At 40.0% G+C, this 118,358-nt stretch overlaps 2 protein-coding genes and 1 non-coding gene across 9 annotated transcripts; 1 reads left to right on the top strand and 2 right to left on the bottom strand.

The window, feature by feature from the left end:
- Positions 1 to 22,000: 22,000 nt before the first annotated feature.
- On the bottom strand, positions 22,001 to 63,784 carry Tgs1 (trimethylguanosine synthase 1). Of its 2 annotated transcripts, XM_006537558.3 has the most exons (14): positions 63,496 to 63,784; positions 59,711 to 59,917; positions 55,136 to 55,200; positions 53,437 to 53,594; positions 52,360 to 53,173; positions 49,361 to 49,478; positions 47,311 to 47,397; positions 44,988 to 45,165; positions 42,968 to 43,268; positions 39,962 to 40,111; positions 36,335 to 36,478; positions 33,710 to 33,926; positions 32,724 to 32,802; positions 22,001 to 23,766 (listed from the first exon to the last, which is right to left on the bottom strand). In XM_006537558.3, the coding sequence occupies exons 4-14, from the start codon at positions 53,494 to 53,496 to the stop codon at positions 23,620 to 23,622; spliced, it is 2,295 nt and encodes a 764-aa protein (XP_006537621.1). In that variant the 5' UTR covers positions 53,497 to 53,594; positions 55,136 to 55,200; positions 59,711 to 59,917; positions 63,496 to 63,784; the 3' UTR covers positions 22,001 to 23,619. The 2 variants fall into 2 exon arrangements, with proteins under 2 accessions (XP_006537621.1, NP_473430.3); NM_054089.4 differs by lacking the exon at positions 59,711 to 59,917 and having other exon boundaries at positions 63,496 to 63,746.
- Positions 63,758 to 89,584, top strand: Tmem68 (transmembrane protein 68). Of its 6 annotated transcripts, XM_030253806.1 has the most exons (10): positions 63,766 to 63,921; positions 68,253 to 68,304; positions 68,873 to 68,994; positions 69,162 to 69,261; positions 71,151 to 71,344; positions 74,368 to 74,532; positions 77,933 to 78,126; positions 84,211 to 84,271; positions 86,734 to 86,873; positions 88,046 to 89,362. In XM_030253806.1, the coding sequence occupies exons 6-10, from the start codon at positions 74,385 to 74,387 to the stop codon at positions 88,148 to 88,150; spliced, it is 648 nt and encodes a 215-aa protein (XP_030109666.1). In that variant the 5' UTR covers positions 63,766 to 63,921; positions 68,253 to 68,304; positions 68,873 to 68,994; positions 69,162 to 69,261; positions 71,151 to 71,344; positions 74,368 to 74,384; the 3' UTR covers positions 88,151 to 89,362. The 6 variants fall into 6 exon arrangements, 4 of the variants coding, with proteins under 4 accessions (XP_030109666.1, XP_030109665.1, XP_006538332.1 ...); XM_030253805.1 differs by having other exon boundaries at positions 68,873 to 69,261; XM_006538269.4 differs by lacking the exon at positions 71,151 to 71,344 and having other exon boundaries at positions 63,768 to 63,921.
- Positions 89,585 to 101,433: 11,849 nt separating this feature from the next.
- Mir3471-2 (microRNA 3471-2) lies at positions 101,434 to 101,535 on the bottom strand. Its single transcript, NR_037306.1, has one exon. It is a non-coding gene; the product is annotated as a microRNA 3471-2 (primary transcript).
- Between the last annotated feature and the right edge of the window lie 16,823 nt (positions 101,536 to 118,358).

Genomic DNA, 118,358 nt, shown 5'->3' with positions numbered 1-118,358 from the left:
CTTCTAGCTAGTTGCATGCAATTAGGCCCCAATTGCATGAAGTCCCAAGGTTTTCTGGAGAAACTAGGCGAGACAGGTAAATAACTAAGACTAAGCATGGGGTCCACCTATGAAAAAATAGAAAAAACTGTTATGTATACTGGGTAAACACTCCAGATATTATCTAACACCTCCTTAGGAAAAAATTCTTACAATAAGTGGTAAAGGTATTTGTTATTATTATGTCTTCTTATTTCAATTTTTTAAAAAAGGATTTATATAAAAATTAGGATGTCTAAATGTAAATAAATAAATAAATAAATGTAATATAGTGTAAATTAAATCACTCATTGACTTCTGTGCCCCCTTTTATTCTTGTTTATAAAAATATTGTCCCCTCAATGGAGGTCATAGGTATTCAAAACTCTTGGTAAAATGTTAACTTTCATTTTCGCAATATCTATAATACCCCAGGGTGGGAGTTGTGGGATAGGAAACCCATAACCTATTTTAAACAAAATAAATGCTTAAAACTTGTAACAAAAGGTTAATAATTAAAAATCTATATATAAGTAGTCTTAATTTGTTATTGAATGCTTATATGTAACTGGAAATAAACGCCAATCTCCTTTTTTAGACTAAGGAAACAACAGGTCTCTAAGATAATTTGCCTTTTTTATGATGATTTTGTCCTAAATATTTAAAATAAAAATAACATATGTTTAATAAATAAAATACATTTAATAAATAATGTCTATAAACTCCTAAGATTTACTTGTATTAGTGATAATTGACTTAAAGATATTTGTATAGCCTCCTTGTCTTGCTAATTTTGTTAATCTTTAACAATATTTGGATGAACTGAGTCATACAAGAATCTATAACATTCTGAAATAGTATACTATAAAAGGATCAAAAATATGTATAGTTTCCAATCTCTCTGTCGACTATATTTATGGTTTTATATCATTCCCAGTCTCTGTATGGGATACATTAATGATTTAAAATTTTATTCTGATACTGGGAGCTTCAATTCACAAATTATAAATTTTAAGACTAAAACTTAACTTGGATAAAAGTATAAAATCCTAATCTTATTAAAGCTGCTAACTTCTTATGAACTACTAAGGATAATTAGGACAAGCAAGGTAACGTTCAGTCACCTTATAAATGGTCAATTTTTTTAATATGCTCAAAACTATTCTCGTTATGATGCTAAGTACAAATGTAATTCATCTTCAGGGACAAGCTTTATTCAGTCTTCCATGAATGTTTTCAAGGTTAAGCCTAAGGCAATTAACTGAAAACAAAGCTTATTTAAAACTAAGTGTATTTCATAAATCAAATGTTGGTCCTCAAACAGATGACATTTAAAGTGTGTGTATGTGTGGATAAGTGTGTGAGTGTATTTGTGTGAGTGGGTGTGTATGTGTGTGTGAGTATTGCCCATGCTTTTGTCCCCGCCGGCAAGAACACACTCAGAACAACCGGAATCTTCTGCGGCAAAGCTTTTATTGCTTACTTTTCAGGAGGAAAGACCCCAAACCGGGAAAATGGTGCTGCTTATATAGCCTGCAGCATGACGTTTCAGCACCTGATGTGGCATGACAGCTCCTGATTCATTGCTCGCCCATCACCCCATTACTACGCCGTGAGATGGGCAGTGACTGGGCGTGAACTCACTCTTGCACTTGCACATAGGCTTGTTTACTAGTTAGGCGCAGTGGAAGCCAGTGCCATCTTATAATGGCGATTGCTCATGGCACGGCTCTCCACATCTCCCCTTTTTTATTTTATTAAAATTTGAGGCTGGTCTAGGCCTCTGCAGTCATGTCCATCTGCTGTGGCTCCTGTCTTAGGTCATTCCTCCAATGTCACAGCCTTTCCTGTCATAGGGTAACCCTATCGCCACCAGGTCCCGTGTTTTAGGTTGGTCTGTGCATGAGGAAAGTTGCCCGTCTCTGGATACTGCAGTACTGTGTGACAGTAAGTGCTAAATGACCTAGGGCAAACTATATAAAAGAGGCCAGCCAAAAAACGAATTAGTAAACCTCAGTGAGGTGTAAGTGCTGATCAATGAGCGTTGAGTCTCTTACATCCCAGTGCAATGTATCCACAGATCCGTGGGACGCAATAGCAGAGAACTCAGACGCCATTTAGGTCTTAAGCATGGACAGCCAAATTTCAGGGGAGGCCCCTTGTTCAAGTGCTTGAGCAATCACAACCTTGTCATTTGTTTGTTGGGTTCTGAGCTTGCAAACTAACCAGAGCATAAACACAAGTCCACAGCAGGTGGCAACACCAAATAAACCTACCACCACCCATTCCTTAAAATAAGAAAAAGCAGATGAAATCCAGGAGGAGAGACCCTCTGTCAATGACAGGTCCACTCGTGTCGAGTTGATCCTGAGAACAGCCGCTCTCAGGGCCTCAAGGGTCTCATCGATTCCTTCAGACCAATTTCCTGCAAGATACAAAGAAATCTGCCTAGACAGATTAGCAAACATGTAAATATTGATTTTTCCCAAAGGAGGAAATATGCGTGACATCCATTTGCCAGCTCAAAGAACGGGAGCTAATAGTGGAGCAGGACTGATAGCCTAGCCCTTGTAAAGAGTGTGATGACTGAGTTACGGGCCAGGTTTTTGGCCACCAGTGAGAAGAAGTAATACTTTTGTCTGCTTTTGTATCTAAAATTCCCTTAAATTGTTTCCCTTCTATAACTAACTCCAAGGATGGCCTGGAATCTAAAGGCATTATTAAGTAAGCAGAATCATTTCCAGTAGAACCAATCCCTCTGGCAGCTTGAGGAATACCAGAGGAAGGAAAACAGCCATGTAGGCTTGGCAAAATTATTAGTTGAGCTATTCTGTCCCCTTGTGATATAGAAAAGACACCTTGAGGACAAGAACAGAGAACCTGAAGTTCCCCTTTATAATCCTGATCTACAACTCCAGGGTGGACAATAAGACCTTGTAAACTGCAAGAGCCTGCCTCATATATCTCTAATTGAACGACAGTCCTTAGCCCAATGATATCCTTTTCCACATTTAGTACACAATCCTGGTGCTGTCCTTTTTATAGGGGCTCTGCAGTCCTTTTTTAAATGTCCTGGTTTGCCACAATTAAAGCAAAGTTTGAGCTCAGTTGAATCCGAGTGCCTCCTCCCCTGCAGAATGGCTGCTGCCAATCCAGCATTAGTAAGCGGCCCTCCAAGCTCATGGCAAACCTTTAACCAGTCCTGTAACCCCTTACTCTTTCTAGGTGTAATTGCTGATCTGCATTCCTGCGTAGCTTGTTCATAAACCAGTTGTTCAATTAAAGGCATAGCTGCTTCTGGGTCTCCAAATATCCTCCCTGCTGCCTCCATCATTCTGGCCACAAAATCTGAGAAGGACTCCTGTGCACCTTGAGTAATCTTGGTCAAATGCCCACTTGCCTCTCCCTTCTTAGAGAGTGCCTTCCATGCCTTAACAGCAGCAGCTGAGATCTGAGTGTACGCTCCCCAATGATAATTTGTTTGGTTAGCTGCATGCTGTCCCTGACCTGTAAGTAATTCAAACGTCCATGTTCTTGGTCCCCTTCCATGATGGCATTGGCCCTTGCCTGCATCTGGCAGGAGTCCTGCCACAAGGCTTTCCACTCAAGATACATTCCCATACTGGGGGCTGCAGCTTTTACTACAGTCTGCCAATCACCAGGAGTCATAGCGTGATTCGCAAGGCTTTCGACTTGTGCTATAGTGAAATTAGCGCTGACTCAATAATTGTGGACTGCTTCTGCAAGCTCCTTAATCTGTATATACTCTACCAGAGCATGAACACGCCCTCCCTCAGCTCCTTCAAAAACTGGGAACGCTTGCTGCACTTTTCTCTGTTCCTCTTTTGGAATGAATGAATCTGAATGATACCTCTGCACATAAGGCTCTGAATGGTACCTCTGCACATAAGGCTCTGAATGATACCTCTGCACATAAGGCTCTGAATGGAACCTCTGCACATAGGGCGGAGGTGCACTAGGACCCTGAAGCTGACAGTCCAGAGGCCGAGCAGCAAGCTGGCTTTCGCCAACCGCTTTTTTGCCTTTTTCTGGACTGAGTAGCTCGCTTTTTATCTTGCTGGTACCTTTCTCCCTTATAACGAACTGCTTCCTCCTCCAAGTCCGTTTCTTCAGAGGAGCTAAGTCCTTCATCTGATTCTGAGCTACTAAGAGCTAGCCACTTAAACTCATCTAGTGGCGGGTATAAGTTCCTTCTCCTAGAAACCTCCGCTGATTGATCTTTTTTCTTTTCTTTTTCCTTCTCCTTCCTTCCAATCTCTCCCCAGGTATTCTTCCCTGACATTAACTTTTCCTCAGGTTCAAGACCAGTGGAAAGGCCTGTATGCTTAATTGGTGCACCATGTTTCCTCTTTGCTCCTACTCTCTCTCCCCGCTTTACCTCTGATAGACTGCCTTGAATTTCGTCCAGAATTCTCTGCCCTGCCTTAACCACTTGTTGACATGTGAAAAGGAACAAAAAGGCTTCTAACACTGGAGAAAGTTCAAGGCCAGACATACCTCGTAAAGCTGTAATGTGTCCCGCAGTTCTGGTTCCGCCTCGCGAATGAGGGATCTCCCTTGCGCTGGTGTGATGGTAGTTCCTGGGTTTCTCAGCGCCACTTATTGCCCGTGCTTTTGTCCCCGCCGGCAAGAACACACTCAGGACAACCAGAATCTTGTGCGGCAAAGCTTTTATTGCTTACTTTTCAGGAGGGAAGACCTTGAACCGGGAAAATGGCGCTGCTTATATAGCCCGCAGCGTGACGTTTCAGCACCTGATGTGGCGTGACAGCTCCTGATTCGTTGCTCGCCCATCACCCCATTACTACCTTGCACTTGCGCATAAGGCTTGTTTACTAGTTAGAAGCCAGCGTCATCTTATAATGGCGATTGCTAACGGCACGGCTCTCCACATGTGAGTGTGTTTTAAAGCTTCCCATGATATACAAAACTGCTAGCTCCTAGTGTCAGCCCTAAGGTATCCTCCACAGAAAATGATGGGGTCTGAATGCTGAATGATTCCATCTGGAGTATAGCAACTCTAACCAATGGGCAAAACAACAAAACAAAACAAAACAACTGCCTCGTATGGTAACAAAAGACTTAACTAATGCTGCCGCTGCGTTACTGCCTGTGGAAGACCTCTGCCCCCAAGAGCGTCATGGAGGAGCCTAGGGTACCTGTCTGAGTAAGACTGTTTAAGTATATATAAAACAATTAAAAATATTTCAAATTTCTTTCCCTCTGGCTAGGTCATTGTTACATTAAGACTTCAAAAGTTCAGAGTTTTGACATTAGTCAATGGAGTTAAGGTTTTCCCCTAAACTCCTTAGCTTTAACTTTCTGTTCCTAATCTGTATTTGTCCTAACAGATTTCCAGTCAACTAAAAATTGCTCCAAATACACAGGTAGTCTTTTGAAACTAGCACACTCTGCACTTGCTGAAGCCAGTGTAAACCAGATGCATCTGTCAAATTTTCCTATCAGCTTGAACCCCAGCTTTGGAGCAGCCTTCCAGATGACTCCAAAACTACCTGTACTTCCCTAGTCTCAGAGGGTCCTACAAAACCTGGGCAGCAAATCAGATAGGTGTGCCCTGCCCACTCCAGGCCTTTGACCATCATTTCAGCCTTTCAGGGCCTGACAATAACAGTAATATTCCACTTCAGAGGAGAAGCAGTTACAGAAGAGACTGCATTGCCCCTTATTATTAACAAAAGGCTGTAATGTTAGGCTCAAAGGAAACTAAGTCCCCTCTACCAAAGAAGCCATTTATCTATCACTGTCAAAACAAACAAATATCTTTTTGTGGTACTTATTACCATATGAAACCTTATGCTGGCCTCTAGGGTCCTTCAGTATTACAAATACCTTTTAAAATCAGAGAGTTACAAAATGAGTTACTCAAGATGGGGACTGTTATCTGATTGAATGGCTTAATTAAAATATCAACCTTTACGCTGACATAAATGTTAAACAATGGTTTGATCCATATAGTCTAGAGACAGTGAGGTAATGTTATGGCTAAATAAGCTCCATTTTATGCTGGGCATCTATCCTGGTACCCACTAGACCTTAGTCTATGACCTTAGTCCCTGAAAGATAACTCCCTAGTAACGTTGACTCTGTGACCTCAACCCCCAAATATACAGCTGTGAATATCACTTGTTATGATCTGAATAATTTTTTTTTGCTTCTGTAACTTGCTTACTCAGATACCCAAAGATGATTGTTTTGAATTGCTGTAACCACGTAACAGAACAGTACAGTTTTGCTTGCCTGCATAGATATTGAAAGTCTTTTATGTCGTGTTCCCCTTTGAACGTCCTTCTCCATACCCCTTCTACAAGGCAATATCAAATTTGGCTTAGAGTTTGTTTGCCCTGCTAGCAGCTAATCAATATGTCTTTTAATTATAATTGGACTGAGTCTATAGTCTTTTCCCAGAGGTCACAAACTCCATAGTAGAAACCTGTGTACTTAGCTAGGAGTGACCCACAAATATAGCACTTGCTTAGTATGCACAAACCCTTGGCCTTAAGCCATAAAAAATTAAAGCTGAAAGTTCAGGTTGTGGTTTCAGATGGATTTTTTTTTTCATAGTGTTCAGAATAGAAGTCATGGCACCTGCACATACTAAGCACATAAAAGCAACACTCCCCAGCCTATGCTTTTAGCTGTTATGAGAACTTGCTTTTAAAGCTGACCCTTGAGGCCCTTGCTCAAGAAAGTACCACATACCACCAACATAGAGCATCCAAAACACCCTGTATGTGGTTTCTATTTGTACTTTGTCAATGGTAGGAATGTCCTCATTCCACTGTGTGTCTTTGTAGAATATGGGTGATTGTCACTGTTTTGAATTTTTGTGAGACAGCTATGTGAAGAACCATGACAGCCCACACAGCTGTTAACTGAAATAACACATAGGCGTTGCTTTAAATACTCTCTGGGGAAGAACAGAGAAGAGGCAGAACTTCAGTTATCAGGCTCAGGGGTCCCAGGTAAAAACTATGAGGAGAAGACTTCATGGGTTTAATTTTTCCAAGAATCCAAATAGTTCATAAGCATGCTACACCTGAAACATAGACAAAACAAATCTGTGCCTTTCCACAATGTCAGAATTCACTGAATAATAATAAATTCATAAGATTTGGCCATTTCAAGGTAGCCTGGCTCAGGTGAATGCGGGTTCTTTCATTCCAGTCTTAATTATCAGTGTCACTCTTGTATCACATGTCACACAGCACACAGTTAACCTAGATATATGCTGTTAACACCACAGATTCAAGGAGAAAGACCATTGAACCAAACAGTGGCCAAATTAGTTGATGTAAGTAAGCTTTTAAAAATTCATGTATATGGGCCATCGCTCCAAAAAGTTGGGTTCAAGAGATCAGCATTGGCCATAGGCCAGATAAGGGTTCTTATAGCTTCAGAACAGGGGGTTTTCAAATTGGGGATTTGTCAGGCAAAAGGTTGGGGTTACAGAAGCCAAGCATAAGTATAACAAGTTAGTCATAACAACCTCCTGAAAAAAAAGGCATGGTAGTATTTCCTGGAACAGGCAGTACAGACCATTTGTAGTTAACGTTACAGGTGGGGCATAGCCCAATCCTTGAGGAACAGATTTAATCACAAATAAAACTTAATCTAGCTTGTTTTAATTATCAGGTGGTTTTCAAGCTTAAGATAGCAGCAGGCTTGTTCATGAATGCATACACACACACACACACACACACACACACACACACACACACACACACACGTAACAGAATGAATACAAGTATGAGAGAGGGCAGCAGAATTTAAGAGGCTTTAGAAGCGGGCTGAGAGAGAAAGAGTCTGTATTGATATGAAAATGAGCCAGACCAGTGTTGGCAGCAGGCTGTTTCTGGCTGGAGCTGCTGGAGTCAGGGTTTTAGAATGAAGCTGTTCCCAGTTGTGAGGTGGAAGGTTGAGAGCAGGAAATAGCTAGTAGGTTCAGGTCCAGGTGGGAGAACTTGTGGACAGGCAGGGGGTGGAATAGGGTTCATCAATAGCAGGGAAACAAGCTGAGCCAAAGCTCTAGAAACAATGGGTGAGTCCTGAATGCAAACTGCAGATGTCAGATGGTAGTTGTGGGGCTATGCCATAGCAATCAGGTGTCTATCACTTTATGGGTCCAGATGAGGGAGCTATGATGGAGCTACTCCTTTTCCTTCGTTTGTTCTGTCTGATAAGTACATTTTAATATACCCAAGTATCTCTACAGACGCAATTCACCTGATAAACATAGGCTGGCTCCCTTTCTATTTCCAGAGATAAGCTGTGCTGGATGAGTCGTACCTGAAGCTATGGTTTCTGTCTCCAGCTGTCTCCAGGTCTAGCTGTGGCTAGCCCTCTGCCCCAAATGGAATCAACATTTGCTTGTAAAATGGAGTACTTTTGGACAAGCCACAGCCTGAGCACAGTTTTATACAATAAGTTAGTGACTTGGAGTAGATCACAGCCTGAGCTTAACAGTGTCAATTTTGTGTCCCATGATATGAGTTCAGCTTGTCACCCAGAGCAGGTCTCTTTCTGCTAGAGAAAGCAAGGGACAAACAACTGTAAAACTTCCTTTATGGATTCTGTAAATCATCTCTAGCACAATTATTGGGTGATCGCCCCTAATCCATATTTGTATTTGCTAGACTGTGTACTTCCCAGCTGTGTTACCCACACTGCTGTGTGAAATCTTGCCCAGGCTACTTCTGCTCTGGCAGTGTGCCCTGGGGGAGCATTTCATTCCGGCATGTGCTCCTGGTCTATCATATCTAATAGAGACCTCCTGTTCTCTCCATCTTCCTCCCCCTTCAGTCCCCTTTCTTCTCCTCATAGTCCCTACCTGGGACCCCTGAGCCTGATAACTGAAATTCTGCCTCTTCTATTCTCCGCAGCAGTTGGCTATAGAGACCTTTATTTAACCAATAGTTTAAAATTGGAGAGCAAGGTTTAATAGAGATTCACTTGGTATACTTGACAATCTGCTCATTGTGGGCAACCAGATCTCAGGGACCAGTATTTAGCATTTGAATGCATAGCAGCACCAGACCAATCCTCAACAAAGAGTTCTTAAGGGTATGAATTGTGTAGCTCTTATTAAATGTTCATGTAAAGTCTTCCGGTCTAAGGTATCTAGAATGTACATGCAGGGTTTGGTGATGCTGGCTGGGTGTTGTCTCTTACACAGAAAGGAGAAATTAGTGGATGTGTGAACTTGTGAGAGGAAATGGTTCTAAGAGCTCTGGATAGAAGGCACATTCAAGATTATGTGTGCAAGCCAGAAGTAGTGGTGACACTTTTAATCCCAGCACTCTGGAGGCAGACACAGGCCGATTTCTGCATCTGAAGTCAGCCTAGTTTACAGAGCAAGTTCCAGGCCAGCCAAGAGAGATCTTATCTTCACCATTCACCCTCTCCCCTCCCCCCAAATTATGATATGTTCTGTTCTTGAATTTGAAATACACTGGTCACGTGATTGTTAAAAGCTGAGCTGAGTTTAGTGCAGTGGGGCACATAGACCCTTCCAGTCAAGAGAGAACTTTCACAAAGGCCAAGCAGAACTGAAAGCAGTAATCTTTGGGGCTAGAGGGCCAGACAGAGGTAGCCCAGAGAAGGCTTTTTGACGAACCAACAAGGCACTTTGAGAGAGGACTCAAGAGTGATGCTGTGGATTTTCTCAGTCAAAGATAGAGCAGCTATTATTTTTATTATTTTAATTATGTGTAAGTATGTGTGTGTGTGTCTGTGCTTGGGTATTTGTGTTGTGGTAAATATTATTTGGGAGTTTCTACCTCATTTAGGTCATATAGTTCCCAAATAAAAGACACAATAATAATAACGAGCCTTAAAAGTACTAGATCTGGGCAGATAGCAATCCCCTATATTATTTTGTCTACCTGTCAATAACCCTGAGATATGGCTTGCCACGTTCTCCAGGGGCCTCTCTGCTCCAGCTGCTGGCTGTGGTCACGGGCATGCACTCATGATCCACCTCCCCATGGTATCTTCTTCCTCCCCTCTTCTCCTTGTCCCTGGCCCAGCCCCAAGCCTGGGAACCTTTACTCCACCCCCTCTCTTCTAGCCAGCCCAAGCTGTATCTTTATTAACCAATCAGGGATGACTTAGAAGCAGGGTGAGAGGGGCAAAGTATATATAACAAAAGCTAGTATATATGCTCTACACTGGAGCAACCAGGTCTTGGGGTACTGAATTTATCATTTGAATATAAGCAGTATCAGATCAACCTCCCACATATTTGCAACTGAATACCTGTGGAGTCCAGAGGCACTGAATTCTCTGGAGCTGGAGTTAAGAGGTGTTTGTAAGCTACCTGACACAGGTGCTAGGAACCAAACTCAGGTCCTCTGGAAGAGAGAGGAGAACCTAGTCACTGAGCCATCTCTCTAGCCCTGAAAAGACTGTTCTTGTTTGTTTGTTTGTTTGTTTATGCTGGGGTTTGAAGGCAGGTCTCCCTCCTGCTGAGTCAATGTAGTACAAACCCATACAGCTGGAAAGTTTTAATGCAGTGGTGCTGCTAAGGAGCTGGAAGATGGGTAGGGAACAGCCCCCATAGTTAGGAGGCATGGTAGAAACAGATGGCAGAGTTGAGAGTGACCAAACGATCAGTGTGAACCCAGTGGAGAAAGATGGTTTGTCAGTTGTTTACCAATTAATTATACTGGTAAAATACCAGCAAAAGTGAAAAACCAAGAATTTGGGACTGACAGAGATGGTTCAATGGGTATAGTATTTGATGAGTAAGCATGAAGACCCAATTTGCTCCTTAGCACCCACGTAAAAGCCAGGCTATGACAGTGCTGGCAAGCAGGGAAAGGAGGTCCCAGGTACTCACTGGCTAGCAAGTCATCGTCAGCAAACTCCAGGCTTGCTAAGAGACCTGTGTCAAAAAACGAAGCTGGATGGAATGGGAGAAGATAGCTGTGGCTTGATGTCGGCCTGCACCTTTGCAAACAGGGGTGCACACTTATGCATACACATCCGTGTCCTCCGCCTCCTCGTTCGCACTCACTTACACTTACACATCCGTGCCCCCCACCTCCTCGTGCACACTTACTTACGCATACATATCTGTGTCCCCTACCTCCTCACCTAGAATTTGTTTTGGTCAATCAAGTTGTCTTAGTTACGGTTTCTATTCCTATGAAGAGACAGCATGGCTATGGAAACCCTATAAAGGAAAACATTTACTTGGGATTGGCTTACAGCTCAGAGGTTTTAGTCTATTATCAGGGAGAGAAGCATGGTGGCATGTAGGCAGACACAGTGCTGGAGAAGGAGCTGAGAGTTCTGTATCTTGATCTGTAGGCAACAGAAAGAGACTGTGACACACTGGCCAGACTTGAACTTCTGAGACCTCAAGGTCCACCCCTATAGTGACACACTTCCTCAAACAAGGCCACATCTCCTAATAGTGCCTCTCCTTATGAGGCTTTGGGGGCCTATTTTATTCAAGCCACGTAACTGGTATGGTATTGGTTTTCTGTTGCTGTGTAACGATGATTTCAAACTCCGCAGGTTAAATCATCTGTCTCCATTTAAGGACCAGGCCTGATTTCCTAAAAGGCCGTAAGGCACCAGCTTCAGGATCAGACCATAACACCCAGAACAAGATCATAAAATGCCTCCTCAAAGAACAGCCTGGGGATAACCACAAAAATGGGGAACTATCTCAGAATGCGCCATCTGTGCTGGGCAGCCCTATTTCATCACATGGTTGAACATTCATGACATAGGAATGCAGACTACCGATCACCCGTGACCTCCTAGCATCTACCAATGACATTTTCAATTACCTAATCCTTCTAGAGAGTCCTCCCCTGCCCCCATTCCCTATAAGAAGGCCTGTGTGCCTTTGTCTGGGGTCACCATTTCAGAGAATGGCTGACCCCCGCATGCTGGTTGTTTCTGCAGGATAAACACTATTTGTTTTTGCCTACTTGGTCTTCCTTCAGTGATAGGACCCTTACATAAGTTTGAGTCCAGTCCAGAACACCTACATAGTGAAATGTTGTCTCAAAATAACAACAAGGAGCCCTGAAGAAACCATAAGAGCAAAAGAACAACAAGAAATCTTGAAAGCTTTTTGAAAAAGTTCAGTTCTGGAGAGATGAACGACGACTGTGCCAAACTCGTTTACTTTTTCTCCAAGGTGAGAGCATGGGGCCACTCCAAGAAAGAACATATTTTCTAGTATTGGTATCCATGTTTGTGCAGTGAGGTACAGAGACCAACAGTCTGCCACAAGGGCTGCAGTACTGGACTAGAACTCGGAGGAACCTCTTCAACTCCTTTGGCTGTCTTAGGTAGGCGCTCAAGGTTGAACAAGATGTCCACAGGACAATTCAGATGTACTGGCTCTAGAGAGATGGGGCAGACATCAATCATACTCCATTTAACCATGAAGATGTATCCAGTCCCTTAAAAAGAGCTGATAGTGCCATATGTACCATAGTATAAGGCAGATTCTTAGGAGCTGTTCACATTGTAAACAGATGTGCTTCCATGGTCTCAATGGTCACAAAACAAAAACAAAATGTCCATACACTGATATACCGACTGGATATTATATGCTTGGCCAGTCTTCCTCAGAGAATCATTTGGCTTTCAAAATTGCCTTATATATGTTGAATATCTTCAGATATATGCATCCATTTCACTTTAAATATTTCTTTAGGGTAGACTTTCTGGAGTTAGACACAAGGTGAGTGATTCAGACAAGATCAAGGGCAAAGGCCAAGTAGACAGGATTATGTAGATCAAGTCAGTGACCAAAGGAGCAATAGAAATTGACGGGGGGGAACTCAACTCAAACCACGCACCAGAAGCGCAGGGTATTGCTCAGCTGCCTGGGCTTCAGGCCAGTGCTGGAGGCGAGCTGTCCACAGGTCTCCATTCTATTTGTTTACTGCTTTGCTTAACAAATGACACAGGATGAACTGATAACAGGATAGCCCATGACCAAAGAAAACTGTTTCTACTTCAACAGGCCAGTCCTGGAGGTGACAATTCTTACACTGTTCATCGTGAGTTACAAACTGACATTTGAAGGTTGTTTTCATTGGAATTGTGAACCATGAATGCTTGATAAGCCTATGCATTTAATATATATTAATTTTGGGAGAAGAAAAGATTTCTTTTTGCATACTAGCATTTCTTTGTAAAAGTGACTAAGTATTTCAGTGTATTTATTAGAAACACAATGTAAAGAAAATCACTGGAAAGAGATGCCCATTGGACAGGCAAACTTTATATGCCCCAGTACAGGGGAACGCCAGGGCCAAAAAATGGGAATGGGTGGGTAGGGGAGTGGGGGGGGGGAGGGTGTGGGGGACTTTTGGGATAGCATTGGAAATGTAATTGAGGAAAATACGTAATAAAAAAAAGAAAATCAATTTAAATGAAGAGAACAGAATAGAATTAATCAATTCTGTAGCCCTTGCTGTGAGGGCTAGGGAGAAGCAGGGCTGTCAGGGGCTGAGTATTCCACTAGTTCTGATGTATCAAGCTCCAAAGATGCCCGGAGAGACCTGAATGGATTAAGTAAATGCCAGCCCAAGCCCTAAAGGAGATAGTTTCAACAGTTTAACACAACCTTTAGCAACACACTTGCTATTTTACACATCAGGCATACTGTTCTTTGTCAGGGAAAGTGAAGAATCATGGGTTTACTCGATTGGGACAGGTAACGTGAAATAAATTGAGGGTGTCACAAACCTACTTTAGGATTTCTCAAACTCTTGACATACTATCAAGGACTGGCTTCCATGTTCTCATGTGGAAGGACAACTTAAATTTCCTTGTCTATGCTATAGAAGGTGAGCTTAATGTTTTACTTCTGATCTACAGCCCAGTGGCACTCTTACCTAAGAATGGAATTTCAATTCCCATCACTTTACACTCAGTGCAGTGGTTCTCAACAAGGGGTCCCATATCAAATATCCTGCATATAAGATATTTTACATTATGATTAATAACAGGAGCAAAATAGAGTTATGAAGTAGCAACAAAATACTTTATGGTTGGAGGTCGCCATAACATGAGGAAATCTATTAAAGGGTTACAGTATTAGGAAGGTTGAGAACCACTGCTGTAGTGTAATGTAGCAAAGGCTGTCCTGTGCCAAAAAGTGTTTTTGTTATTACATTATTATTACATTATTCATTTTGTTCTCCAGATGTCTGTATGGGAGCCATTAGCAAGGAGCACATGAGTAACTAAATGGCCGGTGATACAAATTAGATGTAGTGTCAGTTTCAGAGAACAGAATAAAATTAATCAATTCTGCAGCAGATACCCAAGAGAGTAGCCAGGGTGGGGTTGCATGCACTTGGGAATCCCAGAGAGGAACATCGTAAGTTCTAGTCGAGCCTGGAGTATAGAGTGAGACTGTTGAAAAGAGGAAAGTCACCCTGGGCTTCACCCTTTAACTCTGAGCTCAGCTCTATGGTTCAGAATGTGGTCTGTCCTGTAGAGTATGTCTTATGTTCCTTTATTTGTTTGTTTTGGTTTTGGTTGGTTAGTTAGTTTTTGCTTTTGTTTGTGTTTTGTTTTGTTTGTGTGTTTTTTGACACTGGGTCTCTTTGTAGCCCTGCTTGGCCTTGAACTTACTATATAGGGATTAAAGTCATGACTCTTCATTCCAGGTTTGGAGGCAGAAGCAAGTGGATCTCTTTGAGTTCAAGGTTAGTCTGGTTGACAAAGTATGTTCAAGGCCTATTAGTGCTATGTGCAGAGGTCCTGTTCCCCCCCCCCCAAAAAAAAAAAAACTGAAGAGAAAAAGCTATTTGTTTTGGATATATATTGAAATGATCTTTTTGGTAATGAAATATATTAATTTCTTTTAATAATGTTAATTTATTATTAGTGTGTGTGTGTGTGTGTGTGTGTGTGTGCATGCATGTAGACCAGAGGACAATTGGCAGTTTTATTCCTCAGGAAAGACGTTTACTTTATTTTGAGACAAAGTTTCCTATTGATTTGGATCTCTTCAGGTAGGCTAGGCCATCTGTCTGTCTCTGCGTCGCAGGGCTGAGGCTACAGACAGGGCTGTGCACTACCACATCTGGTTTTTTTTTTTTTTTAAACCCAAGTTCTGGGGGTCAAATTCAGTTCCTCCTGCATAGCAGACCATCTCCCCAGCCCTTGGTTTTACTTTTTAGGTTTTTATCAGGAAACCTATGGATTTCCTACTGGATAGCACAAACTGAGATGACCACTGTGCAGTCCAACATTATTCTTGAATGCTCTAATCAGGTACCTCAGTTACACAGTGTGGGACCGTGAAAGGCAACCTGTGTTCTGGTTGAGTGAAGCTTACTCCAGAGACCCAGCTCCATAATCCTGTGACTATCACATAGACAATGCCCCAAGCTCCTGGTATTCTGGCTAGACCCCACTCCCACAGTTAACCTGGTGTCTTAGTCAGGGTTTCTATTCCTGCACAAACATCATGACCAAGAAGCAAGTTGGGGAGGAAAGGGTTTATTCGGCTTACACTTCCATACTGTTGTTCATCACCAAGGAAGTCAGGACTGGAACTCAAGCAGGTCAGGAAGCAGGAGCTGATGCAGAGGCCATGGAGGGATGTTCTTTACTGGCTTGCTTCACTTGGCTTGCTCAGCCTGCTCTTTTATAGAACCCAAGACTACCAGCCCAGAGATGGTCCCACCCACAAGGGGCCTTTCCCCCTTGATCACTAATTGAGAAAATGCCTTACAGATGGATCTCATGGAGGCATTTCCTCAACTGAAGCATTCTCTGTGATAACTCCAGCTGTGTCAAGTTGACATAAAACTAGCCAGTACACCTGGCAATATCCAGGTAGCCCAAACCACTATAAAAGGGGCTGCTTGGTCCCTCCTCTCTGTTAAGCTCTTGCTCTCTTTCTTGTCTCTCACCTCTTGCCTCTTCTCTCCCTTCCCTTACCCCCCTCTCTCCATGTGGCTATGGCTTCTACTTCCTTATTCTTCTTGCTCTCTCTGTCTTTCTACAATAAACACCTTAGAACCATGACCGTCTCTGCTCATCAAGATCCGCCATGCTGGAGCAATGGAGTGGGCTTCCCTCTAATGAGCTACGGGTCTAACCTCCTGCCAGGAGGCACCCCCTGCTCTTCAGTCATGGACACCTCAGTAAACTGCCAGAGTTCTCCCCCTTTCCCCTTTGGCTCCCTGGGCCAGAATCCGTCCGAAGGCCCGTTATCAGCTCTTCTGAGACATACAGCGGTATGGGATATTCCGGAGCTAGAACCTGTTGTTCCTGGCCCTGTGCAGCCTAGGGACCCCCAAACTGGCTCTCCTGTGGTACCTAGCAGTTTGTGGTGCCCAAGAGTTGAAGCCAAGACTGCACTTCTCCACCCCCTGGAGAGGGGTCCTGTGGCCTGTGAGACATAATGCCCACCCCAGGCAGTTCTGTGAAGTCCCAAGGCAGTCTACCCAAGCTCTGGTGGGACTCAGGTCTCTCCCACCACAACACAGTACCCTACTCATTCAGAGCAGACCCTTGGTTGCTTTCATACTTAAACAGCTAACAAACGCATGCTTATGATGCCACAGATGACATGTTCTAGATATTACATAACTACACTGATACAGTGGGATTACTTTACACCCAGGCTTTATGCTATACATTTAGAGACTAAGTGAAGTGTCTGGGTGTATACAGTGAGACTGTTGGCCTAGAAGCCTGTTTAGGCACATGGTGGCTCCTTGCTGGAGAGGTCCGGATCCTGCCGGGGTCTCTCTGGGGCTGAGAGGGGCTGAGCGGGTTGGCCAGTAGTGTCGAAGGCCCGCCCAAAAGACTGAGCTAGGAGTCTTGTCAAAGCAGGAACTCAACTTTATGGCATCAGCCTCTCACTTATATAAGTTCAGAACATAGGGAGGTTTTTTTTTTTTTTTTTTGGGTGGGGTAAGATGACGTAGGAGGTTGGGGGGAAGGGTAATGGGGGGTGGGGCAGAGGCAGGGCCAAACAGGTCTTACTGAGTCAGCCAGATACAGAAGTGACTGAGACAGGTCTTGAAACTTGAGCCAGGCTCCGGTTTGTCCTCAAGGCCTAAAGTAGGGCCAAAATGGGGCCCAACATCCACACATGCAGAAGAGGGTGTGACAAAAAGCTAAAAATAACTGGAGATTTTTGCAACCTGCTTTTACCCTATGTCACCTTGTCTAGTGCTATGGTTCCTGTGCAGAATTATTGCTGAACATTAAAGGCATTATTCAAAAATGCTCTATAAGAAGTATGGAGAACATTGACAGATTTGATGTTTCAAATTAAATTAAAAAGACATTTGCTCTTTAGAGAGCAGTTTAACTGCTTGTGTGCCGAGGCAACCAAGCATAGTGGCGTCACTTGAAGAGTGCTGACATTCTCAACACTGTTGCTTTGTGATGCAAGAGCATCAGGGTTCTGTTGTTTTGTTCTGAGGTCACAGGCCAGGGCTGCAATGAATGTTAAGCACACTATGACCAAATGTGCATTGCTCCAATAGCCATGTTTGTGGCCTTCCAGAACCACTCAAAATCTCTCCACTTGTTTTATTTCCCTGGGTCAATCCCAGCCAGAAGAAAAACCTTACAGTGGCTACAGAGATCCATTGTCAATTGCCTACTTAATGAATGTGAACACATTTTTTTTGGTTCTTATTAACATACCATTTAAAGATGCTTTAAGTCATATTTTATTACGAGTGTTTTGCATGCATGTGCATATGTGCACCATGTGTGTGTGTGTGTACCCATGAAGGACAAAAGAGAGCATTGAAAGTATGGATCTGGAGTTAGTTATGGTTCTTCTGCGGGAGCAGCTAGTCCTCTTAACCACAGAGCCTTCTTTCTAGCCCTCAACACACTCTTTAGATGAATAATTAAGCAACACATATTCTTCCTCCTTTAAATCCAATTTTATTTAAGGAGAATAGTTATTAGCTAGCAACAAGGACCTGGGTTTCTTTGTGACATCACTACCTACCACAGACACCGGATTTGCCGTGATTCATTCTGCCCGCCTCTGCCACTCATATTGGGCCCCCCACAAATAGCCCTCTTCTGTTTTCATGACACATATATTATTACCCTTGCTTGTTCTCCCTTCCTCCTCCCTTTAGATCACTTCTTTATGTCTGTCTGTCTATATACCAGGGTGGCTTTGAACTCAGAGATCCACCTGCCTACCAAGGTTGGGATTAAAGGTATAGACCACCACACTAGGCCATTTTATTTCGTATTTTTAGAAGATATCTTTTGTTGTTGTTGTTGTTTTGTTTTGTTTTTTTTTTGTTTTTTGTTTTTTTTCAGACAGGGTTTTTCTGTGTAGCCCTGGATGTCCTGGAACTCACTCTGTAGACCAGGCTGGCCTTGAACTCAGAAATCTGCCTGCCTCTGTCTCCCAAGTGCTGGGATTAAAGTGCCACCACTGCCCGGCAGAAGATATGTGTGGGTGCTTGAGGTCAAAAGAGTGTCAAACCTTCTAGAGCTGGAGTTATGAGGTTGTGAGCCACCTGACATGGCTGTTGGAAACCAAACTTGGGTCCTTTCCAAGAATAGCCGCTGCTTTCTTAACTGTGAACCATCTCTTCAGACACTGTGGTTTTGACATCTTGATTGTATCATGGAGAGGTTCTGATTGTGTTGTTTGGGGTTCTAAGTGCCTCTCCCTCATTCGTTCCACAGCAATGAGAGACCACCCTCCCCATTGTTTCTTTGATGGGATTCTCTGTGCCTTAAGTTTAGTGTATTTGTAGCTATGTGCCCACAAGTACCCAAGTACTTGTGTACTTATGCACTGTGTACAGGGGAGTATATGTGGAGGCCAGGAGATATCCTCTTCTTATCTTGAGATGAGTCTCTGACTCTCAAGCTCCAGGTAGCTGTGAGCTCCCAGGATCAGCTTTTCTCTCTACAAAAATAATTGGGGTTACCGGCACCGTGGCACTGTTGGCTTTAACACGAGTGCTAGGGGTCTGAGCTCAGGTTCTGCATACAAAGGAGCTATCTCTCCGCCCTGGGCCTTGTCTTCCTCCCAGCTCCTCCTTCTACCTATAGCTTTGGTATTTTAATCTTATCATATAGACTAAGTTATGGCTAGGCTCATTTACTCATTGATGTCACAATGCAGTATATTCTTGAATTTGTCCTCTACGTGCTGGAGACAGGGTTTCTCTGTATAGCCCTGGCTGTCCTGGAACTCACTTTGTAGACCAGGTTGGCCTCAAATGCAGAAATCTGCCGGCTCTCTTTTATTTTTTTAAGCTGTCTTGCAGTTCTTGCCGACAGAGTCACTAAACAGTTCTGAGTCAAGCAAATCAGGTCAAGACACATGTGAGGTGTCTCCAATGTGTGGCTACTGGAGAAGCCTTACCGAGGAAGACCTCAATGCATCTGACAATCTTTAATCTGCTTGGCTGTCTACTGTGTCTCCAGTGTATTTACTTAATTACCAGAAATTAGGATCAATTACTGAGATCTTAATTTCCAACAGTTTTGTGCCAGACAATCTAAATTTCCTGTTTCCCATGTAGCTGAGTTTAGTCACATTTTTTTTTTTTCCTTTTTCACCTTGTTGAATTTTTCATTGGATACTGGCTTTTGTCCCCATGTAATGGACTCACTTCTTTAATCATCTTCTTGCTTGTAATATCATTGGGTCCTTGACCATTTTTGTTAGTTAACTTTTGAGATCTTTATTGGTGTTTCACCTGTTTGTCTTTGAACTTCATACCTGAGGAGTTGTAGTCCTTTGCTAGAACAAGTGATGATTCCCTTTTCATGTTTACTGTTTTGTGTTTTTATATCGTATTTTGTGTGTGTGTATGCATGCCATGGTGGGCATTATCCTTTCCACTGTGGGCTCCAGACACCAAACTCAGGTTGTAGAGTTCATGTGATCTCATAGTTAGCTTTCTTAGTTGTCAATTGGACATACCTGAGGAGAGGAAAACTCAACTGAGGAATTGCTACCATATTGGTCTGAGGCATTTTCTTGAGTACTAACTACTGTAGGAAGGCCTGGGCTGTAAGCAGTGTCATCCCTGGGCAGGTGGGCCTGGGCTGTAGGAAAGGCACTTTGTAAAAGCTAGGAAATAGTATTTTGTTATGGCCTGTTTCAGTGCCTGCCTTCACTCCCCCAGTGACAGACCTGGGAGTTGTAAGATGAGATACGCTTCTCTAAGCTTCTTCTCCAAGCTGGTTTTGGTTAGTGCTTTATTGCAGAAATAAGAACACTGAGAATTGCTTTTATCTGCTGAGCTACTTCGTGACTTTATTGTGTTTTTGTTTGTAATTTATGCATCTCCTAGTTTGGATATAATTTCTGGTTTTGTCTGAGGCTCGTTTGCTCTGGAGGGCTTAGTCTCCAGGACCATTCATTGAGAAAACTAGTGTAACAGTGGCTGTATCAACCTATACAAGATACAGGAATACACTTACTATCAAGTAAAGTCAACTAACATAGAACCAACTACTAAAAATGCAGTGTACTATGAAGTGAAAAAATAGTAAACATCAGGTTAAAAATGAAAGTAGCAAATGAATGAGATAAAGGAATAGGACCAGGGGAAACTAGAGCACAGTCTGGGGTGGGGGAAGCCAGCCAATCAGAGGATCTGTACAGGAAGAGCTGTTTTCATACTTTCAAAATCTGCCAAGTGTTCATCACCTTGCTGGTGGGAGGCAGCTGTGATGCCAAGTCTTCCACTGGGGTTTTGCAGTTTATCTTTAGTAGCACTGAACCTCATGGCAGGTAGCTGGCTCTAGAAGCTGGCCTACTGCAGTCTTCTGGCCCAGTGTCCTAGTTAGGGTGACTATTGCTATGATGATACACTATGACCAGGAGCAAATTGGTTAGAAAAGGGTTTATTTGGCTTACATTGCCACGTGCACACCATCACTGAAGGAAATCAGAGCAAAAATGCAAGAACTGCAGGAGGAACCTAGCAGGTGATGCTTTAGCCATGGAGGGCTGCTTACTGCCTTGTTCATCGTTCTTTGACCACCAGCCCAGGGATGGCCTCAAACACAATGGGCTGGTGGTCACATCAATCACTAACATCCCACAGGCCTGCATAAAGCCTGATCTTATTAAGACATTCTCAGTTGAAGCTCCCTCATCTCCAAGTGACTCTTGCTTGTGTCAACTGTTACAAAACTAGCCAGGACACTCAGCTACTGAACTCTTTATTATCTTAATTTATTATTTGATGATGTCTGCTTTCAGGTATTGGTGAGGCTACCTCTCCCTGCTCTCTGAAGTGTAGGCACTCTTGCTCTACATATGTCTCTCTCCAGATTGTCTCGCAGCCTGAGATGGCGAACAGCTGAATCAGATATGCTAAGTTGATTGTTCCATGTACTCAGTTTTACACAGTGGGTTTCCTCTCCAGATGGCATCTGAGTGCTGGAAAGTGAACTTAGGTCCTCTGCATGAACAGTACTCACTCTTAACCACAGAGTCATCTCTTCAGTTCTAGGAAACCCTTCTCAATGCTAAACTGTTCTGCAGCCGCAACTGGATCTAAATGGGCTTTCCTCATTTTGGTTCACAGTTGGAATTGTTTTCAACAATTTCCATCTGCCTCACACTCTTGCTGTACATTTCTGAATGGCTTCCCTTGTTTCTGTCTTTGGAATATAGTCCATTAACCTTAACCTGATATTCCTGCTTTATTGGTTCACATGGAGGCACACTGTAGACTGCAATCTTTAACAAAACATTAAAAACATTACCTTCTATATTACATTATTTCATACATGACTAAGTAAAAGGTTGTGTGCTGGAGAGTTAAGAACCCACACATTTTAGGGACTCACATCCACTTGTAACTTCTATTCCAGGAGATCTGACACCCTCTTCTGGCTCCTGAGGGCATCTGTATAGGTAGCACTCGCACATACACACAAAGCTTTAAAAATAAATCTGGTTAAAGCAAAAAATAAAACAAAATTTGAGATAAGCCTAAAAGCAAGTTCAATTTTATTGAAGCAATTTAGTCTTTTTATCGAGACTGAAATGTACAAAAGCCCAGTGGTGTAACTTCTAGAAACTTACCAACTGAAATACTTGTTCAACAGCAAATATTGTAAGGAAAGACAGTGCATAAACAGTTGGTAACGATAAAACCATAAAAACAGCTTGGGTGCCTCTCAGTAGGGAACTAGTTTATATATATAGATGATGGAATACAAAATAGCCATTTAAAACACGAGGTAGATTGACATGTATGAACTGAAATAGAATGGCTTTCAAGATACTCTGATAAGCCAGGTGCAGTAGGTGGAGCCAGAAGGGTTAGGAGCTCAAAGTCACTCTGAGTTACACACAAAGTATGAGGCCAGCCTGGGTATACAAAAAAACAAAACAAGACAAAACAAAACAATAACAACAAAACCATACCAAAACAGAAAAGCAAAAACACTGATTAAAAAGCCCATCTTGGGCTGGAGAGAGAACTTACTTCCACTTCCAGAGGACCCAAGTGCATTTCCCAGTACCCACATTTGACAGCTCATAACCATCTGTAACTCCAGCTATAAGGAATCCAACACTCTTCCCTGGACTTGGGTCAAAGTAGGCGCACACACATGCACACACGCACATCTCTCTTGCGCACAAACACATTCTCTCTCTCACAAAAGCAATTATTTCATATACTATACATTAAGTATCCACAAAGGGAAGGCAATGAACGCACAGTGAGTGCATCAATGGAGAAGTGCACCGGGGTACACTGTTATACTGCGATCTTTTCTTCAGAAGAATTAAGAGGGGACCAATGGGTTGGCTCAGTAGGTAAAGGCTCTGGTTATAAAGTCTAATGACTTTAACTTGATTCCCAGGAACCCACATGGTGTAAGTAGAGAATGGACTCTAGCAAGTTGTCCTCTGACCTCTACACACACGCATGCATGCACATATAGACAAAATAAAAATGTAATAAAAAAGTTAAAAAGCAAAGTCCTGCTAACTGTGATTAGCTTTAGATAGCTGAAAAGAAGGTAGGTTAGGTGGTGGGAGTTTTACTTTTTCTGTGTTAGCATTAAATTGGTAACATTATTTCAATAGGGATTACACGTGTAGGTAGAATTGCTTTGTTTTTCTTTATATTTTAAAAAACTAATAATTACTTACACAGACACAAAGATGTTAAGCTAAAACAGTTAAAGAATGAAAACAAATACATATACAGATGTACTTAATTTAAGCACAGGGATATGCCTAGACTTTTTATGATTTTTTTCTTTTTTGTGGCAAGATCTCATGTAGCTCAGGCCAGCCTTGATTTGTTAGGAAGCACAGCATGAGCTTGAACTCATGATCTTTCTGAAGTGCTGGGATTGCAGGCACCACTATCACCTTGCCCTGATGCTGTTTTAAAGTGTACAACACAGATCCATTACCATTACCTAAAGATCTCAAACCACTTCATTAGCATCCTTTAAAACTCGGAGTTTTCCACATCACATGTGCACACAGTATTAAAGAACCTAGGAAGGCCTTCCTCCTGTCTCTCACTTGAATGTCATACATCCTCACTCCACATGATCTCTCTGTGCTTTACAGTATCACACTTCCGCTTCAGAAGTGCTGGTCTTCAGAAGTGCTGGTCTTCTGATCAGGTCACCAAAGTATGCAGTGATGGTCTTTAACTTGTTGTTAAGAAAGTTCTGTTCTATTTCCACTTGTCCTCCAAGCCCAGCCAAGGATGCCACCTGCCAGGAAAAGCACATACACAAGTCATGCACATGAGCGGGATCTCTCTCTCCCTCTCTCTCCCCTCCCCCTCCATCCTTCCTCCCTTTTGGCATGGTCTCATTAAATAGCTCTGGCTGGCCCACTCCTTATGTAGACCAGATTGTCCTCAAACTCATCCTGCCCCTGCTTCCTAAGATTAAACATACCCATTACCATGCTGAACACAGACTTTCAAAAGAGACCCCATCCCCTAACCTACACCATCAATAGAGGAAGACCCCATCTCTAACCTATACCATCAATAGAGGAAGACCCCATCCCTAACCTATACCATCAATAGAGGAAGACCCCATCTCTAACCTATACCATCAATAGAGGAAGACCCCATCTCTAACCTATACCATCAATAGAGGAAGACCCCATCTCTAACCTATACCATCAATAGAGGAAGACCCCATCTCTAACCTACACCATCAATAGAGGAAGACCCCATCTCTAACCTACACCATCAATAGAGGAAGACCCCATCTCTAACCTACACCATCAATAGAGGAAGACCCCATTTCTAACCTATACCATCAATAGAGGAAGACCCCATCTCTAACCTACACCATCAATAGAGGAAGACTCCATCTCTAACCTATACCATCAATAGAGGAAGACCCCATCCCTAACCTATACCATCAATAGAGGAAGACCCCATCTCTAACCTATACCATCAATAGAGGAAGACCCCATCTCTAACCTATACCATCAATAGAGGAAGACCCCATCTCTAACCTATACCATCAATAGAGGAAGACCCCATCTCTAACCTATACCATCAATAGAGGAAGACCCCATCTCTAACCTACACCATCAATAGAGGAAGACCCCATCTCTAACCTACACCATCAATAGAGGAAGACCCCATCTCTAACCTACACCATCAATAGAGGAAGACCCCATTTCTAACCTATACCATCAATAGAGGAAGACCCCATCTCTAACCTACACCATCAATAGAGGAAGACTCCATCTCTAACCTATACCATCAATAGAGGAAGACCCCATCTCTAACCTATACCATCAATAGAGGAAGACCCCATCTCTAACCTACACCATCAATAGAGGAAGACTCCATCTCTAACCTATACCATCAATAGAGGAAGACCCCATCTCTAACCTATACCATCAATAGAGGAAGACCCCATCTCTAACCTATACCATCAATAGAGGAAGACCCCATCTCTAACCTACACCATCAATAGAGGAAGACCCCATCTCTAACCTACACCATCAATAGAGGAAGACCCCATCTCTAACCTATACCATCAATAGAGGAAGACTTTATGTAAGTCTTTCATATAAAGAAGCACCTCATTCACTGCTTGCCAAGTATTTTTTAATAGAAACACTTCCTTTGGACTCCTTTGACATGAGTCATATCACTAAGCTATGCATTCTAAAGATGCCATCTCTCCAATGCCACAAACTAAAGAAGAAGAGAAAATGGATGAAAACTGCAATGTCTATTTAGGATAGACATTTAAGAATGCCCTTTCCTAAGAAGCTCCTCCTCCTCCTCCTCATCATCATCATCTAGTTGTTTTCTTTGTATGTGGAAGCCAACTTGTGTGGGTCAGCTCTCTCCTCCTCCCACCACATGGTTCCCAGGAATTGAACTTAGATGGTCAGGCTTGGTGGCAGGCACCTTCACACAGAGTACCATCACCCACTCCTAAGAACTCTTTTCTTCTTCAGGTTATCATCTTCCTTCTACTCTCTTAATTGCTCAACAATATCTACTGGGTTTTGAGTAGAGGTGACACTTTTCTAATTATCTCTTTTGTGTTCTCTATCTTTAATTACTTCTTCTACCCATTGTTATTTTGTGTTATTTTGATTCTTAAATATATTTATGTTTGTGTCTGTATCAGTGACTTTGAAGTCTACAAAATATAGCTATTGACTCAAGGAGCTAAAAGCATTCACTCTTTCAGAGTTAATATTAAAAATGCTAATCAAATAACTGGCCAATAGGAATACTTATCTGCTAAGGAGCCTTTTGCTTTCATAATACTTGCACTGGTTTTTGTCACAGTTCAAACCTGCAAATAAGAACGCTAAGTTCTTACACAGGTGCATTTCCACCCAGCACCCAACATTTTAGGAGATTTACTGATCTTCTCTACACTCTTATTTATCAGAGATGACATTACCAGGTTGGTAAGATTCAGGAATTGGGGAATAAAGTGGACAGACCCAGACAGGAGTCAAAGTAGTAGAAGGGGAGTCCCAAGTTCTGTGAGAAGGTATAAATTAAGCCCCGTTAACTACCATTGGCAAAACTCAAGTTGTGTATTTTGTAAAGAAAGGTTCTCAAAAATAGTCTGGATTCAAAGGCTGACAGGACTTGATCTCAGCACACTACACACCAAGACACTTGGTGGAGGCTAAGAAAAATGACTGGGTTTTACTGGTGAGCATACTTTAAAGTTATCATTTCACCTTCCTGTTAGAAAACAACTCTGATATAAAAATAGGTCATTCTATGATATACACCTCCCTTCATAACTACTGCGGCCCTGCAGATATAATTCTGAGCTCTACAGATGCTAGGCAAACACTCTATCCTTGAGCTATATCTCCAGATCTGCATGAACTGTTCTTGAAAGAACACCAAAGCCAGGTGTGGTGGTGCATAACTACAGTCTCAATCTTTAGGCGGCTGAGGAAGAAGGAACACTGCGAGCTTCAGGCCAACATGGCTATGATTTTAAAAAGGCCAGATAGAGGATTCTGTGGGGGAAAGCATTCACTGCACGTGTTTGGTGATCTGGGTCCTAACAGAATTGGCTTGAAAATCAGGGTGTAATAGTGTAGCATCCACAACACCTCAGGCATGGAGACGGATGGAGACTGATGAGTCTCCAGGAGCTCCAGGGTCACACACAACTAAAACAAAACAAGTTGTTCAAGGAAGTTACATTTTCAACCCTCCCTCCAAAATTAAAGAGACTAAAATAATTATTTCTTATAACCATAAATAGTAATCTCAAGGTTAAATAGTGCTTTCTTCTCTGAACTTTTTAGGGTTCTTACATGAGGGAACTCTGGACTAGTTAAGAGCAAGAGTTCCTAAATCACTCAACAATTACTTATCGAGAGTAGAGTGGAGCACAAGACAGAGCCAAACACAGTATTTGCCTTCAGGAATGCTCATGGTCACAGAACTTAGTTATGTTCCTAGCGCCAGGTCTATCTGCAGGCACAGAATGGGAAAACTAACCTACCCAGTATAGAGAAAGAAAATCTAAGTTAACATGCTCTTCTCAAGTGTTCTGATTAAAATTTCGAACCTTAGACTATCTTGCTTTTTCAACCACATATACATTAAAAATTAAATGAGCCATGAACTAAATTTATAAATGAATACTGTGATTCAAGCAAAGTAATGATGTCAAGTTTGAGCTGACCTTTTTCCACTAGCAGGTTTAACTGACAAATGTTCCTCACTTCTGAAGGTGTAATGAATTGAGAAGAGAGAACATCCAGCAAAGGCAGGACAGGAGGTGGTGAATGAACAAGACTCCATTCCATGCTTCTGGCACAACACCTAAACGTTAGCATGATCGATAGCAATGCCAAGGGCAGTAGAGAGAACCAGAAGACAACAGTCCAGTTTCCAGCACACAGAGCAGCTCACAACCACCTGTAACTCCAGTTCCAAAGGATCTTATGTCCTCTTCTGACCTCCACATGCATCTGTACATATGTGCATACTATCTGTCCTTCTGGGTCATCCTCATGTACACTTAAGAACACCAACAATTATTTTGGGCTACAATTAGAGCTAAGGACTGAGTTCCCATCACTGAAATCTTATTTCAGGCAATGCTAGGAAAGGAGAAATGAGAAAAAAGATCAAACTGAAGACAACTGAAGATGAATGATGTGAAGACAGATTTAAAAATCAAATACTAACTTTCATAAATGAACTACTATAAAAAAATTTTGTGTGTGAGGCTTGGGCTTGACCTCTACCATTACCAGAGACTAGTGACATAGGTGACAGTGACAAGCACCTTCATTTTCAGGTCAGAATCCACAGGCAGAAGAAGGGCCAAGCCACGGCCTTCCTCATTAGTCGTGGTTGTCCCTTTGTTACATCTAACTAGTAACAATGTAAGACCAGAAGGGGTGGGGGTGGGGGGTGGGGGGAGAGTCAAAGATGAAAACATTTTATCTGTGGATAACTAGGCAACATTCAAACTTAATCAGCTCCATTTTCCTGCACATGATAACAGGAATGAAATTTCTACACTTAAACAAATCTTTGATTTTAAGGTGACTGGTACCTAGCTCTGCAGCTTTGTCCCTTACTGGCTACGACAATGTGATCCTAGATACACAAAAGGTGGTTCTTGAGTTTAACAACTTACACAATGCATAACACATGAACTATTGGGAATCCTGATGTTTTTGGAGGCCCTTCTGTTTCAGTGTCTTTCTGGAGAAAGATCACATATATAGTGCAGGGATGCACAACACTGACCTAACTGTCTAGCAGGAAATTCAAAAGACAAAGAAAGGGCTTGATGAATTCAAATTCAAAGATAAGAGGGCTAATAAAGACAACACAGTTCTCTATCTGCACAAGAATAGTTGATCTAGACACCTGGTAAGGCCCAGCAACAAATGCTACTTGGTCGTAGCATTCTATTGTCTTTTTTTTTTTTTTTTTTTTTTTTTTAAATCAAACAGAAATGACTAGAACTGATTTACAGGTTCTCAAATTTAAAGTACATCAGTTATCACTTGTGTGAGGGCATGTGGACTATCATGTATGTGTTAGTCAAGAGGACAACTTGGAGAAGTCTTTTTTTCTTCTACCATGTGGGTTCAGGACATTAAACTCAGGTTGTCAGGCTAGGCAGAAAACCCAGAAATTCTTTTATATAATTTCTTTTGCTCACCCTATCCTAATCAGTTTCTAATTATCACCGCCAATCTCATGGTAAATAACTATTGAGGTATGTAGTGAATTTTGTTTTTCTCAGCAGTAAATATTCCATGGGATGCAGCAAGTTGCTGAGGTGCTGGCTCTGCCACTGTGTGGCAGAATGACTGGGCAAATCACTAAACTTCCTCAGGCTGATAACCTCACATGCATATTCTACAGTGTTGGAATAATCTAGTTAAATGGGCAGAAGACTCTCCTTATGAACCCTAGGGGCACTACCCACCCAGCTGGCATACTGTATACATCTACAATGTGGCAGCTATTTCAGAAGGAGGAGTGAATGTCTGTGTACTCCAAGTTGCAAGGCTAGTTATTTTCAAGTTCAATTGTCTCAAGTCCACAGTCTCTCCACACACCAACCCCACCTTAGCTCTTTTATGTTTCTGGGGCTGGAGTAAGAGTCTTCCACCTGCTGGAATGACTTTACGCTGTTCACCACATGAATAGTTTTAAAATATATTTCTACTATTAGTTTAAATCAGAATATTTTGTTACAATCTTTCATTAATTCTAACATTTAGAAACTAATTTTCCACTTCAAAAATGCTAATAAACTGAATTTAGGTATTTACCACTTAGCAGTATCATTTAAGAGGCTCTTTTATTGGTTAATAGTTCTAGTTGTTCAGATACATAGTACTAGATTCTACACAGCAAGGTTTTTTGTTTGTTTGTTTGTTTTTGTTTTTAATGTTTTCAGGCCTGAAGAAGTGGCTCAGAGGTTAAAAGCACTTGCTGATCTTGAGTTTGATTCCAGCACCTATGTTGGGTGGCTCACATCTGTAACCCCAGTTCTAAGGGATCTGGTGCCCTCTTCTGGCCTCCGTGTGCCACCCCATCTACATTCCATACATTCAGACATAGTTAAAAAAAAAAAAACCCTTAGGAATATTTTCAAAAACATCCTTATTCTTTACCTATCTTCTTACCTATATACCAACGAACATCAACTATAGGGGGTGATGATATAGCTTAGTAATTAGCAGCCACCCATCCCCTGAACTACATATGGAATAGAATTCAGTTTTGATACTATGGATTGAGCCCAGGGACTTATACATACTAATACAATCTACCACTTAGCTATACTTTCAGCCTCCTATAGAAAAAACTTTAAAAGCCAAAGAGAATACAGATGTTTGAAATAAAATAGGTATTATTAGGATATACATCTCAAAGAGCTAGAGAGGGTGGGGTTATCCTAGAGAAGGGTCAGGAGTTGTCTGGTGGATGGCTACAGGTGTATCTTATTTTTATGTGTATGGATTAGTATTCTGCACAAATGTCTGTGTACCTGTGTATGAATGTGCAGTACCTGAAGAGGCCAGAAGAGGGTGTTATACCCAGTTTTGAGCATGTGGGTGCTGGGAATTAAAGCCTAGCTCCTAAAGAGCAGCCAGTGCTCTTAGTTGCTGGGCCTCCTCTCCAGCCACCACGTTTACTCTAACACAATTGTAGGGAGGCTGCTCAGTGTTACCCTGTTATGTGAATCAGCATGAACATGATCTAAGTGCTTAATCTGAACTGAAGAGTCTAAGTGCTGCAGTTTTGTGTGGTTTTGAAAGCAAATGAAGAAAGGGTTACTACACCACAAGGGCTGAGGGGCCTGTTCTCATTATCTTATGCTCTCACACAGATTTCAAATATAAACGGTGTCTGAACCTGCTGCATGCAGCTCTCCTTAGATAACTGATATATTGAGAGGCATCCCTCTCTACTACATAGGCTTACACCTTTAAATGAAGTTTTCATGTTTGCCATGTGTGGTGACTGCAAAACCAGTGCTGCCTGGGCTTGAGACTTAAGGGAGAGAAATGAAGGCAAACAGCAGGGAACAGGAAGCAGCAGCAGCAGCAGCAAGACACAATTCAAACGGTGGTCTCTCCGCGCCAGACCCAAGGCCCTGGCTTTGTGTGGTTTTGATAGATACCTATTTCTGTAGGTCGCAATTTCTGATTAATACCTATTTCCACAGAGCCTCTCACAAAAAGATGTTTTGAACAAATTAGTTCTGGTTTTACAGTGAGTGTATGATAGCAAAGGACGCATGATCTAGAATGACTCCACAAGGAAAAGGGGAACGAGAGGTCAAGGAAATAGGAAACCCAGAAAAAGATTTCCCCAGCTTAAAAAAAAAAAAAAAATCAATGGGTACCATCTCCTACACAAACGATTCCTAAGCCAGGCTCTATCTGCATACTCAGCTTGGCAGTCAGTAGGACATAGCATAACCTCTCTGAAATGGAATTTAATGTCTGCTAAAGATACATTTATGAATTCAGACAGCAGATTCATAACCAACTCTTCACACTCTTTCAAGCTTTTATTACTCAATCTTTTTTCATTTTAAAAACCTCACACAGATATATTTTCTCTCTTAAAAAAAAAAGTGACTTCCCATTGCAGTTCATTCCATCTACACTTCGTACCAAGTCATTTCCTTTATCATTTTCTAGCCTCATTACTCCCTCTAGAGGCAGAAAACATGAAGGACTAGGCAGTTTAGTACTGTGTGCTTGTGTTTATATGAGTACTCACATACAAGTGGGACACAAGGGAGTGGGGTACATGCTGTGTGGAGGCCAGAGGTTGATAGCAGGTGTCTTCCTTTGTTTACCAATTGAACCATCTTCCCAGTTTCTACAAGTCTAATTCTGACAAGTTTTAAGCACAAAAACAAAAGTAAAAAGCAAGCTAATTTTTCTTTGTGTCAAAAGAAATTTAATCACTAAATTTTCATACTGAAATGTGGCTTCTAGCCAGGCAATGTTGGCACACACCTTTAATATCAATTCTGGGAATTACAGGCAGGTAGGCAGGTGGATCTCTGAGTTTGAGGCCAGCCTGGTCTACAATCAGGGCATGGAAAACCCTATTTGGGGAGGGTGTGTGTGTGTGTGTGTTTTCCCATTGCTACAAAATACCCAAGTGAGTTTGTCTGCATGTACTAGGACTACACAGATCATACAGCCTCTTAGGAGACAGCTTTGGAGTATCGTGGGTGCCTAAGTCTAGAAAGTAGTTACACAAGGAATATGTTCAATGTGAAGGCTGATGTTGGAAACTCACAGCTCCAAAGAATGCAAGTGACATTCATATACACTGTCTTGGGAAGCTTAATGCTGGGACAAGTAGATTATAAATAGATGACAGAAGGGAAGCCAGAGTTTACATTTCCTCTACTTCAGTCTAAGTGCTAGCTTTTCACGTACTCCTTTTATAACCCAGAGAATCTCAACTATGGAGCACACTAGAACTACTTGGAAAGCTAGAACAATTTATGCTTGGGCCTCACCCTGGAAAATATACCAGACAATTTTTGTCAGTAGGTCAGCATTATCCTGAGTGGGCCAGTGGTTGGAGAAATCTATTCAACTAAAACTATGAGAGTCTTAGATAAGACAGAGAAAACACAGGTAAAATACACACACCTAACTTTATAAGGAATGAATAGCCATGAGTTGAAGGGACAGACTGGGAGATTAGGAAGGAGAAAGTAAAGTCTAACACACTAAAATCACAGAGGGCCAGCATGATGTAAACAGGTGTTCCAGTAAAAGAACAAGAGACGTGAGGACAGTGAAACTGTTCTGGTTTAAGCTAAAGGACACTTGCTTCCTTCTTTTTTTCTCCTTACTACTCACAGGAACCCTCCTGATTCTGCCGAGTACTGGAATTATGAACCTCTACACCTTCCTAAGATCTCGTCTCTTTAACTGAGTTACTATTTTCCAAAATACAGAAAGGCAGGCCTTGGATGGTTGCCATGCAGCACCTGTAACATGACATAACTGGTCATCCTGTCAATCCATCTTCATAAAACCCTAGTGATATCATCTCCTTCTCAGGAGCTGTGGTGGTGGAGGGATGTAAGACATCAGTTAGGGACTTCTCACAGCAGGTTCTCTGGTAAGGCAATTAATTACCCATTAAGTAGAGGTGTACAGAATTTCCTTAGTAATGGCTTACCTGGTCAATATCAGCATTTCTTGGAAGAAAATAAACAATATTATTAGTGATCTTCTGGGAAAGCCTGAAAATTTCAAAGGTGAAGAACAGTTAAGGGTAAGAAGTTAAATTTCTGAGTGAAGAGATGCTCATTACTTGTCACTAACCAAGTACACTTTTGTAAGCAACAAAAAGGTACATATTTAAAATCCAAAACATCAGATACATGATTTGGAATCCAGCAACAACAGCACCCTGGTAGGTTAAAGGATGTAGCTGCTTTAGTATAAGGCACTGTGAGGTGAAGATCATTACCCAGAGACCTGAGGTTCCTACTAATCTCAAATAATAAATACATCTGTTTCTTCTCAATGCAAGTTCTGTAGCACTGTAAGATCTGTATATCTTGGGCATTTGGCTGTGCAGCATGAATTCATGTACCATTAATCAGCAGCCATCCTGTCAACCATTTCATAAAACCCTAGGAACCCACTTTCTTTTCTTCATTCTGCAGGAACTATGGCTGATCTCTTGCTTTATAACAGCAAAATTAAATAGTAACAAAGGTCTAGATACAGCTATAGATAGTACACCTATTGATCACCCAACACATAATTGTTATAGTTGCTTGTAAAGTTTTTGTTATTACTATTACAGTGTGTATACATGTAATTCCTGGGTGTATTGGAGGATAACTCTCTACTTGCACCTTTACATGGGTTCTGGGACTCAGTTGCCAGGTTAGTGCAGCAAGTGTTTAATAGTTGAGCCAGTTGGAAGGCTGTATATATATTTTTTTTGTGTGTAAAATATAATGGAATTTATCAAATGTGATTAGCTTATACTTTTTCTTTATACTGACTTCCTACACACGCAAACACACACACACACACACCCACCCATGTGCACGTGTACAAATACACACAGACACGCATGCACACACACACAGCCACTACTTTCCTCTCTGCAAGCATTTACATAAAACTATTAGGACTTCCAAAGGATATCCATCAGGAGACATCATTGTCCTAATGTCGAAGGTCTCTGCAGTAGCATAATCTGGCCCTCCCCAAGGTGGACTTAGGAACACAACATCAGCTTTTAAACATGGAGCCAAGAGCAGGAAATCTCCACAGATAAACTCTATTTTATCTGCTATCCCATAAACTTCAGCATTATTCCGAGCAAGATCAATTTTAACAGGGTCGATATCAATAGCAATCACTAAAAAATAGAAAAACAAGTTGACAATGAGATGGCTTTCTGAATAAAACACATTAAAAAAAAAGATTTAAGACACACAAATACAATTTTAGTTAAAATTTATTTAAATTAAAAAGGCTCGGGCTGGTGAGATGGCTCAGTGGGTAAGAGCACCCGACTCCTTTTCCGAAGGTCCAGAGTTCAAATCCCAGCAACCACATGGTGGCTCACGACCATCCGTAATGAGATCTGGCGCACTCTTCTGGAGTGACTGAAGACAGCTACTGTGTACTTAGATATAATAAATAAATAAATCTTAAAAAAAAAAGGCTCACATATAGTTGTACCAAGAAAACATTTAAAGAACAGATTTCCATATTGTTTTGTCCAGTCATCTCCCAAAGTGTAAATGGCCTTTGAGGGGAGGGGTTGGCGGGAGCTATTTCAGTTAAAGCACTGAATGCTTACAAATGCTACTACTTACATGTAGAGTTAAATGCTGGCTTTCAGAAAAGACTAATTTCCTTAAAATGAGTCATTACTCCTAACCCTACATGCTGTCAGGGTACAGACTATGGTATCACAGCACCAGGAAGAGGCAGTGTTAGCTAGTGTTAGCTACTTGCTTCCTTTTCTTCTCAGGGTCTAGTGATGAAATGACACCAAGAGCTAGGGAGCAGTGGTTCTCAGCCTTCCTAACACAGCAATCCTCTAAAAACAGTTCTGCATGCTGTCATGAGCCCCAACCATAACATTTTGCTGCTATTTCATAATTGTAACTTTGCTCTTATGCATTAGAATGTAAATATCGGATATATGCAGGATATCTGATTGACTCCATTAAGTCCATTAAGGTTGAGAACTGCTGCTACAGAGGGAGTTGACAATAAGAACATGGTACTAGCCTTCTTTTAGGACACATTACACATTTCTTTACCAAATGTGTGCCAAGCTACATAAGCCCTGGCAACAAGCCTTTCTAATTAAGAAACTAATCTAGTATATGCATGCTCTTTCTTATTTACAGAAAATTTCCAGACTTGCTTTATCATGGTACAGATATTTTACCACTGTCTTAAAATAAAATGCCAAAAAGGATGAGTTTGATAACTTTTGAGGAAAAATATTTTCAGTTCACACACACACACACACACATGGCTTACTTGAAAAAAAAATCACTTGAGAATTCTGAAATACTGAATTAGTAGAAGACAAGAAAATAATTATTGATCTGGTAAGCCTCAGAACTGCTTTTATCCAGGTACTGTGAGACCATATAAACTTAGCACGTGTCATACATGCCTGGAACACAAAAGTAGTAGAATCAAGGTCCCAGATTACCTGCTCTGGTCTTGAAATGAATAGGCAAATTCAGTCCATCTTTTTCTGACTTCTAGACTCTGTTTCCAGATTTATATTTTGCTTCTCAATTAACATTAAAAAGTTCATATAAATTATGAGATTCTGCTAAAATCCACTAAAATCAAAGCCACCATCCTCGGGTAGGTCTAATATTAAGATAAAGGGGAAAGTATCTTTAGAGTATGAGTCTTCTATATTTTAAGCTCTGCTCTAAAGCTCTGGGATATAAGAGACAGGAGTCACAAATCCAGTACCCTGCAGGTTAGGGCGTTTCTAGGCTAAACCTTGACTCCTAAGTATTTATAAAAAATTTTTTGGAGGGAGGGTTCTGGTGTCTCTGTAGCTCATTTCAGTTTTGCAGCCTTCCTCCTTGTCACCCGAGTACTTGTTTGCATCACTGTAGTCCATGAGGACAAGCCAGTGATTTATATTGTAGTTGTGAGCCTTTAATGGCTGAGATATCTCCCCAGCCCTCCTCTAATTTTTAATAACGTTTATTTACTTATTTATTTATGTGTGTAGTGGCAAGAGCCCTTGCTCCCTGAGCTAAGTCACTGGTCCGAACAGTCAGAATTTTTGGAACTTTGGGATTTTTCAGTGAAAAGTATCATAAGACTATGTGAATTCAAGGTGTCCTTCAAAGTTGAATTAGGTCAAAAGTCATAAAACTACTGAACTCGAGATAAAGCCTCTTCTCCTTATCCATTACTCTTCAATTCTAAGAAGCATTACCCATTATTGTTTTTATAGACTGCTAGAATCTCGGCACCAGATTACAGTAGACATGTCTGTAAAATCCTGCGCAATTACCTTATCTTTCTATGTCTCCATTTATCTGTGAAATTAAGATAGTAAAAGATATAATTTATGACTGGTGACTAAATAAATACATATGAAATACTTGCTAAACATATTATGTAAGACTGTTAAACATAGCAAGCTACAGTTTTAAATATTGGTATAAAATTACTACATATTAAATCTCACCAAAGATATGAACAAAAGTAAGAATATTCTCTGCATAAACTGGAAATGAAATGGTCCTCTGCCATAAATGGCTAAATTACCTCTTTTCCCGGTTAAGGCAAACTGAATGGTATTTCCTCCAACTCCACAGAAAGCATCTACTACAACGTCACATCTGAAGGCCTGACTGACACGGCCAGCAATGTGTTCAGCAATCTTCTCAGGAGTGACTGAAAACCAGCCCTCTGTAAAGGGAGAACAGTTCGTAAAATGTGAGATGCCAAGAATTCAAGCGTGAAAAAGAAAACATATTGCAAGTTAAAAAAAAACCCAGAGAGATGGCTTAGTGCTTAGGAGCTCAGTTATAAGCTTGCACTGTTCTTGTAAGGGACCTGGTGGGTCCTAACTTGAGCTCTATCAGATCCACTCCCTCTTCTCTTCTCCATACTCAGGTGCAATCTGCACATATACTCATAAGAATACAAATTGCCTCACTTTAGAGAAAGGCCCTACGAAGTTGCTGCTTCCTGATTAATTTGTAGAATGAATTTCTCTAGTAATCAAATACACCTATACTGTTTCTGTTTTTCTGTTTGCAGCATTAACTACTGCTTATCAGCTATGGGAACTGGCAAGTTCTAACTGGCTAGCTGCTTCCTGTACTATGGCGACTTTCTCGAGTATTTTATTTATAATGAACAGGACTCAGTTTTTAACACTTTGGCAACATTTACATACATTCAAAGATTTTTTTATGTAGGGATAATCTCTTGCGCACTGTGTAAAAGCATCACCTTTCAATAAAAGTCTGATGGTCAATAAGCTGAGACAGGATTAGAAAGTGAGACATCTGAGAGGAACTCGGGAAAATAGTTTTGCTACCTGCACCAGGAGGACTCGGGGAATATATGAAACTGAGGAGGTAACCAGCCATGTGGCAGAAATATTAGTATAAATGGGCTGATTGAGTTGTGAACTAGTCAAGGAACAAACCTAGCTTAAGGCCTAACATTTACTAATAATTAATAAACTTTCGAGTTGTCATCTGGAAATTAGGATACAGGTTGAAAACTCTGCGGTTACATTTTTATTATTATTTTTGAGTGCTTTGCCTTCATGTATGTCTGTCCATGGTGTACATGCCCAATTTACATGTTTTTAAATGTCAGAAAAAGCAAAGAGCAGTAGGAGAGGCTGCTTTTAGCAAAGAAGGAATAGCAGAGCCATTGTCATGTTCAGAAATGAAATTATACTTACCTGGAGGGAAATACCACCACCCTCCCTTTTTACCAGAAAGAGCCTACATTTCTCAGAAATAAATTTCTTTGAAAAAAAAAATAATGGGCAAGTGTTCCTGTTCTTACTACTTACTAAAACTTTAAATGGCTCTTCATTACTTGAAGAAGTCTAAACTCCACTGAATATTTTGTTTTTCAGTCGTTTTTCTCCTAATAAATTCCCATGTACTTTCTATAGTGCTCACTATTTTACAAATTATACATGAGGCATAGAATCACTTAAACTTCCCAACAGATCAAGACCTCCTGGTTGTGACAGTTAACAAAGAGAGATATTTAGTCTCAATATGAAAATGAGTGTCAGTCTCTGAGACTAAATTAAGTCTTTTAAGATCATGGAGAGTAGGGCAGACATGGACCTTGAAGAGATGGTTCAGTGTTAAGAGCACTGGCTGTTCTTCCAGAGGTCTGGAGCTCAATTGCCAGCAATCCCCTTCCCTTTATCTCACTTTAATGAAATCTGATTCTCTCTTCTGGTATACATGAAAACAAAGTAATCGTACATTAAACAAACAAATGAGAGAAGGAAAAGTCAATGAAGAATTCAAGTTTTCAATGTTCAACATCCTTAATCATCAGGGAAATGTAAATCAAAACAACCCTGAGATTCCACCTCACACCAGTCAGAATGGCTAAGATCAAAAATTCAGGGACAGCAGATGCTGGTGAGGATGAGGAGAAAGAGAGACACTCCTTGATTGTTGGTGGGATTGCAAGCTTGTACAACCACTCTGGAAGTCAGTCTGGAGGTTCCTTAGAAAATGGACATAGTACTACTGGAGGATCCCGCAATACCTCTCCTGGGCATATATCCAGAAGATATTCCAACTGGTAGGTAATAAGGACACATGCTCCACTATGTTCATAGCAGACTTATTTATAATAACCAGAAGCTGGAAAGAACCCAGATGCCCCTCAACAGAGGAATGGATACAGAAAATGTGGTACATCTACACAATGGAGTACTACTCAGCTATTAAAAACAATGAATTTATGAAATTCCTATGGAATTATGGATCTGGAGGATACCATCCTGAGTGAGGTAACCCAATCACAAAAGAACTCACATGATATGCACTCACTGATAAGTGGGTATTAGCCTAGAAACTTAGAATACCCAAGATACAATTTGAAAAACACATGAAACACAAGAAGAAGGAAGACCAAACTGTGGATACTTTTTCCCTCCTTAGAATAGGGAACAAAATACCCATGGAAGCAGTTACAGAGACAAAGTGTGGAGCTGAGATGGAAGGATGGACCATCTAGAGACTGCCCCACCCAGGGATCCATCCCATAATCAGCCTCAAAACACAGACTATTGCATATGCCGGAAAGATTTTGCTGAAAGGACTCTGATATAGCTGTCTCTTGTGAGGGTATGCCAGTGCCTGGCAAATACAGAAGTGGATGCTCACAGTCAGCTATTGGATGGAACACAGGGCTCCCAATGGAGGAGCTAGAGAAAGTACCCAAGGAGCTGAAGGGGTCTGCAACCCTATAGGTGGAACAACAATATGAACTAACCAGTACCCCCATGAGCTCGTGTCTCTAGCTGCATATGTAGCAGAAGATGGCCTAGTCGGCCATCTTTGGGAGGAGAGGCCCTTGATCTTGCAAACTTTATATGCCCCAGTACAAGGGAATGCCAGGGCCAGGAAGCGGGAGCCGGTGGGTTAGGGAGCAGGGTGGGCGTAGATTATAGGGGGCTTTCGGGATAGCATTTGAAATGTAAATGAAGAAAATATCTAATAAAAAATTTGTTTAAAAATTTCAAGTTTTCAGTGATAATTAAATTATATATTTTTGCATTAGGTATATCTTTATCAGATGCACTTTTTAATGACCTACATATTTCTGTTACCTTGCATAATTTGCCACAAATAGTAGTTAAATCTGAAATTCAAACACAGATGGTCTAGCCATGTAGTTGAGTGATACTCCACAGGGTAATGAACCATCATTCCTTGAAAGATGAACATCACGCTGGAGGAGTGCCTCAGCGGTAGAGTACCTGCCTGGCTCAAGTGAACCCTTGGGCATGAGAGTCTGAGGAACTACTACAGATTACAGGAAGCTAGGAAAACACAGCAACTAAATGCACAACACACAGCTTTATGACAACATATGGCTTACAGAGATAACTTACTATCTTTGTTTTATTTTCTTTCTATATGAGGGACTGATCCCAGGTCTTGATTATTATTACAGCAAAAGTCCTTGTTGTTAGAAAATGCATACTAAATAACTGGTAGTGGTATGATATGTGCAACTGGTTCAGAAAAAGACAACACACACAGGATCAAATTATAAATGTTGGAAATAGTTGAATCCAGGTAAAAACGGACATAAAAATTTTGTTTTATAACTTTCTGTAAATCTACAGTGGCTTTTAAGTTAAGCTAAACAATACATCTGTATTCTATTTACCTTTGTCCAATTTGATTCCATCATCAAAGCGAGAGAAGAGCCTGTATCTCTGGGCCCAGTATTTAGCCAGCTCTGGAACAGAAGCTATTTCAGGTGGTAGATCATTTATCTTTTTGTTCTTGTTCTTCTTCTTTTTCTTCTTTATTTCAACTAAAATAAAATAATACAGATGCTGACCATAAAAAGAGAATAGAACTAAGGAATTCATAAACAGCAGCTTTATCAAATAACCACCAATTTGGATTGTAGCAGACCACATGTGCAGTGACACATGCAGAGAATCACAGAGCACGACAGAGTACCACTGCTTCAGATCACAGCCTGCCTGTCATGTATCGGCTTGAGAAAACTGCCTGTGTGGACTCTGGTCTCTGCTGCCACACTGTCCCTGGCAAATTTACTAATTTCTTTTCTTTTCTCTTCCTTTCTTTTTTCTTTTTCTTCTTCGTCTCTCTTCTCTCTCTTTCTTTCTAATGCTTTTTTATTTGTGTGCATTGGTGATTTGTCTACATGTATATTTTTGGGACAGTATTGGAACCCCTGGAGCTGGAGTTACAGACAGTTACAAGCTGTCAGATGGGTGCTGATAACCGAAGCCATGTCCTCTGGATGAGCAGCCTGCTCTTAACTGCTGAGCCATCTTTCCAGACCTCTAAGCTCTAATTTTATTCCTACAAGAGGAACAGATGACAAATGCATAGTACTTTATTAAATTCATTTTTAGCACTGATGGGAGGTAAGGAATAAACATCTGAAACCTTCCAAAACCAGAGTCCTAAAACACATCTGGTCCCCACCGTCAGATACAGGATACCCAACCTATATACCAAAAGCACTAATACAGGTATAAAATTGTAGACATCCACAACACTGTTTTGGTTGGTGAATTACAGAAATGTAAACATTTTTCTTCTTTTTTTTTGTTGTTGCAGTCCTGGTGAATTGAACTTAGAAGCTTGAGGTAGACAAACACTCAATTTCTGAGCTATAATATAACCTCAATCATTTTTCTTACTGAGTTAAAGCCCCAATTATTTTTCTTAAAATGTCTGTCTGCCATCTATCTATCTATCTATCTATCTATCTATCTATCTATCTATCTATCTATCTATCTATCTATCAATCATGCATGCGTCCATTCATCCACCCATCAACAGGGTCTGGGTAATTTAATTTGTCCAGACTACTGCTGAACTTGTGGTCTTCCTGCTTTTAGACCCCTGAGAAACTGAGGTTTGCCAGCAGGGTCACATTTCATTTCAAGACAACATTTTTCCAAGGGCCATTAAGTTCTAACCCTGGCCATATAAACTCTAGAGAACACAAGGTGTCTCAGGAGTATGGTCAAGTTCCAGTCAATAATTATTTTTAAAAAATCCATTATTAATTGATTATTAGGGTTTCAGTCTCCAGAAGATTAGAAGCAGCCATTCAGCAATGCTAATACATGAAGAGAATTGGTACAGAATATAAACAAGGCTACAGTTGACAAATAGAGCTCTATTACACTTAAATGTTTTTAAGGATAGGAGAATGTCCTAATCTGCCCATCAGCTTATCACAAATAGCCTTAAGTGTTGCAAGAAAAGTACTGTTTTCACCCACCTCAGCACCCAAGTAGCACATGAATGTCAGCTGTCAGAACACTGGTAATGAACAATCACAAAAACACTCAAAGTCTACTATGTAAAAAGGCAGAAGATAGGTAACAGACTTAGGTACATGTGTGCCTACACAAAGTAAAGGAATCAAACCAAGCATGCCGGATAGTTTTGCGTCAAATTGACATAAGCTGGAGTCACCCGACAGAGTGTCACCTGAAAAAGTGTCTGCATAAGATGAGGATGTAGGCAAGCCTGTATGTGGGTTATTTTCTTAGTAAGTGATGTGGGAGGACCCACCCCATGGTTCTGGATGCTATAAGAAAGCATGCTGTGCCATCCAGTAAACAACACTCCTTCATGGTCTCTGCACTCTTTTACCTCGTTCCTGCCTCAGCTTCCCTCAAAGGACCGTGATTCAGGCAAATAAATAAAACCTTTTGTCCCTAGTCTACCTTTTAGTTATGTTTCATAATGAAACAGTAACCATAACTAAGAGACTAGGCTACTCTTATTAACCATAAAAGGAAAGGACCATAATAGATAGTTGCTTCAGAAGGACAAACATGAAGCAGTTCACAAAATGAACTAAGTAAAAATGTTTATCTGTGATGTTCTATCAAATACTTTCATCTTTATTAATAAAAGAAATTTGGCCACTAAAAATACTAGTTTTTGTATTTATTAGTGCCAACTACTACAAATATATTTTGTTGATATTCTATCAAAATCCTTCAAACCATTACATAAAACAATTATCAAGAAGAAAATGTGTGCTTCACCAATTTCAAGAGGGATATGGCCCTGTCAGCCAGGAACAGAGTGGCAGCAGAGATCAAAGTCCACACAGATAATGTTTATCTTGATTTGAACCAGCATGGTGAAGGGAGGAACAGTCACAGCGGTGGATCACAGCCATAAGCTCATTCCCACTATCCAGAGGCATCCGTGCTACGGAAATGGGAACCAAGGACATACAAGGGGAAGCACATGCATTTTTGTTTTGTTTGTTTGTTTTTTTCCAAGACAGGGTCTCTCTGTGTAGCCCTGGCTGTCCTGGAACTCACTCTGTAGACCAGGCTGGCCTCCAGAAATCTGCCTGCCTCTGCCTCCCAAGTGCTGGAATTAAAGACATGTGCCATCACCACCCCCCGCCTTAAAGATTGATTGATTGATTGATTGATTGATCGATTTATTTATTTATTTATTTATTTATTTATTATTTATTTATTTATTATATGTAAGTACACTGTAGCTGCCTTCAGACTCTCCAGAAGAGGGAGTCAGATCTCATTATGGATGGTTGTGAGCCACCACGTGGTTTCTGGGATTTGAACTCAGGACCTTCGGAAGAGCAGTCAGTCAGTGAGCCATCTCTCCAGCCCCCAAGCACATGCATTCTTACCTTCTGTTTCTGCATGGGGAGAGTTTGGTATTTCTTCAGTTGAACAGTTCTCTGGAACAGTTGCTACTAAGGAGCCTACTTCACTCTTTTCTGCTTCAAGTTCAGTGGCTGAAGAGATGATCTGACATTTTTCAGGTTCTGGATCTCTGGTCTCCATCAGGTTGTCAGCTTTCTCCAAGGACATGTCTTGTTCCTCTGAGTCACTGCTTGTGCAAGTGTCTTGCATTTTGTTTTGAGAAAGAGAATCCTGTGATGTCTCCTCATCTACTCGTTCATTAACCCATTTTAGGAATTTTTCTACCTGAAATTTTAAGATACCATAACAAACACAAATTAACTATAAAGAAAATAGAATTTTCTCACCTTTTACCATTTGTGACTTGATTAACAAGCTATCAAAATTATTAGCATGAAGTACAATGTATCAAACAAGCTACAATTATGGGCTATCTGGAATTTAGGGGAGCAACCTATGATCTTATTAAGAATTCTTTTAAAAGAAGTTACATGGCATCAACAGAATGCCAATTGTCTTTAAAATAAAATCAGAAGGTGCAGGAAAGATACATGAGAGCTGCAGAGACAGCTCAGCAGACAGAACCTGGGTTCTGTACCCAGCACTTACATGGCACCTCACAACTGTTCTGTCCCAGGAGATCTGATGTCTTGTAGACTACACAGGTATCAGGCATACACACATACACAACAAACACATAAGTAAATCTAAAAACAAAACACAACCCAAATTAGAGCTCTCTCAGAAAGAATAAGTAAGAATAGCAGAGCTGGTAGATCTAAGTCTTTAGATGCTAAGATATAATAGCAGCCCAAGTTTGGATGAGTTACTTCTTTGCACTTGCTGTACAATGAATCTTCTCTGTCAGATCTTTATGATCTTGAGAATAACTTTCAGAGAAAGGCAGAGAAATGATAAAACCTCACACTGAGGAGAAAGTGCCACCTATCTGTACCCAAGAGAACTAAGGTCATAGCGGCCACTATATACAGATGTTTCTATATTCCTTTGTAGGTGAAACGTATGGAAATTATTACTCTGAAAACATTCCAAAGTCTTGAGAGACTGACACTAGGCAGTCTACTTCAGATATAAAAAAGGTCACTAAAATAGTCATTAAACTATAACTAGCCTTGACCAGTCTGAAACACTGAAACACACACACACACACACACACACACACACACACACACACACACACTGAAAAATAAACTACTAATTTGTAGCATGCTTTGCTAGAATGCTGCAGTCAGAAGCAAGTGAAGATACAATAAAGTCAGACGCCGGAGATTGTGCCTCCTGCCTTTAAGGGAGCTGGTGGCAACACCAACGATAAGAAGGCTCTGATCATCAGAAATGCCCCATCCCCAGTAGAAGGATAACTCACCCAATCACATGATGTTCTAATTCACTTATTTTCTATTTCCTTATAGCAAAGACTAAGAGGGATCAGGTTACAGTGTGACTCTATAAAGTAGGCTTGTATTTTACATTCTGGGTCAAGCCTATTACTTCAAAGTATGATCAGTCTTTGGATGAGCTCAGAATCCAGGCTTCCAGTTAAAACCACAGCAGAATCTGTACTGGGATCCTACTTTGTGTAAAACAGGTAAGAAAATTGCCCCTGTCCTTCTATGTACTACACGGGCAAATCAATCTAACTGACTTATCTTCTTAGATGCCCAAACATTTTAGTTTTCAAACACCCCTTTTTTTCATATTACCTCAACTTCTTTCCCTATTCCTCAAATCCAGTTTTCATAATATATAACTTTGTAAAGCTAGTGGTAATTTATTTGCTGTATCCTTCAATCTTGCAGGGTGGAACTTTTCATTTGAACACAACTTTAAAGAGCCAAGCTATAAACCATAATTGTGTCTCAACTGAAGGCCTTACTCCTTACTTTACCTACTCTGTACTTTACTCTTACACACCTTACTCCGTACTTACACACCTTACTCCGTACTTTAAACTCTTGCACACCTTACTCTGTACTTACACACCTTACTCCGTACTTTACTCTTACACACGACAAAAGGTTTCCCTGAGTCCTCGGTGAACAGGATGTGCTTGCTCTTCACAGGCATCTGCTTGCGCAGATCCAGGTACTTTGATTTGTATTTCACATTCTTCTCTAGATACCTGACCTGTCGATGGCTGAAATTTGGAATTCCACCATATCTAAATCAGACCAAAAGAGATGATTCACCTGTTAAAAAATTTCTCGTATAGGGGAAAAAAATATCAAAAAACTCCCAAACTAACATCCCTCCCCCCAAATCCTCAAATAACTTTTTACTACTACTTGTTAGTTATTGCTATCACTTAATCCTAATAAATTTTGAAAATGATAAAATCACATGCTACCTGCAGAAAAGGTTATGGTTTAGTCTTTATGACAATTTAAAAGCAAATGTGAAGGCAAATCTGAGTCTGTGGACAGCCTGGTCTACAGAGAGAATTCTAGGACAGCTAGAGCTATACAAGGAAACCCTATCTCAAAAAAATAAAATAAAAAATAAACAAACAAACAAAAAAACCCAAACAAAACAAACCAAATAAGCAAAAAACCCCAAACCCCAAATACTCCTCCCGTAAAAGCCAAAAAACCCCAAACACCACCACCTCCCTGGCCCCTAAAAAAACCCCAAAACCAAATGTGAAACACCGATGATAAGTCTAACAAGGTTACTTTTTCCTGTTTGAGATAGATTTATACCATATAGCCCAGGTTTGCCTGAAATTCTTCATTCTCCTGTCTCAGATTCTTGAATGCTAGCATTCCAAGTGTGGCATCACAACAAAAATACATTGCTAATGTAGATTAGAAAGTAGAAATTATGTAGCAGACTGCCATAAAGAGGGCTAGCAAAAACTAAACAAAAGCATACTTCCTTGTTGGGGTAATTTTTCTCAGCGTGATGACAAAGCCTTACACACATCAGCCCATCAAATTAATGCTAAGAATGGTTACTGAATGCCTATAGAGTAAATCTGATCTAACTGAGTTTCTATCTGCCAGAAAGTTTCCAGGCTCCTCCCAAATGTCCTCTTTGACTCATGTTACCCTAAGTTAAATTCTAAACAATGAAATATCTCCATGAGTGTATACTACCAAGAGCCAAATAACAGTTTACATAAAATCAGTGCTTCTAATAATGTGAACAGGCTTTATATATACTATTAAATTCTATCCTTTTTAGTTTAAAGTGACTATACAAACTACTCCTGACTTCAAGCCCTCAGGCAGGTGACTTGAAGCCATTATAGGATTATAAGCATGTACTTTTGAATTAGTTTGGAGTCAATTTACACATTAATCATGAGGCATTTCTCACTTTCTTTTCCTACTAAATTCATGATACACAGCTTATTTAAATTTCCTAAGATACGGTCACTAAGACATTAAGTCTGAACCCTTAGAAACATAAAACCTCAAAGAATGGGATTAACTGACCTAAATAGCACACACTGAGGCTGTTTTATCCACTCAGTTCAGTCTTCCTGTCCTGAGATGTAAGTTACTCTTACATAAATATCTACTCATTCATATTTCTTTTTAACCTTTGGGCATTCAATCCCAGAGAATACTTAGGTTTCTACAGACAAATGTTCACAGCAGCTTTACATATAACAGCAAAATACAGAAAAAAATCCAAAGGCCATTTAAAAGGCAAATGGTTAAATGATTTTTGTTATTTCTGTATCTCCATAAAATGTGCTGGCTACCCCATCAAAGAGGAGGAAAGAACAAATGGGACGCATACCTAACAGACATCATGCTTAGATCTTAGGAAACAACCTGGATATTGTTAATGAGGACGGAGACTTAATGCAAACTTTCACTAAGACAATTAGGTAAACGCTATTTGTGGGTGCCAACAAGAAAGGAAATATATGGCATATTGCTGAGAAAAGCAAGCTATGACCTATGTATGCTACATTACTGACAAACAAGGAGTAATCTATGTACCTAGTTGTGAAACATTTGAATTTTCACATCTTTGTTCCATGGTCTGTTTCCTCGTCTTCAGAAGAACAAATGATAGCACCATGAGATGCCAGATAGGAACCATCATTTGAAGCTCTAAGATTTGAGCTTAAACCTTCTCTTTTTGAAGTGTGATCCAGACTAGGTCAAAATACATGTGACCTACAGCTGCTGTATCTATGTAATAGACTTTTTAGTAAGAAGAGAAGCTAGTGTGTTAATTGTTATTTACAATGGTATCAAATACAGTATTATCTACTGGAATGCCAAAGAGATTAAAGCTGGCTGAAGTTATTAGGATTTCAAGAAAGGTGATAGTCCTTATGAATAATTACTTTTGTCCTGAGCCATGCTTGAATCCTAGAAGGAAACCATTGTCATCAACTTCTGAATCTGGGTTTTCATCAACATCCAATTCATGGCTAAAAAAAACAAAAAACAAGACAAAATAAGGGAACAGTAATAAGTGGTGACTTTCAGTATGAACAGTATCACACAAAACCAGAAAGTATGGAGAAAAAGTACTTTAACTTAATATACTCAGCAGTGTTTGAAACTAACAAGCATTCATATTCTTTTATTTAAAGATTTTTCTATCTATGTATATGGGTATGCGAATAATGGTCTGCCAGTGGAGGCCAGAATGAAGACTGCAGATCCTCTGGAGTTGGAATTACAAGCTGTTGTGTGCTGACATGGGTGTTTGGTACCTAACTTAGCCCCTCTGGAAAAGCAACAAGTACTACTGAGCTATCTATGTAGCCCCAATCTTAAACCCTTTAAGTATTCTACCTTTATTCCTGAAGATGGTGTAAATATTTCTCTCTCTATGTAATCTCGGCTGAAGCCTGAGCTTAATTTCTGGAGTAATTTCTCTAGAACTCTTCCTAAAAAACATTTGAGAAGAACCAATCAGACGAAAACATTTTTATAGAAAAACTGCTAAGAAAAGTAAGGTGTCGGGGCTGAAGAGCTAGATGGTTTAGAGGTTAAGAGCACTGAAAACTCTTTCAGAAGGCCACGGCTTGGTTCCCAGCACCCACACTGTGCGGCTCACAACCACCTGAAACTCCAGCGCCAAGGGATCTGATGCCTATTTCTGGCTTCTTTGGGCACCTTATGAACATAAACAAACAGGTGATGAAGGGAAAAAAATTCAAGAAAGGCTGTGATATAAGCAGCAGGTAACCCAGCAGGTAACTGAACTTGACCAGACTTAGAATATCTAGAAAACTCTCCTCTGCCTATGCCTGGAAGGGTTTTCCTAGAGGTTCAATAGAAGAGAAAACTACCCCAATGGCATCCTAGACAGACTAAGGAGCTTAGAAGAAAGCAAGACGGGAACTAGATCTTAGCCCTCATTGCTTCCTGATGCAGTTATTCAGCTGCCTCTTAAACTTATAGTCAAAACCCTGGGTTGCTTCCACCGACATGTCTTCCCTGCCATGATGGGAACGGAGGTTGAAGCTGTGAGTCCAAATAAGCCTCTTTCCTTATGCTGTTTTTGTCAGGTATCCCATCTCAGAAGTGTCAAGTGCCTTAAACAGGTTATCTCTGTCCACTGATTATATGGTCCATTGCATCAAACAGAATATAGGAAGAAATAACTCTCATAAAGTTTCTCTTTCCAAGCAAGCCAAACTCTATAAAAACTTTATTGAGTACATACTAAATCCTAGGAATATCAGCAGATATCCCTCTACTTCAAGGGAACGTGTAGTAACTAGTGGGGCAGCTAATAAGCAAAGGTTCCCGTGTCAGCCAACCCACACAGCAGTGGCATGTGTTTGTAGACTAGGCTAGTCAGACTTCTGTTTGTTTATCATTTTTCTAGTTGCTATGGAAGGAAAAAAAATCTTATGTGGAACACCATAAAGAAATATGCCCACCTAATGTTCCAATTCTGTAATGATCTATTCTTTCCTAATTATCTACAGTATTGGCCCTTGGGACACACTTGACTTTATTGTATATTATACTGTATATATATTTTTCTGTTTACAGAAAAAGCACTATCCGGGGCAGAGTTGATCTTTACTCTAAATTTAGGTAAGTACCAAAGTAAAGACCTTATCTTTGTCTCACCATCCCTATGCATTCAACAAGAACATTTGATTGAAGTCTATTTCAAAAAATAGCTTAACATGTATACAAGAAAGAAATTCAACTCCATGTGTGGGGTGGGCTGAACGTTATGTATTTCATTGATACTGTCCTATACTGTCTGATAGTTCCCATCGACGTAATGATCTCACAAATGAGGAACTAAGTTATTTATTTAGGATTTATGAGGGATAGAATTGGGACTCTGGGTCTAAAGGTCTTAGTACCAGACCCCCTTTCCTTATAGCATAGTGCTGCCAGGTGAGGTAACATGTGTCTTACCTTCTCTTCACTTTGCTGGGCTTATGCTCAGGTGGGTCATCGTCACTCTCATGTCCATCAGCCCCATTATGGTGTGGTCTATGTTTACCTTTATTTGTTCCTGAAGACTCCTGCAACTCTAAAGAAAGTGAGATTACAATGTACTTTTCCCTGAGGCCTAGCAACTCCTCTATTATTTTCAAAGGCAATTAATTATGGCTATGCCTGTAAGATTTAAGGTTTCATGGTCTAATCATACAACCACATGTTATTTTGTTTTGGTCAAAGATGGCACGGCACATTTGAACACTCAATAGTGGTCTTTTAAAAATTATTTATTTATTTATTTTTAAAGATTTATTTTATGCATGTGAGTACACTGCTGCCCTCTTCAGACCCATCTGTAATTGGATCCCATTACAAATGGTTTCGAGCCACCATGGGTTTGCTGGGAATTAAACTCAGGCAGGACCTCTCAAAGAACAGCCAGTGCTCTTAACCTCTGAGCCATCTCTCCAGCCTGGTCTCATGAGATCTCATCATAACTCACTGTTTTAATTTCAGTTCTCTGATGAATGCACAGCAGTGAAATCACCTGATAATAAACTTCTCAGAACCTCACCTCCTACGTAACTGAAGCACAATCGTGGTTTAAAAAGCAAAATGAAGCTAGTTTGTCCAGATCTATACAATAGGGTACATTACTTCCTTTTTGCTTATTGCTGTTGGTCTCTGCTTACTGCTGTTGGAAGGTATATCCATCCTTTTTTCTTTTAAATCAATTAATCTTTGCGGATGTGGGAGAGGGAGGGGGCCATGACCTGAATGTGGAGGTTACAGGATAACCTGTGGGAGTAGGTCTTTTTTTCTATGTGGGTTCTAGAGATCAAACTCAGATTGTCGTCAAGTGCCTTCACCTGCTGAGGCACCTCATTGACTCTGGCAAGGCAATTTCTTAAGGTAAATGTTGTAGGATATTTGATCACACTGTGAACCCTGAGCTTGTGTTATTTACTGGAAAGATCTGTTTATAGTTGTGGTGGCTCAGCACTATCACACACCTTTAATTCAAGAGCTTTCTGTTTATTATAAACAGGGTTAAATGAAGTCAACCATAGGTTAACAGGTAGAGCAACCAGTTGACAAGCTGTGAACACTGGAAAAAAACAAAGAGTAAGAGGGAAACAGGAGGGTGGATAGAGAAACACACAGGAAGAAGAAGGGAGGGATACTGAGTGTGAAGGGTTTTTAAAAGGACATGGAACAAGAGAGCTTCCTTTTGGGACATCAGCTGAGGAGGAAGGTCAGCTGGGTGCTTTCTTTGCCTCTCTGAGCAGGCTTTCACCCCAACACTTGGCTCCTGAGTGTTGGTAAAATTACAAACAACAGGTGAACAGAAGCATTATGTTAGAACATGTTGCAAGAAGGGAGTCGTGTAAGAATTCTGAATGCTTGTGAGAAAATTCCAAGAAATCAAGCCAAAGAGTTTTGTGACCTCAATTTCTTCAAAAACCAGAACTGTTCTTGGAATCTGCTTCTGTGCCCCTCCCTGGTATAGTGGACAGGCATGAGCTTATTTTAGATTATTCATTATAACTGGCTATTGTTATTTGTTTGTGCCTCTATAGAAAAATGTCTTTTTGCCAATGTGGCTTGTACTTGTGACTGTACACTATACTTGCACAACTCTTCTTATCCCTCAGAGTATAAATTATCTGAGGCTCTGAAGAAAGTTGGCTAATGCATGAGACTTCAGTGTATCTCATGTATTGGCTTCATTCTCTCAGGTCCCACCACTTCTACAGAAGCAAACAGGGATAGACTGGAGAGAATCAATGACAAAGTGTAGAAATCACAGTAATGTAGAAATGTGATACAGATTTCATACTTTGATCTTAACGGGAAAATGAAAATATGCTAAGACCTCAATTCCTCACTATTCTGCGAGACAATTCAAAGGAGCAAATTATAGTCAACCAACAAATGTGGGGCAGACAACAGAAGGCAACGACAGAGAAGCTTTACTGTTTGGAAAAGGAAAAAAAGTATAACCAGAGAAAGAATAAAAGGGTAAAATATGGCAGAACATAGCCCAGTACACTGAGCAGTATGTTAGAAACTTTGTGTAATAAGTAGAGAAGCTGTGATGGTCAGCGTCCACTGGACAGGATCTGGAATCATGTAAGAGACAGGTCTCCAAGGACACCTCAGGGTCTTTTCTTGAATAGGTTATCTGTTGTAAGAGAACAGTACCGTAAAAAGTGGGTGGCACTGTTTTCTAGGGTTGGGCCAGGACTTCATAAAAAGTATGAGCTGAGTATGAGCATGAATTGTTCACTTATCTTCCTGACTGCAGCTGAAGTAAGACCAGCTGCTTCAATGTCCTGCTGCCTTAAATTCCTTGTCATGGGGTCCAAACCTTCAACTGTGAGAGAACATAAATACCCCTTTCCTTAAGGTGGCTATGACAGCAAAAGGAAAGCTACAGGTAAAAAAACCAAGACAGAGGCATCAAGAATATACAGAACAGAGACTCAATATAAAGTCAGATAAGAAAGGATGAGGATCAAAACAGAAAGGAATGAGAATATAGTAGCTCAGAGAAAAGAGAAAGCCACAGAACTCTGCAAACTTGGGATCAGGATTGGTTCACAACTCTAACAATCCTAGGATGGAAGAGGCTGAGGCAGAAGGATCATAAATTCCAGACTGGTTATGTAGTTGTGTTTTAATACAACCTCAAATTTCTAAATTAGACGATTAGTAATCTAAGCAAAGCGTTTATTTGCCTGTCAAATGTTTGCTTCCAATTCTAATTCATTTGCTCTGAAAAGGTTGGAAGTTTACTGTAAATTAAATTTTCCAAGAGAGTTTCAGGCTTGCCTTTACTGGCTACAGAGGTACAGAAGGAAGGAGTATTTATGAGATGGGTATGGGATAAAAACATTCATTAAGGTTAATGTGTTAAGCAGACTGAGGTCTCCAAGGACACCTGTCAGACTAAGTCTGGATAATCCTACCTTTAGCTGGTTGGTCTGAGCTTCTGTTCTCAGATATATCATTTTCTTTGGGTGTTCCATTACAGGAGTCACTTCCTCCAGAGGCAGGGCACTCTTTCCCAGTGATTTCACTGAGCGGCTCGTCACAGTGTTGAGAGGAATCTAACTGGCTCTGTTCTACTTTCTCTGCACTCACAGTTATGTTGTTAATCGCAGTAATAATTTCATTGTGGTCATTATCATTTGAGCCAGGGATTTCATCCTCAACTATATTAGGTGAAGATGAAAAAGTCATTACATCTGCTTTCAGGCTGCTCTCAGCATTCTGGTCTACTTCTGTGTGAGATGTGTAAACATCTTTATCACAGTTTTGTGAGGCAGTAAAAGTCCAGCCCTGAGCTTCCCAATACTGAAATTGTTCCAAATAATACCAATAAAGCTGACTGTAATGTTGTTCCCATTCTTCCTTTGTATCAGGGAGGTTCCAAGGCTCAGAAGACAGTGTCTGGTCTGGATACTTCTCCTGCCAGCTTTGCCACAACAGCCCTTCTCCATATTCATTCCAGTACTTTTCCCAATTCTCTGGGACCTCTAGCTTTGGTGCCAGTGTATTTTCAACAGGAAGGTTTTCTACTTCAGAACCTGCTTTGCTTTGAATTTCACATGTTCTGTTGTTCTCACAGTGTTCAACTGAAGATGGGTCATCTGACACTACAAGGTCATCTTCTTCATAGTCATTTCTCCAGGATTCCCGAACCATTTCATCTAAATACCGCTTCTGGTGTTTTCTTCTTTTTTGCTTTACTTTAGCTTTATTTCTTGCATTCATAGACATCTACATCAGATAAATGGTAACAAGCTTGAGCCTATTTGAAGATTATCACAACCAAAAACCACACCCCAACTCCCAGCATGGGTTTTTAATACAAAAAAAGTGACTGTTACAAGTACTCAACAGAAGAAAACTTAAATGTGGGACAAATCCCAACTTGCAGTTTAGCTATGATATACATGAGTAAAGTGTTCTATGAATGAATTTTATTGACTACACTGTTTTATGAAAAACAAGAAATAGAAATATGAAGAGTAGACCCATACCTCAAAATTCTCATGTGAAGACATTCTACCAAACTGAATTGGTAGTCCCATACTTCTCATGAGTTTGGCCTCAGAATCAAGGTCACTTTCATTTGGGCTATGTGATTCTGCAGTGCCATTGGAATGACCATCTTCCTCCTCTTCTGTACCTTGGTCTCCTACAGACAACATTTGTTAGCTTCATTGTAAAGAAAATGCAAAGGCAGGTTTTCTTATCCTCATTTTAAAGAAGAACTTGAGATCCAGAACTCTTACATGATTTGCCCACACTTGTACTAATGCTATTGCTATATACTTTAAATTATAAGAATTGGTTGTAATGTGAACTAACACACACCCCCTCACTCCTCAGTTGAGAAAACAAACAAATAAAACCCATTCCAGGGCTGGAGAGATGGCTCAGTGGTTAAGAGCACTGACTGCTCTTCCATTTGTCCTGAGCTCAAATCCCAGCAATCACATGGTGGCCCACAGCCATCTATAATGGAATTTGATGCCCTCTCTGGTGTGTCTGAAGACAGCTACAGTGTATTAATATACACAAAATAAATAAATCTTTAAAAAAAAGCCCACTCCAAGTCAATAGAAATAGACATGGATAAAGAAACCTTGTGTATGAAATGTTACCAAAGAGGCTCTTCAATGAGGAAAAGACACTAATCTAAATAGTGAAGGGCATTCCACTCACTACTCCATCCAATAGCATTATGAAAGTTCAGGTGAACATAGGATGAAGAAGAAGAATCAACTAATTCTGTCGTCCTCTCATGGGTTGCACAGCTTCTCAGGTTCAGTAGGAGCCTAGAACCTATAGAATCCTTATTTGTACAGCGCAGTATGAAACCTCGGCTTATTCTATCCTTTAGAAAGCTAAAGTAGTTTGAAGGCAACTATGGTAGACTTTATTGGGGTTGTCTTTAGGTTTTAACTCTCTGCTGCAGTTCTGTTCATTTTGAGAAACTTTTTATGTGGAATTTTAAGGGGCTAGGGATGTCTGAGAGAGTATAAAGTAAAGTCAAACACAGACCAAATTCTGTTTTTATTTGGTATGGTAGTTCAGATGGGATTGTAGGTTTTTTTACTTCAGGCAAAAGTCTGTACACGTTTACTTGGAATTCATCCGAATTCTACCTTTACTATAAAATCTGACAGAGACTTCATGTTTTTTACTTTTCAAAATTTCAAACTTAGGCTGCAGAGATGGCTCAGGGCACTGGCTGCTCTTCCAGAGTGCATAAGGGTTGAATTCCCAGAACCCACATGGGTGACTCACAACCAACTGTAATTTCAGTTCTAGGGGATCCATCTGATGTTCTGTCCTGGGCTCTCCCAAGATTCATACATGCAGGTAAAATGCCAATATCAATTTAAAAAAAGATTTAAAAAAAATCTTTTTCAAATTCCAGGCTAATGGTTACAAATCAGGAAGGAAAAGTAGAAGCTGGAGAGTCTAAGATGAACTTTGATAGCAATTCTTGATGAACTTTGATAGCAATTCTAGAAGAACAGCTGTGTGCGTGCATGCATGTGTGTGTGGCGTGTGTGTGTGTGTGTATGAGAGAGGTAGAGAAATTATAGGATTATTTACCATTCACCATTTATGCCAGCAAGCAGAACACATTATCATAAATTATATACATGAATCTGGTAGTATAGTTAATTTTTACCTAAAAGGGGTATGCATATTACTCTATATTACCTGCATTATTGCCACTGCTTTTGACATAGTAGCCTTTTAATCCCAAATTGTACAATTTTCGATCTCTGTGAAACAAAATAAATAATCTGCATTGGAAAAAGTTGAACTATAAACCTGGAAAGAAGGAGTTAGTGCTGAATCAATTAGCTAATATAAAAGTTAAGAAAGAGAAGCAACCTGTTAATACATTTCTTTCACCTATACAATGTTTCCCCTGGAGCTGTAAAAATCAATAACACATATAAAACAGCATTTCTTGACACATGATAGTGCTTATCATTGCTAATCATTAAAATTAAGTGGAATTTCTCCTGGATATTGGTGGTGGTGGTGGGAATCTGATTTTCTTTATTACACACAAGCAACTAGGTAATCTCTAAGTTTTTGGTAATATTTGAATATAATCCAATAGTGGAAACGGCAAGCTCACCCACACATAAAGCTACGTATATACTGTAATGAATTTATAAACAGGAAGGACTATCTATTACATGGTAGATGAAATAGCCATGGTCTGTTTAAAAGTTGAATAATGATGTTTTCACTCAACCTTTCTTTTACACATTAATTACACATCATTAGAAATTTCATTACTAAAATAAACTTACATTTTATAAACACATACTACAGATTATAGCTAAAACTCCCCCCTTGTGTCTACTTTCTTTGATAGGGTCTCACCTATCAAGACCCTGGTCTTGAACTTGAGATATCATACACGCCCCTGCCCCTCACTTCAGTATCTCAACTACTAGGATTTAAGGCACGAGCCACAGTGCCTAATACTAAATTTGTGGTGACCTTATAACAAACTTCACAAAATAAAGTTCCTCTGTTGACCTATGCTGTTTTTGAAGGGATGCTTCATGAAGCATAAAGTAGATGGACATTCACAAACCAGTGAACAGGAAGGAGATAAAGTGCAAATGTACTCTGGCCACATGATCGCTAGTCCCACGATTCACCAGAACACAGGCACCGTGGGCAAAGGAAGGAGTGGGAGCCACACACAGGGATCAGTGTTTTGTCTACCAGCACCAAAATTTATGAGACACTGAGGTATCAAGTGGAGCCAGGGTCAGTATAGCTACCACTATGGTTACAATGAACAAGCAGGAAATGGAAGAAAAGAGGTCTTTACATAATGGTTCAGTATTATAAACTCATGGCATTAAGTACACTGTACATATGGAAGTAGTTAAAAATGTTGAATGTATACATGTACGCAAATACCCATTCCTACGTGTACTGCAGGTCATATGGATACTGTAGAGTGTCTACTGAAAAGACACAGGAACAAATACACAGATTGCAGTTTAAAATTTCTGGATTGGTTAGCATTAATTGTCAATCTAACACAATTATATTCCTCCCTGGAAGAAAGGCCTCTGAGAATGTTTGTAAGAATTATCTTAATTGTATTAATGGATGTAGGAGACCCCATCACTCCCTGGCACATATCTGAGCTTGGGGACTCTGGATCTGACTCATTCCCTCAAGCTTCTACTGCTGGGGCTTGACTGCTTTGATGGACTATAATCTGGAACTGACAGCTAGATCTCACAATTCCTTCTTAAGTTGCAAGATACTCAGCATACTTTCATCACAGCAGCAGAAAAACTTGAGACAAGTACTATTATCTACTAAAAGAACCAAGATACTCTTGGAGAAGTGAGTCTAGAAACTGGAAAGATAAGTCTGGGCAATGAGAGAAACTTCAGATAGGCTATAAGAATCACCGCAAAAGGTCTCCCACTGGAACATTAAAGATAGTATGAAAAGCAGTAGTAACGATAGCAATGGATTCTAGCTCTCAATAAACTAAGGTGTCATTCCTCAGGCACAGTCCAGTCTCTTTTTGATACAGTCTGTTAGTGGCCTAGGTCTCTCCAAGTGCTCTAGGATGGCTTGCCAGAGCTCTGTCTTCTGAGTACGAAGATAACAAGAATGGGCTACCGTATCCAGCCCTTTTTGGGTGGGTTCTGTGCACTGAACAGTTCTCACATACAAGTACTTTACCAACTAAGCCAACTCCTTAGCTTTTTGTTATTTTCTGTAAACTATATTACTTAAAATGGTTTATATGAAGATAATTAAAGCATGCATTTTATAGCATAAGCAACTTTATTACAAGAACAGTAACTACCAGTTCAGCGTTCCCAGTGTTTCATTCTAAGCACACACATTTATATTTGTGATATACATATTTTGTATTCTGATGAATAGCTAGGATTTTTAAGACCAGCACAAACTTCTTCAAGGTGCTAAGCCAATCTATTCAATCTGTATCACCTAGTCTTGAGTATTTCAGACGCCTCCAAAATAAAAGCAAAACGAAACTGATATACTCATGTCTCTGCTCCCACATAAAGCTCTTTACTCGCTCGTGATCCCGCTTTCAGTGAACTTTCAGTGAAAAGTAGCCATGAAGGAATGAGCTACCTTTGGCCCCATTCTTCTCCTGTGTATGCTGTCCTTACCTTACTCCTCAAGCCAACCCAACAACCTCTCACATCTTTTCTCCCTTTCTTCCCCTTTTCTGTTGCTGTCTTTAATTTTAAAAGTTGCTTTAAAACAGTCTTGCTATAAAGCCTATGCTGGCCTACAATCTACTCTATTCTCCTTAATCAAAGCTATATTATCTCTTTCCTGCACAAAGTTTTGAGTAATTTCTTCTACAAGCCATTCACACTTCTGCAGATAAATTTTTTAAGTGCTAATGTGATAGTTGAAGCAAAGTAAAATAATCATTTCATTCTCCTGCTTCAAGTTTTCTTTTCTGGGGCTTTATTATTATTTTTTTAATTAGTGCTATAGAGGTTCACTAGTAAATTTTCTGAATTTTAATTCTTTCTTCTAAAGTTTTACAAGTATAATTATATAGTGATGGATTTAAAGTCTACAGTTTGTCCACACTCCTCTCCCCTCCTGACAGTCACTTTCCTTTCCCCCAGTAGTCTCCACTATGGATGCTACAGTGGCACAGGAGTTTGGTACAAATATTGTACTTATACACCAAATACCCCATTTTATTTCTCATGCTGTGTATATGCTACGTATGCACATATACATGAAATCTATATTCCAAATGAGAGAAAATTTGATATTTCTCTGAGTTTGGCTTATTCTGTCTGTTTAAGATGATTATTCACAGTTCATTTCAATGATACAATTTCATTGCTCTTTATGGATTAACATCACTGTGTATATAGGCCAGTTTATTTATCCACTCATCTGCTGACGGATACCTAGATCAACTCCATAACTTAGTTATTATGATTAGTGCTACCTACAATATACAGGATTCGCAAGTATCTCCATAAGATGTGGACTTAAGATTCTCGTGGGTCTATTTCCAGAAGTGATCTGTCTGGATTATTAGGTAGCTATATTTTTAGTATTTTTGAGGCTCCTGCATAATAATGGACGATTCCATCCAACAGTTCCAAAAAGCTTTTCTCACTCAGTTCTAACATGACATATATTTGCTAGGACTATTGCTTTTTCCTTAAGGACAGTCATGGTATGGTGAGATGGAATCTCTACGTAGTTTAGATTTGAAAATTTTTTCATGTATTTATTTTTGACCTCTTTATAGCATAATTGTTAAATTCTAGGTTCACTTTCTCTTTCTAGTCACTATTCTATTGTTTTGAAAAGACATCATGACCAAGGCAATTCCTTTAAAAAGAAGCGTTTATGTCCTGATTCTCAGGTCACAGGCAGCAGAAAGGGGAGGGGTGTACAGACAGACAGACTAACTGGGTCTGTTGTGGGCTTTTGAAATCTCAAAGCTCATCCCAGTGAGACTCCTAATGCTTCCTGAACAGATCCTCTAACTGGATTCAATCATACAAATATATGGGGACATTCTCATTCAAATCACAACACTGCTGCCAAAAATAGAGTGGGTAGGGGATGAAGAGATCCCTTCATGGGTAAGAACCTTTGCTGTGCATGCCTGTGTTTGCCAAGACACAGGCAGAACCTAGGAGCTTGCTGGCCAGCCAGTCTATCTCAAATAGAAAGCTGTGAATTTCAGTGACAGACCCTGCCTGACAGGAATAAGGCAAAGAGGAAAAGAAGAAAGCATTAGGCATTGTCCTCTGGCCTCCTTATGGACACATGATTGTATGTACCCACACCCATACAGAGGCAATGAGCCTACAGACAACACAAAGTGGTGGTCTGAATGTTAAGTGTCCACTTTATAGCCTCAGGTATTTAAACACTTGGTCCTATTGTTGGCAGCACTGTTTAGGAAGGTGGTGTATCCTTCTTGGAGAAGGCACATTACTGCGGCAGGATTTGAGAGTTCACAGCCTTGCCCACTTCCAGTCTGTACTTTCAGCTTTCTGCTGCAGTTGTCTGTTGGCATGCCTCCTGACATGGACTCTTCCTTTGGAAAAGTCAAAATAAACTCTTGCATAAGTTGCTTTTTGGTCATAGCCCTTTGTCACAGCAACAACTAATACAGCTAACGTGAAAGACACAAGGATACTTTTGAGAAGCTCAGACCTTTAGGGGTGTTTCCTTTTTATATGCATTCTTCTTTCTATCAACATTCATGCTTACCTCTGTGTTCAAAACCTCAGCTTCCTAGAGTCTTTTCTGCTGTGAGGTTAAACATTCTGTCTTCATTTAAGTAGCTGTCTCTAAGAAGTCCTCCGAGGGTGCTGTAGGTGACAGCACAGTTATTTCTGCACTTTCTGCCCCACTATGACTGACAGAACCTTTCTCTATAGACAGAGGTTTTTTGGAGAAATGGCCTTGGAAACAGGTCTAAAAGAAACAAACAGGTAGGTGTGAATGGGAAAAAGCATTCCTAGTAACCCAAGCTCTGTGTAAAGTCTAGAGGCAGTTAAAGCCTATGAAACTGAAGGAAAAGACTAAGAAGACAGTCAGTGAAGTAAGCAGGGGGTCAAAATATATAGGATTGTACAGAAGCCTGGATTGTCCTTAATTTATAACTGTGGTCCAATTTTAGAGTGACATACAATGAATATCCACATTCAGTAGAAACTGAAGTTTAGCTTTTGAATTTATAGTTCACATTTTAGATTTTTGAAACTCTAGAAGATTCACTTAACCATTACCCCCGGGAAAATCAAAAACCAAATTATATACTTCAATATACAATGTTACAGAAAGAAAAATGGGGGCACTGTGAGGACATGTTGGACCAAAGCAAGACCAAATTCTGTAGCTCTATGTCATAAGGCTGGACTTTTAATTTCAATTTCACTGCCAAATTTGCAGTGTTTTCTATGTAGTACTAGCTATTAAGTCAAGAGTGAAGGGTTCTGGATTCTTCCTGAATCTTTTCAGAGGTCTCTGAGGGAGACCAAGCAACATGTTACACAGATGCAACCCCTACACAAAGGCTGAAAAAGTCATTGCTGGTAGTTTCTCTCTGAAAGAAACAAATTCAATACTTTAGCCTCAGGCAAGTTCTCAGGACTTGGACAGAAAACAGCCAGATTTTGCCAAAACAGCACAGGAATGGATAAGTTAGTATGAAAATCTTGATTCCCTCTTGAGCTGGGACTCTACAATCTATCTTATTCTCAACACTAATGCCTATCAGGTTCTAACTAGAATGGCCTATTAAGCTCTGCTTATAGCATCCAACTTCTTTTCTAGTACAAAGTCTTCCACATTCCTCCAAAAACCCACCACAAAAACAAATAAACAAACAACCCAAAACCCCAACATGGCCAGGTTCTTCACAGCAACAGCCCATTTTCTGGTACCAACTTCTGTCCTAATTACTTTCTGTTGTGATAAAACACCGTGATGGAGAGAGAGCAACTATGGAAGACATTATTTTGGCTTACAGTTCCAGAGAAGAGTCTATAATGGCAGGGAGACATGGCAGCTGGCAACTGGAAGAAGAAGCTGAGAGAGCACATCTTCAACTGAAAACATGAAGCAGAGAGAATGCAAACTAGAAGTGGGCAACACTATGAACTCTCAAAGACTGCCCAAGCTATCTACTTCCTCCAGCAAAGGTTTACCTCCTTCCCAAACAGTGCCACTAATGGGAACCAAGTGTATACAGACCTGAGCCCATGTTTGGCTCAGTTTACTCATCAGCCATGTTTCTGGTGGCTTCTGAAGCTCTATCTCAGTGGGTCAATAAGAAGTTCATGTAAGATTACAGAGAAGCCCCTGATGATAAATAGGATTATAACTGATAATGAGAAATTAAGATGTTTTTACTGTGAACAAACGTTAGTCTTAGAGCCATTTCCAGAAAATTTCAGGTTCACATCTATAAACTAGTAAGTAAGACCACAAAAGTTTATGTTTAAGCATGGGTTAATTGTTATTTTAGCAGTCTCTAAAAAAACAAAACAGAACATATACATAGATACATACATATATACATACATACATACATATGGCAGAATGTGGTGGCACACACCTTTAATCCTAGTGTTGGGAGCCAAAGACAGGCAAAGCTCTGTGAGTTTGAAATTATACTGGTTTACGTAGTGAGTTTTGGGCCAGCCAGTCACTCAGTCACTTGGTAAGACCATGTCTTAAAGTCTTTAGGGTTGGGTCTCTATTTGCACCACGTGGACCCTGAGGATCAAGCCCAGGTCCTCAGTATTGGTGGTAAATGCCTTTACTCATTGAGCCACCTCACTGCTGCAGTCCAACTTTTCTTCCTTTCCTTTTTTTCTTTTTCTTTTTTTCTTCTTCTTGAGATAGGCTTTCTTTGTGTAACAGAACCCTGACTGTGCTAAAACCTATCTGAAGACCAGGCTGGCCTCGATCTCAAGAGATCAGCCTGCCTCTGCCTCCCCCTTCCTGAGTGCTGGGATTAAAGGCGTGAGTATTCACACCAGCCTATTTTAATACTTACTCAAACTATTTTTACATAAAAGTAATGTTTTCACTCAGGCCATTTTTACATAAAATTCTGTTAAGGATACTGGTTTTCTCGACTTTCTGCCAAAAAGGCACTTCAAGAAGACTCTAAATGGAGGAGTTCCTTTCCTCTCCCAAGGCTTCATATTTTTCACTGTCCATCCTGCCAGATTGCTATCAAAGCACCACAGACATGTCTCTTATCCAGTTGAGTTAACTGAGTAATTGTGCAAACCGCTACCTTAGTGCAATATTGATCTCTTTTGCTTAGAAAGTGAATTCAGCGCAGCCTGGTCCCATCTTATATTCCATTACCTACCAGCATCTAATAGGAGCATAAAAAAGAACTTTACTGAATTAAATGTACACCTGAGCGTTGGGAGTCATTTTTGTCTGCTTCTGTAAAAGCCTGTCTGTTAGGCGGAGTCAAGGCAGGTCAGGCTGACAGATTTCCTGGCCTGCCAACGGCATGGAACAAAAAGCTACAACTGAGGCTCAAGGAGAGAGGCTGAACGTTCGATTAATCTTTGTGGAAGGAACAGGGAGGCCTCCGGATGGGAACAGATATCCATTCTCTGTCAGCCATTGTCTGTGCTAGTTTGTGACTTTGTTTCCCATGATACTGTAAAGTGTATTAAGGTTATGAGAAATACATTTGGGGCCAGTGTGGTTCAGGCCTGCAGCCCTCCGGATTTCTAACCTTTGTCTCTGAGTCTTCTTTTCGGTCTTATAATCATCCTCACTCCCCCACTAGAAGACTGTTCAACTCTGAACCAGCAGGACCTGTGCAAATGAGCCTAGTACATTTTTTAAATGTTAAATTTAACATGGTGTTATATTTCTTTTTTGAGGAAACTTTCAGATATCTTCCCTCAAGTACATAATGAAAATGAGTACCTTCAAATTTAAAATTTGTCAATGCTTTTCCCACCAGAAGGTACTTTCTATTCTGGCAATTTTAAACATGAAACCAACATTTCCCCCAGAGATGTCTCTAAAACTGCCATAAACAGTTAACACTTTTATCTCAAATAATTAGACGTTTCAGATACATAAATTTTTGTTGGAAAGGATTTTACAGTTTGCAAATAGAGCTCTAATTTGATCCTTCATCTCATCAATCTATTTGTATTAGTTTACACTTCACACTCCATCTTACTGGTATAGCTCAGGATGGTCTTGAATTTGCTATCCTTCTGCATGGCCAATACCTGGGCCATCTCGCCCGACTCAACCAATGTTGAGATTGGCCCTTCATTTATGGAAACCCGAAATGACACATATAAGGTACCACATTTAAAAAAAAATCAAAATTATATTAATCTTCCCTTTAGTAATTGCAGTAGAACATTCCTTCATGCCCGCGGGGTTTCGAGTTTCTTAGACATCAGGTCATGTGGCTTTCTGGAAAGCCTCTCTCTAACTCTGCGACACCCCCATTCCTGAGCAAGGACAGAAAGTGAGAGAGGACCGTCGCGACTTACTCCACAAATGCCCGGGAGCAGAGGCAAAGGATCTTGTACTCCTCCTCGCGGTCTTCAATGAAGAGCAGCATTTCGGCCACATGGTTCCACTTCTCGCAACACATTTCGTTATCCGGGCTCGCTCTGGTGTTGTCCGCGACTGGGCCGGGCGCTGTTGCTGAAGACAGAAAGGCGTAACTCGCGCGGGCAGAGGAGCGGAACGCGCCTGGGGACGCTCGAGCCGGGAGCCAGCCAGCCGCGCTACCGGAAGCAGCGACAGCAGCTACCGGAAGGGGCGGGGCGACCGACGGTCCTACACCCAATGTGGCTCGGCCTTCTTCCTCTCAGGCAGTTAAAGGAAACCGGCACTACCCGCGTGTCTGCTTCTCCCGGCTCTGCCGCCGACCAGCTGCCGAGGTCGCCGATTTCCTGTGACTTTCTTGTCAGGTGCGTCGAGCTCCCCATGGACTTCTCCATGCTGTTCTAGCCGGTAGCAGGCGTGGTGTCCTGGTCGCGGGGCCCGGAGCGGAAAGCCGGACTAGTTCCCGGCCTCTGCGCCTGCGCCGTGCAGTATATCTACAACTGCAGTATTCCTTCCTTTCATAACTCCTAAATTCAATATACCAGTCTAGATGTGAATTATAGATAGGCATGGTGGTATACACCTTTAATCTCAGACTTGGGAGGCAGAAGCAGACAGATCTCTCTGAGATCAAGGCCAGCTTAGTCTGCAGAGCAAGTCAGGTCCACACAGATGCTGTCTCAAAAATAACTAAATGTCTTACAGCATTATTGGAGAGAGTGACTAGAGTTAGACTATGATGCAGTAGAAGAGTAGTCATTAAAAGAGTAGGGGACTTTAACCAAAAGTAGAAGAGCATTTTTATATTGAAAAACAAAATCTTTGCAAGGTAATGTACATCAGAACCCGGAGAAAGAAGCTTGAACTCAAGGGGTTTTTGTTGTTTGTTTTCTTTTTATTGATAAGTGACACATGGGTGTGAGGAGAAGGCTTATTGGTTATTCGAGTTGGTTAAAGGGACAAAACATTCACGGGTGCATGAAAGTTGTCCTCCGCCTTCACATGCTCACTCATGCATCCTCCCCACAGGGTCAGGTGATTAAAAAAAAACATTTTAAAATTCTTTAAAAAGCCAATGGCATGTAATAATTTTACATATTTCTGGGTCACGGGGCAGCATTTCAGTGCATGTAGAAGATCATGAGAAGATACATTCATGAGAAGATCCGGGGAAACGATATATTTCTCACCTCAGACACTGTTTCTTTGTGTTGGGGCATTCAAACTGTTCTCTCTTAGCTGTTTTTGGATACTCACTTTGTAATCCAGTTTTCCTACTGTGCTTTAAAAGTTAAGTCTTCCTTTTGGCTATGCTCCACACCCACTAAATCACCATGTCTATATACTTCCCTGCACTTGTCCTGACTCGCTGTTAATCTTTGAGATTAACTTCCTTGTATGAGAGACTGATATGGCACCACCCAGAGTTAGTGTGAGACTTCCCACCTCCATTAACAACAGCAAAACCAACCAAACAACCTCACAGACATTCTCAGAGGTTTGTCTCTTAGGTGGTTCTAAACCCATAAGCTGACAGTCAAGAGTAGCAACAACAGTGTTGCTATCTATTCTTCATATGTTTGATAGCCAGTGACTATTCAAGCCCCCCTTTTAATGGGATTATTTGGGTTTTTTGACTACTTAGAAATAAATCTTTTGACTCTAGAAATAAATCTACTGTTCAACTAATAGTTTTTTTTTTTGTTTTTTGTTTTTTGTTTTTTGTTTTTGTTTTTTTTTTGTTTTTTTTGCTTTGGATGTCTGTTCTTTGGAGGGCATAGTTTCCCCTATATTTTCTTTTAATACTTTAAAGGGCAAAATAACATTGCTGCCTTTGTTTAAAAGAAATTGGTGGCAAGAGCGTGGGTTTATTTTTATATTCTGTTTGGTTTCCTTGGTCTACATGTCTTCATGACAGTTCCATGTTCTGGTTACATTGAAGGTGGGTATGGTAATGCCTTCAGCATTATTCTAGGGCTCGGGGTTGCTTTGGACATTTCGTCTTTTGTGTCTCCATGTGAGTTTGGGGATTGTTCTAGTTCTATGAATGTATTTTTCTATTTCTGTGAAATGTCTGATTTTTTTATTAGAATTTTGCTGAATCCAAATACCGTTTTGACTAGTATGCACATCTTAACAACATTAATTTCTCCAAAACAAGAACATGGAATGTTTTCATTTTTTATATCTTCTTAATATTTTGGCCTTGTTTTTTATAACTTTTGTTGTAGAGATCATTCTTTTTCTTTGTTAAAGATATTCTTCATCTCGCTTAGGTTTTGAATGTACACTGTGCTCATAGCTGGAGGTAATATATATCTATATACATTACATATATATACACATATATATACATATGTACACATACACACACATATGTATATACCTGCAGTTTTCACTGAGGCTTACTCTATGAGGTTGTGAATTTTCTAGTGTAGAATTTTCTACTTGATGGCATTCAGATTTTTCAGTTTTGGAGCAGCTTGGGTTTTGGGGTTGACAGTGGTTACTTAACCTATATAGAACTTGGTCCTATTCTTAGTTTTAGGTATCTACCTGAGTCCTAGAATGTACACTTTGTGGTTAAAGGAGACTACTATAATTCTATTAATAAGTTTTCTAAGGAGGTACTAAATAAAGCTATAAAGTCACAAGATGCTAAAACTTATTAGCCGGGTGGTGGTGGCACACGCCTTTAATCCCAGCACTTGGGAGGCAGAGGTAGGCGGATTTTTGAGTTCTAGGCCAGCCTGGTCTACAAAGTGAGTTCCAGGTCAGCCAGGGCTATACAGAGAAACCCTGTCTCAAAACAAAACAAAAAAACAAACAAAAAAACCAAAAAAAACCCCAAAACCTTATTAAAATGTAAACAAGTCTATTGGAGTCAGTGCCTTAAACAAAAACAGCCAAAGTTTCAAACTGTTAATTGGGCCTAAGCAATTTCCTTTAACCTATATGAAAGTTTAAACATTTTGTTTATTAGCAGTGTTAAATACAAAAACAATTTTTGAGGTACAGTTCACAATAATATGTACCATTTTATACTGTGTAGATTAGTGGGTTCCGTCATCCTTACTCTCTAATTCTAGGGTATTTCGTTATCTCTTTGACATTCCCCAGCTCTGGCAACCACTAACTTTTCAAATTACCTTGTTTTGGGTATGACATATCAGTGGACACAAACTGCCTGGCCATTTGTCATTTTGTTTGTTTTTAATTGTTCACTCATGTTGCAGCAGGTCTCTGCTCTCTTGACTGAGTGGTGCTGTATTATATGGCTATATCATTTGTATCCACTCATCAGTTGGTGGGCATCTTAATCTACTTTTCAACTATTATGAATGATTCTGCTACTAATGCACAAGTTTTGGTGTGAATGGTATGTCTTTAGTCTTCTTGGGAATATATGTAGTAGTAGATTTGTTGGGTAATATAGTAACATGTTTAGCTTCTTCAGAAGCTGTCTGTCTGGCCTCTAAAGGCAGTAAATATTGCTATATTGAATTTTAAATGGTCAAATGCTGGTAAATTATGGTTTAACTCATATGGTGGATTTGTTAGTATAGTGACTGAATTTTATTACAACTTTTATTATTTTATTATCAATTTTGATCTTGATTTGATTAAGAAACACCTGGTACATTAGTGAAGCATCCCATTGGCTGTGTCTGAGAGAGTATTTTGAGTATTTTGAAGGGGTTGACCATGGCACTGAATAAAAAGGAGAAAAGCAGAAATCATAGTGACCACTGGCATTCCCTTCTCTGTTTCCTATTTGTTGCCACAGGACCAAGTCTTTTATGCTTCCATACCTTCCTGCCATGATTTCTGATTTCCTTTGAAATCAACCCTTCTTATTGTCATCTGCTTTATTTGTTGGGTATTTGATGGCAGTGATGAGTATTTTAGAGAGAGAATTTATGCAATATATTTGTAGCTATGCCTTCAGTCATTTATGTTTTAACAGAACTTTTAGTGATGAGAAGGGTAACCAATGCAGCGATATAATAAAGTGTAGGTTGAGGAGCTTAATATCTACTGTGTTACCCAGTGCTGCCAAAGAAAAATGCTGTTCATTTCAAGGAGATCAGACCAAGTCCTCTATTAGTCAAAGTATGTGCTCTGTTACAAAGCTATCAGCAAGATAACCTTGGTAACAAGATAGTATTTAATTATTCTTGTGTGAGCGTCTGGTTTATTCTCTTTTATTTACTCCTTTCCTGACTGTCACAAAGACTTTGAGATGGATTTCTTAAAATTATCTAATATTAAATGACGGTTAAACTTCTCTAGATCAGACTTTGTAGCAGTGAACATATGAATGAAGGAAGGAAATCTTACGTAGGTAATTATGTCCTAAGGATAATTTAGTTTTATTATCAAACATCATGATGAATTGACTTGTAGCCTATTATTAAAAGTTAGTAGGAAGTGACAGCCCTTTAGACATCTTACCTTTATACTTCCCTCTTATAGATGTAAATATTTATAGCTGTAGTACAACAGTTTCTTGGGTGGGCCTTAATAGAAGCTGTGCAGAGTAGCCTGAACGTAACTTGTGACATGCTTAGGGCTGTCATTATTTGTTAGACATTTGTGGCTATCTCCTGCCATTATTTCATGGAAATGTAAACTTAAGGGACTAATGATTTTTTTTGGTTTAGTAATATATTTCATTTGTTTATTGTGTTTTCAGAGTATATGCATTGAAGCTAAAGACAAGATATTTGTGTAATTTGTGTAATCTGGTAAGTCAAGTAATTATTTTAGAGAGTGAGCTTATGCAATATTTTTGTAGCTGTGTTTTCAGTCATTTACATTTTACCAGAAATTTTAGTGACTGTAAGATAAAAAGTGCAGTTTTTAATTCTGTAATGTCAAAAGAGCAGATAAACTCTTAGGTAAACCAGCTTCTCTATCAAAGAAACTATCCATGTGGATAAGCCATCATTTCCTAAAGCTCTGGATCACTTTACTGAATCAGACGCTGATGCTTTCCTTTGTGAAGGACACAGTTAGTCCCAGAATAAAGAGTGAAATTTTGAGCTTGGTCGATGGAAGATGTGGGTTAGATTATAAATTTGAGTGGCAATTTCATTCTGTATCACCTTTTCCCTCTTAATTCACAGCTTGCAAGTTATTTCAAAAGCTAAACCCAACACTTCATAATTTTATATAGAAAACCTTATCATTCTCACAGTTAAGTGTTAAAAAACCCTACTTATCTTTGTTATTAAAGATGACTATTTTAGCAAAATAGACTTAACATTTGACTTCATAGTTGTAAAGAGAATGACTGCATCTTTTTCCCTTCAGGCATTGAAGTTGGAACATATGGCAATGAAGAAAGAGACAGGATTTGGGATTTTCATCTAAGAACATGATAGATAACAACCAAACCTGTGCTGCAGGACAGGACTCTGTGCCCTATGTGACCTGTATGATTTATGTGCTTGAGGAGTGGTTGGGTGTGGAGCAATTGGAGGACTATCTGAATTTTGCAAACCATCTTTTGTGGGTTTTCACCCCACTGATACTTTTAATACTTCCTTATTTTACCATCTTTCTTCTCTACCTTACTATTATTTTCCTCCATATCTACAAGAGGAAGAATGTATTAAAAGAAGCCTACTCTCATAACTTGTGGGATGGTGCAAGGAAAACGGTGGCAACTCTGTGGGATGGACATGCGGCTGTTTGGCATGGTAAGCAGGGTACTGCTGTTTCATGGCCTGGCATGTTGCACTGACATTGTTGATTGACTGGGGAGTTATTAAAAATAGACTGGAAGGGATATTTACATGTAGTGGGTATGTATGTCTTTAAGTGATTTTTCCTAAATACATTTATTTCTGTTATATAGTACTCTTGATTACTATAAACTGAAATAAGAAAATTGATAACTTTAAACTGTCAAAACTTCTTGTTTTCTTGCCACATAAAGTCCCAGCTTTCATTGTGACATTTTCATTTGTCTCTGTCAGTTTGTTTTTCATTTGGCGCCCCATTTCTTTTCCTCACTCCATCTCTGCCTCCTGCTGCTCTTCCCCTTTAAGCAGGCCTGCTTCCATTTCACATATGAATGTATATATGTGTGTGTGTGTGTGTGTGTAAACACACACACACACACACACACACACACACACACACACATATTCCATAACTGTCTTTTGCTCCCTCCTTCCTTTGTCCTTTAGACTTCTTCCTCTTCTTCCAGTCCTCTCTTTCTGTTTCATTAGAAACTGCTTTTTCTTGTTGTTAGATATTGATTGATTGATTGATTGATTGATTGATTGATTGTGGAGTTAGAGACTGTTGCAAGCACCTAACATTGGTGGTGGAAACTGAGCTCTGATCTTGTGCAACAGCAGCCAGTGTGCAGAGCTGTCTTCTCCAGCCACTCTTAGTTCTGTTATTTAAGGGTTAGAAATATAGTCCAGCCACCCTGGAATTTACAATCCTTTTTTGGCCTCCTGAATCTTATTGAGATTATGGCAAATACCACCATGCTTGGCTAGAAAAACTCTTTTCATTTTAGTTTTACTTCACAGGATCTCTACATAGCTGTCCTGGAACTCTGTATGTAGATCAGGCTGACTCTAAACTCACAGAGATCTCCTTGCCTCTGCTTTCCAAGTGCTGGGATTAAAAGTGTTTGCCACTGCTATTCTGTTCAGACTAAATTTGATTTTACTAATGTGACATTTTAAAAGAATGAAATATTATAATAGTGAACATTAAATATAAGTTGTGACATTTACCCATTTGTTGTTTGATTCATCTAAGAAATGGGGATGTCTTTCTAGATAGGTGAGGTGACAACAGGCTTCTGTGTAGGAAATATATACGTTTTTTATGACTTGAGAGGCTCTAGTGCTGGACACTTAATGATTGATGGCTATCACGAAAATTACCTCTGATTGTCTGTTTTCAAGGACTTGGTGGTTCTCTTGGCCAATTTTTACTTAATTTTTCAACCAATCTCTTATTTATAAGTGACATGTGTTTGGACTATACAAAAATGCCAAAAATTTGATCCATATGTCCCTCAGTCTATTTTGCTTTCAAACCAGAGTACCTGAAATGGAATAATTTGCAAATAACCCTCAAAGTCTAAGAACATGGGCATATGCCTTCTTGGTGCTGGTGAAAGTCTCTTGGGCACGGCCTAAAAGTGGAGGGGAAGCAGGTACCTAGAAAGAAGGAAAACATAAATGTTATTAGAGCCTGCTGTTTTAAATAATAACTACTAATACATTAGATAGACAACCTGGGATTCATTTACATATTTCCACATGTGCTCATGTTGTCCCCCACCCTTTTACTTCCCTCCCACTCACACAGGCTCTAACAGTTCCTTCACCTTTTCTCTGTATTCCTTTCCCAGTCTCTAGTGACTGCTGTTCCGGCCTGTACTTTTATACGTTTTATTTAAAGATTTAAAACATGTTTTGTGTTTGGCTTATTTTACTTGTTATAATGTTCAGTTGTATCTGTGTATAGCAACAGCTCCTTTGGTTATGTACCCAGTAGTAGAATTGCTGGATTTTATGGTATCAATGGTTCTGTTTTTGTTTTTTTTGTTTTTCCCCAGATTTTCCATATTATTTTCTATAATGGTTGAACTAAATTACAATTTCCCATTCCTCTTCATTGTGACCAGCATTTGAGGTTCCCCACTACCTGGGGATTAAACCTAGGACCTCATAATACTGGTAAAAGCATCCTACCACTGAGCTACATCTCTGCAGCTCTTTGTTATCTTTGACGATAGCCATTATAACTATGGTGAGTGACATTTATTGTGGTTTCAACATGCATTTTTCTGATAATTACTGAAATTTTTTTTCAGCTTATTTGTTGACCATGTATATGTTTACTTTTAAGAAATATACTTAGTCCTTGCTGGGCCATTGTTTATCATCCCAGCATTTAGGAAGCTGTGGCAGGAGAATCATCAGAAGTTCAGGGCTAGACTAGATACAGTGCCATTGACCAAATGAAAAAGAGTCCAAGGAATTGTGCAGCATTGGGAGCATTTGTTCCTCTTGCAGAAGACTCAGGTTTTGTTCTTGGCACACAGATAGTAGCTTATAGTCATTCATGACTGTAGTGTCTGGGAATCTAACAGAGTCTTCTAAATCATCAAGCTTCAGGTAAACATGTGGTATACCAACAACCACACAGACCAAACGTTCATACACATAAAACAAATTAAATAAAAAGAAGGGAAGAGAACTGTTGTTCTTTATACCATTTAACAGTGTTTGGTTTTGTTGTCTTCATTCTTTGAGCCTCTGTTGTATTCTGGATACCAGACTCATCCAATGTGCTGTTTGTGGATGTTTCCTTGCTTTGTAAGTTCCTTTGTTCTAAAGAAGTTTCTTAGCTTTCTGTATCACATAGCCTTCTTAAGTTGTTGGGTCATAGAGTCCCATCTTTTAAAAAAAAAAATCAAATAGCCTATTTTTAAAACTAATTTAGATCCCCAGGAATAAAATTTGCTTCTGCGAGTTTGATCTATTTGTGAGGTGCTGCCCGTCATCTAGCATCCCTAGGAGATCTTATTCTTGTAACTGCTTCAGTGAGTACGTCAGCCTCAGCATATGTTTTAGAGAGGGACAAAACACTGTTGAGACAAAGACAAAACAGCATTTGACAAAGATTTCTATAGACTATTGTTGAACCTCAAACTGGTTTCAGAGTTGAGGTTGTTTTAAAGACAGAATCTCTCTATATAGTCTTAGCTGTCCAAGAGCTTGCTATACAGACCAAGCTGGCCCTGAACTCATAGAAATCCTTCAGCGAGGACAGACTTTGAAATAGACACTTGGTGATATGCATCACTGAAGTATAGGCTGCCATTAAGAAAACTTTCCACTGATATGCTTTTTAGGCTAATGTTCATATTAAAATATAAATCTTTTTTTTTTTACTTGTCAAACACTGCCAAAAACTTTCAACCGCCTTGACTTCTTTAAACCTTACTTCAAGATAGATAAACTTTATGTTCCTTTTCCACTTTACTCCTCAGGAAACAGGTTCAAAGAAATTATTTCAGAGGTACAGGCAGAGGATGTAGTCTTTGACAAGTGGATCTAGCCCCCTGCTTAAAACTGTATACTCCATCTAGCCTGCACTGAGGACTCAGGGTCAGAAGTCATGGCATTGAGCTTTGCAAACAGGAATCATGCTTTGGGTGCTTTGGGTTCTTAATATTTGCTCATTAAATCCCTGTTAGCCAGTACAGGCCTCCGTCCCCTCAGAGTTTTACACAGAGCATTATCTCAGCACATATGTGCCTGTTTCAGAGTTGCACTTCGGTGGTCTTTAAAACAGTGACACTTACTGACATTTATGATACTTGTTAGGAATGTACATCTTCTGCCAACATATATATCACTTAAATTTCAAGATAATATATATCTAGCAATATATCTATATATATAGCAATTTGGATTTAAGACAATTTAGGAAAATTTAAGCACTATACTATATTGGAATTCCAAGGTAGTTTTGGATGTGTATTTATGGCTCAGAGGCAATAAAATATTCAGTACTTAGCCTGCTTTAATATTTTATTATGTTAAGATATTTTGTCTGCATAAGTGATACTTTTTAAAAAGTCGAACTTGTGACATAAATAAAAGGTATTTGTGTCTTTATTTTGATTTTGTTGTACTGAAATTTAATGTGTGCTTTTAAACTTCAGAAACTTTAAAAAAATACCATGATCGTTGTAAAAAGAAAAAAGGTACCTAAAACTTTTTTACTGCTCGAAAATATCCCTATGCTAGGATCTATTCAGTATTTTATATTATAAAATTTACCCTCGGATCATACATATCCTATGATTTTTAAAAAAAACATTCTGTGATTTCCTATAAAATACAAAGAAACACTAAGTTTTAAGTAAGTCACTTTAGTTTGGTGGTAATGAGTGAATGAAGACCCTACCCTCAAGTGGCTAGCAGCCTTTTAGCTCAAACCTTTCACTCAGTTTTTTAAAAAAGCATTCTTCCTGAAAACTGGGAATGGCACTCTTAAAAGCTAGATTTTTAACATTTATTTCCCTTGAAAATTAATATAAAATGGAAAATCCTCAACAGATATTTTATATTTTTTAGAAAGTTAAAAAGTGTGTGTGATAGCTTAACTGCAATAATCACTGTGTGTACTGTAGACCCCTGAGGTACACTGTTGGGCAGATAAGATTCCTAAGAGTATTCAGAGTAGAAGCCTACTTAAGCTAAATATACATCAGCAAGAAAATGTAGGTGCGTTCACAACTAGGCGGTGAATGATTTGTAAGTGAGAAGGATACAAAGCCATGAGCCTGGAGAGGCTGGTTGTCCCCAGCTGCTCAGGCAGCCCTACCCCTAGGCACCTCTCATGAGATGACCCCTTTCTCCATACTTGGCTCTGACTTCTTGTGCCAGTGCAATGCTGGGTTGGATTCTGTCTCCATCCCTGTGCTTGTTCTATCTACCCTTGGCTGCTTCCACTTCTCCAGCAACCCATCACTGAAGGCTACACTCCTTCTTGAGCACTGGCCTCACAACTCTGCTCTGGCTTCGACTCCTACTCCTGGGCCACCTCTGACCTTCCTGGACTCCCAGCACCACTGTGCCAAGCCTCCAATCACGTGACTCGTTTATTCTGTCCTGCCGTATGATTGTAGAACCAAATGATGCTATGTCTAAAAGGAAGGGAAAGGGGGAAGAACTATGGAGAGGAGGAGACAGGACTGGGAAGGCAAAGACAGGTTTTATGTTATATGTTTATTTATCTACAACTTGTCTTTCAAACAGGTTATGAAGTTCATGGGATGGAAAAGATACCAGAAGGAGCTGCACTTATAATTTTTTATCATGGAGCCATCCCCATAGACTTTTACTACTTCATGGCTAAAATTTTCATCCAGAAAGGCAGAACTTGCCGAGTAGTAGCTGACCACTTTGTCTTTAAAATTCCAGGTAAAACTTAACCATGTGTAGTGATCAAACTATGTGGTAGTCTCTCTTTAGTATTGTTTAAAAAGTGTTTTGCCTCTTTAGGATAACAAATTTAAAAAAACATCTAATTATCCAATTTAAGTAATACATCTTTAAAAAAAATAGCCAAAAATGTCACCTACTTTTTGTTTGTTTTAAAGACAGTGTGGCTCTATTGCCTAAACTCACCTTGAGTGGGTAATCCTCCTGTTCTTAGCTTTTCAGAGTCTTGGCTTTCTAAGTGTGGCCACCACTGGTGGCTCTAGCTACACCCACCCACCACCCACCGTCTGTCCCTCTGTCCATCCAACCCTCCCTCCCTACCACCTTTCCTTGACATCACTGGCTCTAATTATTCTCTTCTTCCTCCTTTCTCCTCCTTCCCTTTTCTCCTGCTCCTTCTTGGTCTCCATTCTCCTCTCCTACTTGTCCCTCCTCCCTGTCTCTCTCCCTCTCCCTTTCCCCTTCCCCCGTCTCCTCTTCTTCCTCCTTCTCTTCCTGCTCCTCCTCCTCCTCCTCCTCCTCCTTTCTTTTGCTAGTACTAGGGATTGAATCCTAGGGATGAACATGTTAGGCAAATGCTCTACCACTGAACTACAGGCCTCCAGTCCTATTTCTATTTCTTTTCGTTTATTAACAGAACTTAGTATTTTCTTTTTATTTACTTATTGTTGTTATTGTTATTATTTTTTAAATCTTTTTTTAATAGCCTAGTCAATGTCCCCATCCCGGTCTACTCTGTGACTATTCCTCATCCCATTCTTCCTTACCCATCTCCAAGAGGTTGTTCCCACCCCGTACCCCAGTGTATGATTTGCCCCATGGACTTAAGCTCTTGAGATTGAAGAGTGTTTGTTATGACTTTTTATCTTTTTAAAAAGTTTAGTCAAATTGTTTAAGATAAAATAGTTATTTTTTAAAAAATCATTGAATGAAATAACCCCCACTAAACCTCCCCACTTCCTGGGGCCTCAAGTCTCTCCAAGGTTAGGGGCATCTTCTCTTATTGAGGCCAGACCAGGCAGTCCTCTGCTGTATATGTGTTGTGGGCCTCAGACTAGCTCATGTATGCTGCCTGGTTGGTAGCTCAGTGTTTGAGAGATCTCGGGGGTTCCAGGTTAGTTGAGACTGCTGCTCTTCCTATAGGGTTGCCCTCATCCTCAGCTTCTTTCAGCTTTTCCCTAATTCGACCACAGGGGTCCCTGGCTTCTGTCCATTGGTTGGGTGTAAGTATCTGCATCTGACTTTCAGCTGCTTGTTGGGCTTCTGAGGGCAGCCATGCTTGCTAGGCTCCTGTCTGTAAGCACACCATCAGTAAGAGTGTCAGGCCTTGGAGCCTCCCCTTGAGCTGGATCCCAATTTAAAACAAAGTCTTTTAAAAATTGAGACAGGATCTTGCCAAGTTACCGAGACTGGCTTTTAGCTTAACTTAAGTAATCCTTCTGCCTCAGCCTACCAAGTTGGTGAGACTGCAGACATATATGCCCCAACAGCGGTCTTAAATCTTGAACTTTGTTTATTGTGATAACTGGGGATAGAGTACTCAGCAGGTGCTCTGACCTTGAACTATATCCCTACCCCAAATCTTGAACTTTCAAGTAGAATTTTAAAAAGTGATACATATTTTTGTATATAAGGTAGTTAAGTTTTTGTATTTTTTTTAATGCTGTTAAAGTTTAATAGCAAATCAAAATTGAGAAAAATACACACCTGGTATATTTGTTCACACTATCCTAAAGAGTATGTGCACACATACTTCTCTTCCAGTGTATGATTTGCCCCATGGACTTGAGATTGAAGAGTGTTTGTCATGACTTTATCTTTTTAAAAAGTTTAGTCAAATTGTTTAAGATAAAATAGTTATTTTTAAAAAATCAATGAATGAAATAACTGAGAATAAATCTTACTTTCTTTCATCACTAAATCAGTAGAAACCAGCCAGGAGAGTTGATAGTATGCTCTCTGGAGTAATAAAAGCAAAGCTGGCCCAGGAACCAGACTCAAACTCAGCAGTGAGCTAAGGAACAGTCTACTCCAGTGCCTTCTATACATATGGTTAGTGCTTTAGTATATGTTAAAACATCTGCTTTATGTGTATATGTTAAATCAGATGTAAGGCTTTCCTTTAGAAAGAACGTGATGCCTTTCTGTAGATGGATAACAGAAAGATATTATAATTTCACCATAACTAGCTCTTTTCATTTTTTAAATGGTGTTTTCACATATTTACAAATAATTTTGCAGTTTTATCCCCCCTAAAGAGTTAATGTAAGCATTACCATCTTACAGTGGTTCCTACCCCTGTCAGGTTCTAGAGATTAAATCTAGGCCCTCCACATGCTAACCAGGCACTGATCTACCTCACAACCAAGAACAGTTTTATAATAGGGCCCAAGTGTTTTCCTAACTATTGTTCTCTTATGGAGCACAAGTTTGTTTGTAGCTCATTCTTTTCACAAATAAGAAATGTTTCTAGGTTTTTCAAAATACTTTTTTCTTTATGCTCATTTCATATTTTGACACTGATTTACCTTTAGTCATAATTTTTAGTGCAAGAGAGAAATTTTCTAATTTATGGATGCTCCCTTCCATTTACTCTGAGAAGGAATCTAAGTGAGTGAGGTTTTGGTGCAGAGTAAGCATTATTTAAACTTTAATGACAGTTGTGTTGTTTCAAGGCAATGGGAAGCTCCATTAGTCCATTAGCCAGTCGCACGAACTCTCCACATTCTCAGTCTCCAGCAGGGGAACATGTCACTGACAGTCACAGAAAGTTCCACTGTAGGGTTTTTTTATTAAAATATTTCTTTATTGACAGGATGTCTGTCATGCAAGAGTAGTCACAGCTTGAAAAACTGTATAATATTAAGATTTGGAATCAGCTTTTCTTGAATTAAATTACCTTTCACAGTTGATTTAAAACTCAATATTTGCTGTTGTTATAAAAATTTAATTGTAGCATTAGCATCATCTAACTTTTTTTATTTCAATAGATCTGATTATAGTCTTAGCTAATTTTTGGTATGGCTTAGCATAGTTGGATTTACATTGTCTTAGGTGATTCTTTGTTACAGGATTAGTGGGCGATTAGGTGTTTGGTTGCTGATGAGAAATCATTTCTGATTGTTTTCACATACATGAGAACAGATAGGGCTTGAAATTCAGTGAAAGGCAAAGTAGCCACAGTAAGGAGGAAATTAGTCAGGAAGTAATAAGTAGTAGATGATCAGTAAGCTATGTAAGTCAAGCAGGTCTTATACCTTAGGAACTATTGGCTTAAAGTTTATAAAACGTGTGGGTAGTAAATTGCATAGATCATGAGTTTTGCTCTGAAAGAATTAAACAAGATCAAGATAAATCTTTGTGATAATGTTTTTTACAGGGTTCAGTTTATTACTTGATGTGTTTTGTGCTCTTCATGGACCAAGAGAAAAATGTGTTGAAATCTTGAGGAGTGGTCACTTGTTAGCTATCTCACCGGGCGGAGTTCGAGAAGCCTTACTTAGTGATGAAACCTACAACATCATATGGGGTAATCGTAAAGGCTTTGCTCAGGTTGCAATTGATGCAAAAGTGGTGAGTCATCAAAGTAATTATTCAAGCAAAGCTTACTTGAATTTCAAAGAAATGCTTAAAGAATGAGCCAGACTGTATGAAACCAGGTTCTTTGGTGGTAACAGCACAAAGGTTACTCTATATAAAAACTTGTAGGCATATGTCGAACGATGAGTATTTCGTATGTATGAGAAGCTATCTTAAAAAACAAAAATTTGATCTGGAAATTTGGCAAGTATCTCACGAGGTTTTGTTTTTCAGTTGTAATTTCTACATTATTCTTTGTGAGATTTGTAGTTCTATACACATTATTTCAGATACTCCTTTTTAAATGATGTAATCAGCTCATTCTATGTATTTTAAACCTTTGGTAACCTTGACATGAATGAGTCGCTGTTTTTCATGGTTGAATTTGGTTTTGTAGTTCTTTTATGTGTAATTGGTTTTTATAACAATACATGTACTATGTGACTAATGTCATTTTTCATCAAATGTGGTTAGCTATTTTATAATATGATAAGAAGTGGAAAGTGGTGTAATGAATATTTACAGCACTTTTCAAATGAATTCATCAATAAAATTAATCATCTTTGGGAGATTTACTGTAGATAATTGCTCTTCCTAGACCAAATGTTAAGAATGTGCTTTTGCTGGTTGATGGGTTTTTTTGGTTGTCTTTTTGCCCTTGAAAAGTTTTTCCCCATATGGCACTTTATCCTAAGGACATTGTAGTCCCTTGCTGGACTCTTTTTTTTTTTTTAATATTTTTTATTAGGTATTTTCTTCATTTACATTTCCAATGCTATCCCAAAAGTCCCCCATACCCTCCCCCCAAGTCCCCTACCCACCCACTCCCACCTTTTGGCCCTGGCGTACCCCTGTACTGGGGCATATAAAGTTTGCAAGTCCAATGGGCCTCTCTTTCCAGTGATGGCTGACTAGGCCATCTTTTGATACATATGCAGCTAGAGTCAAGAGCTCCAGGGTACTGGTTAGTTCATAATGTTGTTCCACCTATAGGGTTGCAGATCCCTTTAGCTCCTTGGGTACTTTCTCTAGCTCCTCCATTGGGGGCCCTGTGATCCATCCATTAACTGACTGTGAGCATCCACTTCTGTGTTTGCTAGGCCCGGCCTAGTCTCACAAGAGACAGCTATATCTGGGTCCTTTCAGCAAAATCTTGCTAGTGTATACAATGGTGTCAGCGTTTGGATGCTGATTATGGGATGGATCCCCGGATATGGCAGTCTCTAGCTGGTCCATCCTTTTGTCACAGCTCCAAACTTTGTCTCTGTAACTCCTTCCATGGGTGTTTTGTTCCCAATTCTAAGAAGGGGCAAAGTGTCCACACTTTGGTATTCGTTCTTCTTGAGTTTCATGCGTTTAGCAAATTGTATCTTTTTTTTTTTAAAGATTTATTTATTTATTTATTTATTTATTTATTTATTTATTTAATGTATGTGAGTACATTGTTACTGTCTTCAGACACATCAGAAGAGGGCATTGGATCCCATTACAGGTAGTTGTGAGCCACCATGTGGTTGCTGGGAATTAAACTCAGGATTTCTGGAAGAGCAGTCAGTGCTCTTAACCTCTGAGCCATCTCTTCAGCCCTAGCAAATTGTATCTTATATCTTGGGTATCCTAAGTTTCTGGGCTAATATCCACTTATCAGTGAGTACATATTGTGTGAGTTCTTTTGTGGATGATGCCCTCCAGGTCCATCCATTTGCCTAGGAATTTCATAAATTCATTCTTTTTAATACCTTGCTGGACTCTTATTCTTTCCTCCACACTTAGAGGTTGAGTCAGCTGCAATAACTTTCAGTGTTCAGGTTGCTGTCTTTGGTTTTACTGTGTATCATTTAAATATAGACTGTTGTCTAAATAAATATAAACTGGTGTCTAAAAAAGAAAGATTGTGAGTAATTCACCCTAACCAAAGAATAATGTCTAAATAGGAATGGATATTTTTGTGTTTGAATTATGACTTTACAATTAAACAAAATTCTCTAAAGAGCTCAGTGGTTCTTTTCTCTCCTGTACCTATGCATATGCTTATACGTGACTGCTAGAGGTCAGTGCTATAGTGCTTTAATGTGGGTTCCTAGTTAAATTAATCTACTTCCTGACTTTTTAAATACATGTGCTCAAACAGTAAAGATTATAAGTTCTTTAAGTACAGGATTTTTATATTTAATTCTTTAGTGCATTATCTACTTTGAGTAGGGTTTATTTATTTGTTGAATTAATTTTTTTGTCTTTAAACACAGATTACTTAACCCAGTAAAAAGCTTTTTAATTAATTTATGCATTTTTGTGTTAGTTAATAAAGAAAACTGACTGATAACATTTTACTCATTTTTAAAGAGTTTTATAAGCACAGAACTACAGATTGTAATTATATAGAGCTGTGCTAAATTAAGAATAGTCAGTGTAATATTTTAATGCAAGAATAACTAAAATTCTAATGTAAAAACAAAGCATTGACTCAGTTTCTCTAAGTTTATATTTTGAAAGATTTGTTTTCATATAAATTTCAGATAAAGATAATAAAAATATCTTTGAATCTTATAAATTTGTCATGGAATCTTAATTGTTCATTCTTATGTTTGTAGTTTTAAGGAGGCTATTGCTTAGGAGACCTAACAGAGAGAAAGGACAAAAGAACTTGAATCCAAAAGAACAAGAATTCAGATTCTTGAATTTCTTGGAAACTTTTAAAGATAATCTAGATAATTCAATTAAGTTTTTTTTTTATAAAATTCCAAAAAAAATTGAGAAATAGCCCTCTATACATTTAAATCAAGTACAAAATTTTAATGTTATGAATTTGCTAATCACATTATAAGTCTGATAACTAGTGTGTAGCACTTTTGAGGTTCGTGTCAGGACTCTACATGGTAAGGAAATGACATGAGTAATATTCTAATACAGTGCTTCTTAACCTGTGGATTGCCTGAGGCCATTGGAAAACAAAGATGTTTACCTTAGAGTTCATAGTCGTAACCAAATTATAGTTACAGAGGACAATGAAAATAATTTTATGGCTGGGGTCATCACAATACTAGGAACTGTATTAAAGGGTCGCAGCGTTAGGAAGGTTGAGGATCACTGCTCTAGTTTTATAGATGAGGAGGCTCAGGCAGACAGAGACGGAAGGTGGAAGAGATCCTGACTATTCACAGTGAGTGCAAACATCAGAGACTGAAGGAGTCTTCTAGAGATGTGAGGAAAACTTTTCAATAAAATATTTACATAGTTGATAAATGACATCTATCCCTTAATGGACTAAGCCAACGTTCCATAAACGATGAGAAAACACTTGAAACTCCGAATGTAAGACTAGCTCCATTCAAAAAGGGACTGCTTGGTTGAGTCTGTAACTCAGTGGTAGAGTATTTGCTTAGCATGTGCCAGGCTTTGAGTATGATTCCCAACAGTATCCCTCCCCCCAGCATAATTTAAAAACTAAACTGGACATACTAAAAGGAACTAAAGTGGGAATTGAGTTGTAGTTCATAAAATATCATCAGAAAATATGTAAAGGTCATTTGTATGGACAGACTTTTATACGTACCAAGTACTACTCGTAGTTTGTGAATTCCTAAAGATTCTATTTAGGTAGCTTCATATATAGGTTGAAGAAAAATTAGTTTATTTAATTGAAAAAAAAAACAAACGTAAAAGAAAGGAACATTGTATTTAGCAATTATTTATTTATGCTAGTATACTTTATCCATAAAAGCTTTTGAGATAAAGGTAATTACTTCTTTCCAGTTTTCATATGAAGAAACTATGGCTTAGGTTTGGTAAGCAACTTGTTCAGTGTTTCCTATACTTTAAGTAACAGAAATAGGACTCTAAGCCCATGCTAAACCGATGCCCCCAAAATACATATATATGGATACAGAAATTATAAATTCTTGATTGCCAGTGCAGCTGTCTAATGTACAAGCATGTAAAAGAAAAGTGCTAAATGACTGTACAACATCAAATTGTAGAATGCTTGATGAACTTAAAAACAGGAGGTTGAGATTACAACATGGAAGATCGAGCCAGCTAGGACAACCTTTCTTCTATGACGTGGCTTCTAGAATGCTGTGCTCCAGATGTTTAGCTTGTTAAGCAGAGTCATCTTGATGAAGTGCACACTTTAATACAGGCTTTAGGAATCATGCTGGTCTGTAGACATGGCCAGTTGCACTCAAGGGAGAACACAGTATATCTGTGAGCTGAAAGGCTTTCTCTTCCTTCTGTGCATTCTGAGTTCTGGAAATGTAGCTTTAAAAACATTAGAATTTTATCTATTTTATTTTACAAAACTTGTAATGTCTTGGGTAATAGTGGATTTTTTTACTAAAGAAAATAAATCAGTGTCCATTACCATCTTCATACAGTAGTTTCATGAATTAACCACATCAAATTTTACATTCTTCACTTGTCATCTTTGTCTGCATTCTCTAGTGTTAAGACAACTGCTGCCTGTTTCTGACCTCTGTATTTACAGAGCATAGTTCATTAGAAGTCTTCCTGTTATGTATCCATTCTCTCTTTAGTTTATCCATAACTCTTTTATCTTATCTATTCCAAGTACTTTTCTAAGTGTGAGGGATACAGCAGTGAGCGAAACATGTATTAGGTGTCCCTGAATGTAGTAGAAGGCTTTCCTGTGGTAGGAGGAGAGAGACAGCAAGTGATCAGCTAGTTCAATGTGAGGATGCATTTTTATGAAGTTTATCCTTGTGTTTTCTAGTCTCTAAAACTAAATGAAAAAGATTTAGACTATCATGATCGAAAACCCTGCTTATAAAATATATATATGCATACACATATATGTAGTTTTATCTTTGAAACATTTTGTTCAGTATATTTGTTTATTAAAGTATTTTATTCAATTTTGATATATTTACTGTTTACAATACCATAACTTTCCTATATTATACTTTATGATATTTCATTACTTTCTGACATTTACCTAATACTTCTATTATTAAATATCACATTTAATCATTGATGTTCATGGAATGTCCTATAAACTTGTTATTTAATTTCATTAATTTATATACTTTTTGTTTGTTTGTTTGTTTGTTTGTTTGTTTTGAGACAGGGTTTCTGTTTATAGCTCTGGCTGTCCTGGAACTCACTTTGTAGACCAGGCTGGCCTTGAACTCAGAAATCTGCCTGCCTCTGCCTCCTAAGTGCTGGGATTAAAGGTGTGTGCCACCACGCTCAGCTCAATTTATATACTTTTAAAAAATTCTTATATATACTTTTCATTGATACTGAACATCTTAAATTTAATGGTCTCATGAAAATGAGTTACTAATTCCACGAGACCAACTTACTGAAATTTATCATTTAATTTATATAAAATTTCCCTTTGTCTTAGTTACTTTTCTCTTTCTCTCACCAAATGCCATGATAAAGATAGCTTGTAAAAAAAAAAAAAAAAAAAAAGCATTTAATTTTGGACTCACAATTCCTGAGGGATATAGTCCATAACCATCCTGGCAAGGAGAATTCACATCTGATCCATGAGCTGGAGGCAGAGAGAGCTGACTGACTCAAAGTGTGGGCCTTTTGACACTTCAGAGTCCTCCCTCAATATCACACCTCCTCCAACAAGGCCACACCTCCTAATTCTTCCCAAGCAGTTCTGTCAACTGGGGACTGAGAATTCAAATTTATGAGCTTAGAGGGGTCATTCTCACTAACCACCACACCCCTTCAAAGTGTCTTCATCTTGTAACTTCTGAAATGAGCATATTATTTAGGAACTAGTAAAACTAATTTACCATATTTGTTTTATTTAATGAAATCATTGAGTATTAAAATCTTTGAGTTTCTAGGATTTATCTATAAGGAAAATTGGTAGGTGAATTATTTTTGTGCTCCAACTAGAGGATAGCCATTCCAATTTATATTTCATAAATGATCAAGTCAAATTTAGTTTGATAAATCACACTACCTTACATATGCCTTTAGTGTTAAAATCTATTTTTAGGATTTCAAATGTGCCCTCAAAAAAGTTGCCTTAGTGAGTCAATGGAGACCTTAAGTGGACTTATTTATTTACTTTTTAATTTAAATTCTTTTCTTTAGCCCATTATTCCTATGTTTACACAAAATATTCGAGAAGGATTTAGATCACTTGGAGGCACAAGTAAGTTCTCATTCATATGGTTTTTAATTATAGTGTAATACATAAAACATTTGGGGGTTTGAACCCCATTAGGAAAACTTTTGATTTTTTTTGTTTTTGTTTTTGTTTTGAGACAGGGTCTCGCTGTATGGTTCTGGCTATCCTAGAACTTACTGTATAGATCAGTCTGGCCCTAAATTCAGAGATGCCTCTGCCTCTGCCTCTCTGCCTCTCTGCCTCTCTGCCTCTGCCTCTCTGCCTCTCTGCCTCTCTGCCTCTCTGCCTCTCTGCCTCTCTGCCTCTGCCTCTCTGCCTCTGCCCCTCTGCCTCTGCCTCTCTGCCTCTCTGCCTCTCTGCCTCTCTGCCTCTCTGCCTCTCTGCCTCTCTGCCTCTCTGCCTCTCTGCCTCTCTGCCTCTCTGCCTCTCTGCCTCTCTGCCTCTCTGCCTCTCTGCCTCTCTGCCTCTCTGCCCCTCTGCCCCTCTGCCCCTCTGCCCCTCTGCCTCTCTGCCTCTCTGCCTCTCTGCCTCTCTGCCTCTCTGCCTCTCTGCCTCTGCCTCTCTCTGCCTCTGCCTCTGCCTCTCTCTGCCTCTGCCTTCTGCCTCCTGCCTCCTGCCTCCTCCTGCCTCTGCCTCTTGAGTACTGGGGTTAAAGACATGCACTACTATTCCTGGTGACTTTTGAATTATTAATTTTAGAAATGAATATTTTGATACTGTTCTATATAAACTCTAGGGATAATTGGTTCTAAGTAATGGCAGTTATTATTTTGTAGGGACTGGGCATTGAGACTGTTTATTACCCTGTAGCCAGACTAGCTTCAATTTTGTAATTTTCATGCTTCAGCCTCCTGAGTTCCTAGAAGATACTATGTTTTGTTAAGAGTATTCTATACATACTAACATTTATTTGAATGGGCATTTTAAAACTTAAAAGTTATTCATCTAATATATTGTGTATACTATCAACTAAGGAAATTACCTTTAAGGTTGGATGACCTACTAATAAGGTTGTCATCACAGAAAATAGAAGATGGAGATGTCATTTGCTTTGGTTTATTCTATTATTTTACATTGATAAGTTCTTTTATCTGTCTTTAGATTACTAATTAAAAGTTCACTTTTAATATGGTTGTAGGGATAAAATTAGGATGTTTTTTTTTTTAATGTGTCTTATTTTGGAATGTTTAGCATGTTTTCTACCTGTGATTTATATATTATGTTCAGTTGATTGTATTTTATCTAACTGTTGCTATTCTTATCCACATAGAAACCCTTTTGCAAGCCTTCAATTCCTATTGTTTTAACTCATTTTTTTATACCTAACTTTTAAATTTAATTTTCTGTTATTCTTTTTTATATTAGTAAATCAGAAGTTATTACACAAATTCTGTTTGTTTGGCTGCTTTTCAATTTTACTTAATTTTAAAGTTCAGTATCTCAATTAGTGTTTTTATTTTAACATTCATTCATTCATTCATTCATTTTTGAGGCAGAGCTCACTGTTGTGACCCTAGCTGGTTTGGAACTTGTTATGTAGACTAGCCTGTCCTTGACCTCAGAGCTCCACTTACTTCTGTCCACCTCTTCACCAGTGTTGGAATAATAGTTGTATATTACTACGCCTGGCTAACTCATTTTTTTTTGAGTGTTGCTTTGGGTGTGATAGTAAAGTTTGTGTTTTTCTATGTAATCAGTGTTTTCAGTACATAACTGTGTATTTCATGAAACTTACCTTTTCCCATTTCATTGATGAAGTTTTTGATTTTTAATCTCCTCCACTTACTTATTTTTAACACATTTAAAGTCATTCCTGCTGAGTTTGAAACCCAGTCATATCTAGTAGGCCAGTGCAAGGTTTCTGCATGAAGTCCTGTCTTGTCTTTGTCTGTTGTACATGTACATCACGTGCTGTGCACCCTGAACATTTCAGCTGCCAGTTCTTGCTCATTAGCCTCTCCTGTGCAGTGATAGTAAGTGGTTAGTCTTCTAATAGTCTTATATTTTTAACATGTTACTTGGTCTTTTAATGAATATATTTAGTTTTTCTTTTCCTTTTCCTTTTTGATTTATAAAAAACAATAACAAAGTACTGAAAGTTGTTTTATGTCCCTTCAACAGTCTCTAGGGTCCATCCTTATGAGCACATTGCACCAGTGTGCTGCATTTGTTACAACTGATGAAAAGCTTACTTTTAAGAAATGCTGTGCTAGTCATGTAGCTCAGTGACTGAGCACTTGCCTAGCATGTAGGAGGCACTGGTTTCAGTGTCCATGCCTCCGCCCCCCCCCCCCCCCAATCCTACACACACACACACATACACACACACACACACACACACACACACACACACACACACACACTAATTGCTAAGAATTGATATTTTCTCCACCTTCCTGTAAGTCTTGTGTAATTACTTAGAAAGTTTATAGTTATATGCATAGTGTTTTTGGCCAGTAAAAATGATTTTGCTTACTTTAAAACAGGATTATTTAAGTGGCTTTATGAAAAATTCCGCTATCCATTTGCTCCAATGTATGGAGGTTTTCCTGTAAAGTTGCGGACCTTCTTAGGTGATCCCATACCATATGACCCAAAGGTAACAGCAGAAGAATTAGCCGAAAAGGTAATTTGTGTTTTCTTTCTCAGTATTAGGGCAGATTCTGTTTTAAATTATTTGAAATTTTATTGTTTGTGTATTATATATGAGAAATTATCAAACAGTGATTTTGCCCCATTGGAAACATTTGGTCTAGTGACATTTTTAATGACATTAGTTTGGATAGGGGTACTACACACAATTAGTGTTTAGAAAGCAGGGATTGATTTCTAGGCTTCTGTAGGAAATCTAGAAATACCTTTCTATATCTGAAATTTTAATTTTAGAACTAGGGTTAAGGAAAAAGGCAGAATTGATGATAAACACTTAGAAGTCAGGTATTGTGATTGTGGAGGCTTTAAAGTTTACAAGGTAGACAGGTAAGAAAACATCATTTGAGTAGTGAGTTTTTAAATGTTAGAGTAATTAGTAATCTTTAGATGAAGAATCCTGAGAATGAGAAAAGACTACTCAACTTGGAATTAAGATTTGAAAGAGTCTAAAACAATGAAAGGGAGCCATAAACACTGTGTTGTTGAATAACCTAGAGAGAAAGATGCATATAGGCTTCTATAGTTGCTGTTTTGTCATACTAGGTATCAAAGCCAGAGCCTGGCTCATGCTAGGCCTGTGCTCTACCACTGGACCACATTCCGTGCATATTTGTGTTTTGATTATAACTTTTATACCACTCTTTATATACTACATTAGTGGGACTCATTTAAAACATTTTCAATTACGATAGAAAATACGTAGAATTGCTGGGCATGGTGGTGCACCATTAATGTGCCATTAATCCTTTGTGGGTGAGAGGATCTCTGAATTTGTGGCCAGGCTGCTTTACATAGTGAGACCCTGTCTTAATCAAAACAAAATGAAACAAAACAAACCCAGCTATACTTACAGTTCAGTTCTGCCAAATACATCCATGTTGTTCAACAAAAGATAAGATTTTTACCATGAAAAACTGGGTTTATTCCCATTGAACACCATCTTCCCATTTTGTCCTCTACTAGGCCCCTGACAAAGCCCTGAAACCTGAAATGCTAAAATTGCTAGAAGAAAACACAGGCAGTGCACTGTGAGACATGGGTGTGAGAGAGAGAAGTGCTTCTGCAAGTAGTATTGCATGAACATCCTACAAGATGATCTGAACTGAGGCTGAACCAATAGCTGCTTTCCTTTTGTTTCCTAAATAGACCAAGAATGCTGTTCAAGCTTTGATTGACAAGCACCAAAGGATACCGGGGAACATTAGGAGTGCTCTGCTGGACCGCTTTCATAAAGAGCAGAAGGCTCATTAGCAGATAGCTTAATGTGTCTGCAGTGACAAGTTTGCATCTGTGGTACTGTCTTGTAGGTTGTATATTGATTAGTGTTTTTAAAACGTTGTGCTAATGAACATCTTTCTTTAGAACTTAAACTTTATATGGTTAATCTTATCCTTTCAATCAGTTGTGTCAAATTTAATAAGTAGCTCATCATTTGCTTGACTCAGCAAATGATCATGTTGCATTTGCAGTTTTTTTAGTAGTATATGATAAGCACAGAATCTTAGAGTTAAGTCTTCCTTGGTATCCGCAGATTAGGTCAGGCAGACTTTACTAAATCATGTTTCTTATGTTTGTGTCTGTTGTGCCAATATGATAGTAGGGTGTAGCACTTGCTTAATTAAGATGAGTGATGCCTTTATGTATCTGTCCTTCATTCCATTCACAACTGCTGGCAAGTTGTGGAACTCTTTTGCACCTCAATGATTTATGTTAAGCATGCTAATACTGTGCTGATGAACATTATTTTAAGTTGCTTATATCTACTGTGATATATCCATATATGATAGATATCTGTAGTGAGAATCTATAATTGAATTGATTCCTAAATCCTCTAGGAGTTATGTATATAATTTTGTCCATTGGATGTTGAAACTACTCCTTCAGGTATGATGTCCAGTTGCCAAGCACATTGAAAGAGATGTACTATTTTATAAATCAAATCATTGTTATTTGTAGTATTTATTAACCGAATTGTTTAGTATTTATTTTAAATAAGTATCTAAGGAAATGTATAGGATGAGTTGTCAGCACAGTGTTTTATGGTGTAAAGACAAAATCATGGGCATGCTCTGCAGTTCATGTTAGAAGTGGGTTCTAGGCTAAGGAATAACATGCTAAGACAGCTCTGGTCTCGCTCAGTATCCGGGCTCTCTTCCTGTGCTTTGCAGCCAGTAACGTGGTTATTATTTTAATAAAACGTACTTGAATGATAAACTTCTGTAAACATGGAGCTCTCTGAAAATGTAATTGCTTTTGATTTGTTGTCTTTTTGAAAACTTATTTTAAAAGTATTTAAACAACAAAGTATCATAAGCTCACTGCAGTATGTCTGTCTCCTACCACCTTTGTATACTTGGGTTTTATATGGACTTTTTAACTACAAGTGTTTATTTATGACATATATAATGTATATAGAAATGATGTGAAAATAAAGCTGAATTGCACCTCCTTCTCTAGTAAAAATGTTATTCTTGAGATTCTTCAAAATTGTCTCCATACGTCTCAGTAGTCATTTCTTTTGACCACAATAAATATGTGGTATACGTCCTATGTAGTCTGTATATTTCAGGGACAACTTCAGAGAAAGGAGCCAATTTGCTGCCACTCCCTCTCACTTTAGTAAATGGTACTTGGTTCAAAGCTGTTAAATATTTCCAAAATGAAGGAATAAAAGTCTATAAAATGAACAAGAAAACTATTTTTGGAGAATTAGTTGGTTCTAAAGATTGAAGAAAGAGTGCCATTTGTTGCTAATGTTGGAAAAGTGGTCATTTTCCAAGTGTTTAAGTATTACTGTTCTATTTCAAATGATTTTAGGCCCCCGGTATTCTCAATGTCAAGAGTCCCATCCTGACTGATAGCTTTGTCTCTGTGGTACTTGAACTTCAGTCCCCTTTGTAAGATGCAGGGACTGAGACTTGATGTAGATATGGAGATCATGATGGTGCTGGTGGGGGTGGTGGGGGTGGTGGGGGTGCATTAGGAGCCTGACATGGTGCAAACATGAAGGGACTTTGGAAACTTGACTGTGGTCTGTTTTGCAGAGAGAAGTTTCAGACTCTTTTAAAACTGTCTATTTAGAAAAAAGAATCTTAAACGTTTCAATATTGCACTCATAGTAGAACCACCCCTTGTATTCCACCTATAGTCCAATCAGGAATTATTAGCATGTCACTTTGTGTGGTTTTCTTCACAGGCTCTTTCCCTCAGTCCACATGCATATCTAAGGGCTTGGTTTGGTTGTTTTTCTTCCTCCTCCTCCTCCTCCTCCTCCTCCTCCTCTTCTTCTTCTTCTTCTTTTCTCTCTCTGTCTCTCTCCCTCCCTCTCTCCCTTCCTTCCTTCCTTCCTTCCTTCCTTCCTTCCTTCCTTCCTTCCTTCCTTCCTTCCTTCCTCCCTTCCTCCCTTTTTTCCTCCTAAACAATGAGCAATAAACAAGGAAATTTGTATCAATATAATACATTTATGTACAGACCATACATTAGTTTTCATGGCCTATCAAGATGGCTTAGCAGGTGTCTTTTTTTAAATTGGGTATTTATTTCATTTACATTTCCAATGCTATCCCAAAAGTTCCCCACATGCTACCCCACCCACTCCCCTACCCACCCACTCGCACTTCTTGGCCCTGGCGTTCCCCTGTACTGAGGCATATAAAGTTTGCACAACCAATGGGCCTCTCTTTCCACTGGCCACTTTCGACTAGGCCATCTTCTGATTCATATGCAGCTAGAGACACGAGCTCAGGGCGGGGGGGGGGGGGGGTGTATTGGTTAGTTCATATTGTTGTTCCACCTATAGGGTTGCAGATCCCTTCAGCTCCATGGGTACTTTCTCTAGCTCCTCCATTGAGGCTCCTGTGATCCATCCAATAGCTGACTGTGAGCATCCACTTCTGTGTTTGCTAGGCCCTGGCATAGTCTCACAAGAGACAGCCATATCTGAGTCCTTTCAGCAAAATCTTGCTAGTGTATACAATGGTGTCAGAGTTTGGAAGCTGATTATGGGATGGATCCCCGGATATGGCAGTCTCTAGATGGTCCATCCTTTTGTCTCAGCTACAAACTTTGTCTCTGTAACTCCTTCCATGGGTGTTTTGTTGCAATTCTAAGAAGGGGCAAAGTGTCCACACTTTGGTCTTCGTTCTTGGTTCTTCTTGAGTTTCATGCGATTAACAAATTGTATCTTATATCTTGGGTATTCTAAATTTCTCCACTAATATCCAATTATCAGTGAGTACATATTGTGTAAGTTCCTTTGTGATTGGGTTACCTCACTCAGGATGATGCCCTCCAGGTCCATCCATTTGCCGAGGAATTTCATATATTCATTCTTTTTAATAGCTGAGTAGATATTCATAGCAGCCTCATTTATAAGAGCCAGAAGCTGGAAAGAAGCCAGATGCCCCGCAACAGAGGAATGGATACAAAAAATGTGGTACATTTACACAATGGAGTACTACTCAGCTATTGAAAAGAATGAATTTATGAAATTCCTGAGCAAATGGTTGGACCTGGAGGGCATGATCCTGAGTGAAGTAACCCAATCACAAAAGAACTCAAATGATATGTACTCACTGATAAGTGGATATTAGCCCAGAAACTTAGAATACCCAAGATATAAGTTACAATTTGCAAAACGCATCAAACTCAAGAAGAACGAAGACCAAAGTGTGGACACTTTGCCCCTTCTTAGAATTGGGAACAAAACACCCATGGAAGGAGTTACAGAGACAAAGTTTAGAAATGAGACAAAAGGAAGGACCATCTAGAGAATGCCATATCCGGGGATCCATCCAATAATCAGCCTCCAAATGCTGACACCATTGCATACACTAGCAAGATTTTGCTGAAAGGACCCAGATATAGCTGTCTCTTGTGAGACTATGTTGGGGCCTAGCAAACACAGAAGTGGATTCTCACAGTCAGCTATTGGATGGATCACAGGGCCCCCAATGGAGGAGCTAGAGAAAGTACCCAAGGAGCTAAAGGGATCTGCAACCCTATAGGTGGAACAACATTATGAACTAACCAGTACTGAAGCTCTTGACACTAGCTGCATATGTATCAAAAGATGGCCTAGTCAGCCATCACTGGAAAAAGAGGCCCATTAAACTTGCAAACTTTATATGCCCCAGTACAGGGGAATGCCAGGGCCAAAAAGTGGGAGTGGGTGGGTAGGGGAGTGGGGGGGGGGTATGGGGGACTTTTGGGATAGCATTGGAAATGTAAATGAGAAAAATACCTAATTAAAAAAAATAGCTAAGTAGTACTCCATTGTGTAAATGTACCACATTTTCTGTATCCATTCCTCTGTTGAGAGGCATCTGGGTTCTTTTCAGCTTCTGGCTCTTATAAATAAATAAGGCTGCTATGAACATAGTGGAGCATGTGTCCTTCTTACCAGTTGGAACATCTTCTGGATATATGCCCAGGAGAGGTATTGCGTGATCCTCTGGTAGTACTATATCCAGTTTTCTGAGGAACCGCCAGACTGAATTCCAGAGTGGTTGTACAAGCTTGCAGTCCCACCAACAATGGAGGAGTGTTCCTCTTTCTCCACATCCTCGCCAGCATCTGCTGTCACCTGAATTTTTCATCTTAGCCATTCTGACTGGTGTGAGGTGGAATCTCAGGGTTGTTTTGATTTGCATTTCCCTGATGATTAAGGATGTTGAACATTTATTCAGGTGCTTCTCAGCCATTCGGTATTCCTCAGGTGAGAATTCTTTGTTCAGCTCTGAGCCCCATTTTTTAATGGGGTTATTTGATTTTCTGGAGTCCACCTTCTTGAGTTCTTTATATATATTGGATATTAGTCCCCTATCTGATTTAGGATAGGTAAAAATCCTTTCCCAATCTGTTGGTGGCCTTTTTGTTTTATTGACGGTGTCTTTTGCCTTGCAGAAGCTTTGCAATTTTATGAGGTCCCATTTATCAATTCTCGATCTTAAGGCACAAGCCATTGCTGTTCTATTCAGGAATTTTTCCCCTGTACCCATATTTTCGAGGGTTTTCTCTACTTTCACCTCTATAAGTTTCAGTGTCTCTGGTTTTATGTGGAGTTCCTTGATCCACTTAGATTTGACCTTAGTACAAGGAGATAGGAATGGATCGCTTCTCATTCTTCTACATGATACCAACCAGTTGTGCCAGCACCATTTGTTGAAAATACTGTCTTTTTTCCACTGGATGGTTTTTGCTTCCTTGTCAAAGATCAAGTGACCATAGGTGTGTGGGTTCATTTCTGGGTCCTCAATTCTATTCCATTGGTCTACTTGTCTCTTGCTATACCAGTACCATGCAGTTTTTATCACAATTGCTCTGTAGTACAGCTTTAGGTCAGGCATGGTGATTCCACCAGAGGTTCTTTTATCCTTAAGAAGAGTTTTTGCTATCCTAGGTTTTTTGTTATTCCAGATGAATTTGCAGATTGCCCTTTCTAATTCATTGAAAAATTGAGTTGGAATTTTGATGGGGATTGCATTGAATCTATTGATTGCTTTTGGCAAGATAGCTATTTTTACTATATTGATCTTGCAATCCATGAGCATGGGAGATCTTTCCATCTTCTGAGATCTTCTTTAATTTCTTTCTTCAGAGACTTGAAGTTCTTATCATACAGATCTTTTACTTCCTTAGAGTCACGCCAAGGTATTTTATATTATTTGTGGCTATTGAGAAGGCTGTTGTTTCCCTAATTTCTTTCTCAGCCTGTTTATCCTTTGTGTAGAGAAAGGCCATTGACTTGTTTGAGTTAAGTTTATATCCAGCTACTTCATTGAAGCTGTTTATCAGACTCAGGAGTTCTCTGGTGGAATTTTTAGGGTCACTTATATATACTATCATATCATCTGCAAAAAGTGATATTTTGACTTCCTCTTTTCCAATTTGTATCCCCTTGATCTCTTTTTTCTGTCCAATTGCTCTGGCTAGGACTTCAAGTACAATGCTGAATAGGTAGGGAAAAAGTGGTCAGCCTTGTCTAGTCCCTGATTTTAGTGGGATTGCTTCCAGCTTCTCACCATTTACTTTGATGTTGGCTACTGGTTTACTGTAGATTGCTTTTATCTTGTTTAGGTATGGGCCTTGAATTCCTGGTATTTCCAAGACTTTTATCATGAATGGGTGTTGGATTTTGTCAAATGCTTTCTCCGCATCTAAAGAGATGATCATTTGGTTTTTGTCTTTGAGTTTGTTTATATAATGGATTACGTTGATGGATTTCTGTATATTAAACCATCCCTGCATCCCTGGAATAAAACCTATTCGGTCAGGATGGATGATTGCTTTAATGTGTTCTTGGATTCGGTTAGCGAGAATTTTATTGAGGATTTTTGCATCTATATTCATAAGGGATATTGGTCTGAAGTTCTCTATCTTTGTTGGATCTTTCTGTGTTTTAGGTATCAGAGTAATTGTGGCTTCACAGAATGAGTTGGGTAGAGTATCTTCTGCTTCTATTTTGTGGAATAGTTTGTGAAGAACTGGGATTAGATCTTCTTTGAAGGTCTGATAGAACTCTGCACTAAACCCATCTGGTCCTGGGATTTTTTTGGTTTGGAGACTATTAATGACTGCTTCTATTTCTTTAAGGGATATAGGACTGTTTGTATCATTAACCTGATCTTGATTTAACATTGGTACCTGGAATCTGTCTAGAAACTTGTCCATTTCTTCCAGGTTCTACAGTTTTGTTGAGTATAGCCTTTTGTAGAAGGATCTGATGGTGTCTTGGATTTCTTTAGGATCTGTTGTTATGTCTCCCTTTTCTTTTCTTTTCTTTTCTTTTCTTTTCTTTTCTTTTCTTTTCTTTTCTTTTCTTTTTTAATTTATTACGTATTTTTTCAATTATATTTCCAATGCTATCCCAAAAGTCCCCCATACCCCCCCCCCCACTTACCTACCCACCCATTCCCTTTTTTTTGGCACTGGCGTTCCCCTGTATTGGGGCATATAAAGTTTCTGTGTCCAGTGGGCCTCTCTTTCCAGTGATGGCTGACTAGGCCATCTTTTGATACATATGTAGCTAGCGTCAAGAGCTCCAGGGTACTGGTTAGTTCATAATGTTGTTGCACCTACAGGGTTGCAGATCTCTTTAGCTCCTTGGGTACTTTCTCTAGCTCCTCCATTGGGGGCCCTGTGATCCATCCAATAGCTGACTGTGAGCATCCACTTCTGTGTTTGCTAGGCCCCGGCATAGTCTCACAAGAGACAGCTATATCTGGGTCCTTTCAGCAAAATCTTGCTAGTGTATGCAATGGTGTCAGCGTTTGGAAGCTGATTATGGGGTGGATCCCTAGATATGGCAGTCACTAGCTGGTCCATCCTTTTGTCACAGCTCCAAACTTTGTCTCTGTAACTCCTTCCATGGGTGTTTTGTTCCCAATTCTAATAAGGGGCACAGTGTCCACATTTGGTCTTCATTCTTCTAGAGTTTCATGAGTTTAGCAAATTGTATCTTATATCTTGGGTATCCTAAGTTTTGGGCTAATATCCACGTATCAGTGAGTACATATTATGTGAGTTCCTTTGTGATTGGGTTACCTCTCTCAGGATGATGCCCTCCAGGTCCATCCATTTGCCTAGGAATTTCATAAATTCATTCTTTTTAATAGCTGAGTAGTACTCCATTGTGTAAATGTACCACATTTTCTGTATCCATTCCTCTGTTGAGGGGCATCTGGGTTCTTTCCAGCTTCTGGCTATTATAAATAAGGCTGCTATGAACATAGTTGAGCATGTGTCCTTCATACCAGTTGGGACATCTTCTGAATATATGCCCAGAAGAGGTATTGCTGGATCCTCCGGTAGTACTATGTCCAATTTTCTAAGGAACCGCCAGACTGAATTCCAGAGTGGTTGTACAAGCTTGCAATCCCACCAACAATGGAGGAGTGTTCCTCTTTCTCCACATCCTCGCCAGCATCTGTTGTCACCTGAATTTTTCATCTTAGCCATTCTGACTGGTGTGAGGTGGAATCTCAGGGTTGTTTTGATTTGCATTTCCCTGATGATTAAGGATGTTGAACATTTATTCAGGTGCTTCTCTGCCATTTGGTATTCCTCAGCTGAGAATTGTTTGTTCAATTCTGAGCCCCATTTTTTAATGGGGTTATTTGATTTTCTGGAGTCCATCCTCTTCAGTTCTTTATATATATTGGATATTAGTCCCCTATCTGATTTAGGATAGGTAAAGATCCTTTCCCAATCTGTTGGTGGCCTTTTTGTTTTATTGACGGTGTCTTTTGCCTTGCAGAAGCTTTGCAGTTTCATGATGTCCCATTTTTCAATTCTCGATCTTACAGCACAAGCCATTGCTATTCTATTCAGGAATTTTTCCCCTATGCCCATATCTTCGAGGCTTTTCCCCACTTTCTCCTCTAAAAGTTTCAGTGTCTCTGGTTTTATGTGGAGTTCCTTGATCCACTTAGATTTGACCTTAGTACAAGGAGATAGGAATGGATCGCTTCTCATTCTTCTACATGATACCAACCAGTTGTGCCAGCACCATTTGTTGAAAATGCTGTCTTTCTTCCACTGGATGGTTATAGCTCCCTTGTCAAAGATCAAGTGACCATAGGTGTGTGGGTTCATTTCTGGGTCTTCAATTCTATTCCATTGGTCTACTTGTCTGTCACTATACCAGTACCATGCAGTTTTTATCACAATTGCTTTGTAGTAAAGCTTTAGGTCAGGGATGGTGATTCCAACTATCCTAGGTTTTTTGTTATTCCAGATGAATTTGCAGATTGCTCTTTCTAATTCGTTGAAGAATTGATTTGGAATTTTGATGGGGATTGCATTGAATCTGTAGATTGCTTTTGGCAAGATGGCCATTTTTACAATGTTGATCCTGCCAATCCATGAGCATGGGAGATCTTTCCATCTTCTGAGATCTTCTTTAATTTCTTTCTTCAGAGAACTGAAGTTCTTATCATACAGATCTTTCACTTCCTTAATTAGAGTCAGGTGAAGATATTTTATATTATTTGTAACTATTGAGAAGTGTGTTGTTTACCTAATTTCTTTCTCAGCCTGTTTATTCTTTGTGTATAGAAAGGCCATTGACTTGTTTGAGTTAATTTTATATCCTGCTACTTCATTGAAGCTGTTTATCAGACTCAGGAGTTCTCTGGTGGAATTTTTAGGGTCACTTATATATACTATCACATCATCTGCAAAAAGTGATATTTTGACTTCCTCTTTTCCAATTTGTATCCCCTTGATCTCCTTTTGTTGTCCAATTGCTCTGGCTAGGACTTCAAGTACAATGTTTAATAGGTAGGGAGAGAGTGGACAGCCTTGTCTAGTCCCTGATTTTAGTGGGATTGCTTCCAGCTTCTCACCATTTACTTTGATGTTGGCTACTGGTTTGATGTAGATTGCTTTTATCTTGTTTAGGAATGGGCCTTGAATTCCTGGTATTTCCAAGACTTTTATCATGAATGGGTGTTGGATCTTGTCAAATGTTTTTTCCGCATCTAACGAGATGATCATGTGGTTTTTGTCTTTGAGTTTGTTTATATAATGGATTACATTGATGGATTTCCGTATATTAAACCATCCCTCCATCCCTGGAATAAAACCTACTCAGTCAGGATGGATGATTGCTTTAATGTGTTCTTGGATTCGGTTAGCGAGAATTTTATTGAGGATTTTTGCATCTATATTCATAAGGGAAATTGGTTTGAAGTTCTCTATCTTTGTTGGATCTTTCTGTGTTTTAGGTATCAGAGTAATTGTGGCTTCATAGAATGAGTTGGGTAGAGTTCCTTCTACTTCTATTTTGTGGAATAGTTTGTGCAGAACTGTAATTAGATCTTCTTTGAAGGTCTGGTAGAACTCTGCACTAAACCCATCTGGTCCTGGGATTTTTTTGGCTGGGAGACTATTAATGGCTGCTTCTATTTCTTTAGGGGATATGGGACTGTTTAGATCGTTAATTTGATCCTGATTTAACTTTGGTACCTGGTATCTGTCTAGAAATTTGTCCATTTCGTCCAGGTCTTCCAATTTTGTTGAGTATAGCCTTTTGTAGAAGGATCTGATGGTGTTTTGGATTTCTTCAGGATCTGTTGTTATGTCTTCCTTTTCATTTCTGATTTTGTTAATTAGGATGTTGTCCCTGTGCCCTCTAGTGAGTCTAGCTAAGGGTTTATGTATCTTGTTGATTTTCTCAAAGAACCAACTTCTCGTTCGGTTAATTCTTTGAATAGTTCTTGTTTCCACTTGGTTGATTTCACCCCTGAGTTTGATTATTTCCTGCCGTGTACTCCTCTTTGGTGAATTTGCTTCCTTTTGTTCTAGAGCTTTTAGGTGTGTTGTCAAGCTGCTAATGTGTGCTCTCTCTAGTTTCTTTTTGGAGGCGCTCAGAGCTATGAGTTTTCTTCTTAGAAATGCTTTCATTGTGTCCCATAAGTTTGGGTATGTTGTGGCTTCATTTTCATTAATCTCCCAAAAGTCCTTAATTTCTTTCTTTATTCCTTCCTTGACCAAGTTATCATTGAGAAGAGTGTTGTTCAGTTTCCACGTAAATGTTGGCTTTCTATTATTTATTTTGTTATTGAAGATCAGCCTTAGTCCATGGTGATCTGATGGGATGCATGGGACAATTTCAATATTTTTGTATCTGTTGAGGCTTATTTTGTGTCCAATTATATGGTCAATTTTGGAGAAGGTCCCGTGAGGTGCTGAGAAGAAGGTATATCCTTTTGTTTTAGGATAATATGTACTGTAGATGTCTGTTAGATCCATTTGTTTCATAACTGCTGTTAGTTTCACTGTGTCCCTGTTTAGTTTCTGTTTCCACGATCTGTCCATTGAAGAAAGTGGTGTGTTGAAGTCTCCCACTATTATTGTGTGAGGTGCAATGTGTGCTTTGAGCTTTACTAAAGTTTCTTTAATGAATGTGGCTTCCCTTGTATTTGGAGCATAGATATTCAGAATTGAGAGTTCCTCTTGGAGGATTTTACCTTTTATGAGTATGAAGTGCCTCTCCTTGTCTTTTTTGATGACTTTGGGTTAGAAGTCGATTTTATTAGATATTAGAATGGGTACTCCAGCTTGTTTCTTCAGACCATTTGCTTGGAAAATTGTTTTCCAGCCTTTCACTCTGAGGTAGTGTCTGTCTTTTTCCCTGAGATGGGTTTCCTGTAAGCAGCAATATGTTGGGTCCTGTTTCTGTAGCCAGTATGTAAGTCTATGTCTTTTTATTGGGGAGTTGAGTCCATTGATTTTAAGAGATATTAAGGGAAAAGTAATTGTTGCTTCCTATTATTTTTGTTGTTAAAGTTGGCATTCTGTTCTTGTGGCTGTATTCTTTTAGGTTTGTTGAGGGATTGATTACCTTCTTGCTTTTTCTAGGACGTGGTTACTGTCCTTGTATTGTTTTTTTTTTCCTGTTATTATCCTTTGAAGGGCGGGATTCGTGGAAAGATAATGTGTGAATTTGGTTTTGTCGTGGAGTACTTTTGTTTCTCCACCTAAGGTAATTGAAAGTTTATTTGGGTATAGTCTCCTGGGTTGGCATTTGTGTTCTCTTAGTGTCTGTATAACATCTGTCCAAGCTCTTCTGGCTTTCATAGTCTGTGGTGAAAATTCTGGTGTAATTATGATAGGCTTGCCTTTATATGTTACTTGACCTTTTTTCCTTACTGCTTTCAATATTCTATCTTTATTTAGTGCATTTGTTGTTCTGATTATTATGTGTCGGGAGGAATTTCTTTTCTGGTCCAGTCTATTTGGAGTTCTGTAGGCTTCTTGTATGTTCATGGGCATCTCTTTCTTTAGGTTTGGGAAGTTTGCTTCTATAATTTTGTTGAAGATATTTGCTGGCCTTTTGAGTTGAAATTCTTCATTCTCATATACTCCTATTATCCGTAGGTTTGGTCTTCTCATTGTGTCCTGGATTTCCTGGATGTTTTGAGTTAGGATCTTTTAGCATTTTCCATTTTCTTTGATTGTTGTGCCGATGTTCTCCATGGAATCTTCTGCACCTGAGATTTTCTTTTCCATCTCTTGTATTCTTTTGCTGATGATTGCATCTATGGTTTCAGATTTCTTTCCTAGAGTTTCTATATCCAGCGTTGCCTCACTTTAGGTTTTCTTTATTGTGTCTACTTCCCTTTTTATGTCTTGGATGGTTTTATTCAATTCCATCACCTGTTTGGTCGTGTTTTCCTGCAATTCCTTAAGGGATTTTGTGCTTTCTCTTTAAGGTCTTCTACCTGTTTAGCCGTGTTCTCCTGTATTTCTTTGAGTGAGATATTAAAGTCCTTCTTGATGTCCTCTACCATCATCATTAGATATGCTTTTAAATCCATGTCTAGCTTTTCGGGTGTTTTGGAGTGCCCTGGACTGGGTGAGGTGAGAGTGCTGGGTTCTGATGACAGTGAGTGGTCTTGGTTTCTGTTAGTAACATTCTTACGTTTACCTTTCACCATCTGGTAATCTCTAGAGTTAGTTGATTTAGTTGTTTCTGGTTAGAGATTGTTCCTCTCGTGATTCTGTTACCCTCTATCAGCAGACCTGGGAGACTATCTCTCTCCTCTGAGTTTCAGTGGTCAGAGCACTCTCTGCAGGCAAGGTCTCCTCTTACAGGGAAGGTGCACAGAGATCTGGCGTTCGGACCTCCCTCCTGGCTAAAGATGAATGCCCAAAACAGGATCTGTCCCAGAAGCTGTGTGCTTCGGCCTGTCACAGAAGCTGTTACCCTCTGTAGTCCACACTCTCACCTGTGCAGAATACTCTCAGAGGAGTCCCGGAACCAAGATGTCTGCAGCCGATGCTCAGGCAAAGCCCTCCCGGGCCAGGTGTACACCTATCCTCTGGCCGGCAAGGTGCACGGATGTCTGGAGCCCTAAAAGGGTCTGCCTCAGAAGCTCTGTGGCTCCCTCCTGTCCCAGAAGCTGTTAGCTTCTGTAGTCCACACTCTCACCTTGCAGAATACTCTCGGCGGAGTCCCGGAACCAAGATGTCTCAGCAGGTGTCTTAATTTAGATTTTATTGCTGTAAAGAGATTCCATGGACAAGACAACTTTTATCAAGGCAAATATTTCATTGAGGCTAGCGTACAGTTTTTGAGATTTAGTTCATTATCATCATGGTGGAAAGAATGACATCTTGCAGGAAGACATGATACTGGAGGCGCCGAGAGTTCTACATCTTCATTTGAAGCAGCAGAAAGAGACTCTGATTCCACACTGGGCAGAGCCTGAGCATAGGATACCTCAAAGCCCACCTACACAATGACCCACTTCCTCCATCAAGGCCACACCTGCTCCAATAAGGCCATACCTCTTAATAGTACTGTCTTAGTCAGGGTTTCTAGTCCTGTACAAACATCATGACCAGGAAGCAAGTTGGGGAGGAAAGGGTTTATTCGGCTTACACTTCCACATTGCTGTTCATCACCAAGGAAGTCAGGACTGGAACTCAAGCAGGTCAGAAAGCAGAAGCTGATGCAGAGGCCATGGAGGGATGTTCCTTACTGACTTGCTTCCCCTGGCTTGCTCAGCCTGCTCTCTTATAGAACCCAAGACTACCAGCCCAGAGATTGTCCCACCCACAAGGGGCCTTTTCCCCTTTATCACTAATTGGGAAAATGCCTTACAGTTGGATCTCATGGAGGCATTTCTTCAATTGCAGCTCCTTTCTCTGTGATAACTCCAGCTGTGTCAAGTTGACACAAAACTAGCCAGTACAAGTACCATCTGCTATGGCCAAACATTAAAACACAGGAATCTGGTGGTAGGGGGACAGACATTCAAAGCACCACAGCAGATAAAGACACTTGCTACCAAGCCTGCATTCAATCCCTGGGACCCACATGGTGGAAAGAAAAGAAAAAAACCCTGCCAATTGTTCTCTGACCATACATGTTTACTGTGGCTTCTGTATGCCCACACATATACACAGTAAATAATATTAAAAATTCAATGTTCATTAGTTTTCCACTATGGTTATATCAGATTTTTTACTTCAACCTTCACTGGAAACTTGGAACAGTGCAGTTTTCCTGCCTCTTTAGTCCTATGTAATATGGTGTGATTTCTCAGTCCTTATATTGTCTTTAATACTGTGAATTTGGAATGGAAGGAATGCTTGTTTCCTTGTTAATCCCTTAATTTTTATTTTCTGATGCTTTTATCATGACTTGATTCAGTGTGATCCAGACTTACGATTTTAATGGTATGGCTTTTAAAAGCACATCACATGAGGAGATCTTGTTGATTTGTGTCATCTGTAATGGTAGTTAACTGGTCAGTTAAGACAGTGAGCACAGTTCTCTCCCCAAAGTTATTTTTGTCTTCTTAATCAGTAAATATATGGACAGATACTTTGAAAGCATCTGTATCTCTGACCTTCACTAAACTTTAATTTACTAGTTTATCATCCTTTAACTCTTGTTTGGACGAATTGTTAGTCTGGGATTTTAGTAGTGTAGGTTTGTAGTTGTGTTCTGTACTTAGCAGTTGGCAGTTTAGAAAGACTATCTGGAGCTTAGACAAGGGATTCATCAAAGAGTTACGCATAACCATTTAAGCTGTTTGAACTGAGGCCTTCTGAAGTTTGCATATAGTGGACTGAAGGGATGGCTGTGATTTGTGGGCGTGTTTCTGTAGTTCTATATTTGATGATGATTTTTCTTTACGTTTGCATTAGTGCAGTTTTAAAAGTGACAGTTTTTTTCTCTATCCTGGTTACCTCCCAAATTAATGAATTAGAGACTATAAGATTTAATCAAACTTGTGGCACAATAGCCGAGCAGTATTAATATACTTGAATCTTCTAAACTAATCTGGCTACCTCCCAGCCCAAATCCTCAAGATGCAAGTGCATTTTAGTATCTGTCTGCTCCGGATGTGTTCCCATGGTGTCCTCTGGGCTCTCCTTGTGGTGAATCCTTCTTTCTCTTTCTCCCTGTCTCCTGGCTGGGATCAGAAGTCTGGCCCTGTTCTTTTTTTCTGCTCAGCCATTGGCTGATGAGCTTTTATTGACAATTCAGAGAATAAATGGGGAGCAGTGTTTATAGGATGCCATGTCCAGATTGCAACAGATAATTGGGTTGGAGTAGGGGATGGGGGTGATCAGCATTTAATAATCTTTACACAGTGCATAGTAACATCATACCTACCCATCTATTTGCTTGATTGTTTACTCTGTGTGTGTGTGTGTGTGCCTGCGTGCACACATGTGTGCTTTCGTGTATGCCTGCCTGTGCTGCACAGCATGCATGTGGAGGTCAGAGGACTTCCTGTGGGAGCTTATTCTCTCTTACGACATTGGTTCTGAGGGTTAAACTGGCCAGTGAGGCTTGGCAACAAATGTCTTTACCTGCTAATCCATCTGTTTGACACCGTAATGATCATTTCTCAAAAATGTTTTGTTTTCTTTTTGGAAAATACATGTGATATCAAGTTCATTGTTTGATAATTTCAAATATACTCACTGTTGTTAAGTACATTCACAGTGTAGGACCATCACTATGAGTCATGTTCCAGAACTTTTGTCATCTCAGATGAAATGATGAAAGTTTATTTTAATAACTGAAGAATCAGCAAAGCAATCTGTCCCTCAGCCCCTGCACACATGCTCAGCCAAAACACAATTTCTACCTTCTGTTTGAATATGTTTCTCTACTCTGCACACCTCAAATAAATAGTATCACGCTGTTGTCCTTTGTGTCTAACTTATTTTACTTTGCATTGGTGCTTGATGATGCTATGGTGCAGCTGATACTATGCTGGCTGTGAACTTGGCACAGACTAGAGACATTTGGGAAGAAGGACCTTAGTTGAGAAAATGCCCCCACCAGTTTGGCATGTGGGAAAGCTTATGGGGTCTTGATTAATGATAGATGTGGGTGGCCCGTACCACAGGCAGTGGTGCCACCTCTGGGTGAGTGGTTCTGGATTGTATAAGAAAGCAGGCTAAGCAAGCCTTGAGAAGAGCAAGCCAGTAAGCAGACATCTGCTTCAGTTCCTGACTTCAGATTCCTACCCTATGTGAGCTCTTATCCTGATTTACCTCAGTTATGGAATAAGGTCTAAGATGAAATAAATTCTCTCTTACCCATGTTGCCTTTGGTGTTTTATCACAGCAATAGAAACCCTAAGACATAACAAATACATCCAAAAAACAACTTGGTGTCACGGACCACATGAAGCTCAAGAGGAAGAAAGACCAAAGAGTGGATGCTTCAGTCCTACTTAGAAGGGGGTACAATATAATCAAGGGAAGTAGAGGGTAGGAGGGGCTTGGGAGGAAGAGAGGAGGGGGAGGAGAAAAAGAGGGACAGAATCAGGTATGGAAGGGAATGGAGGAGATGTACTGAGGGTCAGGCGATTGAACAGAGAGGTGTGTAGCAGTAGGGGATGGGGGACTGGGAGTAGCAACCAGAAAATCTCAGATGCCAGGAAAGCAAGAGTTCCCAGGACCCCACGGAGATGACATTAGCTGAAATACTCTACAAAGGGGAGGGAGAACCTGTTGTGACCATATCCAGAGGTTAGGCATGGTTCCTCAGTTGAGGGATGGGGCCACCCACCCATCTCCAAAATTTTAACCCAGACTTGCTCCTGTCTAAAGGAAATACAGGGACAAAATGTGGAGCAGAGACTGAAGGAAAGGCCATCCAGAGACTGCCCCACCTGGGGATCCATCCCACTAGCAGACACCAAACCCAGACACTATTGTGGATGCCAATAAGTGCTTGCTGACAGGAGCCAGATATAGTTGTCTCCTGAGAGGCTCTGTCAGATCCTGACCAATACATATACGGATGCTTGCATCAACCTGAGCACAGGAACTCCAGTGGAAGAGTTAGGGGAAGAACTGAAGGAACCGAAGGGGCCTTATCTGGCATCAATGGGAAGGGAGGCCCTTGGTCCTGCGCCAGTGTAGAGGAATGCTAGGGCGGTGAGGTGGGAGTGGGTGGGAGGGTGGGGGAGTACCCTCATAGAAGCAGGTTAAGGGAGGATGGGATGGGTTTGCAGAGGGAGAACCAGGAAAGGGGATAACATTTGAAATGTTACCAAAAAAAAAAAAAATAGCCAATTAAAACAAAACAAAAAAAAACAACTTGGTAGTGTACAAATTTAATTTAGTTGATAACAATGTTAAGGTAAGTACAGACCTCACCGTATGATGGTTCATTCCCTTAAAGACTAGCCGTAATTGTGACAGACTACCCTTGCTTTTGCCTGATCAATATCTCACTTAAAAGTTTTCTCAACCCTCCTAGAGCAGCTCATGGAACTTAGGACAGAGCTATACTAATTCCATTATAAAGGAAGCAATGCAGGAGACTGAAGATGGAAGAATATGCTATGAGAATGGTGTTTCAGAGCCTGCACGTCCTCTCAGGATGTACTGCCCATCCAGTACACCGATGTCTACACAAAGTCTGGATTCTCGCAGGCTTCATGATGGAGCTATTCATTAAATCATCAAGTCCTAAGTCATAGGTGATTGAAATCTACGTAAAACCTTGTGTATCTGTTGAGGTTGGGGTAGATGAAAATGCTAATCCATTACTCTTGTAATTGTCATTTTCAAAACCAGCTGCCTTCCTAAAGCTCATTGTGTATCCTCTGCCATGAGTAGTCTCATTAACATGCAAGAGGCATTCCTTGCATGTTAGGAAATCCTTAGTGATTTAGAAGTTCTGAAATAGACATGGTGGCACCCACCTGTAATCCCAGGACTTCAACCCAGAGGTTGAGGTAAGAGGAACAAGAAATGAGCCTAGCCTGGTTTACATTAGCCCCTGTCCCCCCAAATGAAAACACATTACACACACACACACTCCAAACAAACCTGCAAACTAACAAAGATGTATGTATATGTATGTATGTATAAATATATAGATAAGTATATAAATGTGTATTTTTTCCCTGTAGCATGAGAGTCTTTTCATGTTATGGCATGTTAAAATTTCATTGTCTTCTTATGGCCAAAACCTCCATTGTATGTGTATCCCACATCTTATTCATCTGTTGGTGAACATTTGGATAGTTTTGGGGGGGCTGTGGGTATAGGGGAAGAGTGGGGAGAGAGAGAGCACATGTCCAGCCAGAGTTCCTGTGCTCTGGTCAGGCAGACACAGGAGGACTGCCGGATGCTTTCCACATGGCCCTGAGTGGGCATCTGGCTTTGTGAAGCCACTGACCCCACACAGTGAGGGATGGACAAGGGGCAGCCCCGGTACCAGGTTCTCAGTCTCTGGCATCCCATGCTGGATACAGCAGAGGAGCTGAGAACAGAAGAGGGGCCCCAGGGTGACACTATAGGCCCCAAAGATATGGGAAGAGGGCAGAGGAAGAGAGGTTCCCACGAAGACGAGAGTCCTTAGTCCGGGCCTTGATGAACAGAGACAGTCTATGGTTTTAGAGCTTTATTATAGAAAAGCAGGGAGAAAGAGAGAAGATGTGAGAGAGAGAGAGAGAGAGAGAGAGAGAGAGAGAGAGAGAGAGAGAGGCCATAGCCAAGAGGTGAGAAAGGGAAAGGGAAGGAGAGAAAAGGAGCTAGAGAGTAAGAAAACTTAGAGAGGGGTAAAAGCTTAGAGAATAAGAGAGAGAGAGCGAGGTGGGGCCAAACAGCCCCTCTTATAGTGGGATTGTTATCTTGGTGTTGCTAGGGGCGGAATCTAGCCTGAAGGTCAGAAGCTTGGGACATTGTGTATGTGACTGCTAGCCATGAGCCTCTCCTGTAGGGGCTATGGGGGCGTAACTTCGACAGGAGCCAGGGGTCCACGGGACATGAGGGCACACCTTTTGTCCCATGAAGGTGAAAATTACCACCACTGGGTCCTACCAGGGTTTAAAACCTCAGCTCGACTGGAGACAAGACTGTCTGTGTATAGCCCATTGCCCCACAAGTTTTAGCCTTTCAGTGACTGAATAATATGTGTGAATATTGCTAAATGTGCCTCTGCCTTTAACTCTTTTAAGTCACTACTGTTGTTCCTGGAACAATGGTGACAAGATGATGGCATGGGGGTACAGCGACTTAGCGGAAGTTGGAGGATATAACTCGGTGGTAGAGAGTTTGTTTAGCATGCACGTGATGCAATCTACAGTTTGAGTAGAAGATGGTGTGGTTTAAATAAGAATGCCCCCCATAGGCACGCATATTTGAATGCTTGGTCCTCATTTAGTGGAACTGTTTTTGAAGGATTAGGAGGTGTGTAACCTTGTGGAAGAGGTATGGTTCTGCAGATGGACCTTAAGATTTCAAAAGCCCACTCCAGTCCCAGTTAGCTGTCCACCCTGTGCTTGTGGATAGAGATGTGAACTCCACAGCCATGTTGTACCTGCCTGCTGCCATGCTCCCCACACTGATGGTCGTGGACTTTAATCCCCTGGAGCTGTGAGCCCCAAATTAAATGCTTCACCTTTGTCATGGTGTTTTGTTAAAACAATGGAAAAGCAACTAAGAATTAAAGGGGTAAAAAGGAAAATTTGAATTGGGGAGATAGTTCAATCTATAAATTGCTTGCCACAAAAGCAGGAGGGCCAGAATTTGATACCCAGGACCCAGGTAAAAAAGTAGGGCATGGTGATGTGTGCACATACTCTCAGCACTGAGAAGGTGGAAGCATGTAGCTCCCCGAGTCTTACTGGTCAATTAGCCTAGCTGAATCAATGAACTCCAGACTTGTGTGAGACCCAGTCTCAGGAAGCAAGGTTTGTGACATGTCGCACCTCCAGCTGTCTTTTGATGTCCTCATGTAAACATACACAAAGAGACATGCAAACACACATGCACACACAGAGACAGTATTTTTTAGACCAGACCAGTTAAAAAAGATTATATAACAAAAATATCTTGCAGGGAAGACAGTGGCTCAATAGGTGAATTCTCAGAGGGAATGAAAGTTCCGCCAGTTAAAGGAAGTTACTTGGTTTTGAGGGCTGTTCCTGTGGGGTCCATGTCTAGATATATAAAGAGGACATCTATCTTGATTTTATGTGTATGTGTGTGTGTACATACCTATCTAAATATATAGAAATTTAGTCTATCATTGACTGAGAGACCATCCCTCGGGAAGGTGAGTTTGTGCCTTGCCAGAGACCAGAAGAATAATTAGGCCTTTAATGAGTTAATGAACTTTTCCTTCCCAGAAGTCTCCTAAGACAGTTTCTACAATGACTATGAAGTTCTGTTGAGTCTGCTCACCTTTCTGTTCCCTGACTTGGGAGTAACATTTTCTTTCCTGTTCCTTTCAGGTGCTAGCCTAAATAGGATTTTTTCTCCCCCCCCCCCCCCCGCCATACACTTTGATCTTCCTTAAAGCTCCTCTCCCTGCCATGAAGCTGGTTGAGGCTTAACTCAAATCTCGTGGCTTTCTCACTTCCTCTCCATCCTCCACACAGTTGCTGAAATTTACAAGTACATGCTGTGGAGTTTTTTCTTTAAACTCTAAAATAATCATCCTTGAATTTATATTTGAGTCTGTTCTATAATTATTTTATTAATAAGATAAAGAACCCTACAAAGGAACCCCCCTCTAATTTCTCTTGTCATTTGTATCTCATTCTACTGAGTGTGGGGTTTTGTCCACTTTACTTTTGAACAATCATGATCATCATCATCATTTGGTCTGTTGAATTGATAGATTACCCCCCCAATGCAAGCATTGCATGCACGTGGTGTGTGTGTGTGTGTCTGTGTGTGTGTGTGTGTGTGTGTGTGTGTGTGTGTGTGTGTGAGAGAGAGAGAGAGAGAGAGAGAGAGAGAGAGAGAGAGAGAGGATAGTAAGAATTTTCTGGTGTTAAAGGTTAGCCCTATCCTGAGATGTGGAAGGAAGTGAAAGTGAGATGAGGAACAGGATGAAGAAGCAAAAGTCTACAGCTACATATACAGTACAATCACACAGCCCTAAAGTGAGAGCATTAGAAAGATTACAAGTCCCAAAACGTGAGACTGGATCCAGTAAGAAACAAGCTAGTAATCGTAGAAATTAGCAGCTCTCACATGAATACTTAAACTACAATTGCTGTTAAGAATTATTAATAAAGCCCTAAGAAGGCCCAGTAACATTAACTTCTTTTTTTGTTTTGTTTTGTTTTGTTTTCTTTTGTTTTTAGAGACAGGGTTTCTCTGTGTAGCCTTGGCTGTCCTGGAACTCACTTTGTAGACCAGGCTAGCCTTGAATTCAGAAATCCACCTGCCTCTGCCTCGCAAGTGCTAGGATTAAAGGCATGTGCCACCACCGCCTGGCTATTCATTAACTTGTAAAAAGTGGAAGATTCTAAGCCAGATGTGGTGGTGCGCACCTATGACCCCACACTTGGGAAGCATTGTCTGGGCTATGTTGTGGGCTCTGTATTAACCTCTACCCAAGAGACATTCAATAGTAAATATCACAAAGATTCAAGAGAACATGGCTCAGCAGTTAAGAGCATGAATCACTTCAGCAGACGACCTGAGTTCAGTTCATAGCACCCATAGCAGCTCACAAACTGCTTTTAATTCAAATTCCAGGAATATCCATTTCCTATGGCCTCTGTGGTCACATATACACACATGTACACCCTTACACACAGACGACACACACTCATATACATAGTGAATAAAAAATAGACAAGAGCTTTTGAAAATTGGTTAAATTGATAAGAATAACATTCTCAAGCTATTAAAATAATGACAACTCTCTTGCGTCGAATATGAAAGTGCCTAAAACTTATAGTTGAAAAATACAGGCATTGAACTGGTTGTCTTATAAAACAAAATCCTAAAAGAACTGACTTTTATTAAAATGAAGTGTAAGAACTGGTCTGCATTTCTATAGCTAGTGAGTAGTTATATGGCAAGTGATTTCTGTATGGTATTGGAAATAGCCCCCACAACAAATATTCTTGACACTGAACATTATGTAATTCACCCCTCCCCCAGTAATTTTCTTAGGAATAATTTATCCCTAAAATTGTTCATGCCTGGCTAAGAAAGGCCCACATTCTATTGGCCAATCTGACCATATCTCATTTTTTGCCTCCTGCCATTCCCAGAAATTACTTTAAGCTGAAGAAACAAGAGTCTGGAGAAGAGTGAATTCCTTTGTAGGTGACACTTAAGCTGGATGTAGAATTATTCACTATCCTTTATTCCTTTGTTCACCCCTCTCATGAATGTCTAGGTGTCCCTTCTGGTCTCCAGAATTTACAGCTTTTTCTTTTGGACATTTGTTCTTGAACTCCTTCCAGACGACCAGTGAAGCAGTGCTCCCAGGAATTTGTTAAAGGTTCTGATGGGCAGACGAGTTGCTGTATTTATGTGCTATAGTTTCAAGATGCCTCAGCATCACCTCCTGTAATCTGTCCACGGCATAGCTAACTGCACAGTTCTGGATCTATGGCTCTTTGTGAGGCCTGTGACACAGAATAAAAACAACAATTTCAAATTCGACAGACTCTACTCTAGAGAGAAGATCCGGCTTAGGTCTAAAAACCTAAATTTTAAAGAATGCATGGAACATGTACAATCTTTGTAGATTGCAATATTTTGGAATTAAAAGGAGACAAAAATAAACTGAAAACGGTAGTACCCAGCTAAAATATAATCCTAGCATTTGGAAAGTAGAGTCCTGAGGATCACAAGTTCAAGGTCACAATCTCACAACTCTCTTTCCCCAAACTACCAGTACTGAAACACACACACACACACACACACACACACACACACACACACACACACAGAGAGAGAGAGAAACACACACACACACACACACATTCTAACACTAAAGATAAAAGTTTATTCTAGAGCCAAATTTGAGTAACCATGACCCAGAAACACGGATTTAAGTTACCCCAAATTCAAAATTTTGATGTTTTACAAAACCAAGAAAGTCATAAATCAAGGGCAATTTGTACCTCTCTGTGTACATCAGAGAGGTAGATAGCACAAGCTGTGGCAAGCCTTTCAGTAGATCTGAGATGCTATCTGATGACGTCCATAGCTTTCAGGTTGGTGAGTAGTCTGCTATGTTAATACATTCCAAAAGGTTTCTACCTGTAAGTCAAAGGATGTTCGTTCCGATACAGAGGTGGTCCAGGGGCTAAAGCTGGAGATAAGACAAACCTCTGGGCCTGCGGCCTTCCAGCCTCTGGACATCACTCCAGCTCTGTCAGTCAGTCCATCTCTGCAGACACGGCTTATTCCTGGAATTGTCACCAACACCAGATACTCAGGAGAACTGCAAGTTCACGGCCACCTTTCATTCCAGAGTTCAAGGCCACCTGGGGCAACTCAGTGAGACACTATGTCAAAATAATAAGTAAAGAGTACAGAGGGACATATGGTTCCCGTGTTGACAGACAGTTCCAGAGAAATCAGAGCTGTTAAACACCCAGGCGGTTTCCTTCAATGAAAGAAATTGCCATGGGATATCCATCCAGAAGACAGGTAATAGATTTGTCAATACCTATTGATCTTTGCCATTCTGCAAGGCCAGCCCTTACCTAATCCCCCAGAATCTTGAGCACTGTTTTCCAGTCATTTGAATCCATCCTCAGATTTATTACAAACCCTCCCTCTTCAGTCCCAGGCTCCGGAGCACTGTTTCTCAAACAGTCCAAGCCATTCTTGGTGCTCTCTTTTAAAGAGAAGTACCGTGTTGTGATAATTATCATGAGGAAACTTCTTTTTCCAAAGTTTTACTGTGTTTTAATGTGTAAAAAATAAACCACTTGGAGTCAGACTCCAGAAGTTTTGGCCGGGCAGCAGCTAATTAAGTCAAGATGAACACAGCTTTAATTCTTACCTCACCTGGATTGTTTCCCTGTTGGCTGTAACACTTGCAGGGACCCCTGCCCTCTCCCACCACCAAGAAAAGGAGGATTGGAGATGAAACTAGAGTTACAGCATTTTCTTGGCATACCTGAAGCCTTAAATTAAATCCCTGGAATTACTAAAACAAAATAAACTAGATATAAGCTTCACTGAACCAATATCTCATTTTAAGGTAGGGACATTTAAAATATATTTGTTTTATTATTTTCAGTTATTGTTACATGGTTGGATTTGTACACATGTGTACAAGTTATCTTGGATGCCAGAAGCCAGGGTGGACTCCCGGAGCTTCAGTTAAAAGTGGTTGTGTACTGTCTGACACAGGCATTAGGAATTTAACCAGAGTCCTCCCCATGAGCACCAAGCACATTTAACTGCAGAGCCATTTTTCCTTATCTCTGAGGTGGGGGGGGGGGGCATTTTTAAAGTCAAGTTCACTTCTGAAATTTCTATACAGAGAAGCTTGTCAATTTAAAGTATCAAATTCTTGAGGCCCAGCAATTAAGAGAGGCTGCCAGCATCCATGTTGGGCTGCTCATGACTCCCTGTAACTTGAGCTTTAGGGTATCTGATCCCCTCTGCTGGCCTCTGAAGGCACTGCACACATATCTACACAACACACACGTACACATACACAAAAGTAAAGTCTCCTGTTCAGTAGGTTTTAGTATATTTCCCACAATGCACACCATCACCACTGCCTAATTCTGGAACCTATTGCGTTTTCTGTGTGCTCTCTACAGGAATTTATACACTGCAGTTTAGCATCAGGAAAAAAAAAAAACAATGCTTCTTGTGAGTGTGTTCTCTCCTCAGCCCTCTGAGTAGCAGACAGTGGGGTAAGTGTCTCAATTTGTTGGCAGAGTCTTTCAATGGAACTGGGCTGTTTTCAGATGACTCCAACTCTGTAGGAGAGCAGCCTAATCCTTCAGGCCCGTTCTCAATCTGACACTTGCTCAATTTGACTCAGTTGCTTGCCAATCTGACACTGGTGGCTCTCACACTGTTTGGAGAAGAAGTCTCAGATTCCTCCATGTTTTGCATGTTCTATGCTCTTACTGAGTTGGTCTTGGACATAGAGTGGCTGCTGAGATTTTGCTGAGTACTGCTGATTTGGAGGAAGTTGTATAGATGCTGGGGCCCTCTGGATTCCCCTGAAATACTTCCACAGGCTCAGTGAGGAGAGATGAAAATAGACCCTGGGTCTTGGTCTTGACATTCTTTCCACATTATGAGGAAAGAAGCAGGCACTACTTGAAACTGGGTTACCTCTCTTTTCTGTGTAGATATTCTTTATGCAAATTCCTCTCTTGATCCCTTTCCCAACTAACCACTAATAGAAACAGTGTGTGGCATAATCCTCTAATTCCAGTGCTCAGAAATTAAGGGAAGCATGATGTGGTGGCACATGCCCAGCACCGGGAAGTAGAGGTAGGCAGATCTCTGTGAGTTCAAATCCAGCCTGGTCTACAGAGTGAGCTCCAGGGCAGTCAGAGCTACATAGTGAAACCCTGTCTAAAAACAAACAAACAAACAAACAAACAAACAAACAAGGAAACAGAGTCATAGAGAGGGAAACATAGAGATGGAGATGGAGAGAGAGAGAGAGAGAGTTGGTTAAGGGAGAAGAATTGAAAATTTGAGGCCAGCCTGGACTAAACAGTAAAAACTTGTCTTAGAAGAACCAAATGAAACCATGAAATGGTGGGTTGGGGATGTGGGAATGCAGGCTCTAACCCATCCAGTCACTCTTCTCTCTATTCCTCGCTTTCTCAATTTTGTAAGTAGCAACTGTGTCTATTCTCACCCTCACTCACCTTACCAACACTATGGCTCACCTCCACTCCTCTACCCCCAACCTAGTCCATCATGGTTCCAGCCTACTCTTCCTTCACCTACAGCACTTAAACCCTAGGGAGAGTCTGATGTTGCAACTGGACAAACAGTAGTCCAGTCACCTATCTGGATAGACTCTAGCTTTGAAGGAGGAGCCTCCTCTTTTTCTCTTGGCTTCCTGTCTCATGGGAGCTGGGAGGCAGTTAAGAAAGGGAGTTTGTCACTGTCCAAGAGCTTCTCTTTCTGCTTCTGTGACAGTCCTCAGGAAACACAAATTTTCTCGGTGTCCATATAGCATCCCCATCAGCAGAGCAATACCAACAGTTACTTCACAGTCCCAACTCACCCATCTTACACTACAGCCACTATGGCGGTCCTGGTTTTCTGGGACATGGATGAAAAAAAAAATCAGAGACGTTTGGAATGATTACTGGGTTACATGAAGAGGACCTATATGCTTTACGGCTGTCTCTTTCATGTGGGGATTAGGAACATTCTGTCGGAGGGCTTGTTCTGGTGGGGCCTGCTGCTAATAAGCTGGTTGTATGTGCCTTTCTTCCTCTTAAGTTTCATTTCTGAAAGTGAGGTAGAAACAATGGAAGGAGGGTAAGGATAGGACCTTACTGTGGGGATCGAGTCCTGCCAGTGACGCTTGAATCAAACTTAAACCTGACTTTTGAAGGATGAGATCTCTGCTTGGGCTTCTGTCCTCTTTTCCCATCTCTGCTAACTCAGGAAACTCTCAGAAATGAGGCCTGTCCAGGCAGGCACCGAGGCTGTGGTGGGTGTAAATCAAATGCAGATTTGAAGCCAGATGAAGCAAGTTCTGAGACCTTGGATGACCTGGGATGGGTTCTCTGGGGGTTTGAGTGGCCACCCCCCTTTTTTCCCCACACCTTAGAACCTTGTTTCTTCCTCTGCATTTGCATTGAGGCAAGTGTTTGCTACAGTGCAAGGTTAAGTAAGAGGAAGTCAGACATCAGGGCTCCTGAGGAGCCCTTAGGTGAGAACAGATCTCAAACTCTTGACCTTTCTGCCTTACCTAGTACAAGGCTTTCAGGTCTGTGCTACTGCAGCTAGCAACACAGTTGGTTTTATATTAGTTTATAATGGCATAATATTTAAGTCACAAAAGGTCAAATTCTAGTGGGTTTGTCTTTAAATTTTAAGTTGTAGGATTGTATAAATTCTTCATAGAATCCTATTTGGTTATAATACTCATGACTGTAAAATGGAACAGACTAGAATATGATAATAGAACTAGAAAGAAAAAATCTAGGATATTCAGATCTCCTCTCTCTCTCTTTCTCTTTCTCTCTCTCACACACACACATACTCTCTCTGGCTCTCTCTTTCTGACAGGGTTCATTCTGTAGCCCAGGTTGGCCTCAAACTCAGAGCACTCTTTTTGCTCCAGCAATCTCAAGTGCTAGGATTATGAACATGAGATAACATACACAGACTGACAGATTTCTCAAGGAGGAACTGACATCCCATTTCCTATTTGGGGTCTAAGTTCCACTAATATGAACAATGGAAAAACTGCCAGTTTGCCCTAATGTAGTGAATTTCCCTAGTGGTGTCTATTGGTTTCTGTTTAGAACACAAATAAAGTTGCTGTGAACATCCTGATGTTCTCTAAGATTGCTGGAGATCTCAGAAGCAGAGCCCAAGGTGTCTAGATGACACAGGTGTCTTATCCTCTAGACAGCAATCCTTAGTCATTATTACAGATAGAGCCCAAGGATACAGGCTGATAACCGGGAGTTACAGTCTAGTTTTCTACAATATTGTCTTTGGTTTAAAGAAAATCATTCATTTACTAGTCTGTTTTTTAACTGAGGACTACCTATACTTGTTCTCATGAAAGAATCTTCTAGCGAGAGACACCATCAGCCTACCAGTTCTTAGGTGTTGTTATATGCTCCTGTGTGAGCGAAGGCTGCCTATCCATTTGCGTCTCTAGACCACAGAGCTGAGCTTTTACAGGGAATCCAGACTTGTCTTTTGGATGTGTCAGACCCTGAATGATAAGGAGTTTTAAAACACACACTTTTGATTTATTATTTTAATAATATCTTTTATTTATTTATTGACAGTTTCAGACAATGTAACTTATTCTACCCACCCCCAGGTTCTTTCCTCCTCCTTTCCACAGACTCCCCACCCCCACATCCCCACCGCCAATAGATCTTCCTCCCACCTTCATGCCCTCTCCTTTCTTTTGGAACCCACTGAGTCTACTTTGTGAAATATTGATGGGTCTTCTTGACTCAACTCGATTTTATGCAGGTAACCACAGCTGCTAGGAGTCTCTAGAAGGCCACGCCATCCTTGACCTCTGACATTCTTTCTACCCCCACCTCCATGGTGTGTTCTGAGCTGTGGAGAGGATGATATACACACCTTATAAGGTGTCTATATCACCTTATGGTTTAGGGCATAAGTCATTCAACTGTCACTCAGTCTCAACACTTTGACTAGTCACCAGTCTCAGCATTGTCTGAGGCACTCTGCAAAAACAAGCTTTTCTGGCCAAGATTGAAAATAGCACTAAGCATAAATATTTTGAAGACAGTTTGAAAACTTGTCCAGTTAGCAAAACAATAGGAGTACATTCCCTGACTTGGGCCTATGAACCCCCAAGATGTGGGCTTTTGACCATTTTTATAGCACTAGATATAAATTCCCTGTTGAGAAGCAGAAGGATCTTCCTTACCTCACGACCTACATTCCACTTTGCACAAGTGGTAGCACCTGGTAGATTGGAATCGTAGCATTCACCACTGGATAAGCCAGTGATGTTTCTTCTCCCTTATAACAATGTCTGGCACTGTGAGAGCTAACCAGGATAAAGAAAGATTTCAGGTCAGTTCAAGCTATATTTCTCTATGTCTTGCACCCAAAGTGGGTGATGTCTCAGCAATAGGATTTTACATGTAGCTATGGTAGGCAACCAAGAACAATGACTGTAGCCTGTGCCCTTTGGGGGCCTTCTGGCACCTTCTTGAGAAATAACTCAGAGGGAAGTAGCTCATGCTAGGCACTAAGTAGGAATTTTACTTAGTAATTAATATTTCCTGGAGAAGTACTACCTATCTTTAGCGGATAGGTAAAGCATTCAGAATTGCTTTTAAAAAACATACTCTTTTTATTACATTTTAAAAATTCTGTGTGCTTGCATGCTGCAGCATACATATAGAACTTCTCTCACCGTGTAGGTCCCAGAAGTGAAACTTTGACTGTCAGGCTTGGGGCAAGTACCTTTGCCTTCCGACCTTCTTTATGTAATTATTATATTTTCAAATTGCCATACAAAGTATACTTTTTTATAAGTATTCTTATCCATTCTCAATTTTAGTTAATACCCCCACTCCTCATGTAATTAATTTTAAATAAAGTGTCTGCATATTAAATGTGCCTCTATTTACCATTAGAAATGACATGAGGCAGACTTGCGTGTCATAGTACTTGCCTAAAATCCCAGCACTGGGGGACCTTAGGCAGGAGGATTGCAAGTTCAAGGCCAGCCTGGACTACATAGTATGTAGTGTAAAGTAAAAATGTATAATACCAAGAAGTAATGCACAGAGCATCATCTACCAGATTTAATTAGGTCCATTGAGTACAAACTTAGAATTCTTGCTAGGGACTCACAGTTTTCCTGAATAAGGCTTGTCCCTTTCCTCTCTCAGGGTGAGTCGAATTATCTCCTACGTGAGCATGCAGCTGGGCCAGATAAGTCACCTCTGGCAAAAGCAGGCACATTGTGTTTCCCTCTGTTCCCTGGCCTGACTCTCTCATTTCATTGTATTAATCTCATCGATTCTTTTTTTTATAGATATTTTCTTCATTTACATTTTAAATGCTATCCCAAAAGTCCCCTATACCCTCCCCACACCCTGCTCCCCTACCCCTCACTTTCAATTCTTGGCTCTGGCTTTCCCTTGTACTGGGGCATATAAAGTTTGCTAGACCAAGGGGCCTCTCTTCCCAATTTTGGCCAACTAGGCCATCTTCTGCTACATATGCAGCTAGAAACATGAGTTCTGGGGGGTACTGATTAGTTCATATTGTTCTTCCACCTATAGGGTTGCAGACCCCTTCAGCTCTTGGGTACTTTCTCTAGCTCCTACAATGGGGGCCCTGTGTTCTATCATATAGATGACTATGAGCATCCACTTCTGTATTTGCCAGGCACTGGCGAAGTCTCATGGTAGACAGCTATATCAGGGTCCTTTCAGCAAAATCTTGCTAGCATATGCAATAGTGTCTGCATTTGGTGGCTGATTATTGGATGGACCCCCAGGTGGGGCAGTCTCTGGATGGTCCATCCTTTTGTCTTAGCTCCAAACTTTGTCTGTGCAACTCCTTCCATGGATATTTTATTCCCTATTCTAGGTAGGAATGAAGTATCCACGAGTTGGTCTTCCTTCTTGATTTTCTTGTGTTTTGGAAATTGTATCTTGAGTATTCTAGGTTTCTGGGATAATATCCGGTTATCAGTGAGTGCATATCAAGTGACTTCTTTTGTGATTGGGTTACCTCACTCAGGATGATATCCTCCAGATACATCCATTTGTCCAAGAATTTCATAAATTCATTGTTTTTAATTGCTGAGTAGTACTCCATTGAGTAAATGTACCACATTTTCTGTATCCATTCCTCTGTTGAGGGATATCTGGGTTCTTTCCAGCTTCTGGCTATTATAAGTAGAGCTGCTATGAACATAGTGGAGCATGTGTCCTTATTATCAGTTGAACATCTTCTGGGTATATGCCCAGGAGAGGAATTGTTGGATCTACCAGTAGTACTATGTCCAATTTTCTGA

The sequence above is a fragment of the Mus musculus genome, chromosome 4 (genome assembly GCF_000001635.26).
Source record: "Mus musculus strain C57BL/6J chromosome 4, GRCm38.p6 C57BL/6J".
NCBI lineage: Eukaryota > Metazoa > Chordata > Mammalia > Rodentia > Muridae > Mus > Mus musculus.
Note: the sequence above shows the minus strand (reverse complement) of the source record. Positions and strands in the feature narration are given on the sequence as shown.

What these genes read in the sequence shown, in the direction of transcription:
- Tgs1 (NM_054089.4), bottom strand. Translation starts at nt 63,599, where the DNA reads ATGTGTTGCGAGAAGTGGAACCATGTGGCCGAAATGCTGCTCTTCATT. An exon ending in TGCTCCCGGGCATTTGTGGA is followed by an intron (nt 55,201 to 63,495) that starts GTAAGTCGCGAC and finishes TTTGTTTCACAG; the next exon opens with AGATCGAAAATTGTACAATT. An exon ending in CTTCACATGAGAATTTTGAG is followed by an intron (nt 53,174 to 53,436) that starts GTATGGGTCTAC and finishes TATCTGATGTAG; the next exon opens with ATGTCTATGAATGCAAGAAA.
- Tmem68 (NM_028097.4), top strand. Translation starts at nt 68,937, where the DNA reads ATGATAGATAACAACCAAACCTGTGCTGCAGGACAGGACTCTGTGCCC. An exon ending in TAGATCACTTGGAGGCACAA is followed by an intron (nt 84,272 to 86,733) that starts GTAAGTTCTCAT and finishes ACTTTAAAACAG; the next exon opens with GATTATTTAAGTGGCTTTAT. An exon ending in CAGAAGAATTAGCCGAAAAG is followed by an intron (nt 86,874 to 88,045) that starts GTAATTTGTGTT and finishes TTTCCTAAATAG; the next exon opens with ACCAAGAATGCTGTTCAAGC.